We start from the raw sequence: 144,179 nt of genomic DNA, 5'->3' as shown, positions 1-144,179 counted from the left end.
GGAGGATTGGTTTGTCACCATAGACCTCAAAGATGCGTATTTTCATGTCTCCATCCTTCCACATCACAGGAGGTTCCTGAGGTTTGCCTTCGGGGGAGAGGCATACCAATATCGTGTACTTCCCTTCGGTCTAGCACTGTCACCCCGCACGTTCACCAAGTGTGTGGATGCAGCTCTGGCGCCGCTGCGTCTACAGGGCATCCGCATACTGAACTATATCGACGACTGGCTGATTCTAGCGAATACAGAGCAGATGGCGGTTCAGCATCGAGATGCTGTTCTCGCCCATATGTCGAAGCTGGGGTTGAGGCTGAACGCCAAGAAGAGTGTGCTTTCTCCGGCTCAGAGAACCACTTTTCTAGGTGTGAACTGGGACTCGGTAATTATGCGGGCGCAATTATCGCCAACACGCATAGCATCGATCCTGGCAGCCGCCAAAGAACAGAAGCTAGGCCGAGCCGTCACTGTGAAACAGTTCCAGAAACTGTTAGGTCTCATGGCAGCAGCGTCCAACGTGATACCTTTTGGCCTACTGTACATGAGGCCACTGCAGTGGTGGCTCAAAACAAAAGGGTTCTCCCCGAGGGGAAATCCGCTCCGCACGATCAAAGTCACGCGGCGATGCCTACGTGCTCTGGTCATGTGGAAAAACCCGGGGTTTTTATCTCAGGGTCCCGTGTTGGGGGCTCATGTTCGTCGCGTAACGCTAACGACAGATGCCTCTCTCACGGGCTGGGGGGCGACCATGAGTGGTCGCTCGTCCCAGGGTCTATGGCAGGAACATCAGCGGCACTGGCACATAAATCGGCTAGAGATGCTCGCAGTGTTTCTTGCATTGAAACAGTTCCTGCCCGACCTCAGGGGCCACCACGTACTAGTCAGGACAGACAACACGTCCGTGGTGGCCTATATAAATCACCAGGGGGGTCTGAGGTCTCGTCCGTTGGACAAATTGGCACATCGGATCCTCCTGTGGGCCCAAGGGAAATTGCTGTCAATCAGGGCAGTATATATCCCGGGGGCCCTGAATCAGGAAGCAGACAGCCTGTCGAGACAGGGGCCGAGGCCCGGGGAATGGAGACTCCACCCAGAGGTGGTGGAGCTCCTTTGGAAGGTTTATGGGAAAGCAGAGATAGACCTGTTCGCTTCGGCGGAGAATTCTCACTGCCCGCAGTGGTTTTCTCTGACCCATCCGGCCCCGCTGGGGCTGGATGCCATGGTACAGGAGTGGCCGAGGCTGCCTCTGTACGCCTTCCCCCCGATTGTCTTGCTTCCAGGAGTTCTGGAGAGGGTACGCCGGGACGGGGCCCAGGTACTTCTAGTGGCTCCGAACTGGCCGACCCGAGTATGGTTTTCGGACCTGATATCTCTCCTGGAAGGCTCTCCGATGGAGATTCCGACCAGGAGGGATCTACTCTCTCAGGCGGGCGGGAGATTCCTGCACCCACGCCCGGAGATGTGGAAACTGTGGGCCTGGCCTCTGAGGGGGCTAGGCTCATAGAGGAAGGTCTCTCGGCCGAGGTCGTAGAGACCATCCTACACTCCAGAGCTCCGTCCACAAGGAAGCTGTACGCTTTGAAATGGAGACTTTTCTCAGCATGGTGCAGAGAACGCCAGTGGGACCCAGTTAACTGCCCGGTTGGTACAGTGCTGGAGTTCCTGCAGGCAAGATTCTCGGCAGGGTTGACCCCCTCCACACTTAAGGTGTACGTGGCGGCCTTGGGTGCCTTCCACGTCCCTTGCAATGGAGTGTCTTTGGGAAGACACCCTCTAATTACACGCTTCCTTCGTGGCACTTTAAGGTTGAGGCCAGTTATGCACTCGAGGGTCCCAGCATGGGACTTGGCCATTGTTTTGAGGGGCTTGTCCGGACCTCCGTTCGAACCTCTGGAGGAGGTTTCGGATAAGTTCCTCACCTTAAAAACCATCTTCCTTTTGGCCATTTCATCTCTTAAAAGGATAGGAGATATTCAGTCCCTGTCAGTAGGGCCCTCATGTTTAGAGTTTGCGCCGGGGATGGTGAAAGCATTTCTGCATCCCAGGCCGGGTTATGTCCCCAAGGTTCCTACGAGCCCAAGGGGCCCCATCACTCTACAAGCCTTCTGTCCTCCTCCGTTTATGACGTCAGACCAGGAAAGGTTAAATCTGCGGTGTCCTGTGAGGGCACTGGATACTTATGTCCACAGAGCTGCCCTGTGGAGGAAATCTGAACAATTGTTTGTTTGCTTTGGACCCCCTAAGAAGGGGGCCCCAGTATCCAAGCAGAGGATGAGCAAGTGGGTGGCCGAGGCCATCTCACTTGCTTATGAAGCTACCGGGCAGCCATCTCCACTGGCTGTCCGGGCGCACTCAACCAGGGGTATGGCTGCTTCTAAAGCACTTTTGTCGGGGGCTTCCCTCCACGATATCTGCAACGCGGCCGGTTGGTCGTCTCCTTCTACCTTCGTCAGGTTCTACGAACTAGACCTGGCATCTACAGTAGGGGCACAGGTACTCTCGTAACCGTGTGCGCTTCGGCTTCACACATACGAGACACTTGGTCCTATGGCGATGTGGGTATAAGCGTTCTCACAGCGTTTCGACGCAGCTCGAGTTCCCCGAAAGGGAACGTCTCAGGTTACGTATGTAACCCTAGTTCCCTGAGGGAACGAGACGCTGCGTCGCTCTGCCATACTCCCGGCGTGTCCGTGATCACTTACTTCAGGCTTTATCAGAAGTTAGTTCCTGTTTGTTTTCACGGACGTTTTATAGCTTCCGGTCGATGACGTCATCACGCCGACGATCGATCTTTTTTCCGATGGAATGGTTCTACAGGCGCTTCATGACGCATTAACGCAGAGGCGTTCTCACAGCGTTTCGACGCAGCGTCTCGTTCCCTCAGGGAACTAGGGTAACATACGTAACCTGAGACGTTTTCTCACCCCATTGGCAGATAATTTTGCCTGTTTTAAGTAAAATCTCGCATCATTTTAATATTTTTCCACAGAAAACAAGAAAAATATATTAGGTCATTTTACTTATCTAGTAAATGCATCTTGATTTAAAAATATTTCGATATTTCGACTGGAAACAGGAAAAAAATAGTAAATAAGAGCATGTTTTTAGTGTATTTAAAGGCCGCATGAACACTTGCTCTAACACAATGCCTTCTGAACTGAGGGAAAGCTGCAGAGCAGCTTGCAAGACAACAAAAAAAAAGAAAAAAAGAGAGAAAGAGAGCGAGAAAGCGGGAGAGAGCATGAGATGTGCTGTTAACACTCCTGCAGTTCAAGAAAGCAGTCGATCATATAAACAGATAGCTCTGCGTCAGTGAGAATTCATCTTCATGCATACCTTTCTCTGAGATAACACAGAAAAACACAAGACAAGTCCTGTCTGTTAAGTATGATTTGTATAGAGAAATACATGTAATATGCTCTTACTGAGGTTATTCATATTTAAGACCCAAACAATCCTCGTATTCTCCTGCAAAGAGCATTCAGCTCGGTTCATTATCAACCACCATGATTTACACTGCAAATGAAAGCTTGTGTCTGCACTTAATTTTTGTTTTACAGTCAGGGTCCTTAATTCAGAAAAGTTGATCCATGTTTGAAAGATACAAAGCAGCTCCAGTTCACAAAACGCCGACTATCTGATTAGACACATGTTGAAGTCATTGCTGTTGACTTCCACTCCATCCAAGAGTTGCATCAAAGAGACGCTGACAGTCCTCATATAACATAATCCTTGGCAGGTGGAAATAAAACGACAGATCTGGCTCAACTGCATGGGTCCTATGTGGTGAAAAAGAAAGAAAGAGAGAGAGAGAGAGAGAGAGAGAAAGAGAGAGAGAAAGAGAGAGAGAGAGAGAGAGAGAGAGAGAGAGAGAGAGAGAGAGAGAGAGAGAGAGAGAGAGAGAGAGAGAGAGAGAGAGAGAGAGAGAGAGAGTGTGTGTGTGCTGGTGGGCAGAGATTTTTTTCGTTTAAATGGAGGTGTTTATACATACTGAAAGTAAAGAATTTCATAAAATTATATATATATATATATATATATATATATATATATATATATATATATATATATATATATATATATATATATATATATATATATATATATATATATATTTTTTTTTTTTTTTTCAACTTTAGTTTCCTAAGAGAATATCAAATAAACGACCAAGATGAAATGTTTAACTCGCCACTGCTGGATAATCAAGTGACATTACTTTGAGACATACTTTGATCACATTCGTCCACAACCGTGACATCATAAACGAATGAAATGCAGTCACAACTTTGCGAGACGCTCTTGTTTGTCAGTCAGATGATGAAGAAGTAGGAAAACTAATCATGACCAAAGGAGTGAAAGGTTATGCTGAAGCAATTAGACCTTGGTGGTGGTCCATGAGTCGGCCCATAAAACAAAAGATCTAAACCAGACACAGAAAACAGGCAGTGTGTTACAAAAGGAGGAGAGATGAGTCAAATCATTTGTCACTGTTAAAAAGCATTGAGCTGAGGAGGTCTAAATCCATTTTCACAGCCTCCAAACAAGAGCCGCACTTTATAGCTATTATATATAAACATTGCTAATCCTATTTGAGGAATCCTGGCATGCTCCTTACTTATATTTTATTAGCCACAATGATAAAACAGAATGTTATTGGCCTAAAACATGTCATGAGCACATGTGTAAGGTGCTGTTAGGGTTACAGTCTCTATGTTATCGCCAGTTAGCTTGTAATTGGAAAACCATGTTTCTGAAAGAAGTTAATGATATCAAAGCAAACTGAACAAAACGACAAAATCAAGAGCAAAATTACATCATGGCGCAGGCCTTATAAAATGTCGCCACTTGGCAATAGCAAAAATGTTTTATGACAAAATGGTATACAGTGCTTTAACAGGGTCGAAGAGCCATAAAAGGTTGAAATCATTCATGTGTTCTTTCTTCATTTCTCACAGACTTGATTTTTTTTATTTTCCCAGCAAAACTGTGCTCTCAGATGTACAGAATGACATTTATCAGTAGCCAGTAATATAACTGATTTTCTATATAAATCTAAAACAACAACAACAACAACAAAACCCAAAGAAAATAAAACTGATTGGCACTGCAAACATACTTTTATTCAGCAAGGATGTATTAAATTGATCAAAATTAATGACAAATTATGTCAGGAGATTTCTATTTTCAACTTAAAGCTATATTTTTAAAACTTTCTATTCAACAAAGAATGCTAAAAAATATACACCATGCATGGTTTCCACAAACATATTAAGAAGCACTTTTTACAACACTGATAATCTAATGTTTCTTAAGCAGCAAATAAGCATATTAGAATGATTTCTGAAGGATCATGAGACTGAAGACTGGAGTAATGATGCTGAAAATTCAGCTCAAAGAATAAAATATTATTAACATATTTTTGATCAAATAAATTCACCCTTGGTGAACATAAACTTCTTTCAAAAACTTTTGAATGCTGTATATAAAATGAAAGAATAGTTTCACGTTTTATTTTCAAAAAATGTGAATCGGCAGTTTTCACACAGTCCCTTTCAGTTTTAAGGAACACAGTGACAGAAACAAATGCTAAGACTCGGATGTAGAAGGTCAGTGACATGATCTCAAGGGGAAACATTCCCCACCTCGGTCCATTATAAGCTTAATTTGGGTGTAAAACTGACAAAGGCACTTTGGAGATTTATGTGCTTCTTTGTACTGTCGACTCCCATGTGTGCAGCCTGTTAAGATAGTCACTGGACAGGCTAGCTAAGACTTTTTAACACAGTCCACAGACACTTTTAATCTGCCTCACACTCGCTTGTTTAGATTAGATCTGGCCTCCACACATGGAGAAAGCATAGAGGGCAATTAAAAACACACCTTATCCCTGCCGGTGGCCTTTTGCACTGGCAATGGCTTCCACACTTTTGAGCAGGGCGCGTCTGCTAAACAGATAAAGCGTCGTTTAGCTTCTGTTACACTTTGCCCGCCATCAAGCAGAAGTTACACATCCGTCCGCTTGAAGCCGCCCTCTGTTTATTTGCTTATACAGCTTGGTAGGAGGCCGTACGTTTGGTCGTTAAGACTTTGATTGCCACCTGCACCTGTCTCGGACAACGCTGTTTGTTACAAAGTCTGCTACTTCATTCGGAGCTGCAGGGGAACATCTGATGGGCGGGGAAGAGATGACTCTCTCTTACCGGTCTGTTTGAATCAGCCTTTGTACAAAAGATGGAGTGAGTGTCCGTAGGGTAATTCTATACCGCATTTACCTCCAAATGAAGCAGCAGGATGAAGTGAGTCATTTGGTTCAGATAAACAAATTTGTGCAAACCTCAGCCCTGCACGGCTCTGGCCTCAAACGTGTCTCACAAGTGCTTCAACATGAGATGGCCGATAGTAAACTACTGCTAGATAATACTGAGAGAGATTTACACAGTGAAAGCCATTTAATCCATTTTTTGTGTGTGTGTAGTCCTATTGACATTACCTCATAACCAATAAATATTAAAAAGATCTGGTCTCAAAATGCATGGCACCTATAAATGATTTCCCCCTTTTTTTTACATGCCGCCTTCTACAGGTCCTTCTCAAAAAATTAGCATATTGTGATAAAGTTCATTATTTTCCATAATGTAATAATAAAAATTAAACTTTCATATATTTTAGATTCATTGCACACCAACTAAAATATTTCAGGTCTTTTATTGTTTTAATACTGATGATTTTGGCATACAGCTCATGAAAACCCAAAATTCCTCAAAAAATGTGAATATCATGAAAAGGTTCTCTAAACGAGCTATTAACCTAATCATCTGAATCAACTAATTAACTCTAAACACAATCATGGGTAAGACTGCCGACCTGACTGCTGTCCAGCAGGCCATCATTGACACCCTATAGTGAGAGGGTAAGACACAGAAAGAAATTTCTGAACGAATAGGCTGTTCCCAGAGTCAAGGCACCTCAGTGAGAAGTCTGTGGGAAGGAAAAAGTGTGGCAAAAAATGCTGCACAACGAGAAGAGGTGACCGGACCCTGAGGAAGATTGTGGAGAAGGACCGTTTCCAGACCTTTGGGGGACCTGCAGAAGCAGTGGACTGAGTTTGGAGTAGAAACATCCAGAGCCACCGTCCACAGGCGTGTGCAGGAAATGGGCTACAGGTGCCGCATTCCCCAGGCCAAGCCACTTTTGGGCTACAGAGAAGTGGCACTATACTGTTGCTCAGTGGTCCAAAGTACTTTTTTCGAATGATTTTCGAATGAAAAATGCAAATTTTGCATGTCATTAGGAAATCAAGGTGCCAGAGTCAGGAGGAAGACTGGGGAGAAGGAAATGCCAAAATGCCTGAAGTCCAGTGTCAAGTACCCACAGTCAGTGATGGTCTGGGGTGCCATGTCAGCTGCTGGTGTTGGTCCACTGCGTTTTATCAAGAGCAGGGTCAATGCAGCTAGCTATCAGGAGATTTTGGAGCACTTCATGCTTCCATCTGCTGAAAAGCTTTATGGAGATGAAGATTTGGTTTTTCAGCATGACCTGGCACCTGCTCAAAGTGCCAAAACCACTGGTAAATGGTTTACTGACTATGGTATTACTGTGCTCAATTGGCCTGCCAACTCTCCTGACCTGAAACCCATAGAGAATCTGTGGGATATTGTGAAGAGAAAGTTGAGAGACGCAAGACCCAACACTCTGGATGAGCTTAAGGCCGCTATCAAGGCATCCTGGGCCTCCATAACACCTCAGCAGTGCCACAGGCTGATCGCCTCCATGCCACGCCGCATTGAAGCAGTCATTTCTGCAAAAGGATTCCCGACCAAGTATTGAGTGCATAACTGAACATAATTATTTATAAATAAAGTTTATTTTTTATCATTACATTATGGAAAATAATGAACTTTAGCACAATATGCTAGTTTTTTGAGAAGGACCTGTACATCACTTCATATGTCTGTATGGAAACCAATTTCTGCCTCAGAGTAAAAGGTAATACACTTTGCAATGTTATATCCTGTTACTTCATATCTCACAAGGTTGACTATATTTCTTGAAATTGCAACTTCATATCTAACCATGTAACTTTCATTACTCAATTACTTTTATTTTTTACTCCGAACTAAATGGGCTTCCAACTGCCTGACAGAGCGGCATTTTGTATAAAAAAAATAATATTTATTGCTGCCGCAAAAAGTGGATATTTTTCTGGCAACATATTGTGATGTGTAAGTGGAACGCAAGTAAGAACAGGTCTGTTTTGTTTCTTTCATGGTAAGCCACGCCATGCTATGCCTGAGTGCACAAATCATTCTAGTCTTCCATGAGAGCACAGCTATCTAGTGTAGGAAGATGCCGTAATGACATCTAAATCAGTGATTCTCAATGACTGCTGTTGTTTTAGCATTTGACTTGCTTCTGTTTTACTGCCAGACCGCTTTTGGCTCCGGATTTTCCTCTTCAGAGGCCAACAACATGCACCAAATGTTTCACATTATCGGTGTGAAAATCCCCCAATTCTTTCGCTTTTTTTCCTTACAAGTCCATACATCCGTGGAAACTTGATATTTCATATTTCATTCTGGTTTGTGGATGTCATCACGAGAGATGCTGGTTCACATGCAACCGGCCGCCCGAGTCCTTTGATCAGCCTGACCACGACTAATTACGAATGGAGAACAACTGAAAGAAATATCGAGAGATTTCATGGGAATTGGCGCAATGGCCGAGCTTCCTAATTCCAAACGGTCACTGGATGTTCATTGAAGAGTGTGTCTTTTCAAACAATGTTATGGTGTCAAATATAAAAGAAACAACAACTCAGATGAACTGAATTGAAGTACTGCATTTGTCAATGCCAAATAACATGACAGTGATTAGATTCTGTTCTAAAAAAATCCAAATTGAAAGTGATCGTACTACAAAGGTGATCTGTCGAATGTGACTCTTTGAGTTTTTAACTAAAACCATGTCGAAACTTTGACCGGGAAAGGTGAACATATGTGATTCAGAGCATTCGAAATAAAAACCTGCAGCTCTGGAAAACAATATCCCTGAGCTGAGATATCAAGGGAAAGATGTAAAAGGAAATTTAAAGCAGCATAAATGTTCAGAGTGTTTAAGAGTGGTGCAAAGGTCCCAGGGGTCTCATCTGGCAAAGGCCTTTGTTCACAGGGCAGGATGTATCCAGCGAGATAGTTTCCTTTCCATAACATTCCTCGTCTCAGATGTGCTCCATTGTATGCTTGAGTTCCTTATCAATTTACTAAAATACTACAGTCTTTATCTTGACTTTAACAAAATCGGGATGCCAAGATTCCTTAGAACGTACAAAAAACGAAACTGGAAAGGCTAAACACGAGCAGCTGAAATGGCATGTTCGTCCACATAGTTTCTGTGAGGCATTTCTAAAAGGCTACAGATTTTTTTCCAGAAGAGATGCCAGGTCAAGCCTGGTCACAGCAGCAGGTGACTCAAGTGAGGTCATTACGTGGTCGTTAGGGTGATTTGAAACCAGCAAGCAACTGCTGGGTTCGGAGGTGAGAGCTGTCACACATCCCACAGGAGTGTTTTTGTTTTCATTCCGCCTTCTTTTTTTCTTCCAGGGATGCTGTCTCACACCAGGTTTTTACTTTCTCCTAACAAGCGCGACATGCACGTTATCTTCAAAAAGAAAGAAATTAGCAAAACCAGGCGCTTTCGACATGCGTTCGGCCCCTTATTGAAAACAGTGATTCATGCCGTTTCAAAAATCCCAAGTTTGGAAGAAGGATTTTTCATAGACGTCTTAATCCACACAGCTACACTGCTGGTTTTGTCATCAGCGTTTCCATAATAAATCATGAAATTACAAATGCGTGTCGTACTTTTGTTTCAATTGTTCACACGGACAAATTCAAAGCTTTTATGGATCCGTGAAACCCATTCTCCCGTTTTTTGGCTGACTTTCCCAGGACATACTGTGATCAGCCTGGATTCGTCTTACAACTCTTTCTCCTCTCTGTTTGCAACAGGTTCACTGCCATAGAAAGGGAACTGTTCCACATTAAATCCTCCCAACTACCTGTCTGATAGCATGCCAGCTGTATCCCTCAAAGTCAGCCAGGTCTTCCCTGCAGTGCTGAAGAGCATAGAGAACCTTGGCCTTCATTCAGTTTAATAATGACTCTGGAATAAATTGCGGGGGTGTATTTAGAAAGTTGTTTTAGAAAATATGAGAGTAAGAACAGGACAGGTTTATATTTTATATAAAAGTCATTATTATTTCTTATTATTATAATTTCCATGCACAAATGTTCATAACTGTTAAAGGGATAGTTCTCAAAAAAAAAAAACAATCCATCATCCTCAATCATTCAATCACTCATCCTCAATCATCTTCATTCAGTCATTTACTCATCCTCATGCTGCTTTAAAATCACATGACATCCTTCTTTCTGTAGATCACAAAAGAAGAAATTTAAAGAATGTTTTAGTTGTTGTTTGTTTGTTTTTCTTCTGAAGTATGGTTACTTTTCATTATGGACTGACTGAATTTAAGGGACTACTGACAAATTATTGATCAACTCATGAAAAGTACTGTTCAAAGCTTTGGGATTGTCTGCGGAAGTCTTTTATGTTCACCAAACCTGCTAGCCTGGTTAAAATCAAACCATTCTCAGTAGTAACTAAGTTATGGTCTGGAAAAGCTTCATAGACAAATCATTTCCAAAGAGGCATCCCCAACGGACGTCTCTCAAATGCCTCTAGGCACAACTGGATAGACCTAAAACCAATCAGAGCAATGAAGGAGATGACGATTGCACAGCGACGGAGAAACATCTGAGACTTTAACAGCAGTTCTCTGTTTGTGATTTCGAGGAAGATTTTGCAATGGCTTCTGACGACTTTTGCCGTTGTTGTAAAAGAAATATGATAATAGCTGGTGTCCACCACCACTCCATCAACATTTTTGCAAAATTTGGAAAACCTAATAGCATCTCAGACCGAATGAAACATCTCGGATTGATGGTCGAACAGAAAACATCAAGCTCTGATCACATTTGCCCCCGTTGTGAGGCACTTGCATTGCACTTAGAATGCGATTTGCAATATTTTGAAAATAAAATAATATTGTTGAGTCTTTGGAAAAATCTGCCTCACAAATTTTATTCAAATTCAGTCATTTCAGATGTGTTAGAACAGTTTCAGACTTGAACATAGTTATGCTAGTTTTTTATTTACAATTATTTACAATTTTTTTCAGATCTATAAGGAAATAAGCACATAAAGGCCAGATCCAGAGCTGCTGTGCGTGTTAGCACACGATCACACTCCCCATCCTCCTCATCAAAGTAGCCGATGTAATCCACATCTGGTAGCCGAGGGTTGTTTTTTGCACGGGTTTTAACGAAAAGGAAAAGTTTAAAAGCGCTTAAAACAGATGTGATGCTTCACTGTCGCTGCGCTGTCATCATAGTGTAAAGCACCCCCCAATGTTTCTGATTGGTGCTGCGATTTTGACAGATTAGAAATGGGCTTGAATGGGCTCTTTGCCAGACTACTTGCAGAGCAAATCTAAATTTGCAAGAAGTTCTCTGGGTTTTCCCAGGCTAAAAGGCTGCATTTACTGAATAAAAATACAGTGAAGAGAAGACTATAGATATATAGATATACAGTCCCTGACAAAAGTCTTGTCGCTTGTGTACAAATTGACCTAAAGTGCCGCTGAAATATATTTCTAATCAAGATTTTTTTACAAGAAATGGCTCATTTTAATCCCACCAGCTTTTGTGATAATGTTTCAGTGAAAAACTAAACTTTCAAAAAGTATTCTAATATTCACAGCTTGGTAAAGCCCATTGAGTCAATTTTTGCAAAGACATAAGTGTTGTCACCTTGTCATATGAGCTTCACCATTGACTAATAATGGATCAATTAGGTCTCAAGTGTGTATGAAAAGAACCCCAGTACGCTAGACCTTCACATCAACTGCAACTAGACCTCTGCAAACATGCCTAAGATTCACCCTGAGACTAAAGTTTTGATTATCAAGAGGCTGAAGACCAGATCCACTGCTGATGTTGCAGACACCTTAAATGTGTCTCAGCGTCAAGTACAGAGGATAAAAAAAGATTTGAAGAGACTGGAGATGTTTTTGACAAGCCCAGGTCAGGTAGACCCCGCAAGACAACTGCTCGAGAGGACCGTTTGCTCGAAAATCCAAGGCCAGCCCATTTTCCACTGCAGCAGAGCTCCACGAGACCTGGTCACCTGAAGTCCCTGTGTCAACCAGAACAGTTTGTCGGATTCTGTCTCGAAATGGCCTCCATGGTCGAATCAGTGCCCAGAAGCCAGCACAAAACAAATGACAATTAAAAAACCGTGTGGCATTTGCCAAGGCCCACAGCCTGCTAAAAGGATGGACGCAGGAAAAGTGATTAAATGATAAATATTTTTTCTATGAAAATTATTTATTTCAGTGCATTAAACATCATTTGGGAGGGTTTTAGCTTTTCATATGAGCTATTTCTAACACCAATTAATTAATTAAAAGTCAGGTTAATATCAGGTATTTCTAGAAAATAGATAAGCGACAAGACTTTTGTCAGGGACTGTAGATATATAGAAATATTATTACAATTCAGCAGCCATTGCTCCAGTATTCAGTGTCACATAATCTTTCAGAAAATCATCAATTCAAACACGCTGTTATCATATTTGCTGTTGCTTAATATTTTGAAAACCGTGATATTGGGCTTCTTTGATGAAGATAAAGATCAAAAGAACTGCATTTTTTTCAAATAAAAATCTTTTGCAACATTAAATTATAGTCATACTTTTGTGGCAATCCGTCAATAACATCAAACTTTATTGGTGCTCTTGTTATGATGTCATGAAGTCATGTGACACAAGAACCGCTGAGGTTTGATGTTATTGAAATATTATATTTTCTTTCATACACAGTTAGGATAAATATGTGAAATCGTAAGTTGCAATGCTTTATCAAATTAATGGATTTTTTTTTTCCATTTAGATTAAAGCTCATTATAACTATCACAGATAATAATAAGAAATAAACTACTTACATGCCTAAACTTTCAGAGGGTCATTATTGCTTTTGACATGTGCTTCTCAATAACATCACATGTGGGCTGTTTTCTAAATATATGGTTATTAATACAAAAATGAGGCACTTTTTGCTGGATTACAGGCATCACGCCATACATTTTAACGCATCTACAATCAGGGACAATACAACAAAAGAGATACTGTATTTTTTTATTTAAAAAGTGTAAAATTAAGTGTAACCTTTCTGGTTGTCAAATGTTAGTGGACCACATTCATAGTTAATATGATGATGAACTACACATGTGTTTACTCTGTTTGCATATGTGTAAACTTGAAACTGACTTCATTTATCCACTAAAAATAGCCTTGACACAACTGGTTAAAAATAACTATAAAAAAAATATGAGAAAAGCTCTACACTGTAAAAAAAAATGCTCCAATTGTCCATTTTCTAGTGATTGATCACATCAAATTATAATAAATTCTGTGAATTGATGCAATTTAATTCACAGAAATTCAATTCGGCCAACTGAAAAATGTTGATGTGATCAGTGACTTGAAAATGTTCAATAGGAGACCTGATTTTTTTTTTTTTTTTTTACAGTGTAGCATAATTTGCATGCAAAACTACTTCTCTGCTGGTATTTCACAGTACAAACAATCATCTTGTTTCAGGCATGACTTGTATGTACATCTTTCATCATTTTATTTCCTAAGCATCAGCTACAGCTTCTTCTGTTTCCTAGACTTTTGAGAAAGCCTTTTCAACAAGTGCAGCCATCACATGTCACACAAGTATCTAACTACTGTAACCAAGTCAGAACACATGGGCCGATGAGAGCACACTGGATCTGACAGTTGCAGAGTTATGAAGTTTGTCATGCTGGAAGATTATCAGTTGGGGAGCGAAAACACATGTGCTCTATAATAGCAAAGAAGAAACAGAAATGTTGATCGATTTATAACACTGCATGTGATTTTTTTAAAGGTAAATAACCTGCAATGCCAAAACAATCTCTTTATATATCAATTCATACACCCCTTAAGCACCCCTTTAAAAAAAAGTTGTTGGGATAGAACCTGCTATAATGAGCAGAAAACAAACCAAGTTCTTTAGACAGACACGTGAAAAATGTGTATCTGTTGACAGTTCGGATTTAAAGTAGCTATGGTTTGAGGTAAGTAATGACCTGTGTTCAAATAACCTCAAGCATTCCAATCCAAAGTCATGTAAACCGATTTGGTTCTACACAGTGTGGCCATATAATGGTGAGCCACCTGGTCTTGGCACTTTTAATGTGGGAAATTTCAAACAAATTCTACTTCACGTCAGCTGGGGTTCCCAAGACAATGCACCTGATACTAAAAAAAAAAAAACACTCACAGGATTCTACGAAAAGACAGATCGCTCCCGTGAGGATGAACCTCACTCTCCATCTCCAATCCAAGTAGGTTTACACTCACAAATTTTAGTCAATCAGAATGAAACCAACCCAATTTCAGATTCTGATGTGTATATGAACCCTAAACGTTGCAACTTGAAATCAGATTTAGCACCCATGGTAAATATGATAAAAAATGGCTGTAAAAATAAACATGCATTGTTTATACTTTTGATCTTTCATTCAAAAAATTCTCAAAAATGTAAACTTTCATTAAAGCAAAATAATTGAAAGTGGGGGGGAAATTACATTGTTAAAAGGTCCGGTGGTTCTTCACGTGTTTTCGAAGCTTTGATTATGTTTACAGTGTGCAATTTAACATGAGTTCATGTTTCGCGTGTAAAAAAACACAGTATATTACTTATCTGTACGCCGCTGTTTTCTCTGTCCTAAAAACGTCGTGATGATTTCTTTGTTCTATGAAGTCCCTCCTTCAGAAATACATAACGAGTTCTGATTGGGCCAGCGCTTCCCGTGTTGTGATTGGACAGCAGCTTAGCGCACTTTGCCTGGAAAGGTCCCGCCTTTATCTTACCATAACGGGGAGATGCAAGCGCTGAATGCGCGCTCTTCTCCATGTGGGAGAGCAAAAAGACCACGCCCCCTTTTTTGTGTGTACTGTTGGGTGGAGGGTTAGTCAACAAACGGTTCTAGTGACGTCATTCCTTAAGGAAGTGCAGGGGTGTAGTCCAAACCGGCCGTTCGCTGTAGGCTTTGAAAGGGAACTTCTGTTAAATAAAATATCTCGCTTGGCATTGAACTTTGAGCTTTATCATTTTACAGGTATTATTTATGCTCTAACAGCAACATTACACACTAACTAAAGTTTGAAAGATGGAATCGCAAAGAACGGGACCTTTAAATGTTGTCCTTCAAAACACATTGGCAACATCTATTGGCACCCCTATAATTTTTATCTCTAAAGTATATTCCCATTAATAGTAAAACATTAAAATAAATAGCACACCAGGGTGACTAGAAACATGAAATTGTCTAGCTAGGACTGCCTGTTTCACAGGAGTATAACTATGAGGAAAGTGTGCAGTAAAAAAATTGTTGACCTTCAGAAAATAGAAAGTGGCTGTAAGAAAGTAGCTAAAGCATTGAAAATCCCCCTTTCCACCATCATGGCAATATTTAAGAAGTTCCAGTGAACTAAAGATGTTACAAATCTGCCTGGAATAAGGAATGGTTCTATATCATCCTAATGCATGGTGAGGAGGAGAGTTTGAGGGGCCAGAGACTCTCCAAGGACCACATGAGATGGAGAATTGCAGAGATTAGTTGAATCATGGGGTCAGAAAGCCTAAAAAAGCCGCTAGAACTCTTATTATGGACCATGGTTGTATCTTCCATCAGGACAATGATCCAAAACAAACATCAAAATCAACACAAAAATCACAGAAAACAAAATGAGGCTTCTGTCATGATTATCCCAGTTCACTGACCTGAACACTGTAGAAAATGAGTGGGGTGAACTAAAGAGAAGGATCTGGGAATCTAAAGGTTTTGGAGAAATTCAGTATGGAGGAATGGACTCTGATCTCTTGTCAGGTGATCTCCAAACTCATCAGGCATTATAGAAGAAGACTCAGGGCTGTTATCTTGGCAAAAGAAGGTTGAAAAATGTATGTAATAAAACAATTATTATGGCCAACATTTTGGAGAAACGCATAATGTGATTTACTGCCACTTTCAATACTTACTTCAATTAAAAAACGTTTTTAATGAAAGAGCAAAAGGATGAACAATGCAGATTTATTTTTACAGCCATCTTTGATCATATTTACCAGGGATGCCAATAATTCTCACCACAAATGTATTATTGTATTTGATCGGAATTAAAAGTGATTACACACTGTAAAGACAGTAACGATGATGTCGATTTGACACCAATCCCAGCGTGAGTATGATGAAAAAATGAAGATACATAGAAGAACTAGTTATTCAACCTGAACCTTGAGCAGGACATTTCTCAGTGATGGTACTCAGTTTGAGGTACATTTTATATTTCAACTGTAATTCCTCACCATCAGCATTAACAAGTGTGCGTCCATCAACAAAGCCGTGTGTGCATTTCAAATTTATTGAGGTACATATGCATTTAAGTAAGATAGTAATAATGTGAGTTTGCCAGATACCTACACAATATGAAACAATATGCTAATGTTTCGTCTTGATGTCACAATGAAATGGCTTGAAATTCGTTTAAAACCATTTGTTTAAATGACTCAGACAGAGTCGACTCTTACTTTAGAGCAGGGGTGGAGAACGTCAGGCACGTTTAATCCGGCCCACAAGTCAAAAAACAACGACTCAGAATTACAAAAACAACAAACAACCAAAAAAATCTGTACAAAAACGTAAATGGCGTTACTGTCAATATAATTGTTAATTTATATTATTATATATTATAATAGATAATAAATATATAAAAATATAATACTATATGTCCAGGTCACAGTCAGGGTGAACACAACAGGCATGCAGTGCTTGTAATTGCTGATATGCATAATGGCGACAGTCAAGAGAAGAAAAGTAGATCGCACTTTTCAAGAAAAACAGACAAACTTTTTTTTGTCAAAGTAATAATTAGTTACATTTATATTGCGCTTTTCTGGGTACTCAAAGCCCTTTACATTTAGTAGGGATGAGTCACGATTTTCAAATATTCGATTTGTTGATTTAATTGTAGAATATTGAATATTCTAATATTCTCCTTTTTATATTTTAGACATTAATTAATTAAAAGTGTGAGAAGTGGTGGAAGCAACACGAGTTCACGCGACTGTCGAGCCGGGCTCGCGCTGTGCAGAGTCTGTGCCAGCAGCAACAGCGCGCGTTCCTTCAGTGCAGCCATTTGGCCTTTTTACACCTGCTCACTTAATTCGTTTTCTCTGATCAGATATCTATCCGATTGTGAAAAGATCAGGAGTAAATGCCTTTCTTAATTCTTTCGAGACAGATTAATATCCGACCACTAATACAAATCAATTCTATTGCGATGTTTGAGCATGAGCTGATGATGAATTAAATGCAGCTGATATCTGTTGCTTTTGTTGCTTTTTTAACTCTGTTAAATGTGCATATAGCGCGGGAATTGAAGATCAGATTTATATTAATTTAAGGCAAGACATTGTAAACATAAACATTGTAATATAATTTAAGTGTTTTATATCTATTGATTTAGGCAAGACATGTCAAGTGTTGATTTGAGAGGCTGAACTGATGAAAAGTATTTAACTAGCTGTCGGCCGTGGGCTCCTTGCTCAACACTTTAAAAAACAAAAACTTTAATTTAACAAACAAAAAAATGCTCGGATTATCGGATGGGAGGATAAAAAAAAGAAAAGAAAAAAAGCGTAAATACACTGGCTCTCTCTCGGTCGTATCTAAGGTAAATCCTCAACAACACTATCATCCTAGCCTGACCTGGTCATACTCTATTCTAATCAGAATATGAGTCTGAAACTGCTCCATTGGGCTGTGATAATGGGGCGGGTTTCAACTGAACCAGGAAAGACATCAATTGGATAGAGCTACAACCAATCAGAGCAACGAAGCCACGTCAACAGAGCTCAACTGCACTGTGTTGCCAAGTCCGCGTTTTTTCCCCACGGATTGTTTTCTATGTCCGCGGGTTGAAGCGACTATTATGGGATATATAGACCCATGAGTGCGAATTTTAGCAGGCAACCTTGCCAAAATAACACACATTTTACCCCCAAAACACAATTTTTTCCCAGAGAACCCCCCGAGAAGCTACTGTTTAGGGCTATTAGTTGCCGGGTTTTGTTGTAAAAACTTGGCAACCCTGTCTTCACGCGTGCTGGAATCAGGCTGGAATATACGTTCTTTGCTGGTGGTGTAAAAAAATAAAAGAATGTAATGATACACAGAGTACTTACCCAACATGATCATCATTTCTGAGAGAAATTGTGAAGGTGAATGCATACAAACAAGCTCTCCATTTAGGATTCGAGTAAATATAATCCAAGCCCCTTTGATGACGTGCATGATTACGTTACTGTTGATCATCTGTCCATCATCGTCTAAAGCCTGGAGCAAGGCCAGACCAAACTGCCCGACCTAAAAAATGTGTGGGCGGGGCTACTTTCAGCTGGCATCCAGGCTACTATCATCCTTCCTAACATTATTGAACTAATGACATTGTGATTAGTGATCGACCGATATAGATTTTTTATTACCGATACCGATTATTTGGATGTTTATGTGCCGATAACCCGATATTTAGAACCGATATTTATTTATTGTGTTTTTTCTGTTTTTTACAATTACAGCAACAGCACTTAACTGCGCTTTTTAAACACTGTAATTTTTGCGGTTTCACTCCCTTACATACAGAACAAGTTTTTTAAATACAGTGCAGTCTTTTTAACATTAATGCTGTTTCAACTTTTTATTTATAAATGCAGCCATATTAACAACAGGCAAAATACATATATAAAGTCTAATATTTTCAAATGGAGAACATAAATGAGAGTTGAGTCTATCAAATCCCCATAACTATGAGCATAAATACAAGCATTCATTTTAAACTACAGTTTTAAAAGGTTTATGTGTTTAATAGATTAAAGATTGAATATTCTCTGGAATTCTAATAGCTATGATGTATTCATGGGTTTGTTTCTTTTTCTTATCTCATCTAGTACAGTATCAAAATTAATGTTTGTGTATGTCTATAGCCCCTTTCACACTGCACGTCGGACCCGCAATATTCCCGGAACATTGCCGGGTCGCCTTCTGTGTGAAAGCAACCACGTCCCGGGATTGATTACCGAATTGAACCCAGGTAGGGGACCTAGTAATATTGCGGGATTCGACCCGGGACGAGCACTGTGTGAACAAAAGCCGAAACTAATGCCGCAACATGTACGTAGTTATTGTGCGACTCCTACAGCATCTCACGGAGATAGGCCTAATAATACATTTTCACGGAGCTGTAATTAATTAGATATTTACTATAAAAATGTTATATAGCAGACGTTAATATAATTAGGAGTTTTAAATGAGTCGTTTACATATGGTGACTATCCTATGCTGGAGCAGCAACTCTGTGAGTGAATGCGACAGAGCATAAACAACACAGAGAGAGAAATAAGTTTAGCGCTTTCCAACATGCTCTCATTCATGGTGGCCCAATAATTCATTTTCACGAAGCTGTAATTAATAAGATGTTTATTATATAAATGTTATATAGCAGACGTTAATATAATTTAAGGAGTTTTAAACGAGTCGGTCTTGTTTAGCCTACGGTAATGTTATAGCCTACGGTAATGTTAGCATATATGCTGGAGCAACAACTCGGTGAATGAACGGCTGAATGCAACTGAGCATAAACACAAAGAAAGAAAGAAATTCTGTGCTTTTACTTCCAACATGCTCTCATTCATGGCTGTTTTGTTTCATTCATGTGAAGTTACGCCTTTATTGTGACATAACGGATTACCTGACGACTCTGTCAGTGAGTCATCTCTACAGTGCCAAGTTTAAACTATATAATATCATCTCATAACATCTTATTTGTGCATATCTCAAATGTGCATTAACGTTATGTCAAACAAAGTTTATTAATTAAGGGATGCAGGTTATTTTACCTTTAAACACCGTTGTTGACTCATCTCCCCTCAGACAGTCCGTTAATGGCACACTTGTATGCAAAAAAAACATCCACAAGATGGCACCATTTATCGGGAAATCCGACATTACAAAACCGATACCCGATTATGGGAAAATGCTTAGATATCGGGAAAAATATTGGGAATCCGATATATCGGTCGATCACTAATTGTGATCAGCTAAAACGCACGCGCTGCTACTTTTCTTCTTAAACAAGTGCACATCCGAGTGTTGCTCACTCACACACACACTGTATAGGTTGCGTGGCATACACCTGCGGTAACATGGAGCTATGTCAAATAACATCAAATAATGTTTCAGCATGTTACAATAATGATATAGCTTGAGTTAATAGCCTATTCCCTAATGAATTAAACAGTTTTTTATTATACAGAATGAGAGTGCGAATGGTCTCTCGCTCTCTCTCTGTTTGTGTCTATGCCTGCATGCGGGGGAGGAGTTGCAATTTTCAAATAATAATCGAATAATTCCCATCAATTTTTGAATATTATTTTTGCTTGAAATGCCCATCCCTAACATTTAGAAGGGGGGAATCTCCTCAACCACCACCAATGTACAGCATGCACCTGGATGATGCGACGACAGCCGTATTGGGCCAGAATGCCCACCACACACCAGCTTATGGTGGAGAGGAGACAGAGTGATAAAGCCAATCAGGAGAGAGGGATGATTAGGAGGTTGTGATGGACAGAGGCCAATGGGCAAATTTGGCCAGGATGGCGGGGTTACACCCCTACTCTTTATCCTGGGATTTTTAAAGACCAGAGACAGGACCTCGGTTTAACGTCTCATCCGAAGGACGGTGCTCTTTGTCAGTATAGAGTCCCCATCAATATACTAGGGTGTTAGGACCCACACAGACCACAAGGTGAGCACCCCCTGCTGGCCTCACTAACACCTCTCACAGCAGCTACCTAGTTTTCCAAGTTGGTCTCCCATCCAGGTACTGACCAGGCTCAGCCCTGCTTAGCTTCATTGGGAATCTTGGGCTACAGGGTGATATGGTTGCTGATTATTATATATAAAGTGAAAGGCAAGCCAGTCTGCCTAGTTTGTGGGGATGACATTTACATTTACATTTACATTTAATCATTTAGCAGACGCTTTTATCCAAAGCGACTTACAAAAAAGGGGAGAGTAATAGAAGCAACGGAACAGACAAGGCCAAAAACCTGTAAGAGCTGTAAGAAATCTCAATTAATTAGCACAATACACAACAATTTTTTTTTTTTTTTTTTTTTTTTTTAAAGACAGACATCTACAACAAAAACTCACGTCCGCAAAGTGCCGAACACTGGATTTTGATAGCTATGATAACATGACCTGGCAGTGATGAAAAAGGCCAATCTCGAGCATCATTACAGCTCGAAACATGCTAAACTGGATAAGTTGCAAGGAGTAGCTAGACCATGGTCTAGACTTAGAGTAGCAAAACCATGGTTAATTTGTGGTTGCCATGGTTTTACCATGTTATTACAACTACAATAACTATGTTTTTTTTTTTGTTGGTTTTATTAGTAGTAAAACCATGGTTCATTTTCATAAGGGAGTTTTGGTGCCCAATAAGCAGTTTTCAGAAAAACACATTCTAAAAGAGACAATGTTACGCATGCAAGTTTCGTAGTGAGCAAGCAAATAGCCAAGAAGCGAAAACTTCATTCAGAAGGACAGTTTGTGAAAGAGTGCATGGGATTTCTGCAGAATTTGATATGAGTGAGGAAATGTCTTTGCAAGCCATGCAAGGCACTACCAAAGGTGAGGATTTGTTTAGTTGTTTTGGCGATGAACCAATTTGATCTACACTCTAAAAACTCCAATTAATGAAATGTTGGAAGAGCAAAAAAATGTATATGTTGAACTAACGTTCTTACTTGTGCTTAGTTAAGAAGACATATTATATTAAGTCTGCAGACATATATTTAAAAAAACATTAAATCAATTGATATTTTCAAATCCAGTTAACATTTAGAATTGCAAATGTTGACTGGACTAAAAAACACGAATCCAATCAAAATTTTATAAAAGTAGGCTATGGCCAACACAATATTTTACACACAATATTTTACTATGGTAAATAGATTTTTGTTTGTGGTGTTGAAATGGGCTGTTAGAAACATTTGATAATAGCCTATATCAGAACAACATTTGTGAAATTAGATTTATTTTCGATGTTTTGTTTATGATGGTATCTGCATTATATTGAGAAGATGGATCCTACAACACTTACATATTACATATTTAATATGCATATATAATTCATGAACATATGTGACCAGTCACGGAAAGTAGGGACACAAGTCGGATCTGGGGCATTTTTAGTTATTCACATATTCTGAAAGTGTAGTCTCCAAGCTTTCCAACGATGTGTAACATGTAAATCTGATAATATTTGGAGAAGTTACGGCCATCTGAATTTAGGCCTTTATAAAAGTGTAAACGAGAGAAAACAGCCTCTAAAGTTTTGCAGTTCTCACCTGTTCTCACCTGCTGGGAGTGACAATAGGGCTCATTTACATCTCATTTAGATAAGCCATACCCCCTGTAAAGCTGCATGGTTGCTAGTAACGACAGACGCAACGGGAAAAATCGGAACGCATTCACAGCAGTCAATTCAAACAATTGAAGCATTATTCAAATTAATAGCAGATGTTAGCATTACCATCTAAAAGGCCATTATAGTAAAGGCGGTTTTTGGCAAGTGATACCGTGCTAACGATTATACTTAAAACTGAGCTAGCTAATAACAATAGGTAGATATGAGAAGGTCTAAACATGGACTAAACATGAGATAACGTGTAGGCTACGTGTTCTTAGAATGAAACTCACCAGATTTGAAACAGAAAAGTATTCTTGCAGATCTCGATGCCTCCAATGAAATAAGTCGCTCGCTCGGGCACACTTTCTCTTTGTCAGGGTATTCTTTTTGGATGTAACCATCTCCGAAGTTTGCGCTGTGCGTCTGTTTGCCTCTAAATGTCCAATAATTTGCATGTCCTGCCACTCTTTTTACGCAGCTAGAGAATCCAGCCGTATGTTGTACATAATGTCTGGAGAAAGCTTATGGCTAAAGGACTGTCTCCCTTGCAAAGAGTTCTCTTTTGTCCTCGTGTAGCATTTACAGTCTAGCCTAGAAATCTAGACGCAGTCTAGCGGCAGCAAATTTAATCTGCCCGCGAGTGTCGTCTAGCAACTCTCAATACCCTTCTGAGCTGTATTCCCCTAACTCTTGCAGGGCCAATCACATAGTGTATTTGATTGACACCCCCCCCCCCCCCCTTTAATGTTGGCCAAATAATGTATGCTATTTAGGGTTACGTGGTTGTGTTGAACGTGATTTTTCGTGTTCCAACTTTTGAAATTGTCCCGTAAAGTTAAGGGAACAACATAACCACGAATACTATAAAATGGTGCACATTTCATCGCCCTCACAAGTGGGACGAATTCTAAACAGCTTAAGAGAAAGAAAGCAAGCCATGTAGGCCTATGTTGCAATATAGGGTAAAAAATTATTTAGTTTGCAACTTTAGTTTAGTCACACATGCAAGTAAATTCTTAATATTGATAAAATGTATAAAGAACATAATTGGATTTTTTTTATTATTAATTTTTCTCTCTTTCTCCAACAGGGTGACCAAGATATTCATTGATGCTTTGTCGTAGTTGTAAAGTTTCTCATCCAAGCCAGTCAGTTCTTCTTAAAGGGATAGTTCACCCAAAAATGAAAATTCTGTCAACTTACCCTCATGTTGTTCCAAACCTGTATGAGTTTCTTTGTTCTGCTGAACACAAAATAAGATATTTGTAAGAATGTTTGTAACCAAGCAGATAGACCAACCATTCACTTCCATAGTAGGGGGAAAAATACTATGGTAGTAAATCTTCTTTGTTACAAACATTCTGCCAAATATCTTATTTTGTGTTCAGCAGAATAAAGAAAATTATACAGGATTTGAACAACATGAGGGTGAGTAAATGATGACAGAATTTTCATTTTTGGTGAACTATCCCTTTACCATCTGAAACACTGGCAAGTAGCAAGAATGCTCCACTGTATCTACTTTGACTGTGTGTGTATTTTAAAAACTATAGGTGCATTAAAGACATTAAAGAAAAGTGACAAGAGCTTTGGTCATTTTTTTATTATTTAAAGAAATTTGAAATGAACTCTTATGAAAATGCATTATTTGTATGACAAATGTTATAAATGCAGATGATACAGTGTGTTTTCATTTGTTTTTATCCTCGCTATAACATGTTGTAATTAGTTCCACTGCAATTTCTAGTAACATTAAAACCATTTAAAAATTAAACCCCTAATTAAAACGTTTTAGCTGAATTAATTATAAAAACAGTACAGTTTAAAGTTGAAGTCAAGTTTGAGCCAACTAAAAATTATTAATTCAATTAACTTGAAAAATAATTGAGCAAACGTACATTTTAATATTGAAGTCAAGTTTGAGCCAATTAAAAAATAATAATTCAGGTAACAATTTCTAGAATGAAATTGAGTGAACGTAAAAAAAATTGTGGAACTAGTTACTAAATAATAATTAGTTGAAAGCACTAGAAATTTTTTACAGTGTACCATTTGAAAAGTTACATGGCCTTGCTACAGATGGAGCTCCAGCCATGCTTGGCCCGCAAAAGGGATTAACTGCATTCAAACTCAAAAAAAGAAATGAGTCGTCTCGGTCTTGATCCAAATGATTTAGTTGTATGCCACTGTAACATACATCAAGAGAGTCTGTGTGCACATTCCCTGAAGCTCCCTGAAGTGTAATGACAACAGTCATTTCCACCATAAATTTCATCAAAAGCAGAGAGCTAAACAGCAGCCAGTTCAAAGAGTTACTAAGTGATTTTGAGTCTAGTACGGAGATCTGGTTTACCATTATAAGGTACGATGGCTGAGTCGTGCAGATATGCTTGCACAGTTTTATCAACTAACGGAAGAAGTTAAACAATTCATGGATATTAAGTGAAAACCTGTTGTGGAACTCAATGATGGCAAGTGGCTGTGTGATTTGGCCTTCCTGATGGACATAACCAAGTACATGTCAGAGCTGAACATCAAGCTCAAAGGTCCGAACCAGCATCTCAGCTCTATGCTTTCAAACATGTAATCATTCAAAGGGAAATGAAAGCTTTGGCAATTGCAACTGGAAAAGGGTAACACTGTGTACATTTTCCTACTCAGCAAGAACTAAAGCCTGCTATGACAACTGATTATGCTGTTAAGTGTGCAAAACTGCTTCAGGCATTTGGTGAAAGGTTTCAGGACATTAAATGTAGACAAAAGGAATTGCAGATATTTTCTACGCCGTTGAATGCCGGCCAAGCCATCTGATGTACTTGACAACCTACAACACGTAATAACTGAGCTGCAAAGCAATGATGAGCTCAAAGCTAAGTACAATAACCTCCCTCTGCTCGAGTTCTATAAACTGTATGTACGTTCTGAGGACTTTCCCATTCTGAGGAGACATGCACTGAAGTTTGCATCTCTGTTTGGGACAACCTACTGCTGTGAGCAGTTCTTTTCGAAACTGACTTTTGCAAAGACTTGATTCCGTTCAAAAGACTGACTGATCCAAACTTAGAAAACCAGCTGCAAGTAGCATCCTCACGGCCATCAGACACCTTGTCAAAGAGAAGCAGTTCCAACCATTAGAGAGGTGATATATGTTCTGTAACCCAAACCAAGCTCATTGATGGACGTGCTCTTGCTCTTTCTGTGGTTGATGTGTGCACAGGCTCATCTATGAGAAGTGTCTATACAAGGAATTCTGCCCTTTATGACATCAAACAAAGCCATACTCGGAAAAGACGTTCCAAAACTTGTTTGAATCCTGAAGGGAAATATTCTGTCATAAGTCCAACTACTTTTTTTAAATTTTGGCCATGTTTAGCATACGAATCAAACTCTTTAACAGTGTAAATACAGGTCCTTCTCAAAAAATTAGCATATTGTGATAAAGTTCATTATTTTCCATAATGTAATGATTAAAAATTAAACTTTCATATATTTTAGATTCATTGCACAGCAACTGAAATATTTCAGGTCTTTTATTGTTTTAATACTGATGATTTTGGCATACAGCTCATGAAAACCCCAAATTCCTATCTCAAAAAATTAGCATATTTCATCCGATCAATAAAAGAAACGTTTTTTTTTATACAAAAAAAGTCAACCTTCAAATAATTATGTTCAGTTATGCACTTAATACTTGGTCGGGAATCTTTTTGCAGAAATGACTGCTTCAATGCGGCGTGGCATTGAGGCAATCAGCCTGTGGCACTGCTGAGGTGTTATGGAGGCCCAGGATGCTTCGATAGCGGCCTTAAGCTCATCCCAGAGTGTTGATGCAAAATTTGAGCAACAGTCCAGTGCTGCTTCTCTGTAGCCCAGGTCAGGCGCTTCTGCCACTGTTTCTGGTTCAAAAGTGGCTTGACCTAGGGAATGCGGCACCTGTAGCCCATTTCCTGCACACGCCTGTGGACGGTGGCTCTGGATGTTTCTACTCTAGACTCAGTCCACTGCTTCCGCAGGTCCCCCAAGGTCTGGAATCGGTCCTTCTTCACAATCTTCCTCAGGGTCCGGTCACCTCTTCTCGTTGTGTAGCGTTTTTTGCCACACTTTTTCCTTCCCACAGACTTCCCACTGAGGTGCCTTGATACAGCACTCTGGGAACAGCCTATTTGTTCAGAAATTTATTTCTGTGTCTTATCCTCTCTAGCTTGAGGGTGTCAATGATGGCCTTCTGGACAGGGTCAGGTTGGCAGTCTTACCCATGATTGCGGTTTTGAGTAATGAACCAGGCTGGGAGTTTTTAAAAGCCTCAGGAATCTTTTGCAGGTGTTTAGAGTTAATTAGTTGATTCAGATGATTAGGTTAATAGCTAGTTTAGAGAACCTTTTCATGATATGAAATCATGCTTGCTTTCCCAAGAATTGACAAGCAAGAACTGACAAAAAAAATGTGAACCTTAAAAAAATGCAATGTAAGTCGCTTTGGATAAAATGTGTAAATGTAAATGTACAATGTAAACGATATGCTAATTATTTGAGACAGGAATTTTGGGTTTTCATGGGCTGTATGCCAAAATCATCAGTATTACAATAAACAATAAAAGACCTGAAATATTTCAGTTGGTGTGCAATGAATCTAAAATATATGAAAGTTTAATTTTTATCATTACATTATGGAAAATAATTAACTTTATCAGAATATGCAAATTTTTGAGAAGGACCTGTAAGTCAGAATGCATGAAATAGCACTAGACTCCTTTAAGTCCTTAATTTTTTCCTGTTTATCAGATTATTGTATTCTTTCTGATCAAGCTTATTCAGATCCAATTGAGGTGTTTACATGAAGGCTTTCAGTCTGATTAAGCCATCAATATGATTACTAACAGGGTGACTAGTTGGGTGCATGCAAATAGCTTGGTTTGTAGCTATTATCTCATCAAAGCTACAGCAGGTGAGTGTAAGTACAGATCTACTGTGTCTCCTCAGAACCTGAAGATGAGGAGGATTATAAAGTTTAGGGCTCCTATCATGATGTTTCTTATGTTCCAACACAGCACAGTTTTGAATGTGGTTAGTAATGGAGAAATGGCTGTTGTATTCCTCAGTCCATGTAACTTGAGGAGGCCGCTGTTTCTGCCTGGAGACACATTGGATTGAGGCCACAGGGTACTTGACTCTTTCAGAGTGAACCTGTAGGTTGCAGCCACCACTTGGGTCCACAAGTGCGACCTCAAATGCGAACTCCATCAACATATCAACTCTCATGTGCCGGAGACACCCTGCTCATTTCTGCAACCCTTAACACTTATGAAACCAAACAACCTGGATACCTCCAAAGGCCTTTATTACTGCTCAGTTTTACAAAGATTTGACACAAAAGAGTCATAAAGATTACAAGATCCATACACCTTTCTATAAAAAGGTGGCAACCAACTCAAAAGTCAATGCTATTATTTCAGCAGCTCTTTTTCAGTTCTGCAGTAACATAACACTCTTTTATAAACCTGGTTAGTGGAAATGCAGAGCACCTGCTCAAAAAGGGGGGAACAGTTTTCCCATTCGGGGTAAGTTCAGGGTTGTATCAAAGTACAGACATTACTTTCAGCTTAGGTTTTCTAGTCACAATTTAAGTAAGATTTCTATGAAGTAGTAGGGGCAAAAAATGCTACTGCATATCTAAATGGTTCTCTCTTGACAAAACGATTCACCCATTCTACTCCCAACACAACACGTCAGGGCTGCGTTTAACTCCACTTTCTGAGACACACTCGCAAACTTCCCTAAGCACTTACCCTCGGGGGAACTGCCACCGGCATTATGAAGTGCGTTCAACTTTGTCAAGTGGGTGATGGAAGTTTATGGACAGACTCTCGACCTCTTGATTTTGACAGAGGAAGCAAGTCTACTCTATGTACAATTCTGGCAGATATATAGACCACAATTCAACATGATTGTGATGTCTCTGCAGATCATGCTTAATTTAGCCACACCCTAAAATGACATTGGAGTTATTTTGACATTTAACCACATATTACTTGTACTTAAAGGTGCACTATGCAACTTTACGTCAGCTGGAGGGTGCCGATTCAAAACAAATGCGTAGTTTGATGACGCAAAGTTTGAGCGCAGCATCTTGGGACATGTGGTCTTCACCTCACAGCCGGTGGAAAATAGGTCACGGGCAGAAATCATGTTCATGCGTGCATGCGGTTATTAACGTTACTGTAGCGATTGTTATACAAACACACGGCTCGCGAACACCGGGACTTTTATAATGACAGGATGGGACACATTCGCCGGGCGCCTGCACTGATCCGCTCTTCCGGTTATGATTATGAGGTAATGCAGCTCTGTTTATCATATTAGATACATTTATGTGTGTTGAAAATTATGTTATGACATTACTCCGTGCGTTCACTTGTTCACACTGCTAAGAGTAAAGCGCTCCTGCCAAATAAAACCCGAAATCGATGGTACTGCAGATATGACGCAATTGACAGGCGACTTCCTCAGACGCTATGCTGAAATGTCCTGGTCCTTAGTTAAAATAGCTATTTTCTCACAATTTACAAATAGTTGGAAACATTTGGTATATTGTAGGTACTCAACTGAACAAAATGTATAACACTGGCCTGGTGGTTTTTGGTAGCCTAGAAATCTAGACGCACCCTAGCGGCAGCAAATCTAATCTGCCCGCTAGTGTCGTCTAGCAACTCTCAATACCCTTCTGAGCTGTAATCCCCTAACTCTCGCCGGGCCAATCACATCGTGTATAGAGTCAGTGGGCGGGGCCATAATGATGACGGCCGAGTTTTGTTTGCGTGCTTCTAGTAAACACAGTAACGTGCGAACGGCGGCCTTTCGATTTCAGCTTTGACCGCGACTCTGGAAGACTTAGAGTTAAGCTTTTCTCTGAGAAAAGAACAAAGAGCGGCACTGAAGTCATTCTTAAAAAGGGAAGATGTGTTCGGAGTTTTGCCGACCGGATACGGCGAACGGTGAGTTTCCAGACCAAACATCTTGATGTGAGTCTGGCTTGTCAGGCTAGGTTTTTGGATATTTTACTGCAAAAATACTACATAGTGCACCTTTAAGCTGACTGTCATAGTTTATTGTACTATTATCATTTTCTTTTGTTTCATTTTTGTTTAATATATTTTTAACAGCAAATTTATGCACGCATGCCTATAGAATGGTGTGTAAAACAAAATAATGTAAATAATAAATCAACTCCATTGCGAAATCCAAGTGAACAAAGGCTTAGGGTATTCCATTTAAATGCATTTCAAAGGTTCTGCCAGTAGTGGGCACTCTTTCAACTTAAGCAATGACATATGTTTTATTAACCAAGTTTTTGAGGAGCACATTCAGATAATTAACCTAATAAACACATTCAGTTAATTAAAACAGTTAACAAGATAAGAGGAATAAATACATCAGACAGTTCATTGACAGTTTATATCAGCATCCCTCCACCACCCCATTACCTCAGTTCTATAACTATTCCTATCACAACTGGGGGTTCGGGCCAAATTCTGAGCTCAGAGCCCTCCCCCTAGACAGCACGCCAAATATGCATAAGTTTTACTCTATATTTAAAGGGGTGATGAATTGAGAAATCAACTTTCCCTTTAGCCTTTGATGTCATGGTAATATAAGAATATCCTGTAAGTGTCAGAGCTGAAAATTTCCTTGTTAGACCAAAAAAAATTCCTCGCTGCTTGCCACACCCTTATTTGTTGGTTCATTGCAATTTGTGTTCAGACTCCCAGGGCTCGCAAAGCCTAATGTCCCAGGGGCAGGGGCTATGTGTTTTCCAGACGGGCTACCAAAAAGTAATCACGTCGGCAGGCCGGACGTTTTCAAAACAATTTCTCCCTCATGTGAACTGACAGCGGAGCTGAAGCTCAATAAATATGCAAATATTATCCAATCCTAGCCATGGGCATTTACTTCTAAGTCTCCAGTGCGGCACGCCCATCAAAACTTAGCGTTCAGAAGACAGCCACTCTTCTGTGTACAAAACAGAACACTGTGTACTCTTCTGTGACAGCCACTAACCAGTGTAGAAAATAGCCTATTACTTATTAGTTATGATGTTTTTGAATGTAAAAACCAGGCAAATGTCATAAGTTGACCTCAGGCAACAGTAAACTAATTTTAAAAAGCCATTCATGACACCTTTAAATACATGTAAGTGTGAACTTGTCAAATATCTGAGTAAACAAGATGGAGGGAAGTTAGAGAAGGGCATAAAAAAAGATTTAAAAGAAGCCCAGGATTTAATGAACATATTCAAAAATATGATTTACAGATTCGATTCCCACCATGCCACTTTAGGTTGTCTTATTATACTGAAATATTGAATGATATGCTGTATTTTGTAATTTGATTTGTGTATTCTAGTTTTATTTCCATTGTAATCTCTCCAATTAAATTGAATGCTGAAATGCATAATCCAATCAAAACCCAGTTGTTTTTGTGAAAGAAAAATATGGCTGATTAAAGTTTACAACTAATATATTAAAAATTAAATAAATGTAAAGATATTATACAATATATAGCCTATTTAAAAAATAATAATAAGCCTAATTTGAGGTAGCTATAACGAAACTGTATTCAAATAACTCTGTTTCCTTTTTTGTATACAATGGAAGTCATGCTGAGAGTGATTAAATGATGACAGATCTTTCATTTTTGGGTGAACTATCCCTTTAAATAGCATCAATGTGGTTAGCTAATTCAAAATATGAGTAGCTTGTATATAGTTTAGCAAACTACAGTGTCAAAGTAGCTTACCCAACCTTGATTTCTCAGAATTTGCTATTTGACAATATTGACAAAACTATGCATACTCATGACACATTACCGAGGAAGGGATTGAGGACCCATCAAGCCATCAATAAAATGCAGATCTTTCACATGTAGAAATACCAGACCATCCGTCACACAGCAGGCAGTCAAGACTCATGTGCGCGTCCTCCAAACCAACTCACACAACCATACGGAACATGTGTTCTCAAAATGTGTGACATCTTACCCACACTGCACCTCAAAGTGGAGGATTTCAAAGGCCCACTGCGGCATTTATTGTGTCTACCTGGACTGTATATTTTTTCGCAAAGCAGTTTCGTTTTTATCACCTTGAGGAACAGTTTAGACTGGTACCGTTCACGTCACACATAAACTCTTTGTTAAAGCAGTAAATGTGTAGGTGTATGTGTCCCGTCACGTTACATGTTCTTTTTGTGATGATGGCGTGATGATTTAAAGCAGTCAGTGTTACTGAGATAACATCTTAAGTGAGTCAGTTGCAGTTGTGTCTGTATCTTTTGGAATCACATCAACTACAGAATGTTATAAACTGCAAGATTGTTGGGAAAGATTGTGCTAAATTTCCCCTGATGACCACTACAATGCCTAAATATATGGGCATTAACCCACATTGTATAATAGTCCAGATAAGAGTTGACAATATAGCAGAGAAATGATACAGAACAGAGATAATGTAATGTTAGATGGCCACTTCCATTGATCAGATGCATCATGGGTGACTGCCATGCTAATGTTTCCACTCACACCACTAAAAATGCTCATCTAAGCAAGTTTAAGATCTAAACGCCTCCATCTTGTTAATAGAAGCGTGAATTGAATCACAGCTTCTGAAAAAGTTCCCTTATGGTCAGAATCTCAGTTTCTCAGGTAACTTCTCTGATGTGCCAAAATGCAGCAAACAACACCTGCATCCAAAGGTATTTTGCCATGCTTCATCGCTGCGATAGATACACCACCACTGAAAGAATGCAGGGACTTTCTCAAGAAAGAAATGACCAATCAGACACAAGGAAGTGCACGGAAGCCGACTCAATCTGTCAAGTCCATGGCCGAGTCATGAACCCTCCTCTTCCTCATGCTTTGAGCAGTGAATGCGAGCTCTTGTAAAGATAACTGCTGCACTGCCGCTCTGATTAATGCCTCCAGACATTTGACAGGCTTTGAAGATCTTTACACCCATGGATGCAGTGGGTCAGCGGTGGAGGCCGTGCGGTGGCGCGATGTAATTTTGTTTGTGGATGCTACAGCTGTCCTCGTGTAGTGCAATTTTGTCTACTTTCGCGATTGCCCTGATAGCTTTTCTGGTACGGGTGCAAAAATGTAATTCAGGATCAAAGCAGAAAACACAACATGGAGATAAATACAGGCAGTGTTCTGTAGTGCTCAGTCAGCTGGTAGATAAGACACATAAGAGGTTTCAAGGCAAAACACTGACGGAAAAACACATTTCACAAAACCACAATCTCAGCGCTTTGTGGCAATTTCACAAATTGACTGAACTGAATCAATAATCACTATGCAATTTTTTTTAAATAGTAATAATGACAGTGCAAATGTAAAAAATACAATGCATGATTTGTGTAGCACAACGAGAAAAGCTAGTCTTTGACTGATGGTATGAAAAATGTTAACAGAACATCAGCCATAAATGGGATACATATGCTAAAGCACTTTGGGAATGATAGAACAAACTCTCTTTCCTCAATAGGAGAGCAATCTCAGGGGAATTATTAAGACTTCCTAGAGTTCATATTTGGGCTTGAAATGGTCTATAAAAGGCCAAATGATATCAAGCTGTGTTGAGGTATATTTTGTGCCATTCGGTTGAAATATATACTATGTGAGATGGTGCAGATGTCTATTTATATTTCAATGAGACAATTTTTTCTCTCAATAAAACCACTTACAATACACACACACACACACACACACACACACACACAAATAGTTGTTTTATTGAGAAACAAAATTGTCAAAAACAAAAGTTTTTGTTTATTACATTTGTATAAAGTATATTTAAAGGGATAATGGGGCCCATCAAATGTTTAGTTATGCATATTCTTCAAAACATCATCTTTTGTGTTCAGCAGAAGAACGAAATTCACAATGATTTGGAACAACCTGAGGGTGTGTAACTGATGACATAATTTCCATTTTTGGGTGAACTATGCCTTTAAATAAATTAAATACGGCTACAAAGGTGCTATACTTTATAGTATATGGTATACTGTTTATACAAAATGATAGCATTTCACAAATGATAGCAGTGCAGCACCAGAATCATCTTTTGTGTGTTGTTTTGTCATCGGTTACAGTTTATCTTTGAAACAAGATTATATAGTTTGTCTATACAAATACAGGCAGCCCTTGTTTATGTAACAGACCATTTTAAGAGGTACATTCTCTTTATCAGAAATCAGTATTTACCAACAAACACTGTTTAGCTGTTCAGTTCATTGTTCGGCTATTGAGCTTTTTTTCATGGATGTTTAAATACAAGGTCAAGATGTCTAACACCTTCTGAGAAATATATTTTTACTCCACTGGTAGTTGCAGTTAACAAAAGAAAAATAAACAGTAAATATTTAGTATAAAAATTTACCTGCTTAACAGATATAATCCCTGACATTCTTAGAATATGATCAATTGAGCAAAAGAAAGCAGTATTTGATACCAACCACAAAATACATACCAAGTAACTAGTCTGCTTCTAAATCAAACCCATTATGTTGGGTTTTCATGTTTTATGAAGACTTTCCATTGGCATAATGATTTTAATACTGTACAAATTGTATATTCTAAACACTAACATTAAACATACTCCTAAACCTTCACTTGATTCACTTGAGAACTTTCACTTGATTTTTTTTTATAATTATAAGATGTTTTTCTCAAGGGGACCAAATTACAGATTACGGATATTGCCATCTTTGCCATCAAAGATCGGGTTAATTAACAATACTGTTAATAATGAATTAAATAATACATAAATAATGATACAATAAATATGCTACATTAAATTGGATAATTAATTGGACTTCAGTTGCTGCAAAATATGTTTTTTTGTTTTATTCTAGAGAAGCAGGCGTCAGTAATGTGAGGGTAATCAAATATTTGAATGTTGGAGGTTTTACTAAAATGTAAATGTAAAAGTTTAAAGTAGATTCAGTTCTGTGTAATGGTGATCCTGAAAACTGCAATCTTTTTGCCCTTGAGGGAAAGGCAAATCTGCCCATGCAATAAGTGTGCTTCAAGTTACTTTGGATGACCAAAACAGTACACGTCATGTCAGTTATTTTAGGAAAAATGATGGGTTTTTTTCACAGAATATAGCGTATTCAATGTTGTTGGTCTGTCGAATTTCCATAGAATTACAAACTAGCACTGTATCAGTTAAGAAACAACTATACAAATAAATAACAATAAATTGGAATCCACACGATCTGGTATTTTACCAAACTGTAAAACTGAGCTAATGTAACTGCACCTCCGTATTTTGTATGTAAGAATTGTGTGTGTGCATTGTGATTTTTCTTAAAATTCTGTTGTTTTTATTTATAATACAATTTTTTACATATTACAGTGTTAACATTTTTTTTTCCTCGAAGAATGTTGATATTGAAAGCATTTTTTTTGCCACGTTCTTTGTTCCTGTTTGCCAAATCATGCCTCAAACATTTTACTCAACATCCTCTTTAGTTATAGTTACAGTAGCCTAGCTTCAAGGACACTGGAAAAAAAAAAAATCTTTATGAATTTTCTAAAAGCAAACACATCTAGTAAACCTCAGAGTTACGTTGTATAGAACTGCTGTTGACATGACAACTTATCTCTTTGGCAATGAGCTGAAGAGGCTTGTTACATGCTTCTGTGACACTTCCAATCAGCACTAGCACTAAAGTGATAGTGAAAGACAAGGAGGCTGAGGCCCAGCCCAGTCCAGTCACTTTGCCTAGGCGCATTCATCACACAAACCGCATCATGCTTTATTCCAATAAAGCCTCGTGAAACAAGAGCTGATTTCTTGCTAAATTCCAACATTAGTCACAGGTCCATATTTCAGGATTAGCAAAGTCTACGGGGAATAATCGTTGCCCAGGAACGAATGAGGCCTGCCCGGGTTACAGAACCACTCAATTTAAAGACAGTTGTTTAGATATTGCTTTGCAAAAAAAAAAAAAAAAAAAAAAAAAAACACTGTTATGATACCAGATCAACGGCCACAAATTCCAGTCTTTGTAGCTGTCAGTGAAACCTTGTGAGTGATGCCTGAGGGGCAAAAAAAAAAAAAGTTTAGAGGAGATTTTCACTAGGTAAAGTGGTTTCAGCGTGTGTAGTTGTCTAATGGTTACCTTGCAAAGGCTAAACAGTTACCCAAGTACTTGAAATATCCGATTTCACAAGTTTATATGAAGAGGATCAAGACGGGAGACCTTTCATCAGAAAAGCACTTAAGATCCGTGCTGATATTCGATAGAACTTAATCACTGTTTAGAAAAAAATGGCGCCTGTCTAAGCACTCTTGGATTGGATTCCTTCTATTTCAGTGGATTGTGATTTCTTTGGGGACTTGCATTGACTTGTATATGATCCCCAAACATTCCAGATCACTCATTCATTCATTCGTTTTCAGCACTGTGCTAATGCTCAATGTGTCTCTTGAGACTGTCAATCTCGTAACAATTCGATATTAGCATTTTAGTCCCATCCGCGCTGACATGTTAACATTCCATACTCTATAGATTCATTCACATTCATTTTAACGATAATATTTAGTCAGCCCATCTTCTGTGGTTTAACTGAAAGTCAACCCCCATGACACCACGATTCCTAAGTTATTCCAGCGTACAGTGAACTCTGTGTGAACTGAGTATTAATGAATACAGTACTAGTACACTGCACGGATATAATGTGAATGTGACTGACTCCACTCCATGCAGTACAATTTCACAAGAAAAATAAAACATGGCCCGGTTTCACAGACAGGGCTTAGATTAACCCAGGATTAGGCTCTAGTTCAATTAAGTAGCTTTTATAAACATACTATAAAAAAACACACTATAAAAAAAAAATCCTGGTGTGCATCTTGAAACAAAACAATGGCACTGACATATTTTCATATATGCCAGTGCAAACTGCTTTCAGTTAAAACCGCTCAAACAGGCTTGTCTGAAATGGGGGAATGTCTATTTTTGTCAAATTAGCAATACTTGGTTATTTGAAAAGATCTTTAGTCAGCATAAATTATTTAATAGTAGGATATAGCATTTACATTTTTATTTGACATCGGTGGGTGTCTGGGCTAGATAATGAGCTAAACTAATCTTATAATAGCCTAACTTATATATTTTTTGTCTCAATGAGTGACAGGTTGTCCTGTCCTCATGCCAGTAAACACATCATCAGAGAAGAGAAAATATGTTGCTGCAAGTGGGAAGGGAAGCTATTTTTGTTTCATGTAGAGGAGCACATGGAGAAAAAAAAAGATGTACACAGATAAATAATTTATGATGAATACTACAAAATTTCACTTTTTTTTAAAATAATTGTCCATTTTTATTTCTTGGTGACATTCAGTTAAAAATTTGAATTAAAAAAAAAAAAAAAAACACTGGGAAACGTTATTTCACAATATCCTTGTTACACATGGCATAATTACAAGCAACTAACTAAACTAAATCGCAAACCTATTACAAGTACATAGCCAGAGGCTAAAGACTACAGTCAGTAATCTGACTCTTGCTAAATTTGTGCCGTGACTTTCATTCAGCTCACTCACACTTTATTGAACAGACACGTTCAGTTTTTGTAGTGTCTATTCTCTAACCGAACTAAATGATTATTACTATGAAAATCAAAACGATGGTGGTGGTGGTAGTGCCGAGGTGGGCAAGTGAACCAGTAGCGGTGGCTTTGGGAGAGGCCTCGTAGGGCAGCGAATCAAGTGCATTCTGGGAGTTGTTGTCGTTTATTTTCTGGCTTTTCTCAGTCTAGAAGGCACCAAATTTCTACTAAATAAATTACCCAGTTTAAATAAACATTCATCTTACCGGCGCAAGTATAAAGGGTAACACTTTAAATTAGGTGTCCTTAACTACTACAGTACATCAAAAAACAAGTACAATATACTTATTGTATTCATATTGCTTTGCAAAACATGGTAACTCTTTATTTAAATGGTCCATTTTATACATTCTACTAACTAAAGTAACTTTGCAACTACATGTCCATTATTTTGATGGTTCCCAACAGACATTTTACTGATTACACTCACCTAAAGGATTATTAGGAACATCATAATACTGTGTTCACCATCTTTCGCCTTTAGAACTGCCTTGACTCTATGTGGCATTGATTCAACAAGGTGTTGAAAGCATTCTTTAGAAATGTTGGCACATATTGATAGGATAGCATCTTGGCACTAAAGGGCCTAAAGTGTGCCAAGAAAACAATCCCCCACACCATTACACCACCACCACCACCAGCCTGCACAGTGGTAACAAGGCATGATGGATCCATGTTCTCATTCTGTTTACACCAAATTCTGACTCTACTATCCCAAAGTCTCATCAGAAATCGAGACTCATTTTTCCAGTCTTCAACTGTCCAATTTTGGTGAGCTCGTGCAAATTGTACCCTCTTTTTTCTATTTGTAGTGGAGATTAGTGGTACCCGGTGGGGTCTTCTGCTGATGTAGCCCATCCGCCTCAAGGTTGTGCGTGTTGTGGCTTCACAAATGCTTTGCTGCATACCTCGGTTCTAACAAGTGGTTATTTCAGTCAAAGTTGCTCTTCTTTGAATCAGACGGCCCATTCTTCTCTGACCTCTAGCATCAACAAGGCATTTTTGCCCACATGACTGCCGCATACTGGATGTTTTTCCTTTTCACACCATTCTTTGTAAACCATAATGGTTGTGCGTGAAAATTCCAGTAACTGAGCAGATTGTTAAATACTCAGGCTAGATTTTAGATTCTCTGCCCGAGCCCGAACCTGACCCGAAACGACCTGGGGGCCGGGTCGGGCCGAGATTTCCCGGCACTATCCTTGGGCCAGGTCGGGCCGAGATTTCCCGGCACTATCCTTGATTAAGCTAATTGGGTGGGCAGAAAGCTATGCTATAATCAGAAATTATATATATTTTTAGCAAAGTAAGAACTAATACAACTAAGATACAAATTTATAGGCTACAAAGTTGCACAAGTCAGGATTGGTGTAAAAATGTGCGTTAAACTCACAGCTCGTGCAGTGATGAAGCGCAGCATTCTAAACAGTAATGCTCTGTGTCAGGAGCTGCTCGCGTGAACACTGCACTTTGCTTAATTAAATATCTTTGAATAGTTTAGCTTAAAAGTGGACATTTCAAGCTTTCTATACGCATATTTCTCATGTCTGTGAGGCAAGTAGCCTGCTGAGTTTCGGTTTATTTATGAGACGCGCTCCAGTTCATGAGCAATGAAAGCGATCGCTCCCACGACTTCATGTCACGATTATAGTCTGCTATTTGCTTTTTATTTATTAAATCCGGGCAATTGGCCTAAGAAACCTTTTTTAAACTTAAGATACAATTTAAAGGGGTCATATAATGGTACATGCACTTTTACAAGCTGATTGTATGGAAATGTGTGTTGGCAGTGCCTGTACACAACCATCATATAATGATAAAAATCCATTAATCTCCTTATATGTTTTCCCCGGTCTCAAATCGAGCCGTTCGGCCGTGTGACGTCACACGACCCGACACCCCTCCCACGACTGTTGATTGACAAGCAGTTTCATCTCAGACCCGCCATGAGCGAGCTCTGTCACAGTCTGCCATTGTGAATAGGCTGGAGCAGAATAGTGTCTAAGCGATTGTAGTGTTCTGATCTTGGGTGTAATAATGAACACAGCAGTCATTCTCATGTTCCTAAATCCAAACCGCTCAAGACGCAGTGGCTGAGTTTTGTTTTCGTCAATGATTTTAAGTCTGCGCGAACCGTGAAGCATTTCTCACCAGTGAGTAGTTTGAAACGCGTACATGCTTCACGATGAATGCGGCTAAAGTTGGTAAGTTACATTATGGCATGCTTTCTACGTATGACGTTCTCAATATAATTCATAATCGCACGTTTATAATGACATTTACATTTAATCATTTAGCAAACGCTTTTATCCAAAGCAACTTTCAAAAAAGGGGAGAGCAATAGAAGCAACGAAACAAACAAGGCCAACAACCTGTAAGAGCTGTAAGAAGTCTCAGTTAATTAGCACAGTACACTGTTTTGTTTTTTAATGAACAACGCGTTATGGTTATTGTGTTATTTCAAACTGTGTACGCCGGTTTTAAAGTTAACGTGGACGTGGTAACTAACATAAGCTTAATTATGTAGATGGTTTATAAATTACTATAAAAAAATAAATAAATCATGTTGTAACAGTTATTACACTGCATTGATAACGTTAAGCATCACTGACAAGCCGACAATCTGTCAATGAACTCATGTAAACATCAGTAAACACATAGCATTCATCGCTAACGTTACCCTGGCTGTTCATAAAGACAGATCAGTGACATTACGTTAACCAACCATTCAGAAATGTCCTGTTTAGCCTTAATTGTCGAATTTTGCCGAAGCTGTTGTTTTGTCCCGTTGTCAGACAACGGTTCATATTGCTAAAGTTGAACAGATTTCTTCAGAGAGTCGTGTGGCCATTCTTTCGGCTCTACTGTTGTCAACGGCGACACTCCTTGTTTGTGTGTGTGTGTCAGTGTGAAACATAGACTGTAAAAAAATATGGACGACTCGACATCATCCGCTTCCGCTTGCCATATTTGAAGCTTTCAGGCGGGGGTGCACGAGTCTGCGCAGTAGAGCACAGGAAGTAGAGCAGGAAGTACAGCTGCGATATCAAAAGCCCGCCCACACTCTCGCAGATGCAGAACAATTAATTATGTTGGTGTGAAATAAACAGTTATGGAAATGTAGAAATTAAAGCTAAAGCTCCAATCTGCTCCCAAAAATTCCAAAAAAAACTCTGTTAGTGCCTCAGTGACAACTTCACTCAGAGAAGCCGTCAGTCTCAGCTGTCAATCATGACGTCACACACCCCGTTTTTATAGCGTCAGATAACTAACTAAAACTAAACTTATTTTAAAAACGAACACTTGAAATGAAATCATCGTGATGATAACTGCCTTCAATGACATAAACTAACTTTGGGGAAAAAATATTTGAAGTGTAATTTTATTTTTTATTTTTTATCGCATCCATTAGAAAACACAGAGGGGCGGCTATACTGGGACCGGTCACCGGGGGGGCGATCGAGGCGCGAAAGCTTCAGTAAATGAGAGGGAGACTGCAGGCTTGGTGTGAAAGCGCCCTGCAGAACAGAGGGGTGGGGTGAGCAAAGCTCATTAGCATTTAAAGCCGTATGCACGAGAACGGCTTGCTGAAAACAGAGCTGTTTTTGACCAGGTAAAATGAGTGTTTTCTTACAATACTAATGAGAATTTTTAATTAAAGTATATTACAATGTTTTCATTTAGACACTAAAGAATCATATTAACTTGTACAAAAATGCCATTATATGATCCCTTTAAACAAAACGAAAGAAATGCTTTCTACAAAATAAAACATAATATTAAACTAAATATAACCACCAAAATCATTTCTGACCCACTCGCATCTTTTCACTTATCATAATCAGATGAAATGTAAAAATAATATTACAACATTTAAACATAAATATGAAGGAAAAAAACACACTGTTTAATGGCTACAACAAAGTACAAAGTACAGAGTACAGACAAATGAGCAAACATCAGTTTACCGGTGAGCGGTTCATGAGCACGCGCCTGCGGATTATTGAGCGGAGTCAAGTCAACTTTATTTATATAGTGCTTTTACAATGATGATCGTTTCAAAGCAGCTTCAAAGTGGCAGCTTCAACTCATTTAAGTTTATCAATGTTAGTTTTAACATGAGTCTCACCAGTCCGCTTCGCTGCGCTTTGCTCATTACAGGCTTGTTATCGTCAGAACACCCACGTATTAAAAAATTGTTTGGGTATAAATCGGGCTCGGGCTCATAATTACAGTTAATGTGTCGGGCCGGGCCGGGCTTGGACACAACGGGCGCGTCTCGGGTAGGGTCGGGCTTGATTTTTCTAACCTCTATCTCAGACGACCCATCTGGCACAAAAAACCATGCCACACTCAAAATTGCTTAAATCACCTTTCTTTCACATTCTGGCATTCAGTTTGGAGTTCAGGAGATTGTCTTGACAGGGGCCACACCCCTCAATGCATTGAAACAACTGCCATGTGATTGGTTGATTAGATAATTGCATGAAAGAGAATTTGAACAGGTGTTCCTAACAATCCTTTAGGTGAGTGTATAAGTAACAAGCAAGCTTGAAGCACCTAACCTAACAGTCTAATAATACTCTAAATAGAGTTAGTTGAAATGTAGTTAAAAAGTTACTTAGAATGTCTAAAACACTTTTGCTGCTATTGGGGTACGGAAAGGTTAGGCACAGGTTTGGTGGTATGGGTAAGGGTGGGTAAAGGTGTGACTCAACCGAGACTCAACCGAGTAATCATAGATGTAATTAAAGCTGCAAGCAGAGATGACAGGGCCCTCGCGCCCGTGCCACCCGGTGGCTTTAGGAAAACAGAGCACAGTGGGCAATATGCATTGAAGTATATGGAATCTCACTTCCTGTTAGGTTTTCAGAATTTGACTTTTATAGGTGTTGGGCTGTTACATGTGTCTACCGAATTTCATACTTGTACGCGAAACGTAGCACGAAAAGCGATTAACTGAAATGTTGTAGGTGACATTAATAAGCCATTTTGCCACACCTAATTCTGAAATCCATATCCAATGTAAATTTTCACCACTTCTGATGCGTGTGAAAAGTTTTGTGAGTTTTCAAGAATGTTTAGGCCCTCAAAAATGTTATTCATTTTGGAAAAGAAGAATAACAGACTGAGCAATTCCAATAGGGTCCTCCCACCATCGGTGCTCAGGACCTAATTACTGAAATTAATTACAGCTGTAATTGCATGCCCATGACTTAAATTTGGTGCTTTCTATACTGAGAAAAGACAGAAAATGTATTTTTGTCTCATGGGGATGAAAGACAACAATTCCCAGAATGCTTCGCTGCCCTACGAGGCCACTCCCAAAGCCACCTCTACTGAATCACTGTGACTGGATCACTTTCCCACCACGTTCATTTTCACAAAATCAGATCAGTTAGAGAAAACACACCACAATTAAAAACTGAACGTGTTCGTTCAATCTAATGTGATTTAGCTGCTGAGGCAGTGTCACAGCACAAACACAGCAGGAGTCAGATTACATTCATCGTGATGAATGAGCTGAATAGACCCTTTTACAGCCCACGTGATCAAAGAGTTGCGCGCGCATTTTGGCAACGGAAGTGGTGTTGTTCCCTAGTGGTTCTAACGTGTGAGCAACTCCGAAAGTTTATCAAAGCGGTTTCCCAGCATCAAAATGTCTGGCTGTTGCGTTTTCGGTTGCACTAATCGCTATTCCACCAATGGGCTTAAGTTTTATAGGATTCCGACAGGATCACGGCCGTTTCAGAAGAACCAGCGGTACCTGTGGCTGCAGGCGATTAAATGCATTGATTGGAACGAGGACATAAAAATGCTGGCATAAAAAAAATTAATTTGTAAAACATTTACTGCACTTGAAACTTAATTATTTATAATAAACCTCCCAACATTGGCTGCCACTGGTGTGTAATGTACCCCCCATCCCCAGATTATCATATCAATAATCACAGTACTTATCAATTTTTAATTTTTAATGATTTTATTAATAGTTTAATTGCAAAATAACCATCTGAGAAATGTATGCAAGCAACATAGTTGCTATTAAAGTACTATAGCATTACAAAATTAAACTTTAAACAGAAGTGTGTCGACACAAATCAATAACAACATAAAATGTAAGGAAAATTATAAATGTATGTCTGTGTGAAGAATAAGAATAAATGTAGAAAATTGTATTGGACATTCTGTACATGCCCACAGACAACGTATTCATAAGCATCCAGCGATTTATATGCTTGTCTCGGGTGTACACGCTCGGTTTCTCAACTAAATACGTATATATCCGACCACGTTATATCTGGCCATCTGCTAACGTCTTCTATCCACTCCACTATAGTACACGGATCTGGTAGCCGAATACCATTTGATAAAGTCAACTTTTTAAAATAACTTTCTCGGTTTGTGTTGCTTAATCCGCTCACGTAGCTTGACATGCTGCTGATTCTCACCACAGTTTGTTGCCAAAATGCGCGCGCATACGTTGCTACGTCATCATTGTATACAAACAGTAAAAGGGTCTATAAACTCTCGTGATGAGAGCTGAGGTAAACGCAACCGCAACCGCGCCCGCGGCAGTCATTCACAGCGTGTGTTCAGTCTGGCCCATTTTCAGTTCATGCCTTTGGAAGCTTAACTTTTAATAGCAATTCATTTGAGAAGTTGTAACACTCACTTTGCTCCACCGCTTCGGAAAGCATGATCATTCGAATATACTCCAGTGTTTCTACTGATAGAAAGCCATATGCTAATTGCTGAAGTTACCCTTTAATTTAAATGTTAGTATATAGTAGTGGGACCAAATAAATTGTAAACAAACATTGTAAAGGAATTAAAGTTAGATCAGTGATTGGGAAACAAGAAGTCAGCGCAATCCTAAATTTGATGCCTGTGATAACTTGTGAGTCGGATAGGAAATAAAAGTAATGTGTGTGACGGCCGATATGATTAATGATAAACCCTTGACAGCGTAAACTTTGAATCAGACATTTGTGGAGAGCAGATCTGTTGTTATCAGACAATCAGGGGAAGTTTCTCTCTGTGTTTGTGCACACTTACCAGGTGAAGTTGAGACATGTAGAGCTCTACGGCCATTGAAAGGCAGGAGAAAAGCTCATAAGGACTGTTTGGAGTTTGGACACTTGAGATCTTGCTGTGAGGGGATGTTTCTGCTTGGTAAAAGGAGAGGAAAATATAATCAGCTTGAGAAGGATGGGGGTGCACTGTGTTCAGTTTGTGACTTCATGGATTTGACCTTGACTGGTATGTTAGGCAACCGTTTAAAAGAATCGAAGGCTTTTGTTCTTGATGTCCTCAACCAGTTTACAATTTACAACTGATCATTAAAATACTAAATACACAGGAATAAACTGATACTAAATTATATTTGATAATAATACGAAGACTGAAAACAATATTTCTGTACTGATTTAAAAAAAAAAAAAACTTGTATAACTTGAAAGGCAATCTGATTTGAACACTGTGTCTGTAGTGTAAATGTACAGTCTTTATAAATTGCTTTTTTTTTTTTTACAGAAATTAATTATTACCATGGCAGTTTAATAATTTATTGCAATTGCATGAAAACTGTATATTGAATTAATAGTTGCATGCTGATTGTTGATACCTATTTGTGGCAGTGCTAACAAGTACTCAGCCCTTGACTATAAATTATAATATTGCGACATATATGTGTTCCAAAAATTGTCAAAACATTATTCAACATCAACCTAAATTATTCAGTGATGCATTAGTCATGATCAGACGTGAAAGTACTTACCATTTACACTATTATGCAACAATGCCTTTTTCAAAACACTGTGAATAGAGTTTTTTTAAGACATTAATGTTGAATATTTTTTTCAGTGTGTTTCAAATACAAGGAAATACGTTTCAGTCAAATAGTAATGGAGGCTAAAATACTTTTCAATCTCCAAACATGCACGCACACACACACACACACACACACACACACACACACACACACACACACACACACACACACACACACACACACACACACACACACAAAAAACATTATTGTATTCCATAGGTAAGCCCCCAACCACAAAGAAACATATTTTAGATCCAGTAGATAAAACACTAATGATAAACTACACAGGTGTACCCACAGCTTGTATTTAGGTCAACACATGAAGCACAGAATGTGAACTCTATTCAAGTCTGTCAATCAGCAGAATGCGGTAGAGAAAGTATTAACTTTGCAACACCTTCCATTGAGAAACACAAATCACTCATATCAGTCATATGCCAAATTTGTTTCAAGAGGGTGTTGTTGTTTCAACAGAATGGAAACACTCTCTTGTGAAGGGCAGACAGGTTGGCACTAGCTAGCACATAATTCTCATTTTATGTTTTGTAAAAAAAAAAAAAAAAAATCACAATGAGCTGAATAGCCTACCAGCACTTAATGCTATATATAGCCTGTATAGAAACAATTTGCTGATCCAGTGCAGGTTGTTACAAATATCATGCTTGGGCCAATCCTACTTGAAAATGTGCTCAGCCGTGATGTTTAAATATGTCTACCAATGAAAACAGTTTGCATTATCTTCATTTATTGAAATAAATGTAATTGTATGTCACATATAATTATTTATTTATTTTTTACTTGCCAATGCACTGGCCTTATATTAATTTGGATCGCCAATGTCACTTGATTTCAGCAGTTCGAATCGCATGTCAAACTGCCAAACTGCTGAAATCACCTGACATTGGCGATCCGAATCATTGATCGAGTCACTGATTCATGACCGTTTGAATCTTTATTTGAGGAACACGGAAGAGAAGACAATACTGAATTAAGTCGTAGTTTTTGATATTTTTGGACCAAAAAGTATTTTCGATGCTTCAAGAGATTCTAATTAACCAACTGATGTCACATATGGACTACTTTGATGATGTTTTAATTCCCTTTCTGGACATGGACAGTATAGTGTGCATAGACTGCATATCTGGGACTAAAATATAAGATATCTAAAAAAGTGTTTTGAAGATGAACGGAGGTCTTACGGGTGTGGAATGACATTAGGGTGAGTCATTAATGACATCAATTTCATTTTTGGTTGAACAAACATTTTAAGTAAAACCAAGGCCTTTCCTAACAGAAGCCATAGTGCACCATGCCTGAACTCTGTCAGAATCTCCCATGCATTTATGACCAAGAGTATATGATTACTTTTTGCGCCAGAACGATTTTATTATTTTGCAGAAGTTGGAGAACGGACCAATTGCTTCATTGAAAACAGGTGTCACATTTTACCACAAGTTTCCATCGAGGGGCAGCTGCCCTGGAAATACAGTTAATCTTAGGGATTTAGAACATTCACAAGTTTGGTTTATCGACAAAAAAAACTTACTGACAATTAGGGCTGGAACGATCTCAATAAATTGAACATTTTATCTCGATTACGATTATTTTGCTCTCTTTTTTGCCCTCACAGTCCACTTATAAGGTTTGTACTGTAAATATGTTAAACTAGTAAAGGTGTGTGTTACAGTATTTATATATATATATATATATATATATATATATATATATATATATATGGATGTAGTGTCCGTGACGTCACACATAGGATTCTGAAGAACCTGTCATTCAAAGTGGCTATGCCCTTAATAATGCAGAATTTTAAGGCTTTATATAATGTAAACAAATGAGTTATAATGAAAATTCACCCTCCTCATAGTTGTCAATAAGGGCAAAATGAGCCATATAGAGCAAAACCACAATTTGTACCAGGCTGTAAACATGTTTTTTTCTGCTGTAAAGTTGGGAATGTTGACATGGGGCTCAATGAGATTCTGCGCCCTTCTGGAACCTGTCCCTAGTGGGCCGTCGAGGAATTGCAGTTTACATTACCTCCGTATTGGCTTCAAGAGAAATTGCGGGAGGTTGCCGCTTGGTGTTTAATAAAGATCCACTTCATACAATTGGAAATTTGAGGACATTTTTGGAAATTAAAACCGAAATAATCGACATGGGAAAATTACGTTGGTTAGAGGTTATGAAATTAGATACACTTTGATTACTTTTCGATTTGTGAACAAAAAAACAAACAAAAAAAAACTGATCTCATGGCATGAATACAACTACCAATTAGAAGAGTTTAATTAAAAAGTAACAGCACTGCTTTATGGATTTAAATGACATATAGCCCACATGCATATATATATATTCATTAGTTGAGAAAGACTGTCGCATATTTCCCAACATTAATGTTCTTAGAACTTTAGTTAAAGTTGTTGCATGGTTTTCTTAAAATTATGAACACATGTTATTCCAGTAACTTGAATAGAACCGTAAATAGTCGTTAATGTTGTCAAAGATGTTGACACAAAAATGTTATTTATACATTGTTCATGGAATGTTTTTTTAAATTATTTTTTAACTTTGTAATTAGCCTACTGTAACTGTTTAAGAATGTTCAGAGAACATGCGGATCCCCTTTCACCTAATGTCTGAAACATGATAAAACAGAACACTCCCTTAAAGGGTAAGGGTAAGGGAATTTTAACCCAAAAATGAAAATTCAGTCATTAATTACTTACCCTAATGTCATTCCACACTCGTAAGACCTCCGTTCATCTTTGAAACACAAATAAAGATATTTTTGGTTGAAATCCGATGGCTCAGACCAGCTCAGAAAAGCTATCAGTGGCCACAATGTCATTTCCTCTCTCAAGACCCATAAAAAAAGAACTCAAGACGTCATTACAAAGTCCATCTCAATACAGTGATTCTACAATAATTTTATGAAGTGACAAGAATAGTTTTTGTGAAAAAAAAAAAACTAAATCGATTTTTTTTTTTTTAACTAAACTTATATAGTGATGGGCCGACTTCAAAACAAAACAAAGTTATGATTATGAAAAACTATGAATCAGCGTATTGTTTCATGATTCGGATCGCGTGTCAAACTGCTGAAATCACATGACATTGGCGATTTGAATCACATTCGACTCAAAGAAATGACATTGTGGCCAATGAAGGCCTGGGGTGTATTCCAGAAATCAAGGTTAACTTATGCTGCCTTTCAGTGCTATCTGAAGTTTCCTACTTCCCACTTCAGAAGTCGTGATTACGAGCTTGTTGTGTTCAGGTGATTTTTTGTAGGAAAAAATGGAGGACGCCAGGTTCATACTTTTGTGCGTCTTTGGAAAATGTTATTTTAACACTATAACCATTTCAGTCCCGGTCCCAGAAATTCATAGAATCACTGGCAAAAATAGCAGCACAACACGAAAACATATTGTTTATAATCACATTCACAATAAAGGCATAATGTAGACAATAAAGGCTGCTTAAAGACTTAAATGGCAATAGTTTTTCAGCTATACATGATCCTATTGTATAGCTACTTTTACCACACTAGTATCTAGTCAGCTTGCTCAATATTCTGGAATGATGGTCAACTAGATGTGATTTTCGATGCGTTTAAAATACACAATGTGCTTCAAATGATTATTAATTTATGTAAACATGTACTACTTTAACGACAAGACAATTAAATTGTTGTGGGGAAAAAAACCCTAATAAAACACCTGCCACAACAGAAATTCGTTTCCCATCTGCCATTTTTAACGGTTATGCCACGCCCATATCGGGAACTTGGGTATAAAAATTATTTCCGAACTTCCCAGTGGTAAAAACACCATAGATATCCATAATAAATTATTGGCCTTTATTATGGATATCTATGGTAAACACGACATCAGAGGGCGTTCATGTGCAATCTTTACCTCGAATTTAACGTTACGATAATTCCGATAGCACGTGAAGGCAGCATTACCGTCACATAAGTTATACCTCGAACTCTCAGTTGATTAACCCCACCTTGCTTACTCAAGGTATGCTGGTTCCAAAAATGCGTCAGGGAAAAAGTTCAGACAACTGAGAGTATGCTCCTGGTTAACTTACAAGACATTCTCAACAAAGTGACAAATCGATGATTCACCATGGAAACAGACGATAAGAAAGAGGAAAGAGCGCGCTACATTCTACTTCCTCTTCTTCTTTTGTTTTACATAACATACTTAATAGGCCTACACATCGCCACCTATCGGGTGGTTGTGCAATCATTTTCCCCAATGTTTTCTTTGAATAAGTTATCTTTATTCACTGAGAATAAGGATTATATTGTTTGCTTGATACTAATTGTGAGATCACAAATAAAATAAATAATAAATATATTTGAATTTTTGGCAAGTTATGTTCCAGGGTTAGTTTGCTTAAGAGGTATTCAAATGTGTGTTATATAATAAATATAGTTATTGTAATATAAGCCATGGTTACTTACATACCCTGAAAGTTACCTCCGTTTTTGGAACCGAAAGTGAGGTTATCCGCTATCTTACGCTTAAACATAGCCGGGTATGTCCCATAACCTGCTTTCTGGAATACCCCCTTAATCCGAGCCGGTCTGAGCCATCAGATTTCAACAAAAATATCTTCATTTGTTTTCCGAAATAAACGGAGGTCTTACGGGTGTCAAACGATATAGGGTAAGTAATTAATGACTGAATTTAATTTTTTAGGTGAACTAACTCTTTAATGTTTTCTCTAACATTCACATAGGCCTATATTTTTTTTAAACATCTTTTGACCGTAATTCAGAAATAATATTTTTCATAACTTAATGGGAACCTTAGCAAAATGATCTCAGAACAGCATACTTTTGTTAACGGTTGACACCCATCAATGATTAAAATGGACACAAATGCACAACATGCTGTTTGTAAATCAATATAAAGTGATATAAAAAAAATCATACTGAACTTTATCCGGAATAAGTGATGTAAAAAAGCCTCTATCATATAGGAGAAGAAAAGTTTTACTTCAAAATAAAAACTAACTTTTACTCCACAAATACCACTATCTACACAAAGACTTTGACATTCAACATAATACAATATCATAGATCAGTATATTTCAGAGACAAAATTAGTTTACCACAAAACTGTTTCAGCTGACTAATTCTCACAAATGTTGATATTGACATGACACAATTAAAAATAGCATAGCCATTCATCAAAAGTTCCAAGATAAGCTTTTGCACATGGACAGGGGAAAAAATTAAGGTGGGAGTCATCTTACTCCTACTAGTTGTTGCAGGTGGATGTTTGCTAAGGCCTTATGTCAAATGCCATTCACCGGATGACTTCCCTTCTCGCAACAAGTCATCACGAGCATAAAATAAGGTGAAAAAGTTACACACACACCCGTCCTGTACAACAAAAAATCCCTCATTGTGTTTCCAATGGTGAAAAATAATAACAAAGATTTGCCTTCTGAATGCTAACGTGAGAGAGCAGGGACGTACGAGATGGTGTGTATGTACATAGGAATCAGAAATTAATTACAGATGGGCCAGCTGTCATTCTGCCACTGGCAGCTCAACAAAGCTGAGCGGAATACCTGAACCGTGAGTTTAGAGGAGTAAACACTTAACTCATTCACTGCGCCTTCATATGGCATCTGAGCTTCTGTCAGAAAAAGACAAGCACTGTTATGTCTACAGTCAATTGAGAGGCAATTACATGAGACTAATCTGTCATTACCACTAAAACGAACTAAGCCCAGAGACATTGTATCAAATCACATGCGTCTGACAAAGCATGCCTGTCAGATAAACCCATTGCATACCAATGAGCACAGCCCTTGTGGGCTTAGGCATAGCATGAAAGAGGGAAAAGGTCAGTGTTTACTGTATGTGGCATGCAAAAGGCAGACTAGCTCAAGTGGTCTGTGATACGACAGATCTGCATTCTGTCGTCTTCCTTTCAGAGAGGTTTTGGTTTACTTGTCACCAGGGCGCAATCGTTTATTAATTGTCTTTTTTTCTGGCATCCATTTGGTGCCTTGATGATTCAATAGACTCCTTTATGGCCGTTGGAGTCAGTGTTTGGCCCCTGAGAATATGAGACTGACAAATTAAGATAGAAAGTCAGGCCAAAACACTTTCTCACATACCACAAGCTTCATGTCATCCTAAAGTGTTTTGAAAACCTGAGATCTCCACTGATATGACTAGCTAATGCATGAAACTCCTCCTCTACTGCCTGTATTCATTACATGGTTCAGAACGGCCAAAGACACTGACCAGTCCTGTGCTTTCTTACTTTCTGAAAATAATATCTTAATCCAGCAGAGGGCCGGACAGGAGGTGTAAATGCTTTTGTGCATATGTGTGTGCAAAGTGTGGACGCTGCAGATGTTCATAAAGATATTACACAGATTTTTATGTTTTAATTTCTATAGCGTGTGTGCTGAGTCTGCTGACATTTTAACATTTACTGCCTCTCTCTCTCTCTCTCTCTCTCTCTCTCTCTCTCTCTCTCTCTCTCTCTCTCTCTCTCTCTCTCTCTCTCTCTCTCACACACACACATGTTGTGTTTTTGTGAATTGTGGGGACTTTCCATAGGCTTAATGGATTTTACACTGTACAAACTGTACATGCTAACCCCCTAGATGGCCCCGGCTCCTAAACCTATATCACAGGAAACATTCTGCATTTTTTACATTTTCAAAAAAAAAATATATATATACATATATATATTTTAGTATGTTTATGAATCCATTTACATTGTGGGGACCGCTAGCTGGTCTCCACAATGTAGGTGACCTCAGGTTTATATAAGCCTACATTGTGGGGACATTTAGTCCCCACAATGTAATATAAACAAGTACACACACACACACACACACACACACACACACACACACACACACACACACACACACACACACACACACACACACACACACACACACGCGCGCGCGCATACACACGCACACACACACGCGCATACACACACACACACACACAGGGTGAGGGTGCGAGAATAAAGTATCTCTAACTAATCCCAGATGCAAGCTGGTCGTTGGTGGTAGTCAGGTATTTTGCTGACATCATCCCTCAGGAGTTGAAAGTATTCAGTGTGACAAGTTAAAAACACATTGTGCACTTAAATTGCCAGGCTCATCTTGATTTGAAGCAAGACAGAGAAGCCAACACTCTTTTCAGGGCTCCAGACTAAAGACAACTACTAGTAAATGACTAATGACTACTAAAAAAGAAACATATAGGAGTCAATAGAGTTTTTTAGTAGAATCACTCAATAAAAACAGATATCGAGAAGCAATTTAGTAGTGATCCTGATATTTGTGCTATATCATTCCGTTTTGCAAGAATATGTATGCGTTTAAAAAAATATATTGTGGTTCCAAAATGTTGCCATCTTAGTTAAAGTTTTCATTACAACGATTCATTATAACAATCGAACCTCATTGTTAAACAACAACTAATTTTTGCGAAATATTTTTTGTGACCAGTCTTGAACCCTAAAGGTTTAAAGGATATTTCACCCTTGTGTCAGTCCAATGATATATGACCTTCTTTCTTCAGTGAAACACAAAAGAAGATATTTTGAAGAATGTAACCAAACAGTTTTAGTGACCATTGACTTCCATTGTTGGGAGAGAGAAAATCAATAAATAAATGACACGTTTTCGAAAAATCTTCTTTTATGTTCTACACAATAAAGAAGATAATGGCAATGTAATTTTTTTTATTAACTATCCCTTTTAAGTTTCTGCTAGTTCAAATTCATTAACTTTTGCTCTTCTGAACAAGTATTTGCAGATGTTTGACAATCAGACAATCACTTTAAACCCGAGTTTAGGCCAAACCTCTCAGATTCTCAGTCCTATTAAAAACAGACAACATGTTAAGTGTTAAGTTTTTAGTGCAGAGTCTCTATCCTAGAAGTAATGTGTCTTAGTTTAGCAGATGTCACGCAGGTAAAGATGATGAATAGACAGCAGAGGATAATAGTGAGTGGCAGAACACCTGCAACAAAGGCAACTACAAAGAGCCCTCACTGACAGCGCTTCCTTCCCCCCAGCCTCCGTCGTGACCCCTCTGGAATCTCGCACCATCTTGGAAAAAGATTTCCAGCGCTGCTCTTTATCAGATGCTGGTCCCAAGAGCCTGTTAAAAAAGCCAGAGGTTTGCAAATCGAGTACTGCTGCGCCGAAATTAAAGGGTCAAGTGATGGAAGGTGTTCCACACCTGCTGATAAATCTGGCTTAGTTCCACTTTTGAATGGGATGACAGATGAGCAAATAAACATCGGCCAGAGTGTACCGGATAAAAAGAGAAAGATGTAGCCAATTGGCCAAGAGGGATCTTTAAGAAACCGTTTATTGCCATGGATGGACAAAACGGACACTACTTAGACCGAACAAGTCAGATTTAGAGGTATTTGACAGATTTTTATTTTCACAAGAACAGACATATATAGTGTCTGTAAGATGATAAAAATAACTGCAGTTCATTAGGGCACAACTTATATACCCGGAAAACAATAGAGCCTAGAACCAGGAACATGACACGAGTGCATTCAAACCTTTAAATATCCTCCATAACTGATATTTGTTTTAGAAATACTGGGTGTTAGTGACACAAGATTCGCAAGTGTAGTGGCTCGTGACAAACCCCTGCCGCGCGGCTTCATTTAAATACGAAAGGCTTAATAAGGAAAGTTATCCACCTGGGACGAGCATAATACCAGCAGCACCACTCACAAAACAAACAAGCCCTCGCAACAGATGCCACATGTAAAACTAAATATAACGTGCCTTTGGTTGGGTCACACCTGGAAAACACAGGCAATTAGCCAAAGTAGCCTATGAAAGATCTATGATATTATATATATATAGCTGTGGCTGCTGTGCAAATACAGAGCGTGCGTGCCGATACTGCCGTGGAGACTGTAATAACCGATGTGTTTATACGACGCCCACAGGAGCTAAAATTGTCTTTCTGTGAATACGTTACATTTGTTAAAAGACTTTTGTAATGTAGCCTACATGGGATTGTTATTATAAGCCACATTTCCATAAAGCTAAAAGCCTGTATGTGTTTATATTGTTGTAGCCTACTGATTTGAACTGGTAGTTTAAAGGCATGTTTGAGATATAATCCCTTGGCATTAAGCTGCTAAGTGTCATTTAACCTATTTGACTAATTCAAATCTGAATAGTGAGAGATCACCTGACTGTACTATAGAATAAGTACAGGTTAGGCGACTGCGCACGCCACAACTGGAACAGTGGGCAAATTTCATGGTGGGCAGCCTGAGGAGGTAATGGTTTTAAGGCAAATTGATTTTGAAACCACTGTCCACTGTCATTTTCCATGTCAAATGAACGCTGGTCTGGCCTTTCCTGACCAGTGAATCCGAAGTGGTGGCACTAACCATTCAGGTTATTTGGAGGCTTTATTTGGATGAATTTACATCCAGGAACCTTGCACACATCCTTTTTTGAAAATGGCAAGAAAATAAAGGATTACTGAGGAAAGGAAGCAGAGCCAGAGCCAAAACCATATACTTTGTTTACCTGTCCAAAGGCTATTCAAATACAACCTTTAGTTAGTGCCTTGCAGTCCAACAAGATTTGATTCATTTGACTGATTCTGACTTTTGTTGATCAGAATTGAGCAAACACTATTAATGGAATAGTACTTGTATTGGGCTAAACTGCGTTGTAGAGTATCAACGTACATCAGTATTACATTTTATTTATTCTTTGTGATTGGTTATCTGTTACTTTAAAAGTTGATACCATTGCAAATACAGTTAACTGACAACCTGCATCTTCAACATGTTTTAAAACATTTGGAAAAATATAAATGAACCCTGGACCACAAAACCAGTCATAAGTCGCACAGGTATATTTGTGGCAATGGTCAACAATACATTGTATCGGTAACAACTTTTTTTATGGGTCAAACTTTATATTATTTTATGTCAAAAATCATTAAGATATTAAGTAAAGATCATGTTCCATGAAGATATATTGTACATTTTCTACTGTAAAAGTATTCACTGTAAAAAAAAAAAAACATGTTTGAGTTCATTGAAATTAAAAATTTGAGTTAATACAATGAACATTTTCGAGAATCGACAACCTTTACTTAAATATTATTAAAAGATTTTGTAAGCATATTAGGTAATTGTGCGTGTTCTATTTGTCATGACGCAGTGAAACATGCCAAAGTGTGATATTTTCATGATTTATCAAATGTTTTATGTGGTTTAGATACAATAATATTTTGAGTTTCTATATTAAAACAAATTCCTTCATTGTATCAACTCAAAATTTTAATTTCAATAAACTCAAAATTGTAAGGCAACCAGGTTACTTACTTTTTTAAGTTCAACCAACATAAGACGATCTATATATATAATCTCAATTAGGGTGAATTCAGGGTGACGGGGACACTTTTTGCCATTGAGGTCAATCTGAATTCACTGCAAAACATTTTTTTTATTTTGTGGTACACTCAAGTTATCTCAACTTGTTCATGTTAAATAGTTGAATAAACTTTAAAAGCTGAATTTGTCATACAAATCATGTTTGGATTTTTTACAGTGTGGGTCACAAATTATGTTTTTTTTAACCCTGAATCTTCTCGGTGCGAACAGTGGACATAAAATCTACACCTGTGAAGTCATTTATTTACCATGCGGTTAGTATTGACTTGATAAGAGAAACAACCACAAGAATACAATCTGTCATTCCAACACTGAGGTCACATTCAACAACATGCCTATCTCACCTGATAGCATCAGCCAGGTGTCAGAGAAAGCTGACGGGCGATAAGGTTACACTGCAACCCAAATTACGTTTTGTCAGGGCTGTTGTTACAATTTATAAATACGTGACTACTAGCCAAGACAAATGTATCATTTTAGTACATATGAGATATTTTAATTAATTGTATAATTTAATTTAATTTAATTTACTATTAATAAACTATTTTACAACTAATCTTAGATGAAATGCCTTTCCTTTCACCAAAATTATCAGGATCTTAATAGATCAGTTTAAGCTTGACTTTGTATAAATGTGAAGGATTCCAGATTACAATGTTTATTTCATCATATAATGTAAACTGAGTGTTTACGTAATCATATAACATAATCACCTTCTTGATTCATTGCAATTTACATTATACAGTAAATCAAGTTTCAAAAACAAAATCCTCCATTTAAGCTAGAAAATATTTCCATTCAGAACAATAGAATGCTAAATGATTTGCATAAGTCCCCCAGGTTCAACTGAGAGCCAAATTGGACATTTTTGTATTAACAAATTGTCTATCTTAGCTTACCTTTGTTGCTTGTTTTTTATTTTATTTTATTTTTAAATTATTTTCTTTTCTAAATCAAACATTAGATTCACTATTTTTTTTGTTTAAATGTTTATATACCCATTATAAAACAACAATAAAATAATACATTTTGCTACCATTTTCTCTCAATTGTGACACAAGTTTCCAATCAGAACACTGGGTATGAAAAATTGTATATTCAGAAAATATTTTAAACAGCCAACTAAACAGCAGCATGATAATATTGTGACAGTACTGTTGTTTTAGGGCCTTGTGGTTTAACCTTTATCTTTAAAGTACACAACACCACTTGTATCTGTACCAATGTACCAATACTGTGTTCTTCATGACATTTGAGGTGTACTCAACTCTCGTTTCTTTTACCTGCACAACCGATTAGCTTCATTTTAAGAGGCAATATAAAAACATTTGTCATGGATGTAAATGTAGATTGATATTAAGATGAAATTGTAGTTAAGATGAAGCCAACAGTTAAATATCACTGTTGCTCTATCTAATGACATTACACAGATACAGAAAATTATAATGTATTATTATAAAATAGGTAATTTCATTTTCATGTGCACTATTGCACAGTAATTATGAAGGATGTAATTTAGTAAACTGGTTAGCAAATTAGTTCACTAATGAATTAATTTTATACATGAATAACAATGTATTAATTAATTCAAGGCATGAATTACCCTCTTACCCTCTCGATGAACTGACTATTGACTGACTCATGGCTGTATTTGCATGTATTGAGCTTGAACCCCATTGAAATCTTGAGCACTGACTCCCTCGTGTGGTAACATTATAAAACTACAGCTTTATCACTCATTTTACACCAGTGAATATTTCTCTAATTGACTCTCAGAAGCCGCCCCTTACAGTACTGTTTGTCTTGTTATCTTGAACCCCCCCTTACACTTCCTCTCTCATCCATCTTCAAAATCCCGTTCTCTTCCCTTTTCTTCCTAATCTCTCGGCCTAGGCCTACTAAGATGATGCCCCCTCTCTGAGTCATATATATATATATATATATATATATATATATATATATATATATATATATATATATATATATATATATATATATACACACACATACACACTCACCTAAAGGATTATTAGGAACACTGTGTTTGACCGTCTTTTGCCTTCAGCACTGCCTCAATTCTGCGTGGCATTAATTCAACAAGGTGCTGAAAGCATTCTTAAGAAATGTTGGCCCATATTGATAGGATAGAATCTTGCAGTTGATGGAGATTTGTGGGATGCACATCCAGGACATGAAGCTCCCATTCCACCACATCCCAAAGATGCTCTATTGGGTTGAGATCTGGTGACTGTGGGGGCCATTTTAGAAGAGTGAACTCATTGTCATGTTCAAGAAAGCAATTAAAGTGTGCCAGGAAAACATCCCCCACACCATTACACCACCACCACCAGCCTGCACAGTGGTAACAAGGCATGATGGATCCATGTTCTCATTCTGTTTACGCCAAATTCTGGCTCTACCATCTGAATGTCTCAACAGAATTCGAGACTCATCAGACAGACAACATTTTTCCAGTCTTCAACTGTCCAATTTTGGTGAGCTTGTGCAAATTGTAGACTTGTTTTCCTATTTGTAGAGGAGATGAGTGGTACCCGGTGGGGTCTTCTGCTGTTGTAGCCCATCCACCTCAAGATTTTGTGTATTGTGGCTTCACAAATGCTTTGCTGCCTACCTCGGTTGTAACGAGTGGTTATTTCAGTTAAAGTTGCTCTTCTATCAGCTTGAATCAGTTGGCCCATTCTCCTCTGACCACTAGCATCAACAAGGCATTTTCGCCCACAGGACTGCTGCATCCTGGATGTTTTTCAAGAGATTGGCCCTGTCCCAAATGGCACACTTCATGTGCACTTTCAGTCTTGTGGACTTACAATGGCCATTGCGTGCGCGTGTCCGTTAAGTCCACGAGACTGTCCCATTTGTCATTTAAGCTTAAAGCCATTTGAGGCTGCTATGCACCCTCGCTGTGCAATTCATTGTTGCGAGGTACGCAGAGAACTTCTACCCGGCAGTCAAAGTGGCATTATATTGTGAAAGTGCGGACTCAGAGGAAGATCATGAGGGTTTAGGGTGCCATTTGGGACAGGGCCATTGTTTTGATCAGGACCACACCCCTAAATGCATTGAAGCAACTGCCATGTGATTGGTTGATTAGATAATTGCATTAATGAGAAATTGAACAGGTGTTCCTAATAATCCTTTAGGTGAGTGTAAATATATATATATATATATATATATGTAAATATATATATATATATATATATATATATATATATATATATATATATATATATATATATATATATATATATATATCAGGGGCGTAGCCATCTTTTCAGAAGTGAGGGGGACAGAAATGTCATAATACCATTTTTTTTATTTTTTTATTTTTTTATTTATTTATTTATTTTTGGACCAATATCATTTATCGCATCTCTTGCTTTTAATTGGGCAAGATATCAAATACAATGGTGAACAATAACCAATAATTAATATCTATAATATTATTCTCCTATTCTACTATTTTTTTGCCAATTTTATGATTGGTTTATATACTACAAACACTTCTGCATTAAGACTCCATAGATTTTATGCAATGTAAAAAAAAATATATATATATTCTGATGTAACTCATCTGTTCTCTATGTGAATATATAGTAAAATGTAATTTATTCCTGTGATCAACGCTGAATTTATCATCATTACTCCAGTCTTCAGTGATCCTTCACTAATCATTCCCATATGAGGATCTGATCATCAACACACATTTAGGATTATTATCAGTTGTGCTGCTCATGGTGATGCTTAATTTTCTAAACATTTGTGGTAAAATTAAAAAAGAGAGAAATTAATACTTTTATTGATCAGACATGCATTCAATTGATCACAAGTGATATTTTTAATATTACAAATTAGATAATTTATTTAATAAATGCAAATAAATGCTGTCCATTGAACTTTCTATTCATTAAAGAATCCTGAAAAATAACATGTAGGCTATCATGGTTTCCACAACATTTTGGGAACTGTTTTCAACACAGATAATAATCATAAATGTTTCTTGATTATGAAATCCTCATCTGAGAATGATTCGTGAAGGATCCTGTGACACTGAAGACTGGAGTAATGATGATAAATTCAGCTTTGATCACAGGAATAAATTACTATATATTCACATAGGAAAAAAAGCGGTTTTAATTTGTAATAATGTTCAAAATATTACTGTTTTAACTATTTTCGATTACATAAATGCAGCCGTGGTGAGCAGAATACTAAACATTAAAAAAGCTGCATCATTCATACTTTATTGTCAATAAATAGCCTACATTGAGATGACTTAAAAAACACACATAAAGCATATATTGTCGCAATCGTCTGATTGTCGTCGTCACGTTTCATCACTCATAACGATTGTTTTCCTTCAGCTGCAGCTCCAGCTTGACAGGGTATTACGAATCCACTTTTGGACTTTCTGTGAGAGCGCCCTCCTCATATTAAGATTCGGAAAAAATGACAGGTCATGCATAGATAATTTTTTGTCTCTGAGTTAAAATCTTGATGTATTCACATTGGTTTCTATGTAAATACACTTGCCCCTGACCTCAAGAAGTGCGCTATCAACCCGAGTTTAGAGAAGGCTGTCGTTAGCGTCCCTGTTAACTTGTCCGCCCCCGCACAGGGTAACGCCGGTTCGAAACCCGCTCGGAGCGGGTCGACTAGAATCGGTGAGACCCAGTAAAAGTGCGGGGGACGAAAATACATTTTATTAAAAGTGAGGGGGACACGTCCCCCGCGTCCCCCGCGTAATCTACGCCCATGATATATATATATATATAAAGGCATCACCAATATAATTGCACAAAAAATAAATAAGCACTATCGGATAACTGTCTTAATTAGTCTCTGAGGCCAATGTAGGACTACAGTTAGAAAGGACTACTATTAGAAAATGGAATAAAATGGAATTAAAGACTGTTTTATTTGAATTATTAATATATGTTATATATAAACTGTTGTCTTTTATCATAAAAAGCAATAAGCCATGAGAGGCTGAGCATTACAGTTTCTTGTGGCTTATTGCATCATTAAATAAGCTGAAACCTGTACGTTCTTGTACAACAGGGCTAAAGGCTTCACGGGGTAAAAGGCTCCTTTGCTTTTATTTTCCTCTAAACTATTAGATGGCACTAAAACTTGCCTCAGCACTTTCCAAAACATCCGCTTTTCAAGATGCAAGTGGAAATTTGTCGGATCTTTGAGGCGATCTCAAGCAGCCAGCAGCAAAGTTAATTCTGCGCTCATTTGAACTAATATTTGATGTTTTTGCAAATGTTGTAGATTTAAGTGGCAAATATAATATCGCTAAACTTATTAAATATATTTTGAAACAAAGGTCTTGTTAATGTTTGTCAGTTTTGTTCAAGGTAATTATAGCAACAGTTTTTTCAATAATGAAAGAATATGTAAATATGGTATTTGGGGTAAAAGGCACCTCTGCTGTTGGGGCAAAAGGCACCATATTTAACATAATAATGAACACCCGGCTGACTTTTTCATTTGTTGACATGACATGGTTAGATTTAGATAGTTTCATATATTAAGTTGGGTGTCGTGTCAACCTAGGAGATAATCACCATATTTATAATGAAACCATAATTAAAAATGTGATATTAATCATATCATATTATAAAATATGTTATTGTTACTACTGTACATTTATATTAAATTATTATGGGATCTCCTTCAATGCTTTCAGAATCTTTAATTTTTAAAATGATTTTGTTTCTATATTTTTAAGATATATTTCTATATTAACATATTTTAATAACAGCATATTTATTGATCAAACATGTATTATTTTAGTCATCAAATATAAACAGAAAATAGTTAAAACTTTGCTAAAGTGATTGTTTTGAACAATTATTAACTTAAACATTAATTTGCCCCATGCATGGTGAGACTTTTACCCCATGTGTGGGGTAAAAGTAGGCTAGGGTAAAAGGCCCCCCTAGTCACCTAATACATTTTGAAGCTATATATATATATATATATATATATATATATATATATATATATATATATATATATATATAAAAACACACACTTTTATGATTTATTTTCACACAAAATCTGTGTTATTGCACAGGAAAATGGATCTTAACAGAAGTTACTGTTAGCCTACACATTTTCACAATTAACAGCCTGGCTAAGCTTTTCAAATAATATGTAAATAGTGAAAATAAAACTGAAACTATTTAAATTTATTTTAAAAAGTAAAAATCAGGCCTAACATACACAATTATGTTATTGTCTTGGTCAACACATTGTAATAAATAAGCTGTACAAATGTAGCTATAACATAAAAAAGGAAGAAAAAAAAGGTGACAACTTTATCAGTCCCCCAGCTTGAATAATACCCTTGTCCGAGAACTTTAAAAAAAATCCCATTCTAAATAAAGAAGTAGCCTATTCTGTTTTGCCTTTGATGGTGTGTGTGGGCTTTAGAAATGTTTCGTTTATACAGAAGCAGAAAAGTTATTATCTCACAATTTTGGCCCAAAATTAGTTAATTAGTTACCAGTAATTTAAGTATGAGATACATTTTCATTTATAACACTTATTTAAAATACATTGTTCAGAAAACAACAACATGCTTATGCAACCTGCAACGTATGAACATGTTTCATCTAACAGACAGAAAAGTCCATCTTCACTCTTTCCTGAGATACGTGTGGACTACAACAGGCGAGACAGGGTGCTAATTTTGAAACGTGTCCCCAAACGCCCAGTTGGACATGCGAAAGTTCCAGTACGTTCGTTGCTGTGAAGTGAAAGTGTACTTGAAAAGCCCCGCCCCCAAAATATATATCACGAAATGACCGACGTCTTCCTCAGCCAATCACATGACAGAGACGTCTGTATTTCCTGCGCTCTGAACGAATCCGAAAAGACAAAACACTAAAAAACACGAACTTCAACTTGTCAGCAAAGAGCAAACAGAAAGGGGAGGGCACCAACATATGGCAGTCATATTTCTGAAGCTGAAATAATGTGTTAGACGTTTTATTGTGTTGTTTACCTCGCAGAAGGTAATTGGGTTTAAATACTCTTTGCTTGGACATTTATACTGATGCATATACGTCAGTGGGCAGGGTTTTTGCCATTTTTGTGCTGATAAAATGTAGCGGGCTAGCATGCTAATATAACTGTACAGTCGGTTAGCGAGCTGCTGCTCGATTATATTAGGCAGGGGGGCTTTACTGCTTGCTTGCTTTATAACTTTGACAGTATAAAAGCAGGCGAATAAACTGTTCCTCTCAGAATGCAAAGCATGTTTGTAATGCCAGGAAACTGAAAATCTGCTAACGTTATATGTGCATTGGTAAGTGCGCTGTGGTGGGAAGGTCCCAGAAAGTTTGAGATTTCAGGAAACTGCAATGGCGTGAGGGGGAGACAGTCATGACAGCAGGTCGAGGAAGCCATGATCCGTTCACAGCAACTCTCTCCAAATAACATCCCTGCACTGGTCTCTATGTGTGTTTACTGATTAATTGCTTTATTTTAAATAAGCTTTTTGCTTATAATGCGTCCGGGTGACATTGACCACTCCTAATTAATAGCTGCTTTCTTTTCGCCATTATGCTTTAGACACTAAACATAGGCCTGCATGAGCGCATGTGTGCATTCAACAACAGATTGCTTATTGCCTTGTTCTTTCGTTTGGGAAGTTTTGCGTGAATGAACTTTAATCGTACACGCGAATAACTACTGTCAGTGTGAGTGTGTAATTAAATGTCAACGTGCCTTTACATGACACAAGTGCACCATTATCTCACCCTGTGCATTCCCTTGCCCCCTTACCGTTATTATTGGCGTCTTATGTCCCATCCTGTTCATTTTCTGAAGCGCCGCGCGGGGGGCGTGTCCAACCAGCGCGGGTTGCTGTTATTAGTTTTATGCAAATGACGCTGGAAAAACTCTATATTAACCCTCTCGGTATGTTTCCTTTATGTGATTGCTATTATTATTAAAAAATAGTAACAATAATAATGATAAATCAAGATTTGAAAAACTAATGTCAGTTATTTAATAAGGTATGCAATTATAGCCTAACTTATTTAATAAATATTAATATTTATTTTAGCAGACGAGTTATAATAATAAGAAGAATAAGAATAAATCAATATTATAAAATATATATAACTGATTTAATAAAAATGTTTTGGAAATGTTCCACTAAGTACTTCTTCATATTACAAGTATAAGGGTTCATACAGTCATTAAAAACCTGTAAACTTTTTCAAAAAGTTGTTTTCGAGGCCCAGAAAAATAAGCAATAAAAGCCGTGAAAATTCATTAGGCAAAAAGTGTTGACCCTGATCATAATACTACTGCATACATTTCCTCAGTATTATGAACGTACAGGTTTCAGCTTATTTAATGATGCAATAAGCCACACGAAACTGTAATGCTCAGCCTCTCATGGCTTATTGCTTTTTATTATAAAAGACAACAGTTCATATATAACATATATTAATAATTTGAATAAAACAGTCTTTAATTCCATTTTATTCCATTTTCTTATTAAATTCATTAGACTAACTGTAGTCCTATATTGGCCTCAAAGACTTTTTTTTTTTTTTTTTTACTTATATTTGGTGCTGCCTTTGTTACATTAATTATCCTCATATGCCCACCAATGATCCTTTATACTTTACTCTATTTAAGGGTACTTATTCTCTTATATATATTCCTTTTACAGTTCTAAGTTAATCTTAAATGTACATAATTAAATATTATATACGTTCAGGAATAATACGTTCAGGTTTCAGCTTATTTAATGATGCAATAAGCCGCAAAAAAACTGTAATGCACAGCCTCTCGTGGCTTATTACATTTTTTATGATAGACAACAGTTCCATATATTAATCATTAAAATAAAATTCCATTTGAATTCCATTTTAATATTAAATTCATTAGTTTAATTGTAACGTTGAGAAACAAAGTAGCAACTTGCCACATTAAAGGTCATGAACTGCTTTATTTTATAATGTTTCTTGGTTGGGGTGCACTTATAATGTTAGTATGTTTTTTACATAAAAAATAAAAGTAATTTTCCCTACCCTGATGTTAGCCCTCTGATTTGAACTCTCCGTTTTAAGATGTGTGTCTGCTGTAAACGCCCACTTCTGCCATTGGCTAAAAGCTTTGCATATGATATAAGTATTACTAAAAAAACTTGTTACTAATTGTGAAGTGTTGATTGTAGCATTATATTTAGATCTATAGCATCATATAGATTATGCATTAAATGGTGATGAGCATTCTAGCCAATCGCAGACATGTTGAGCACATGTATTCTGTGATTTTGTCATTGCAATTCGATTTCTGCTCTCTCACGAATGCTTTCATCATCACTAATGTAAATAAGAGACTCATTGATTATAACAGGAGTTTTGGGGCTTCACGAACTCAGTCACTGATAAACTTGCGCTGTTTGATTGACAGCTTCAGCAGCTGGATTAGGTTAGATTGCGATTAGATAGGGGAGTTCTTTGAATGCTTTCCATTTATTTAACTTATGTTTAAGTAACGGATTATATAATAAGAAAACAATGTGAGGTTGACCGTTCAGTCACTGGTTTAATTTACTAACACAGAGACAAAGAAAACATGAATCATTACATATCAGAAATCACTGTGGTCACAGATCAGGTATTAGTTACTTACAAGTTGATGTTGTCGAGTCTATATCGTAAAAGTCTGTTTGCAAAGCCTGCGCCAAAATTGCTGACTGATTTACCAAAGAATCTACAGTGAAATGTACCACATACAAATAAATAATGCTCAACTGAGACATTTACATTGTTGAAAATAAATAACCACATTCCTAGCATTAGATCGTTTGGAAAGTAATGTTATTTTTAGTCTAGTGATCCTGTATCAAACTTCTCTCCTCGTCATCTCAATAAGACGTCAGTGGGCGGGGCCAACTACTGAATTAGGTGTTGATTTTCTTCTGCAGAGGCGGTCTTTTACCTATAGGCACATTCCAGAACGAATCATTTGCTGGGCTTGGTTGCAATAAAAGCTGTTTTTGGACTAACAAGGAAGTTTTCAGTTCAAAAATGTACAGTATATTCTTATAGTATGATGGCCTCTTATATGTCAAAAGCTCAATGAAAATGTGACCCCTTTAATATATATATAGTTTATTAATATTACATTTATTAGCAATTTACAATGGCTTTGAGAAAACCATCCTTTTCATAAAATCAGGGTTCGGACAAGATACTTAATGAATAAAGAATGCGATTCCTTTGTCATAGTACCCTTTCAATGGTTAAAGTTACTGCAGTCATTGCATGTGCTGCACTATTTGTTCCATTTTTTTATTAATTTATTTTTATTTATCTTTTTAGAATTTGAAAGATAATAAAGCTATTGGTTGATGAGTGAGATCTCAGATTGTAGTCATTTGAAACCAAAAAAGTAGGGCTTGAAAAGTCCTTCAAAGTCCTGGAATTTAATTTTACAGTATCTGTACAAACCCTTTTTTTCATTTTACATCTCATTTTGGTACTAATAAATGCTAAATCCTGTCATTTGGGATGTCAAACATTGTTTGGCATTTTGGACAATAGTGAGAATCTTTCATTTGCAGTAGGTTCAAGCTTTTCTCCATCCCCCCCAGATTCTCAGCTGATAGATGTCCACCCCCAATGAGCCACCAGTTGGGATGTCCCATGCTGGTCCCTCACCAGGTGCAGGCCTGTCTCCGGGGCCCATCCTAGGGCCCAGCCCTGGACCTGGCCCCTCTCCTGGCTCTGTACACAGCATGATGGGCCCCAGCCCAGGGCCCCCAAGTGTCCCGCATGCTATGCAGGGCCAAGGGGCTGGAGAGTATTCACAGGACATGCACCCAATGCATAAGGTGAAGGATCGCTTTTGACATTGATTATATAAGCATAAAGAGCATTCATTGTTTGTTAAATGCAAAACCAGAAAAATAACATAAGTACATGTAAATGTAAAAGCACTTTTTGCAGTTTTAAACTGTCTTTTTGATGTTGCCAGTATCCCAGCAGTATGTATGACTAATCTTTTGCCCTTTGTTCAGCCAATGGAGGGAATGCATGAGAAGGGGATTGGAGACGATATGCACTATGGCCAGATGAAGGGGGTGGGCATGAGATCCCTGCACAGTGGCATGGGTCCTCCACAAAGCCCTATGGATCAACACAGTCAAGGTGCAATTACATAAAAGCCACATTATAATAAAAAAGCACTTAGCTTTTATGATTTTAACCTTAATTATAGAGACTCTTATTCATCCCTAATTGAAGGATTTTAGTCTAAAATGGCCTCAGGGGTAATTAAGACAGTTATCCGATAGTCTTTAATCATTTATTTTTTGTGCACTTATCTTTGGTGCTGCCTTTATGTTACATTAATTATCCTCATATGCTCACCTATGATTTACACTTTACTCTATTTATTACCAAGGAAACTTATTTATTCTCTTATATGTACCTTTTACAGTTCTACATTAATATTTAAATGTACATAATTAAATATTCTGCAATTAAAATTCATATGATTTTTTAAATATAGATATAGTTTAAAAGTTGTTGATAGGAACCTCAAGGTGCAGTCACATTACCAAAATGTCATTAAAAAATTTTATGTGCAAAAGGTCCATTGTGAATAGTGTAGAGATGCATCTGTTGGTCAATGCAGCAAATTGTTGAAGCTTTGTTGAATCGTTTTCAGAATCTGTGGGCAACTTTTTCGCCCTCATGTAAAACTCCTACCCAGATAGCATGTAATCATTGAAACAATGTTGTGACAGTGTTGATGGGTCAACGCCAATTACACTGAATTAATTACAAAGTGATGTTGCTTTAGCATCACTCTTGGACCCTCAGATAAAGTCATCATGAAATCAAAATTGACCCTATTTACTTTGTTAGCACATTTTAAAGGTCTTAGGATGAACAATTAATCCGTGCAAGTTAATACATAGAAAAAAATAGTTTGTAGCGGTAATCTTTAATCAAATTCTAAAAAAGTTCCTTCTCAGATTACGGCAATTTGATGGCTTAGGTTTTAAAATGTTTAACCAGCAGCCATATCACCCTGTAGCCCAAGACTGGTTTCCCACTTAAGCTAAGCAGGGCTGAGCCTGGTCAGTCCTGGATGGGAGACCAACTGGGAAAACGTCTCGGGTTATGTATATAACCCTTGTTCCCTGAGAGGGAACGAGACACTTACCCCTTTTCCACCAGAATGAACCGGGTGCTAGTTCGGAGCCAGTGATAGTGTCAGTTCTAAGTTGGTTCGACTTGAGAGCCTTCTAAGAACCGTTTTCTTTTCCACATGCTAAGAGCCACAACAGAGCCAGGTCTTACGTCATACCAGAGTCCTGCACGGGTCCATCCCAGACCCGTTAATATTTGCCCGTTACCCGATCCCTGCCCGCAATAAATCACACACGCTAAAATCATTTCAATTAAAATGCTTTATTTTTTTAAATATTGCACTTCTCTCAACATCAACAGCATCATGAATGGGCTAAAGAAACAGGCTTAAGTGCCTTTATAGACTCGTTGTCAACAATTTTATATACTTCACTCCCCAACTTTACTTTTACTTCATCCATTGCTTATCCTGCAACGCTCGCTCCATCTGGGCTACGAGTGGCATCAACAAAAGTCACATTGGTGGTGACGTGATGGATCAAATGGCAAATAGTTGTTGCGTGTATGTGTAATGGTAAATTGGACATAGAAATTGTAATACAGTATGTTTGGGGGGGAAGAAGGACGACCGGATCGTTTTGATCGTTTTTCGAGAACCGGCGAACATTTAAAAGACTTAACCAAACAAAGCGAAAGTAACGCGGCCCCTCAAGGACATCTGCCACGCACACACATAATAAAACAAACACAACTCAACGTAAAATCCAGGTCTGGTGATCTCTCGTCCTTATATGCCGCCGAGCTCCCTCGTGAGAGGATTTGAGACCGGTGTGGCTCACAGGTGACACTCATTCGCCATCACGCCCCGGTCTCGCTCGCTCCTCCGCCTTGCCACAGCACAGAAAAATATTGCACATATTTTTCATCCGCGCTTCTACCCGCTCGCACGGAATTAATTATCCGCCCACACCCCGCCCGTGTATTTTATAATTTATGTCACAATCCACCTGTTTTAGCCACTTTTATGCCCGCGGGTACCCGACCCGTTGCAGGACTCTACTGCTAGCGAGGCAGCGGGAAACACACACACACACACAATTTCCAGGCGTGTTCTATCTAATGCATTGACGCTGCGCAGACCAACCCACATATGATATCCAAATACTGCGCGAGCGATTCAAAAGCATAAGGGGTCGTTGGCGCTCGCTCTACTTTGATGTCATACGCAATCAGTCTGCACAGCGCGCGCCGATGCATCTCGAACAAGCCTTCCCTCAGTGGCCCATGGCTTTATGATCCTACATCAGCATTAAAACGCCGCAAATCCAACGCATTTGTGCAGCTCTCCATGATTTGTATAGACGGAGATTACAATCCAGCAGCTGTTAGCTTGATTAGCTGCTATTGAAAAAATGGCGGTCACAGGTTTGTGTTCATCTTGTTGATCACGGTAACGCCGCCCCCAGCCGGTGACGCAAGCGGTTCTTACTTCTAGCCCAGCAATGTTTTGGTGTTACTTAAGAACCACTTTTCCTGGCTCGGAGCTGGTGCTTTGGCTGTGGAAACACAAAGAACCGATTTGAAACTAGGCCCTGGCTCCGATTTAGCACCAGCACTGCCTTGGTGGAAAAGGGGTAACTGTGTCGTCAAGTGACGACACTCTGGGGAACGCCCCCGGCGTGATGTCTCTGAAGTATGAATGAAATCTGCCACCAATCCAATTGGTCCTACGTCATGACGTAGTAGGTGACGGCATACGCGGAAGCTATAAGAAGGCGCCGTCTCATACAACAGACAGCCTTTGCGATGAAGCGAGCGCTCCACATGTGTGGCGACGAGACGCAGTGTCTTGTTCCCTCTCAGGGAACAAGGGTTATATACATAACCCGAGACGTTTCCTTTATCGAGGGAACTCGCACTGTGTCGCTGAGTGACGACACTCTGGGGAACGAATACCCACTAGGCCACACCGAAACACGCCCGTCCTGGTGTAAAGCTGATAACCCAGGCACACTCAGGACGCGAGCATCCTAGCACCCGGCGTAGCCGGGCGGTCCAGCTTATAGAACCTAATAAAGGTGTGAGGGTTAGCCCACCCCGCTGCTTCACAAATGGGGCCACCGAGGAAAGGAGGGCCACCGAGGAGGCCAAACACCTCGTAGAGTGAGCCCTCACGGCCATGGGTGAAGGCAAATTGCGCACCCGTGGCTATAGCCTGGACGATCCAGTTACTGATAGTCTGTTTCGCCGCAGACAACCCTTTCTTGGGAGGGCCAAAACACACCAAAAGCTGGTCCGACTTCCTCCAAGGAGCTGACCTCTCAAAATAAATTCTTAAAGCCCTAACAGGGCAGAGAAGGTGCAGCCTAGCTTCCTCTGCCGTCGCGTGAGGCGAAGGATGAAATGCCTGAAGAAACACTGACCTCATCCCCGTAGATGGAACCTTGGGCACGTAGCCCGTGTGTAGTAAGATAGCTTTCACCCAACCTGGGGCAAACTCCAAGCAGGTTGGTGTAACTGCCAAGGCCTGGAGGTCCCCCACTCTCCTCAGAGAAGTGATTGCGAGGAGGAAAGCTACCTTAAGGGTCAGGTTTCTCGCCTCAGCCGACTCCAGTGGCTCGAAGGGGGCCTCGACCAACCCCTCGAGAACCACTGCCAGATCCCAGGCTGGGACTCTGGGATGAGCTGCAGGCCTCAACCTCCTAGCCCCACTGAGAAACCGTACAACCAAGTGGTGTCTACCCAGTGGACCCACATCTAAAGGCGAGTGGAAAGCCCCTATGGCAGCCACATACACCTTTAGTGTGGATGGTGTCAGCCCGGCGGGAAAAACGGTCTTGGAGGAACTCCAGCACTGAAGACACAGCGCAGGTAACTGGGTCCACCCTCCGTTCTCTACATCAGCTGGAAAAGACATTCCACTTCAGGCTATACAGTTTCCCCGTAGAGGGAGCCCTAGAGCTGAGAATGGTCTCTACGACATCCTGTGGCAGGCCATCCCCTAGGTACTGTGCCCCCTCAAGGGCCAGACCCAGAGGTCCCACAGCTCGGGCCTGGGGTGGAATATCATTCCCCCTGCTTGAGACAGCAGGTCCCTCCTCGGAGGGACCTGCCATGGGAGGCCGTCTAGGAGTGTCACGATGTCGGAGAACAAAACCCGGGTCGGCCACCGGGGTGCTACTAATAGAAGGCTGATGCCCTCCCGGCGGACCCGCTCTAGAACTCCCGGGAGCAGAACAATCGGGGGAAATGCGTACAAACGCAGCCTCGGCCACGTCTGTGTCATGGCATCCAGTCCCAGAGAGGCCGGATGCCTGAGGGAAAACCACAGTGGACAGTGGATCATTTCTAGAGACGCAAACAGATCCACTTCCACCGGGTCAAACCTCTTGCACATGGCCTCCACCACCTCGGGGTGGAGTCGCCACTCCCCGGGTCTCAGCCGCTGCCTCGACAGGACGTCCGCTCCCTGGTTTTGGTCCCCTGGGACATACATCGCTCTGAGAGACGACAGTTTCCCCTGGGACCACAAGCGGATCTGATGCGCCAACCTGCATAGTGGGCGCGACCTCAGACCCCCCTGATGATTCAGATACAATAACACAGACATATTGTCGGACCGTATAAGGACATGGTGGCCGTGGAGGTCCGGGAGAAAGCTCCTCAGAGCCTTGTAAACCACCAACATTTCCAGGCAATTGAAGTGCCAGGAAGAATGCTGGGGCCCCCACAGACCTCTCATAAACTGGCCTTCCATGACTGCGCCCCAGCCCGTGAGGGAGGCGTCTGTTGAAAGGATCTTCCGGCTACATGACGCTCCTAACACTGGCCCTTGGGACAGGAACCTGGGATTTTTCGATATGACGAGGAAACGAAGTCTTTTGCGCGTTAACCTGATCATACAGAAAGGTTTTCCCCTCAAGGAGAACCCCCTGGTCCCCAGCCACCACTGGAGGGGCCTCATGTATAGCAGGCCGAACGGAACCACGTTGGATGCTGCTGCCATGAGACCCAGCAGTCCCTGGAACTGCTTCACAGTGCGGCTGCCAAAAGAAGAACCTGATACTGGTACGCTCTGCCCCCAAAAGCGAACTTCAGGAACTTCCTTTGGGCAGGGAGGATAGGGATGTGGAAATATGTGTCCTTTAGATCTATCATGACGAATCAGTCCTCAAAATGGCTCTGACTCATGATGTCTGGAATAGTGAGCATCTTGAACCTAAATCTCCTCAGAGACCGATACAAGTACCTCGGATCTATTATAGGACGCAACCTCCCCATCCTTCTTGGGAACAATGAAGCATGTTCCCTAACCTGCCTCTGGGCAGGGGGGACCACTGTCCAGACCACACCGTAGAATTTGGTGGTGGAATTCTGAACTGCAGTCTGTACCCCCTTCCCACTGTACACAGGGCCCGAGCAGAAATATCCGGGAGGCATAACCATGCACCGAGATATTCCACTAGGGGAACCAACCTCTCGGGGTTGGTCTCTGGTACCCACCGAACCCACTGATTTTCGGTGTGCGAACGCGGTCGCTGCCCTGCTGCACGTCTTTCTAGAGGCAGCTGGAGCAGCATGCGTCCGCTGGAAATCGATGTGGCCCGAGCGTCGTAGATGGCAGATCGCAGCATCGACTTCCAGAAAACTCCACAGAGGAGGCGACCTCGATCGCTCCCCGGGAGAGGGGGCTGGCCCGCAGGCCACTGGGCTGGGTACACGCCAGTCCAGACCACACCGATGACTTCGGTATTGGAACACTGAACTGCAGTCTGTACCCTTTGCCCACGGTACACAGGGCCCAAGTAGATATATTCGGGAGCATAACTATACGCCAAGATATACGACTAGGGGAACCGTCCTCTCAAGGCTGGTCTCTGGTACCCACCGAGCCTCCTGCCCGACCCCCTGAAGGGCCACCCTGCAGGGCTTAGTCGGGGAGGATTTTCGGTGCGCGAACACGATCGCTGCCCAGCTGCAGTCTTTCTAGAGGCGGCTAGAGCAGCATGCGTTCGCTGGAAGAAAATGTGGCCCGAGCGTCGTAGACGGCGGATCGCAGTATCGACTTCCAGAAAACTCCACAGGGGAGGCGACCTCGATCGCTCCCCGGGAGAGGGGCTATGAAAAAGCCCAGTGAACACAATTGGATGATAGGCTGATAATCTAACTCCTCAAAATTAGATAAATCCCATGTAATTCCTCAGAATTAAATGCCCCTAATCACCCCTCAAGTGAACATGTTCTGAATGATAGGCTGAATAAACATACCCAACTCCTCAAAGTCAGATAATGTTTAATTTTAATTCCTTAGAATTAATACAGCCCTAATCTCCAGACGATACTGTTTAAATATGTATTCGACTCGTTTACAACATATTTGGCTTTCATCCCTCGAGATGAAAGACCACAGGCACAAGGCTGAAACACTCGAAAACGCACGGCTGTACGCTGCGAGATACTCAACGAACACAGCCAGCACCCTCAGGAGCTGACTGCACTCACGCCAAACAGTATCGCATGTGCACCGATGGCGTGTGTTCACTAATATTGCAGACTGTAATCTACACGCTGCCTCGGCATCGCGCGATTAAGCCTTGCGTTATGAAGCGGCGAGCTCTCGTTTACTTCGCTACCAAGCTGCCAGTGCGCCTTTATTTTATGAATGAAGTAGCGTATTTTCCTGGCTTAACGTCAACAGCCTCAATGCTGTGCACGTCCGATTCCTCAGAATCAGACGGCTCGAGCATCGGGTTCTCCACCTCGGGGGAAGAAGCCGCAGCGCCACAAGCTGGTGTGTAGTGGGCATTCTGCCGCAATATGGCTGCCGTCGCATCATCCAGGTGGATGCTGTACATTGGTGGTGGTTGAGGAGATTCCTCCCTTCTAAATGTAAAGTGCTTTGAGGACCTAAAAAAGAGCTATATAAATGTAAAAAATTATTATTATTTTTATTATTATTATTATTATTATTAACCACTCCCCTCCAACCGTTAGTCTGCAATGAGTGCGAGATGGAGAGGAGGAGCGCTGAGGTAAAACCCTGCCCTCTATTCAATATTCCATTTCACTTGGAAATACGTCACAGCACTGAAGAAAACTCACACGACGGTTCACTGGGACTTTAATGTTGAAGCAATACTGATATTTTAACCACAAATCAATGGTAAAAATATTGATTCATCATTACAAAGCTATATTTTTTCAACATAACTTTTGCACTTTCAGTTAATATTGAAATAATGTTGAGATTTCAAACATAAATCAACGGTAATAGCATTGATTCAACATTACAAAGTGATATTTTTTAACATCACTTTTGAACCCTCATTTAATGTTGAAGCAATGTTGAGATTTCAACAAAAAAATTATTGTAATAATCATTGAATTAACATTATGAACTGATGTTAGTTCAATATCACGTTTGCACCCGCATTTAACGTTGAATCAATAGTGAAATAAAAATCAATGGGAATGCTATTGAATCAACGTTACACTATGATGAATTTCGCATCACTGATGTTGAATCAATACTGAAATTAACAAAAATAATCAATGGTAATGTTGTTGAATCAATGTTACGTTGTGATGGATCCTACATCGTTGACTGAAATTAACAAAAAGAATCTTTGGTGATATTGTTTGATGAACGTTATAATGTTGATTCTAGATCACTTTTTGTTGAAACTGAAAATACTGAAAACTAAAAAATGTAATGACAACATAAAACAATGTTCCCATCTGATGTAACAAATTAATGTTGAAACATTAATATTTCAACCACACTTCAGTGGACCCTTTTAAATTTGGAGAAAACCTTTTAAAATATAAATGACACCTTCTCAACAGTTGAGTACATTTATTTTATTGAACAGTTTACCACAATCAGTGACCAAAACACAGTAGTAGAACCTTTAAAAAGAAAAAAGAAAACTTTATAAACTTAAGGGGGGGGGGGGGGGGGGGTGAAATGCTGTTTCATGTATACTGAGCTTTTTACACTGTTAAAGACTTGGATTCCCATCCTAAACATAGACAAAGTTTCAAAAACTAATGTTGGATGTTTGATAGAGTATTTCTGTGTCAAAAATACTCCTTCCGGTTTCTCACAAGTTTCGGAGAGTTTTTTTCGAGTATGGGTCCACTTGACGTTAATAGAACGGAAGGTCCTTGTATAGGCTGTACGGGCTCTTCTCCTGGTAGGGTGCGCGCGCGCGCGTGCGCGTGACTAGAGCGGGAGAGAGGAAATGCACGCCGTAAACAGTCTCTCAGGTGCAGATCCAGTCGTCCGTGAACACTTATGTGGCGCGCCGCACTCCACTTTATTCCTATGGGTGACGTCGAGCGACTTCAACCCTTCAGCACAGCATTCCGGGAAGGCAGTGCTGCATTTGAACCGATTTGAACGCAGAAATGATGGGAAGCTTCACAACATCGTTTCAGTCGCATCTCAAAGTGGATTTACACGCCACTGCTGTCACAGGACTCTGTGACGGCACTCTCTGTAAATCATACCAAAGAAGTGTGTTTTTGACGAAGCGGTCCCAGTGATAAAGGTTCGGTCCTGCTTTGGAAGCAGCCAGTGAGTTAAACTGCTTCAAATGTCTCTGCTATTGGCTACCGTCGCATGAGTAAACATCAGTAAACGACACGATCGCGTGCTTCGTCATTCAAATGCGCTAACGGTTACTCCATTGTTGTTCTGTATAACGTTACACTAGTCTGACGTGCAAAACCGTTTTGCTTGCTACTTCTAAGGTCTAGTCGCATACAATAGTCCATAAACCGAATCATGTCCTCATACACTGCGAGTAAAGACACAGAAATGTTGAGAGTACAATTAAATACAGTACCACTGTACCACTAAATACAGTACATACCACAGAGACGGACGTCCTGATGTTGCCGTTTCTCCTGTTCAATTTATTTCAGCCTCCGGATCTGATTCTGGATCATTATCTGTATTAGCTGAGATAGCAATGGGTTTCTCCACGCTTGCGGACGTCACCGCTTTGCGCGCTTGTCATTCCTTAGCTCCGCCCACACGATACTCCTCCAGCCGCTCGTTTTTTTTCGGAAAGACTCGGTACAGCCTATATTTCTTTTATAAATATGATAAAACTAAAGACTTTTCGGAGATATGAAGGATGCAATACTACTCTATAGGGACTCAAGATTGACATGAGATTGACTGAAACTGAGTGTTTCACCCCCCCTTTAAATAAAAATTATTTTCAGGAGTCTGGTGTCTTAAAGATTATAACTACAGGTGGCATTGTACAGGTGGTTTTACATTTTTTGCATCAGACTACACTGCCTCTTTTCATTTGGGTTCTCTGAAATCTGAAAAGGAAAGCATGATATTACTTAAAGGAACATTACACTTTTTTGGAAAATAGGCTCATTTTCCAAGTCGCCTTAGAGTTAAACAGATTATTAAACGATCTCTGTATCTGGTGTTAGCACTTTAAGCATAGCTTAGCATACATCATTGAATCATATTAGACCATTAACATTGCTCTCAAATGAACCTCTCAAAAAAAATGACCAAAACTTTATTTTTTCAAAGATTTTTTTCTATTTAAAACTTGACTATTCTGTAGTTTTATCGTGTACTAAGACCAAGGGAAAATTAAAAGTTTAGATTTTTATACCAATAAAGATAGAAACTATTTTCTGATTCCTGCGTAGTAATAATGGAACTTTGAGGTCGTACCATAGGTTCAGCGGCATGATATTACGCAGCACCTGAATGTACTTCTTAGATAGATAACATCCAATGCGACCGGCACTAAGTTTGTGTCATTGCAGATAATACAGAGTTGCAGCCGGCAAATTATGTTGTGAATTTACTGTGCGATTAGCCATGGTTCTGTGTGTTGTGTTGTAAAGAGTTGTGATAGTGAGTCAAAGAATACAGACGAAAATCAAGTAACGAAAGAATCAGTGGTTGACTGCTCTGAACCATAGATATCAAAACACCGGTAGATTTAAACAAGAAACTGTGTGTTTGCTCAAAGCATTTGGGACTAGATTACTATTTAGAAAACATGGACAGTGCTACCATGGTACGGCGTCTAAAGGATATGGCCAGACAGAGGGAAATGTATAATCTCCCATGGCTGCAAGTATAACGCCGCATTCACACGGGGCGTAGGCGTTAACGCTTCCCATTTACTTTGAATGGGTGACATCATCCTTTGCCAAACTGAAATTGTGGGTTCCATCGTGCCGAACTGAAATTGTGGGTTCCACTTCACTCGCGTTGCAAGCGGCAGAAGTTGAAGATTTCTCAACTTTTCAAGCGCCAGTGCAGGCGTCATCCAATCAGATCGCCGTATGCAAATATCCTACAACAGACGCTAGCCAATTGCGTTCATTACTGCTCCGTGAACCATCCAGACGCAGCTCCCGGACCACTACGTGATATTCTCCCCGCTGTCGGCGCTTTTTCAGGATTTAATGTACTTAACAGCTTTGTGCACCTGTGCAGTGCACTGACAGCTCCACAACACTCGGTCCTGCTCTGCTTTACACCACTGTAACGTTAATAACCGCATGCATGAACGTGATTTCTGCCCGAGCCCTATTTTCCACCGGCTGTGAGGTGAAGACCACATGTCCCAAGATGCTGCGCTCAAACTTTGCGTCATCAAACTACGCATTTGTTTTGAATAGGCGCACTCCAGTGGACAGAAAGTTGCATAGTGCATCTTTAAGATTAAGTCAATTCAGTTGTCATACATATAGTCACATTCAAGAATGGTAATATACTAATCACAATTTGGTTCACTTAAAAAATCTTGCTCAACACAAAATATTTAAAAATTAATTATAGTACCATTAAGTTCTGTATATTTATTTTAGTTTTCTAAAATCTATTAATGCTTAATATCAAAAGAAAGTGTGTCTGATTTTTCCCACCGAGTTTATCACCAGCCTTAATTAAACATTAATTAAACTTAATTAAACTTAATTAATTAATTAAACTTAATTAATTAAACCTGAAGTTAATCTTTAAGGATAAAAGATTTTAGGTTTTTTCAACAAATTTTTTTTTTAAGGGATTGCTCACCCTGAAATGAAATTCTGTCATCATTTACTCACCCTCAAGTTGTTCCAAACCTGTAGGAGTGTCTTCTTCTCCTGAACACAAAATAAGATATTTTAATCAATGATATTGTAACCAGACAGTTGATGGCAGCCATTAATTTATATAGTAGGAAAAATACTATGGAGGTCAATGGCTGCCGTCAATGTATTTGAATTTAGGAAAACACATTTTTTGTTTTGTTCATTAGGATACATGTCCCCTCATCCCTCGCCAATGGGCCAGGTGCCGGAGCATGTGTCTAGCCCTATGTCAGGAGGAGGGCCGACCCCACCGCAAATGTCTCAGGGTCAGTCGCCCATGATGCCCATGGATCCGCAGGGGATGGGACAGCAGGCCAGGGGTCAGTCTGCCTTCAGCCCAGTCCAGCTACAGCAACTCAGGGCTCAGATCCTGGCTTACAAGATCTTGGGCCGTGGTCAGCCTTTGCCCGATAATCTGCAGTTAGCTGTGCAAGGCAAGAGGAGCCTCCCCACCATGCAGCAGCAGCCCGTCAACACAGGCCCCTACAACAGACCTCCAGGTGAATATTTTTTTGGCCATTTTGGTGTTAGCCAGTAGGCTTTTATGTCAGGGCTCTACACTGTCATCAAAATGGTCGCAAATGCGATAATTGTTTGATAATGTGCGATTTCAAATTTCATACAGTCACATTGGAGCAAGGCTTGTTGTGATAGTCTGTGTTGCCAGTTACTTGCCCACTTGCTTACCGTTGTGTAGATTTTTTTTAAAGTAATAAAATCATTTAGTTCATTTAGAGAACAGACACTACAATTAAAAACTGAACGTGTCTGCTCAATAAAGCATGGGCCGAGCAAGAGTCGTAGCACAGACCAGCAGCAATAGATTTCATTTGAAAGTGAGGTGATGATAAGATGATCGCGGAAGATTTGGTTTCAAAGCGAAATGTAAAAGCACCTTCTTAAGTGAGTTTGTTGTTTTTCTAATGAGAATAGGCTAATGAGCCCACCATTTAAGCAACCCGCCCCCGAACTGGTGGAAATTCTAAACCGGAAAAATCATCTCATTCATTCACGGCTGCACTAAAGGGATGGAAATTAGAACCCGCCACCAGCCAAATGCGGGTGATTTTGTGTCGTGGTGGGGAAACTTTGTTTAATGTCAAACAAAGATAAAGACATCACTTACTGCTCTTGATAAAATTACTTTTGTAAGTTTAATAAGTATTCATCTTTAATTCAAACAGTTAAATATGTAGTTATTTTACATTTGATTACTTTTTTCAAGTTCTGTACCTTTTTGCAGGCCAGTAGGCCTGCACATTATTATTTAACATGAGTGAGGTCAAGTTAAACATTTTAGTTTGAATTTTATTTTATACTGTGCATTGTTGCAATGTGCTAAATAAAGATTTGCATATTTTGTAATTGATATATTATTTTAAACTTTAATATATATATATATTTTTTGCAATTGCAATGCTTTGATTTTTAGTAAAGTTACACAGTCACAGCCATAAATGTAATTTATAATACATTTAATATGCCAACTAATAATTGGCATAATTTATGAATGCCAGAGCGGCCGTGCACATTTTACGTTCAGTTAAGAATGAGCTATTTAAAAGCCCCCACTGGTGATACCGGTATTACCGATGTTGTCATATTAAAGGATTAGTTCACCCAAAAATGAAATTGATGTCATTAATGACTCATCCTAATGTCGCTCCACACCTAAGACCTCCGTTCATCTTCGGAACACAGTTTAAGATATTTTATATTTTAGTCCGACAGCGTATCTAAGTGTATGCACACTATACTGTCCATGTCCAGAAAGGGAATAAAAACATCATCAAAGTAGTCCATATGTGACATCAGTCAGTTAATTAGAATCTCTTGAAGCATCGAAAATACATTTTGGTCCAAAAATAACAAAAACTACGACTTTAGTTTTTAGACAGAATAGTGTGCCTACACTGATACGCTGTCGGACTAAATATAAAATACCTTAAACTGTGTTCCAAAGATGAACGGAGGTCTTACGGGTGTGGAACGACATTAGGGTGAGTCATTAATGACATCAATTTCATTTTTGGGTGAACTAACCCTTTAACTGGTGGGATAATTTTCTCACTGTCACATCGCTACTACGAGTGCACAATGTTTTTGTGCTTTGGCTGGTGCAGAGCCAAAGACACATTTAAATACACATGTTTTAGCATAACAATACATTAATGGTTTGCACAATTGCACAATACACATTGATGTCTATTGAAGCCGCAATAACAATCCATAAACGTCATGTGTGATATATTTATATCAGATACACATTGTGTAAGTAATTAGTTTACTCTATTTTTTTTGCACTTTACCGGCTACTTACGTTCATGTATTTCAGGAGACATGGATGAATTGACGTTTTGTAAATCTGACAGATCTGATTCTCTGAACTGCAGCAATGACCTTCTCGCACTATAGATCAACTAACATGATCATATTATATTTTTTTTAAACAACAAAACACGTTCACTTGCACACAGGGCTTGATATTAACTTTTTTGCTCACAAACCACTGTGGCTAGTTGTTTTCCAAAGTTACTAGCTACTCAGCATTTTCACTGGCCACAATTTTGCTGTTTGGAAATTACATTGTATATGTTTAAAGTTGACTTTGGCATGCTTACATTTCTTGATTTCAGTTGGGATGTGCAGGTGGGCTAGGGGTGGGCAATATAATTGGCTAATATGAGAAATGTAATATGATAGGCTGAGATATTTTAATTAGGCTATATATATATAATTAATAATAAAAAATAAAATAAAAATTCTGATACTAATACATATTTATTTAATATGTATACATTTATTTAAAATCTGTAGTTGTTTGATTAACATTAATGACAGACAGGTATTTAATTGGGCTGCTGTAATTTTTGCCATAACCGACTGTGTTCATGCGATGGACATTTTTCCGCCACAGCTTAAATCTACCCGCATTTGGCCGGTTGACGGGTGTTAATGTCAAGCCCTGCTTACATGTGTTTTGGAATCGGAATATTAGGTAGTTCATGACACAGCCAGCTAATTTTTGTGAATATTTTTAATAAAAAAGGAAACGCGAAATAAAAGCAGATCTGCCATACTGTGCTACCCTGATAGCCAGCCGAACTTAGCCCCGCCCACATGTTTTTTAGGTCGGGCAGTTCAGTCTGGCCTTGCGCCATAGAGGAGTAATTATCCCCGAACAGAAACTGTTCGTACCAATGAAATCATCAGGGAGGGCTTTAGACGATGACAGACAGATGATCAACAGTAACGTAATCATGCATGTCATCAAAGGGGCTTGGATTATATTTTTTCGAATCCTAAACGGAGAGCTTGTTGGTATATGCTTTCACCTTCACAACTTTTCTCAGAAATGATGATCATGTTGGGTAAGTACTTTGTGTATCATTAATTTATTTTATTTTTTTACAACACCGGCAAAGATCGTGTATTCCAGCGCCCAGGCAGACAGGGTTGCCAAGTTTTTACAACAAAACCCGCCAACTACTAGCCCTAAACAATAGCTTCTCGGGGGGTTCTCCGGGGGAAAAATGGCGTTTGGGGGGTAAAATGTGTGTTATTTTGGCAAGGTTGCCTGCTAAAATTCGCACTCATGGGTCTATATATCACATAATAGTCGCTTCAACCCGCGGACATAGAAAACAACCCGTGGGGAAAAAAACGCGGACTTGGCAACAGTGCAGTTGAGCTCGTTTGACATCTGACAATGCGTCGCTTCGTTGCTCTGATTGGTTGTAGCTCTATCCAATTGATGTCTTTCCTGGTTCGGTTGAAACACACCCCATAATCACAGCCCAATGGAGCAGTTTCAGACTCATATTCTGACTAGAATTGAGTATGACCACGTCAGGCTAATACTGTGCTATTGTGGCTGAAGTATCATGTGAAGGTCATGGAAAATTACTTTAATAAAATAATAACACCCATGGCAATAAGGTCAGTATGATTAGTCTTAAAAAAGAGTGACTTGTGGGAAGAATGAGTCTAGAGGCCTGCTTTATGGGCAGTTGTGCAGTTTTCTCTTGTACATTTTATAGCGTTTTAAAGCCTGTTCTACCAACTGAGTTTGTTGCATACAAAGTTGTTTACCATATTAGATTTTTGTTGCATTATTATTCAATCTTGTGCTGTATTGCTAGGTATGTCAATGCCTCATGGAGGGCCTGCAGCTGGCCCTTGTCCCTCTCCAGCCATGCAAACTCTTACCCAAAGCTCTGGGCCAAAACCGTGGCCTGAAGGTGAGTTTTTATTTTATTTTTTATTTTATTTTATTATATAAACAAAAAATAACAGTACGGTGGAGAAAAACAAACATTGTCTGTACTTTCTTCCTTTTTACACTCTTTTCCCTACATTTAACCATTTAAATAGTCTGGCCAGGGGTTACATTTTTTACTTGTCCTGTCAAAATTTTCACTGGTCCCACCAAAAAAAAAGGGTGTTGTTTTTGTTTTCGCACAATTAACACTATATTGTTATAAATAAGTTGCCAACATGTTAGGTGCCGCTGAAATTTCAAAAATTCACACTTACATGTAATTTATAGAGAGTAAATTTAAATGTGTATTTGGCATGCTGTCCGGGGGGAGGGCTTCAAGCTCTGAATTTGGCCCGAACCCAGAGTATCCCTCATATGTAAGTGGTTCAGAACTAAAAAGAAAAAGAAAAGAGCAAAATGTGGAGAAGGGGTGGTGGAGGTAAGAAACAAAATGGAGGTAAGACGACTGCGTGTATATATACATCTCTTTTGTTGATTAGCTGAGTACTCTCCACCTGTGTCAATTATCTGATCATGCTCCTCCCGAACCTTGTTTAATAAAACATTATTTGTGTGTATTTTTCCATGCAAGTGCAAGAAGACGTGAAAGATAACTCAATTCAGTGTGCTGTTTTGTTCTCTTTCTCGTCACTTAACCTTTTGAATGGTTAAAATCACCTGAATATTTACATTACAAACTTTCATGACGATGCAGCACGGGCTATAGGGCAGTCTTTATTGTCGAGCCCTGTAAAAACCCCTAAAACAAATAAAAACAGATCTTTACACAGATCTTTGAAACTATCTTTGAAATAGTCAGTCACAGATCATGTTTTTGTTTTTTTCAAGTCCAAAAACATATTCTGGTTAAAGGGCTTCAGCGCTGGGAAGATTAATCTGTATTTAAACTCTGTCATAAATGTAGTAGTAATGTGAAATATTATTTTTTATTTGGTGTTTTCTAGACTGAGAAAAGACAGAAAATTTATTTTTGTCTCATGCGGTTGAAAGACAACTATTCCCAGAATGCTTCGCTGCCCTACGAGGCCACTCCCAAAGCCACCGCTACTGAATCACTGTGACTGGATCACTTTCACTTTCCCACGAATGCGACTGCGTTCATTCTCATAAAATCAGTTTAGTTAGAGAATAAAAGAGGCACTACAATAAAAAACAGAACGTGTCTGTTCAATATGTGATTTAGCTGCTGAGGGAGTGTCACACAGCGCAAACTGCAGGAGTCAAATGACATACATTCGTGGTGAGCTGAATGAGCTCTCATCATGAGAGCTGAGGTAAATGCGACCACAGTCGCGGGACAGATTCACAGCGCGTGTTCAGTCTGGCGCGTTTTCAGTTCATTAGGCATGTGCCGATATCAATTTTTCATGTTGCGATTAATTGATGAAGTTTTATCACGATATACGATATTATCACGATAATGAAATAAGTTGCAAAAAAAGGTGTTGCCATAGCATAACAGCTTTAAGAACTATTTTTGTAAGAACAAAAATAACTGAATGTTTAAATACAATAATGCACCAAAAATATATACAGCTCTGGATAAAAATGAAGAGACCCCTCATTGAGAAATCAATGTTAAGTGTTCTCTTGATATTTTTCAGAGCTGTAAAAGTACAATTTTCAAACAGATTAAATTGCAAAAAAATTAGGCTATAAAGAACAACAGGTAGGCTTACAAATTACAATAAGGGCTTATTATTTAATGCATTAACTAAGATTGAGCAATAGCTACATTTGGTACAGAAAATAATGTTTTTGTTAATGTTAGTTAAGAAATACTGATCATTGTTAGTTTTATCTTAGGTCCATCAAAAGTTATTTTGATTTTGATTTTAATGTTATTAAACAGTAACTAAGAAATTAACATAGAATAATTCATTCTTTATAAGTATTTTTCATATTGTCAGTTTGGTGAATAATGAATTAACATGTTAACTAATGAAGTTGTATGTCTCAAAGTTTTACTGAACAATAACAGAACGTTCTAATTATTAGGGCATGTTGTAGTCCAGATTAAAACATAAAAATGTTTAAGTTTGAAAATAAATAGCCTATTAAGTATTTGGTGATGTGATGAACAACACTGAGATTACAAAAACGAATGGATGTTTTAAAAACTACACGCGGTTTTTGTTTGTTTGCGGGGTTCCCGGGGTAACAGCCGCATTCTGCAGTTCATCAGCGCCCTCTGCTGTCACTGAGCGGCACTTCAGCAGCGCGTCTCCTTCACCGGTTCAGTCATGTGCAAACACACGTTGGGCTTGTTTATATCTGAACCAAGCCTGCAGTCTCCCTCTCATTTACTGAAGCTTTCGCGCCTCGATCGCCCCCCGGTGACCGGTCCCAGTATAGCCGCCCCTCTGTGTTTTCTAATGGACGCGAGGCAAACTAAATAATAAAATTACACTTTAAAAAATGTTCCCCAAAGTTAGTTTATGTCACTGAAGGCAGTTATCATCACGATGATTTCATTTCAGGTGTTCGTTTTAAAAATAAGTTTAGTTTGAGTTAGTTATTTGATGCTATAAAACGGGGGGTGTGACGTCATGATTGACAGCTGAGACTGACGGCTTCTCTGAGTGAAGTTGTCTCTGAGGCACTAACGGACTTTTTTCGAAATTTTTGGGAGCAGATTAGAGCTTTAGCTTTAATTTCTACATTTCCATAACTGTTTATTTCACACCAACATAATTAATTGTTCTGCATCTGCGAGAGTGTGGGCGGGCTTTTGATATCGCGACTGTACTTCCTGCTCTACTTCCTGCGCTCTACTGCGCAACTCCGGTCCCGAAATCGCTACTGCGCAGACTCGGGCCCAAGATGTCAGCGCCGTGCAAGGCTGCCTGAAAGCTTCAAATATTACAAGCGGAAACGGATGATGTCGAGTCGTCCATATTTTTTTACGGTCTATGATCTGAACGCGTGTCCCTTTGACGCAGAATACAGCGGTGTTTTGCATTTATACGGTTGATGGGCAAAGTATTCTTGAGTGCATTATAAAAAAATATAAATTGTTAATAAATTAATATTTATGATATTTTAAAGTGCCCACGATAACAATATCGTGCATATTCATTATCGTGATAGATCGCATTATCGAAAATCGGCACATGTCTACAGTTCATGCCTTTGGAAGGTTAACTTTCATAGAAAATAATTTGAGAAGTTGAAACACTCACTTTGCTCCGCCGGCTGTACTGTTTCCATGAATGCCTGAGGCTGTGAGCTGAGCTGTGAGTGTGATCTCACATTCCCGATGTGTGAGTTGAAAACATGCGGAAATGGCTCCCTCTGCTGGCTGTAGTCTTTAGCCTCTGGCCAAAAATTCCTCCCATGACGCATTTTTCCAGAAATAAAATGCATAAATCTCTTGTCTCAGGGGGATATGAGGAGGGGGAGCACAATCATTTGAATATACTCTAGGGTTTCTACTGATACAAAGCCACATGCTAATCGCTGAAGTAACCCTTTAAGCTTGAAGAAGACATTTACTTATTGAAATGTTTCTATATACATGGTAATCAGTAGCCTAGAAATCTAGACGCACCCTAGCGGCAGCAAATATAATCTCTCAATACACGTCTGAGCTGTAAAAACCAAACTCTGGTCAGGCCAATCACATCGTGTATAGAGTCGGTGGGCAGGGCTTAACATAAAGACGGCCGAGTTAGGTTTGCGTGTTACTAGAAGCTATTTATGCCCATAAAAATAGCAGACAAAGTTGAATTGTGAAAGTAAGCCAGTAACCTTTCTGAAAAAGAAAAAAAAATCTACATACTAAGGAAAGCAAGTCCCATAAATAATAGTCGTGTGTCCAGTCTATTTTCTGCTATATGCATCAGCCTAAAACTTCACAATGTTGACGTAACCTATTAAAATCATTCAGATATTGCGTGTCGCTGTGATATGCATATTGCGTTATGTACATTTGCGATATTTCAATAATTTTGATATATTGCACAGCCCTACTACATATCGATGTATGTTCATTTCTTTTAATGTTTGTATGTAATGTGATATTACATAACATCTATATGCTACAGCTCAAATATGAACAAATTCATATTTATATATAATATTCTTGTGCACATAGACATGGTCAAAATGCTCTATATGAGTAAAACTTTGAAAAGAAAATGCCAAGGGGCAACCGTACACAGGTTTAATTCCCTCGCTAATATGCTTTCAAATGACAGTGATTTAATGGATTGCTATCTTTATGGAAATGTCACTAAAGGTCACACAAATTAAAGATCATTGTTCATATTTCTTTTTCAAGTGGTGAGCTAGCCTGGTTTAATTCTAATGCGCTGCTTATTGCCTATAGTTTTGTAAGATTCAGTTGATCTCAGGTCAATCAACATTGATAATGCCCTCATAGCGCATTCACAACTGATTGATTGAGCTCACACAGAGATAAAAGTTCCAGAGACATTTTTTTCTGTTCTGAACACACTCTTGTATCATCTCTTGTGTGCATGCTCTCATTTAGGGATTTCATGGTCTTCATGGAGTTTTTTTTAAAGGCATTGAACTTGGCTTGAAACAGGTTATAAGAGTCCATGTAAAGATTTTTCATTTCAGAAGTGAATGTCTGTTCCCACTTTGCTTTGAACTGTCTTGAAACCTGTCAAAACAACTTTGATGATCTATTTGAGTATAAAAAAAGATCCTAACGAAAATGGACTATTGAAAAATGTACCATTGCTTATGCTGTTTCATTATGGCACATTATATTGATCGTACTGACAATAGGATTGTGGACCACTGGAAGCTTAATGCATTTTTGCATTCAGATGCATTTCTGATAAGCATGAATTTTTGATGAATCTCACAAGACGTTCACAAAGCACATCTCCTGTCTTTTCAGGTCAAGGTACAGAGACCCCCAGCACTCCACAGAAGCTGGCGATCCCAGCCCCCAGCGGCAGACCCTCTCCAGCTCCTCCGCTGGGCCCAACCGGCACACAACCTGTGCCCAGCACCTCTCTCACCTCCCAACCCCAACCTCAGCCACCGTCTGGACCAGGCCAGCCCTCTCATATCATCCAGCTCCAGCAGAAACAGAATCGCATCACCCCGATTCAGAAGCCTCAGGGTCTGGACCCTGTCGAACTTTTGCAAGAGAGGGAATATCGGTATGTAATGAGTAATTAATTTCAACTTAATTTACACTAAGCAATCTACACAGGCTTTAAAGCTGTTAATCAGCTAATTGCATTTTTTAATGATGTTTCGTGAGGTGCACATATAATGTTAGGACAATTTTTAAATCAAAAACTGTTCATAATTTACAAATATAAGGCAGTCTTTTTACCCTGGTTTTTCCCCTCTAATTTAAAAAACTCCATTTAAAGGGTCATGTCTCATCAGTGTAAACACCCAATGCTATGGCTGGGTAACATCTTTGCATAAATACGTCTTTAATATGTTTGGAATAAGTATTACATGTGGAACTCTTTTGGGAGTTATAAAGTACATATTGCTGCTGTCGGGTCCATATATTTCCGAAAAAGTCTGTTTGGAAAGCCTGCATCAAATTGCCACTATTTTACCAAAAAAGTCCATAGTTAAATGAACCGAAAAAACTAATAATACTCTATTTGAGACATTCACATGGTTTAAAATGAATAGCCACTTTCCTATCACTAGGCTGCTCTGCAAAGTAATGCTATTTTAGCCCGTTGATCCTTTTTTAGCATTTCAAAAAATTAGGCATGGTTCTGTGTCTGTGTAGGCAGTGCGGCGCTGATGTATTAATCTCTATTACGTCATAAGAACTAGTACAAAAGTACAAATGAGTCATTAGTTGTTTTTGGACTAATGAGGATATTTTGAGCTCTGTAACTTGCAATATGTTTTTTATAATACAGCTCTTGAATGTCAAAAGATCCGTTTTTTTTAAAGGGGTCATATAATGGTACATGCACTTTTACAAGCTGATTGTATGGAAATGTGTGTTGGCAGTGCCTGTACACAACCATCCTATAATGATAAAAATCCATCAAGAGTTTTTTTTTGTGTCTCAAATCGAGCCGTTTGGCCGTGTGACGTCACACGACCCGACACCCCTCCCACGACTGTTGATTGACAAGCAGTTTTATCTCAGACCCGCCATGAGCGAGCTCTGACACAGTCTGCCATTGTGAATAGGCTGGAGCAGAATAGTGTCTAAGCGATTGTAGTGTTCTGATCTTGGGTGTAATAATGAACACAGCAGTCATTCTGATGTTCCTAAATCCAAACCGCTCAAGACGCAGTGGCTGAGTTTTGTTTTCGTCAATGTTTTTATGTCTGCGCGAACCGTGAAGCATTTCTTACCAGTGAGTAGTTTGAAACGCGTACACGTTTCACGATGAATGCGGCTAAAGTTGGTAAGTAACATTATGGCATGCTTTCTACGTATGACGTTCTCAATATAATTCATAATCGCACGTTTATAATGAACAACGGTTGTGGTTCATTATAAACCATAAATATATATGGTTGTGTTATTACAAACTGTGTATGCCAGTTTTAAAGTTAACGTGGACGTGGTAACTAACATAAGCTTAATTATGTAGATGGTTTATAAATTACTGTCAAAAAATAAATAAATTGTGTTGTAACAGTTATTACACTGCATTGATAACGTTAAGCATCACTGACAAGCCGACATTTACAGAAAAAAAGTTTTTATTGGCATTAGCTGTAACATCAATCTGTCAATGAACTCATGTAAACATCAGTAAACACATAGCATTCATCGCTAACGTTACCCTGCCTGTTCATAAAGACAGATCAGTGACATTACGTTAACCAACCATTCAGAAATGTCCTGTTTAGCCTTAATTGTCGCATTTCGTTGAAGCTGTTGTCTTGTCCCGTTGTCAGTCAACGGTTCATATTGGTAAAGTTGCACAGATCTCCTCAGAGACTCGCGTGGCCATTCTTTCGGCTCTACTATTGTCAACGGCGACACTCTGTGTGTGTGTGTGTGTGTGTGTGTGTGTGTGTGTGTGTGTGTGTGTGTGTGTGTGTGTGTGTGAGAGTGAAAGCGCCCCACAGAACAGAGGGGTTGGGTGAGCAAAGCTCATTAGCATTTAAAGCCGTATGCACGAGAACGGCTTGCTGAAAACAGAGCTTTTTTTGTCCCGGTAAAATGAGTGTTTTCTTACAATACTAATGAGAATTTTTTTATTAATGTATATTACAAAGTTTTCCTTTATACACTAAATAATCATATTAACTTGTACAAAAAGGCCATTATATGACCCCTTTAAATGCTTAATTTATAACCTTTTTAATGTACAGTTAAAGGCAGCACAGTTTTACCACACAATGCCACAGCGAGATAATCAAATTTGCACACAGATTTAACTGTCTTCCATTGCTCACCTGTCTCTTAAATGACGTTGGAACTGTTGTTGTTGTTTAAGGGGATTTTGTGAGCTGTATTTAATATTAGACAAAGGTGAAGAACCCTCTTGAGGTTTCTGAAAGTTCCTCAAAACTTGGGTGATTACATTGGCTCGCACTGTCTGAAACAACAGAAATGTGTTGATTGTTTGATGTACCTTGGGATCATCAAGACACTTTTTTTATTACAGTCTGTACTATGTGTTTCTTTTTTACGGAGTTAAATGTTCAGATCTTGCAGGTGATTTATACTTCTGTAGGACTCTAAGGTTACTAGAAATTATTAATGTCTAGAAAATTCCACTTCAGAGACATATCTGTTCAGCAATAAGTCTTGTGATCTGTGCTTGTTTGACAGTTTTTGCTTTCATTTTTTCCATTAATGAGCACTAGAAATCTCTGTTATTCTTGAAAACAAAACACAAGATTCAGCCAGGATTCAGTGCACCTGTCTTTCTAATTTCTATTCAAAGGCTTCAGGCCAGGATTGCTCACAGAATTCAGGAGCTGGAGAATCTGCCGGGGTCGCTGCCACCTGATCTGAGGACGAAAGCAACTGTGGAACTGAAGGCCTTAAGGCTTCTCAATTTCCAGCGGCAGGTTTGTAAATGACATGGCACTCAATTCTTGTCTTATCTAATCATTTATTTATTTTTCGGGGGCATACAAGTAAAAACATTATTGTGATGCAACTGTCACGTCACAGACAAGAGAAAATGGTGCGAGGACTCAAGTGCAGGAAAAATAAAACATAAATACAAAACGAACACCCACGTGGGGGCAAAACACATAATAGAACATCAACTAAAAACATACCAAAAGAAGTCACTGGGGGAACGGGAGACGTAGAAATGAAACAAGGATCCAACAAAGACTGACAAACACAAGGAGCTTATAAAGGGAAGAAATCAAGAGGGAACAGGTGGGAGAAATCAACACTAATCAGATAACAAGCGGGAGGGATCTGACAATGACAGGAGCACATGACACATCACAAAACCCACATGTGCAAGACAGGACAGGAATGTGACATTACCCCCTCCTTAAGGAGCGGCTACCAGACGCTCCACTAGGGACGGGAGGGACAGACCAGGGGGGCACGGGAGGGACAGACCAGGGGGGCACGGGAGGGACAGACCAGGGAGGCACGGGAGGGACAGACCAGGGGGGCACCGGAGCAGGATGCCTCACCAGAGCAGGATGCCTCAACGGCGCGGGCAGAGCAGGATGCCTCAACGGCGTGGGCAGAGCAGGACGCCTCAACGGCGAGAAGGGCCAAAATATTTCGTCATACAGAATACCATTTCTATTCATTTCTTTTACAGAATTATTCGATATAAAAGAGTTGCGCAGACCTCTGTGTCTCTTCTTAATGATATGCATCTGATATCAGTCATCAGGCGTTAATTCGCCCTCTGATCTGTCAGTCTTTTGATATTGCTCAACACCGCCCTCGCATGACACGCTCCTCCTGTGTGGACATTTCCTCATTCTGGCTCTGTGAAGAATGGGCCTATTCTACATTTCTACGCGTGAACTAAGAAGCTAATAAGCACACGATAACTATGGAATAAGATTTTTGTGTGATTGTTCATGTGATTTCGGCTATTTTATATCAATAATGGATGTTTACATTATGACTGCTAACAGGTGTAGCGATTAGCTCCATATAAAATGATGAATATAACATATTTTAACACCAGGAGTTTGTGAGATATTGCAGATGCTATGAGTCAAATCATCGCATCAAATCAGCTGGTACACGGCACGACTCTTTGCACCGCGAGCCGGCCGCGATCACACGCTTTTGTGTTAAACACAGACACCGGAGCTTTCAATGTTGCTGCTATAGCTTCAGATACAAAAAATAAAGAAAAAATGTGTGCAAATGATTTGTTGAAAAGCAGAGAACAGGTAAATAGTTAGATAACAGGGAAATAGACCATCTACGATAGCCCAACATATTGTAATTCAAACAGCAACAGTCACTAAAATAACTACTCAATGGTAGGCTGGGGCTCATTTAAAAATGATGGTAGTAGACTAGCGCTACATCTACTAGACCAAGGTTAGGCATTTCATGTATTGCTATCTCCTGAATTAATTAATCAGTCCCTCAATAATCATGTTAACTATGTCTGAATCCCAAGCAATTTACTAACGTTGCCATAGGAACGCTTCGGCTTTTGCCACCCGGAAGAACGTTTATTACTGTTGTGACGTCATGGTGAATTGTCCTATAAAGGGAAGAAATCAAGAGGGAACAGGTGGGAGAAATCATCACTGATCAGATATCAAGGGGGAGGGATCTGACAATGACAGGAGCACATGACACATCACAAAACCCACATGTGCAAGACAGGACAGGCATGTGACAGCAACTCTCTGATATAAAAATGAATAAAACAAAAACTAAAATAGTTTAGCATAATCTTTAAACTTTTCATGTGGTGCAGCTCTTAAAGAAATTTTAAATAATATGTCACATATCACTGACCCAGGAATAAATGCCAATAATAATAATAATAATGAAAATAATAGGTGCTCTAATAATTCTTTCACCGGTGCATAAAATGTATTGCCTTACAAGCCAGACTCACATCAATATGTTTGGTCTGGAAACTCACCATAGACAGGGCTCAATCCGAGGGGCGGGATAAACGGTTGTCTTTCAAACTCTCTCTGCACGCGATAGGATAGCACTACAACCAACCAGAGCAACGAAGGTGAAACAGAGCTCGCTGACAGATTAAACTTTTTACCGTATCCAGTCGGCAAAACTTTGAACACTATTTCCCTTCTTAAGATTAAGAATGACTTCAGTGCCGTTATTTGTTCTTTTCTCAGAGAAAAGCTTTACTCCAAGTCTTCCAAAGTCTCGGTCAAAGCTGATTCGAAAGACCGCAGTTCATCAGCTTCTGTGTTTACTAGGGTTTACGACTCTATACATGATGTGATTGGCCTGACCAGAGTTTGTTTTTTACAGCTTAGAAGTGTATTGAGAGTTGCCAGACTCTGATACTCACGGCAGATTAGATTTGCTGTGTCTAGTTTTCTAGGCTATAAAATTTATCTTAAAGCAAATTTAGCTAAAAGCATATATTTTCAGTAATTTATTACACATTAATTGTGAAACCCTTCTAAAGAAAATCTCTCAGGTTTGCCTTTAATGAAGTAATGAAATCATTTTCAATAAGCCGTGTGAACATTGCTAACGCATATTTTTTAGATTTGCAGGTTCCATTTGTTCTATTCACATTGCCAGGATGATGATAGTGTCCAAAGTTGTGCTATGAATGTTTACAATTTTTTTTAATGCTGTGCAGTGAAACACACCGTTAGAGGGCGCCCTTGTATTCTTAGCACACAGTCTCCTCACAATTCACAGCCTTGTTCTGCCTTGTTCTGCTATAATTAACGATTAAGAACAAAATGTGTGTGAAATGCATCAGAATATGATTATCATTTGATGAAGCTCATTAGCTTAATGCACTTTGCCACAGATGACTATGATTGTTTTTTTTTTTCCCCTCTCAGCTGAGGCTCGATGTTGTAGCCTGTATGCGCCGAGACACAACTCTGGAGACGGCCCTGAACTCCAAGGCCTACAAGCGCAGCAAGAGACAGACACTGAGAGAAGCTCGAATGACAGAGAAACTAGAGAAGCAGCAGAAAATCGAGCAGGAAAGGAAGCGCCGACAAAAACACCAGGTGATCAATGAATGGTCATTGTACCAAGAATGATCAAATAAATGGGTAGAGACTGCACAGATTGATAAAACAGGCTGGAGCTGCCATTTCGGTTACATATGAGAAACATCAAATGGTAATTTGAAATGAAAAGTGAAATGAAACTACCACTGAGTAGCGCTGCGAGGACCGTTTATCAGCTTGGGGGAATATCAGACAGCGCAGTATGAGCTCAGAATAGGTTTACTCGCGGGCGATCTTGATTACTCGACACTGTTACACAGTGCTGGGAGATTCATTGATAATGCGTTTGAATTCGCTGCAGTATTAATAACATGGTAGAATGATCTAGTGGGAAGCATTTAAATTTGGCATAGTGTTATCTGTTATATATCACACATCCAGTGGCGGATCTAGAAAATTTTACATGGGGGGGCAAAGGGGTGGAAAGAGGTCTTGGCAGGGTGGCAGGTGTAGACGGTACATGGAAATCCCTATATGTGAATTGCTTTAACAAAACAAACACAAAACCACTTTTAAACTACAGTACTTATTGTTTAATCATGCCCTAACACACTACAAAGGTTTTTAATTCACAACAGTAATAAGCCCAGCGTTCGAACAAAGCAAAACAGCATAAAAAGCAAAATTAAAATATAAAAAAGTACAAGAATTGTGGGAATTGAAGGTCTACTCTCTTCCTCTCTGTCATCTTCCTCCTCCTGATCCCTCTATCTGAATCTGGAGCCTCCTCTTCATCTCTCACTGATTCTTCTTTTTCCTCGTCTCCTTCACTTATTTCCTTGTCTCCTTCACTATTTCCTCTTCTCTGACTCACTTATTTCCTTGTATCCTTCTGTCTTCTCCTGCTCTGACCCTCCTGATCCCTCCAGTATACTGCCTTTTTTTTTTTTTTTAGCAAAAAAGCTAGTAATATTCTTACTTTTAGCCTTCCTTTTCATGGTAAGGCTCCAGCTACTTTCTTCAACTACTCTTGCCTGCAAAAATCAATATGTGATAACCTCTGATTATCCTTGTATTACATTAAACTGGTGGGCCATGTAGCTAATAAGTAGTCTATATAACAAATATAAAAACAGAAAGATTTATCACATGCACACACCAGTTATGTTTAGACAACTTAATCCTATTGTATTTATTTCCCCAGTTCTAAACTGGTTTCATTGCTGTGATATCTGAGAGGAATTGGATTTAATAGGACTGCTTAGCTAAATCAAATGTAAAAAATAAAATAATAATTGCATCAAAATACATGTATTGTGATTGTCACTAACATTTTAGTAACAACTGAATTTTATTAGGTTTAGTGACAACATGTTACAGTGTTTACATGGTACAATTTCTGGTAAGCTACGCTTTGTTATTTCAATTCAATTATATTATTGTGATTTTATTTAATATTGACTCATTTGGATAAATATTAGGCACACAAGATGTACCTAGTCTCAAGAAAAAACAACTCACCTAATGCTGTAAACATACAGAGAGCCTTATCAGCTAGCAGTGTTATTTAAGGTAAAAAAATAACTCAAATTAAAAAAAAGTTTTATTATAATAACAACTTTATTTAATGATATAAATACAAATATAATAAATATGTAATATGGTACACTACACATATTTAGCCAAATACTCGCTAACTCTAGCTATTATGATCATTTAATGGCTTTCCTGAGGTAAATGTTAAGTGACAATTGTTCTCCAGTTGTTTTATTATTAAATATCAAAACTCAAAAGTAAGATAACCTGCTGTCTAGTCTGTCGGTCTCCGGCGCTAATTTTGTCTAACGTAGACTCGCTGTTTTTGCTGATGCTGAATCGTCTTTAGCACACAATACATTCATTACAAATTTAATTTTAAGTTAAACGTGTGTTTAAACTACACCTGGGGAAACTTCCTTCACCTTCAGGGGCTCTGGGACAGCTCAGTCTCTCCAGTGGGTTTGTTGGGCTTTGCACCGCTGCAGACTCGCTGTGTGTGTGTGTGTGTGTGTGTGAGCCAGAGCGAACGAACGCCGCTCTGCACGTTTGAATCAGGGACGTATTTGAGGGGCGGGGCCGCGGAGGAGGGGTATTTTATGTATTTTAATGTTAATACATTTAAAATTTAAAATTAAATGGTTTACTTTTGGTAAATGCATTGGACATACTGGCAGTTCGGGTTGTTTTTACAAGTAGGACTACAGTTTTTGGAACATCAAAGTTAGGGGGGCAAGGCTCTGGAATGGGGGGGGGGGGGCAACCTGCCCCCCCTTGCCCCCCTGTAGATCTGCTCCTGCACACATCATACCCAACAACCCAACATTCACCTTAGATTTAATGTATTAGCGCTAACTGTATTTACAGTATTGTGGCAGAAATAGTCACTTTTTTGTTGTTGACATTATTCTTCTCAGGGTCTGTGCAACCTTTTTCCAAGCACTTTTTAAGGGCTTTTAATTGCTTCGCACTTTTTCAGCACTTTAAACCTCTAAATATTATCCAATTTTAATGTGATTTAAGTTTTTTATGTGATTATTTGGAAAACTAACACTTTTTGGCAAACAAGCCCTTTTATATAAAAAAAGACATTACCAAACAAGAAATTATCACTATAAACAATAGATAAAAGCAGAGGAGCACTTATTGGCTTGTTAGATAGCCATTTCCACTCCTTAATCAGTAATCAGTAGAAGTAAAACGTCACAAAGGCTGCGTCCAAAACCTGGAAAATGCTGCCTTCGGAGGACACATTTCAAGGCAGGAAGGCATCAAGCCACGTCCAGATCTAATGTTTGCTTCACTTTCTGTCTCCTGAGATATCTTCATCTGATCGATTTGAAGGCAGTATACATGTATCCTTCACTGCCTTTTATATCCCACAATCCTTTGCTTTCCATTCAGAAAAAGATGGTGTGCGAAAGTTGCGTTTTCTGTGTTTTTTGTGTGTAAATAGGTTTTTTACCAAGATTTTCCACTTCTGATGTCATTTCTAGCGAGAAATTACTAATGTAGTAATTAAATATTTGTTGGTAACACTTTATTGTAAGGGTCCAGAATAATGCATTAGTTAAGAATTAATTAAGGATTAACTTTTTTCTATTAGGCATTAGTTAAACACGAACACACTAGTAATTAATGATTAACTTTAAATTTTAAGGGTCCAGAATCACGCATATGTTAAACTAGTTATTAATGATTTGCTTGTTCACAATTATGCATTAGTTAAGCCTGGACACAATGAGCAGTGCGGCGAAAATAGACTGCGCCAAAATAATCGTACCATTGGCGCTTCTGTTCTGCTCCTGCACATGAATGTTCTCATTGGTGTGATTGTTCTCATCTGTTAACATGGGCGCTGAAAAAAAATATTCACTGCTTACGCTCTGGTAACGCTCGCAGTGTGAAACCGGCGTAATGAAAAACAATTTTTTTCTTCATATTGTAACTGAATTACACAGAAAGCAAGTGAAGAGCACTCCTTTTATAACATCTTAAGCTGGCTGTCGGTTCAATATATTACTATAAAAGAACAGTGCTTCACTGTTAAATATTCAATACACAAACATTATTAATATTATTAGTTACTGCACTTAATAATGCAAAACAACTGTAATTTTATGATTAAATTAACTTGATGATAGATTTTCCATCAGCACTATGAAATCAGGTGCTGGTGACACCATCTTTAGAACTTAGTGGAACCGGTGCTACTGCTGTCAAATGTTAGTTTGGAGCCCTGACGGTTCTTTTAAGAGGGGTCATATCATGAAGAATCAAGTTTCCTTGGTCTGCCCAGTCAACATACACTATATTACTGGTTTTCTGTGTTTTTTTCCCTTTAAAAACATTTGGGGAAATAAATAAAAATCTTTAGGAAGAAAATGTATACAACAAAAAGCATTATATGACCCATTTAAAACCCATAAAAAATAGAATTTTTTAAAGTGACTGATTCATGCCTTCATGCTGTGTCATTCTTTTCTTCTTGTAGGAATATCTGAACAGCATTCTGCAGCATGCAAAAGATTTCAAGGAATATCACAGGTCCATCTCTGGAAAAATCCAAAAGCTGACCAAGGCCATTGCTACCTGGCACACCAACACAGAGAGAGAGCAGAAGAAGGAGACTGAAAGAATCGAGAAAGAGAGGATGAGGAGACTGATGGTGATGCATCATTTCGAGCATCATTATAAAACTTCATCTTTTATTGTCTTTGCTGACTACACATAAAACAGGGCATAGACCCCAACATACTGTCCAGTTCTTGGATTCTTGTTTAGCTGGTGCTTTTTCTTCTATTGATCATTAATTAATTATTTTTAATAAATTATTAATTTTGGTGAGTCATGCGACTGAATCATAGACTGAACTCACTACTACACTGAATTGACTCTGTCGAATTTATCTCGGAACTGATAACCAGTACTGTGTTTTAAAATGTTTTTAAAAAGTAAATGTTCTCATAGACTCTCTGTTTGTTTTCCTAGGCTGAGGATGAAGAAGGTTACAGGAAGCTTATTGACCAGAAGAAGGATAAGCGTCTGGCTTATCTTCTTCAACAGACAGATGAATATGTGGCCAACCTAACTGAGCTTGTATATGAGCACAAAGCCGCTCAGGCTGCCAAGGAGAAGAAGAGGAAGAAAAAGAAAAAAAAGGTATAGAAAATAGGCTATAGAAAAGGATCCATAAAATCACTTATGCTCAAGTTTGATTAGGTTCAATTCCGTTTATCCCACTGTGTTTTTTCAACTCCTTCAGTGAGTTAAGGAAATGTATACGACCATCAAACACTCAAAGCTTGTTTATTTCTGTCACGTTTAACCTTCAGAAGGAAGCTGGTGATGCTGAAGGAATGGGAGCCATTGGGCCTGATGGAGAGGTAAGTAAATTGCAATGAAAAAGAAAGGAGACTATATGTGAATGACTGATGTTTGATCCTTCTGGTAATCTCGCTCTGTCAAACCTAATCTTGCAAAGCCTGTCACAGAAAACCTGCTTTTATGTTTACTTATTCGTGCAGCCCATAGATGAGAACAGCCAGATGAGTGAGCTGCCAGTCAAAGTCATTCAGACAGAGACGGGGAAAGTGCTGCAGGGGACAGATGCCCCCAAGTCCAGTCAGTTAGAGGCTTGGCTTGAGATGAACCCTGGGTAAGCTGTCCTCACATTGTATCCTCTGTGTGTCTAGTAATTGAAAACATTTCCACAAAAGTATGACCAGTCACTTGGATTGAGCTGTGAAGCTGCAGTGAGTTATGTGTTTACAGAAGTGAGCGGGGAAGGAAATGATGAAAGGGATGCACTGACATTTTAGTCACTGTAGAAAAAGGAACAATATGCTACTTGGCTATTCAGTAACGACTCATCAAGTCTAAAGTCTTTTATTTTCTTTTTCAACAAACTGTTACACTCAGATGTGCATCACAATAACAGAGAGACAGGGAATACAATTTAGTTGTTAACTGATTAACATTTAATGTATGTTCAGTCATTTTGGATAACAAATAAGCTCTATCCATCTGTAGCTTTGTGCAAACCTCCTTTGTAGAACATTTTAGCTTTTGGGGGGAAAGCTTTGATAACAAGCACATTTTTAAGCGTGTGTTGTCAATAAACCCTTTTAAGGTTTAAAGTGTTTACTAGTGCATTATGCCCTTTTAAACAGCTATGAAGTTGCTCCACGGTCAGACAGTGAAGAGAGTGGCTCGGAATTTGAAGAGGAGGTGAGTGTCCTCTTATTTCTGCTCATTAAGCATTGTCAGATCCTTGGTGTGGAGTGAGTCATACATAAGTACTCAAACTCGCACACATTATTATCCTTTTCTCTGCTTTCAAAAAGCATCTCACACAACCCTTTTCACTATCCGCCTTTGAAGCCACTATCTTTTCTGAATATGGCACTATATATTGTGTAACTCAAGCAATCACATTGCATTAAATCAGCATAATCCACTAATACTCCTTTTTAGGATGATGAAGAGGTGATCTCCAGAGCTGAATCCGAAGAAAAGAAAGTCATTGATCCCAACTGTGACGAAGTATCTGAAACAGCAGCCAAGCACATCATTGAGTATGTTGCCTATTCTCACTTCAAAGCAAAACATGCCTTGCTAAACTGGAGTGCAGGAAAAATAGGACCGCAAGATTCGGGTGTTGATAGCTGTGTTCTTTAGCTGGTATTTTATTTACAGTGTTTTTAAAGTTTCTATTTTGCAGTTGTCTGATTTTATACCCTTTTTTTTCATTGCAAATTCTATGATCAGTTTAACAATTTAAGCGAAAAGTGGAATTTAAATGGACAACTTACCCAAAAATGAAAATTCTGTTCTCAAGTTGAGGGTGTTGAACACAAAAGAAGATATTTTGAAGAAGAGTCACATGTTCAATGTCTAAAATATAGTCATTCGATTAGTTACAAAAACAACAGTGCAGAATTGTAGATATATTGTCTTGGGAACTGCTGATCTCCTGGGATTTTCACACACAACAATAGCCCCTTTTACAGCGGGTAGTTTTAGGAACTAGGCATCAGGGTGGTTCCCCGTCCCGAGAACTGAATGCTCCACTAGGGCCATATTCCTGGCTGCATTTGCACTGCCAGTAGGAACTCTGAAGTGACTCTATTAGCATTTGTTTGTAGAGTTAGTTTATGGAGTAAATACATAGCATTTAATCTGTGTACACTGCATTTTTAAAAATGGCGGGTGCTGGTGTTTCGCATGCGTTTGGCCAATCACACTTACACCACTTGTAAATACTACTGTGCTGGGTTAGTTCTCACTCTGAAGTAGGGGTTGCACAGACTAGTTGACTTTAATGCCCTGCCATAGCTTTTTAAGCTTGACGTCGACTAGTCGCTAATCATGGCCTGCTAGAGACAGCATAACAGAATCAAATTTAAATAATTTTGCACATTTTATCGCAGCTTATTTTATACGTAACTTAATCGCCCTTCTGAAACATTCAGAAATACAGAAATGTTTTTTTAATTTATCAATGAATAAGAAACTGAAAAGTTGTAACATATATTTCTTAGTAACTAAAACCCACAGCTTCACTATTAGTGGAGATTAATGCACACAAAATCGCTCTCTCACTAATGCATTCATATCTTTACTGTGCTACTTTAGCTGTATCGGATTTAGAACTAGTAGAAATGTGTGAGAAATATAACAGCCCAAAGTCCTTTGTGGGCAGTGCTGTGTCTTATGCCATAGCTGGCAAGGCAACCCGTGTGTCGATTCTCATCTTGAGTTTCAAGCTTATTTGTTCATTAATGATGTCATCAACAACTAATTGACATTGACTCGAATTTCATTACATAAATGTTGACTTTAATAAATCTCAAGTCGTCCCTACTCTGAAGTGTGAGCTAATTTAATTTCCCCAAAAGGTAGAGAACTTAAATTGTTCCTAGGTATTGCTGTGCGGTCACGTCAAAATGTGGGTACTTATGCCATTAGTTCTAGAAACTATGAAAAGGTGTGAAAATCCCCTAATTCCTAGAATTTCCAGAGAGTACTATGAAATCTAAAAAGCACCCATTGAGCAGAGTTTCTGTGGGTGAAAAGAGAGAGTCCTTGTCAATGAGAGAGTTCGGAGGAGAATGAGCAAACTGGTTTAAACTGACAGGAAGACGAATTAACTGAAAAAACTGAAAAAAACACTTTAGAACAGTGCTGTGCAAGAGAGATCATCTGAATGCACAACACGTTTAACCTTGAACTGGATGGGCTAAAGCAACAAAAGAGCACGAGTTTCAAAATATAAATCCATAGAAGCATTTTGCCTTGCGTTTGTGGATCATGCTGATGGTGTTAGGAAATATAAAGCATTGTATGAATGACACAGTCTTCTTGCATATTGTTAGTAGTCAGCAGAGCGTCTAAAGCATTTTCTGCTATAATGTATTTCTTTAGTGTTTCCTGTAGAGCTATTTGTGAAGACGCAAGGCATGTGTCATTTCAAGCTGGTTAAATGTAGATGTCTGCCAGTTTTCAACATTAGCCCCTTTTGTGGAGGTGCAGATCATGCCAACAAGAACCAGAATCTATATAGATTGTTTCCAGCACCTTGTTCCATCCATTTATATTCATGGATTTGGCAGACGCTGAATATTCATATGATTCTATATGTTTTATCATAACACGTGTCCTCTGTGAATTGAACCCATGACCTTTGCGCTGATAGGAGCATGCTGACCAGTGGGTAATTAAAGTTGCTTAAAGGTATTAAGATTTTGCAGGAAAATAAGGATGAGTAAAATGATAAATAACATTTTTTATTTTTGGGTGAACTATCCTTTTAATGTTGGATCTTGTGTTACAGGTCGGCTAAGCAGGATGTGGACGACGAGTACAGTGTTCAGGCGGGAGAGACCAGCTCCCAGTCTTACTATGGAGTGGCCCATGCGGTCATAGAGAGGGTGGACAAACAGTCCACCCTTTTGATCAACGGGACCCTCAAACATTACCAGGTAAAGCAACAAATAATCCAAGAATTAAATAGACGCCTCCATAGATGCATTGTTCCCGGGATCCATCTTCTCTGAAGAGAGCTGTGTATGTTTACATTATATTTCAAGGGATTAAACTCTAGAAATGGAAGAGGCTGCAGGAAGAAATCACACAGTATCAAAGTATCAAAAATTGTGTATCTTCTATTGAATTTGTTATTCCTTTTGTGCTGTAATAGTTTTCAAAAGGAGAAAGCAGACATCATATCTCCTGTTTGTCCTGTGAAAGAACTATGTGCACACTAGGATTCATGCCTTGATGCCGCATGGCAGCTGTGAACATCTATTGTGCCATGTTCTGGTATTTGTGTGTCATGTGTCCGCTCGGTTGTCTGTTTGTGAAACTTTTCAGATATTACAGCAAAATAATACAAATCTTTTTGTTCAGATCCAGGGTCTGGAATGGATGGTGTCTCTGTACAACAACAATCTTAATGGTATTCTGGCTGATGAGATGGGTCTGGGGAAGACCATTCAAACTATCGCACTTATCACCTATCTGATGGAAAATAAGAGGCTCAACGGACCGTACCTCATCATCGTACCGCTCTCGTAAGTCCACCGAGCAAGTTGTAAGAGGTGTAATGAGGTGAGCTGTCTAAGAGGATTTGAGGTGTAATGGCTTCATTAAGTATCTAAACACTGGCACAAACAGTTCGGTTGACCTCTAATGACTGAAACCTGTGATAGCAATTTGTGATGTTGCATTTTTGACATATGGCAGTGCTAAAGATCACTGAACATATCGATCATGCACGGTCAGCTGGAGATCGAATTAAATGGATTCTCTGATGGTACAACATCTTGTTACATTGTTTGTGCAGTTTGTCTTATTGTCTCGATAACATCCATTTTGGCTTCTTTATATCCTTACCCCACTGATGTCACAGAGACTTCTTGTCTGCAAAAGCAAATAGGATATGGTGAAAATGACCTTCTCTGCACCATTTTATAGCTTAAGCTATTTTGATTGATTTGTACAATGTTCAGAAATATCCTCAAACAGCTTTACCTCACACCCATCATTAACTCTGCTCCACGATCACACCACATATTGTTTAGAGAAATGAATTAATTTAGAGGTAAAGTGTTTATTCATTGATTCCCATCTAGTATAAAAAATGACTATTGATTTTTATTCATTCATAGGACTTTGTCCAACTGGGTTTATGAACTGGACAAGTGGGCACCAAGTATTGTGAAAATTGCCTACAAGGTAGTTATTGATTTTTATTATCAGTATGTGTAACTGTGGACAATTACATTTTATGGTGTAATATAGCATAAAAATAATACAATCAGGTAATTATGATTTCTGTTTTAATTTATCAAAGGGCACACCATCAATGCGGAGGTCTTTTGTGCCACAGCTCCGCAGTGGGAAGTTTAATGTCCTTATAACCACCTACGAGTACATCATTAAAGACAAGCACATTCTCGCCAAGGTAAAGGCCATGCATTTACATTTATGCATTCGCAGACACTTTCATCTAAAGTGAACTCTAAATATAAGTTTCCATTCAAAAGTTTGATGTCAGTATTACAATTTATTAGCCTGACAAGCCAGACCCACATCAAGATGTTTGGTCTGGAAACTCACCATAGACAGGGCTCAATCTGAGGGGCGGGATAAACGGTTGTCTTTCAAACTCCCTCTGCACGCGATAAGATGCGCTAAAACCAACCAGAGCAATGAAGGTGAAACAGAGCTTGTTGATAGATTAAACATTCGCCGTATCCGGTCGGGAAAACTCTGAACACATCTTCCCTTTTTAAGAATGACTTCAGTGCCGTTCTTTGTTCTTTTCTCAGAGAAAAGCTCAACTCCAAGTCTTCCAGAGTCGCGGTCAAAGCTGATTCAAAAGACCGCCGTTCGCCAGTTTCTGTGTTTACTAGAAGCACGCAAACGCAACTCGGCCGTCGTCATTATGGTCCCGCCCACCGCCTCTATACACGATGTGATTGGCCCGGCAAGAGTTAGGCGAATACAGCTCAGAAGGGTATTGAGAGTTGCTAGACGACACTCGCGGGCAGATCAGATTTGCTGCCGCTAGGGTGCGTCTAGATTTCTATGCTAACAATTTATAACAGTACAGTACAAACATTAATTTGAATATATTTTAAAATGTTATTTATTCCTGTGGTGGCAAAGCTGACTCATCAGCAGCTTTCAGAAATCATTATTTATATGATGATTAGCTGTTTTTTTGTCTGAATTCTTTAAAAAGAAATTTCAAAACAGCTTTTGTTTAAAATAGAACAGTACAAAAGTATTCCCTGTCCCTTTTGATCAATTTAATGCATCCATGTTTAAAAAGCTTTTTTTTTGCTTTTTTAAACCTTACTGACCCCAAACTTTTGAATGGTAGTGTACTTTTAATCAGTTCCTACATTCCCTTAGACTGGGTGGGTGAACCCAGCCTGATCTGCCTGCGATTTGATTTTGCCCTGCAACTCACTCAGGAAACCTGTACATTAATTTCTACTGCTTCTGTTAGGGTGTGTTCACACTTGTCATGTTTGGTTCGATTAAAACGAACCCTGGTGCGATTGCTCGGTTAGTCCGGTTCATTTGAACATATGTGAATGCCATCCGAACCCTGGTGCACCCCAAACAAGTGGACAGAGACCGCTAAAAAGGTGGGTCTCGGTCCGCTTCCAAACGAACTCTGGTGCAGTACGATTGATATACGAATGCAACATGGACCAAAGACATGTAAACAAACCAAAGACAGGACGTAATGTCACAAGATGTGACGCTACAAGTCAGCTGATTTGACGAAGCAGAAAGATCGATATCCAAACTGAGTAACGTTAACGTTAGAGGGTAAACGTGGACTAACGAGGAGGTAAGTGCCTCATCAATATTTAGTCCGAGCATGTCTCGAAAATGCTAGAAAAAACGCACAAAAAGCATACCTGGTTCTTCTCATCAATGGACCTGTGTTGCCCATTATTAGCCAGTACAGATGACGTAACTGCCGTTTCTTTTCCAGCAGATCTTCGTTTCTGCATACAATGGAGGAAATCCTGGTGCTGTTTTGAATGTTTTGAACATTTCATGAGCACTTCGTGAGTTCTCAGCTGGTAAAAATAATACCATATGTGCACGCATAAAATGATCGCATTTAACCCAGCACACAGCATTGTTTTGAATGTTCAGTAAGCAGCTTCTACGTCATATAAACCGACCAATCAGGTTGTGACCATCTCCCCATGCCTTTGGTATGCCAGTGTGAATGCTAAGCGGACCAGGACTATATGTTTTGTTTTTGTTTTTTGGTCTGGACCAAACGAACCAAACTACAAGTGTGAATGCACCCTTAAACTTTTGTAGGAACCAATCACAGACTGGCTGATTCCCCTGGTGCGCTATTGGCGGGTTTAACATTATTATGAAAAGAGAAGAGATGGATTGTTGAACATTGATCACGCCTCTTGGACTATCCAGTTGCATACGGAGTCATTTAGGTTATGCTTGTTTATCACGCTTCTTGAGGTCTTATTGGTTGAAGGACTATCCAATTGCATATAGAGTCATATAAATTATGCTTGTTTATCACGCCTCTTGTAGTCTGATTGGTTATAGAACTATCCAATTGCATACAGAGTCATTTAAATTATGCTAGTCGATCAAGCCTCTTGTGCAGTGGAAAATACAGAGCAGACTCCACAGACCAATGTTTAATATTAAATTAAACTTGATCTAGTGATGGCCAGACAAACACTCCCTGGGATTTGAAGAGATAAGGACACATCATCTTAGAGTTACACATGATATATAAAAATCAGAGCCTTAATGCACTAATTGTCGATTCCTGGCCATCCCCCAGATTCGCTGGAAGTATATGATTGTAGACGAGGGCCACCGCATGAAGAACCATCACTGCAAGCTCACACAGGTGTTGAACACCCACTACGTTGCTCCCAGAAGGCTGTTGCTCACTGGAACCCCTCTGCAGAACAAATTACCTGAGCTCTGGGCCCTGCTCAACTTCCTGTTGCCCACCATCTTCAAAAGCTGCAGCACCTTTGAGCAGTGGTTCAATGCCCCATTTGCAATGACAGGAGAGAGGGTAGACTGTTTTATTTCACTCTTATAGATTTACCTTCCAGTTGTACACATTATACTGTAGACTGTACACTGTACATTAATGAGGTTTCTCTCTGTTGTGGATTGCACTGATTTAGGTGGATCTAAATGAAGAGGAGACCATCCTCATCATTCGCCGTTTGCACAAAGTATTACGTCCCTTCCTTCTGCGCAGACTGAAGAAAGAAGTGGAGTCTCAGTTACCTGAGAAGGTAAGGTATAAAAACAGTTTCTAATGACTGAAAAATGAGATAAGCATTGCCTAAAGGAGATACCAAGCAAAAGCGTAGTGTTAAAGGGATATGCAGTTTTAGGTTTTATACTTTAGTAGCCTGGATGCCAGCCGAACTTAGCCCAGCCCACAAAAGTTTTAGGTCGGGCAGTTCGGTCTGGCCTTGGTCCATAGAGGAGTAATTATCCCCGAACAGAAACTGTTCGGACCAATTAAATCATCAGGGAGGGCTTTAGACGATGATGGACAGATGATCAACAGTAACGTAATCATGCGGGCTAATCAAGTAATTAAGGGGCTTGGATTATATTTTTTCGAATCCTAAATGGAGAGCGTGTTTCTATATGCATTCACCTTCACAATTTCTCTCAGAAATGATGATCATGTTGGGTAAGGTAAGTGATGTGTATCATTAAGTTATTTTTTACTATTTTTTTTTACAACACCGGCAAAGATCGTATATTCCAGCCTGATACCAGTGCGCGTGCAGACAGGCTGCCAAGTTTTTACAACAAAACCCACCAACTACTAGCCCTAAACAATAGCTTCTCGGGGGGTTCTCTGGGGGAAAAATGGCGTTTGGGGGGTAAAATGTGTGTTATTTTGGCAAGGTTGCCGGCTAAAATTCCCACTCATGGGTCAATATATTACATAATAGTCACTTCAACCCGCGGATATAGAAAACAACCCGCAGGAAGAAAAACGCAGACTTGGCAACACCATGGGCAACACAGTGCAGTTAAGCTCTGTTGACATTTGACAATCCGTCGCTTCGTTGCTCTGATTGGTTGTAGGTCTATCCAATTGATGTCTTTCCTGGTTCGGTTGAAACACGCCCCATAATCACAGCCCAATGGAGCAGTTTCAGACTCATATTCTGACTAGAATAGAGTATGACCACGTCGGGCTAAGACTTTAGTTCTTCAAAAATGAAATGCTGCTAAAGAGCATTAAGCATGGCAACACATAGTTGCTGTGCTTTGTCAAATCAGCCAGAAATGGTTTGATATATGAACTGAAGACACTACCACTCACAATTCAGTTTGTATCAAAGGTTACATTTTTCATGTAACCTTTGATACAAACATTTTTTTAAGGGAAGGGTCAACAGTGTAATTATAATTGTATAATTGTAATTATAATAAAATGACATGCATATGTCATGCTGATGCATTGGGTTGTAATTTATCAAAGGTGGAGTATGTCATCAAATGTGACATGTCGGCCATCCAGAAGGTTCTGTACAGGCACATGCAGGGCAAAGGTATCCTGCTCACCGACGGCTCAGAGAAAGACAAGAAGGTAAAGAGAGATGCTCTATGGTAATCTACTGTTACACTGGCATGTGGATTATGTTCATGTTATAACTTGATGTCTTTCATCCACAGGGTAAAGGAGGAGCCAAGACTTTAATGAACACCATCATGCAGCTCAAGAAGATCTGTAACCATCCCTACATGTTTCAGCACATTGAGGTATCGCCATATGTCTCAGTCATGGTTATCAGTGTTAACTTAAACATATTCAAAACATTTCTGTTAATTTAAATAAAGCTGAAATAAAGTATGAATATTAGTTGAACAACTAAATCAAAATAAGAAATGTTGCTTTGGCAATAAACTGAAATAAGTATATTTAAGCTCTAAAATTATTAAACTGGAAATAAATAAAAACTAACTTAAACTAAAACTGAAATAAATGAAACTTTAAACAGCAATATAAAAATAGTAAAAAAAACCAAAAAAAACACAACTGAATAACTTAAAATGTAATTAAAATATAAAAATTTAAAAAATGTATAAAACTATAATAAATCTAAAACAAAAAACTAAAATGGTACTGGTCTCAGTTCACTGAAGTGTCAAGACAGGACTTAATTTCCAGTGCAAGAGTTAAAGGGTCATGAAACACCCTTGTTTTATCACTGGTCGTTCACACCTCAGATTTGAAAATACTAATGAAATGGGTGTGTAAAGCAGTGGAAAAATTAGGGTCTAGAGGATGGGAAGAGGGGAGACAACAACCAAAAAAAAACACAGATGTACAACACACTCATTACACAGACAAATTAATATAAATAAAACAAACGACAGGGTTGGGGACATATTAATGCATCTTAATAATATAACCCTATAGCCCTATTCAGACGGTAATTGTTTCTCATGCGGGGACGTCGGTAAAAATAAATTTGCATGCCACCTCAGTAATGCATTCGGATGGGCATTTATTCCCGGTGGAGGAGTGAGTTTTGTGATCCTGTGCACCTGGGAACACTGCGCATGTGGTCAGTCAAATGATTGTCTGCTGGATAATAAATGCTTGGAATAATAGGAATAAAATAATATTTAATTTAATAATAGGAAATTATAAATTATTTAAATCTCCTGTTTAAAAATAGGAAGTCATTTTTAAAAAGTAGAAATGAGCAGAAATAAGTTAATACAATGCTGCAAATTTAACCCAAAAAATGTTAATTACTGCCATAATAACGGCTCCTTTCAAATGTTTAAGTGCTTTTCTTCTCTTTTGAGCGGTGATGAAAGATTATTCTTGCAAATACTTTCCAACATTTCAGTAATACAAGTGTAGGCTATAGATTTCTAAAATGCATCAAAATTACAGTGAAGTGCTACGATACGGTGCTCTGCAGGATACAAAAAGATATAAACAGATAATTTTAAAGCGATCTCGATCTCTTAGAGATGTGGATTTGGACAGCAATTCAATTACCACATGACCTTGCTGTTTGTCAAAAAACAGTAGGTAATTCAGCCAGGGATTTTTATGTGGGTGGTGGGAGAAAAACACTGACATTCTGGACCAGACTAGCCCCTGTAAATAATGAAAATATCTTACGACCCCATGAGAAACAATTACCGTCCGAATAGGGCTTATGACAACAAACTCACAATAATGCTATCTTTAGAGACTACTAACAACTATCATGAACAAATCAGAAATGTTTTGATAAATCAGTATTATATCTTTCCAGAGCTATTGTTCTGAAAAAGGAAGAAAGAATATTTTAATGTCTAATTTATTGTATTTACGAGCACTACAATCTGTGCACATGACAGTCAGTTTTACACAGAAAAAGTAATTTTTTTTGTCCATTCTTTGACTTTTTGGTCTACGTCTTTGTCTTCTGTGTATCAGAATAATCCATTGTGTCATTGCATTCATCATTAGACATACCACTGTATCAGTGTCCTGTTTTTGTCTTTGTACATATATATTTAATTTGAAGAAGACACGATGGAATATGTGCACATAACTGGTGCCAGTTCAAGTTATGGAGCACTAAGAGTATATGAAATATGTCCATACACGCTTGCTCTGGTCTGGATATGAACTGTGATCTGCGACTCATATTAAGTTCCATGCAGAAACCACTCTCATGGGTGTTATTGCATATTAATGTTGCATATTTCCCATGTGTTGGTAATCAAACTCCAGTTCAGACCACATCATGGGGAAAATGGTTTTGAGGAAACTTACAAACACATGTGTCTGAAGGACAGCACCACAAAGCAGAACAGGCAGAGGTGAAATGACTGCTGAAATGGTCTTTCCTGACATTTGACTTCTCTCTAATGTGATCTCATGCATAATACACTTTCTAGTGATTGGATTAAAAGAGAAAAGCTCAGAAACTGATAACGTAGATGCATACTCTCCAGGTACTACAGCTGTTTTTATCTCCTGGCATGAAAGTCAATTGGGTCTTAAAAAACATTGGACCGATATTGACTCTTAATTTATGGATGGATAAAGTATCTTCTAGAACTGAAACTTCCTTATACCTATGGAATTTGACCTTAAATCTTCTGTCAACAATCAAAAGGAAGCATTCTACAGTGCCATCGTATTTTTTTTCTATTTCTATGGCATCAGCTGTAATGAAAGTGTCTATTTTGTACTTTAGGAATCCTTTGCTGAACATTTGGGATATCCAAATGGTATCATCAACGGGTGAGTACGGATCAAATCGACCGTTACCATGAATTGTTCATTCATCAAATATGGATCACTAAACCCATCGCAGAGCCCCTGGAGTACATGACATTTTAGACATGCTATTTTGTTGTCCTAGCCCTGACCTGTACCGTGCCTCTGGCAAGTTTGAGTTACTGGACCGCATCCTGCCCAAGCTGAAGGCCACCAATCACAGAGTGCTTCTGTTCTGTCAGATGACCTCCCTCATGACCATCATGGAGGATTATTTTGCATACCGTAACTTCCTCTATTTGCGCCTGGATGGTCAGTAATGGTGCAATTATTAATGTTTTCCTGTCCCTTAGGATCTCAATTCTGGGGATTTCCAATTTGCTGGTCCACCACTTTTTTAATGAGTGTGATCACACAAATATACTGCCCTTTCTATTTCATATTTGTTTCTGGTTCTGTCGTCCAGGAACTACAAAGTCTGAGGACCGAGCAACCCTTTTAAAGAAATTCAACGAGGAAGGCTCCCAGTATTTTATCTTCCTGCTGAGCACCAGGGCCGGTGGTTTGGGCCTCAACTTGCAAGCTGCAGACACCGTTGTGATCTTTGACAGTGACTGGAACCCCCACCAGGTCTGTGTGATTTACTGCTGTGTTTAGAGAAGAACTAGACAGTGGCATCTCTAGTTTTTCAGCTCAGCAGTCATCTGTCATCTCTAAATCCAGCTTGAAAAACATCTCATAGTATGCATGATTCACCTTAGTTCAGGTAGTTGTGGAATCCAGAAAAGGTTTTTTCTGTGTATAAATGGAATTGCCTTTATTTTTCACAATTGCCAACCTTTTTTAACTATTTTTGTAATTATGATTGTATATCTCACAGTGTGATTTTCTTTTTTCTTTTTTTCATCAATATAGCCCAGTTTTCATTTTTAGGGGCCGTTTATACAACACTGTTTTCAACTATTTTGGCCATTCTTTTACACCAGCATTTCGGGGGCCTGAAAACAGTCGTTGGCTCAGATCCATGTGAATTTTGACAATGTTGCCATCTGTAAAAAGAAAAAACTATTTTAGTACATTGTTTTTAGTACATTGTTGTCATGTATCCTTACTCTGAAGTAGAAACAGGCTTTAATGGTAGTTGAAATGTAACACGTCTATTTTGATTAAGTAACCTTAGGATTTTAGGTTAAAAATTACAGGAATGTATAAGGTAAAAAAGTAAACTTTGGTTTGAGTACCATATATCTGCAGATATTTAGGAAGCATGCCAAGTTCAATCCTCGTTTCTCTGAAAAACAATGCTACAACCAGTTATTTTACTTTGAAATGTGCGTTCCGTGTCTGATTTTGTGTTTTGGTCTGTGCAATACCGCACATTGCCAGTTAGTATTTCGACACCACAGGTTGCCAGTTGGCGGAAAACACTCTGTATTGTTGCCATGGAAGCTAGCAAACAAACTGGGTCAGAGATAGCAGAAGACTTGGCATCCATCTAAAAATAAAAAAGCACAATAAAACACAGATCATTCAACTAACTTACAGTGTAAGTCTCCTTGCACTCCATTGTCAATTGCGCTTGTTCCTGTTGCCTGTCCTCAAACTGGCAACCCGCGTGAGTCTGAGGAGGAGCGGGCGGGGCAAACAATAATTTGAAATTGGACTGTAGTACCAGTTTCAACCACTAGCTGTATGTATTCTTACATACAGCACCTTTAACATAATGTGAATATTTCATTATAATATGCAAATATATGTGCAGTTTCTACTAAACATTTGCAGAGTCCTGTGGAAATATTTTTAATAATGATTTATAGGTATTCTATAACTGTTTCGGACTCAGACTCAGACATGCAGTGCGGCAGATAATAACATGCGTCTTGACATGGCTACGGCTATAACGCAAAATTATCCCTCTGGAATAAAAAAAAGTGCCAAGAATGAAAAAAGTATGTATTTTTGTAACATTTAATTTCTTATTTAGTCTTTACAAAGAAATAAATTCATAAGCAAGTCGTAAACCAATAACTTCAGTCCAGGTCTCCATCGTGTTTCGTTAGAAATGCCCCATGATGAAATGCAACTTTTCATTTGTGTGGGTACACATCAATAATCAAAAAGTTCTTATGCCTGGTTTAATGTATATAAGAAATAAACATTCCTGTTCAGTATTACCAGCTGCCCTGTTACTCAGGTACTTTAAAAATATTGTCTATTTATGTGTTTTCATAAGTTAAAAAAATGCTGGGTTGTTTCAACTCAGATTTGGGTCGAAATGGACAAGCCCAACCGTTTGGTTAAAAAATTATAAATTATTAGATTATAATTATAATCTAAGAGTTGGGTTTGTCCATATTTGACCCATATTTGGGTTTAAAAAAACATGCCTTTTTAATTTTTTGTAGTAAATTACGCATTTAGAAAGCCAATTTAGCTGTGCATTATAGTTTTTCTGACAGCTAGATGGTGCCAGAGCATTACTATTAACATTTTGGGGTTTTAAGAATGCACTGACAGAGGCCCCTTCGCAAAGAAGTGTAGGTTCGACAGCGACACTGATCAAAAGTGACAGTAAAGACATTTTTATATTTCAAATAAATGCTATTTTATATTTTATATTTCTATTTTATATCTCAAATAGAAAACAAAAACTTTAAATTGCACTAATATTTCACAATATTATTGTCTTTACTGCATTTTTTGGTCAAATAAAATGGTCCTGTACAAATATTCCAAATAGGGATCAACGATATGAAAAGTTTGGCCGATACTGATAATTCTTTGTATGTGAAAGTTGGTATATTGGCCGATAAATCTAAATACAGTTGTTAATATAATTTTTGAGAGCCTGATTACAAAAACAAAAGTCTCACAATTGGCCATGTTCTAATCACTCAATTCTAATGTTCTTATTGTAATCTTATGTAGCCTATATGACAGACTTGCGCTGCACATGTTACACTTAAGTTTATTTTCCTTTTCTGAAGTGATTCCAATCATATTTGAAGTAATTTAAAATCAAGGTGAACCATGTATTTTCTCATTTAATATCAGGCCATGAAAGCTGTATGTATTACGATTAGCAAAATGATAATTATTTTAATTAGTTTAGCACTTTTTTATTGCCAACTTACCACAGACAAGTATAGATTTTGAGTAAATATTTATTCATTTATCTTATTAATTTATTATTTCCATTCATATTTTGGTTTTGTTGGTTGGATGATTAGTTTTTTTATGCAGCAGCATGAAGTTTGTGCCTTTTCCCCCCACACATTTTCAGCTCAAGATGCTAAAATTACCCCTCATCCACCTCCACATACAGCAAAACACTAGCAATAGCAATCTTCAGCCAATTTGCAAATCCAATTTGTTTATTTTTCTTTCTCTAAAGATCAAACCAGAAAGATTGCACCATGCCTCTTACTATATATATCACTCTCACCCTCGGATTATAACTTTGTTAATCACACTTGACTGTGGTTTCAATCACCAGGACTTGCAGGCACAGGACCGGGCCCACCGCATCGGCCAGCAGAACGAAGTACGTGTACTGCGTCTGTGCACCGTTAACAGTGTGGAGGAGAAGATTCTAGCAGCGGCGAAATATAAACTGAATGTCGATCAGAAGGTCATTCAGGCAGGCATGTTTGATCAGAAGTCCTCTAGCCATGAACGCAGAGCCTTCCTGCAGGCTATTCTGGAGCATGAAGAACAGAACGAGGTTAGTCAATTCAACAGGCACAAATGGAAGTTAAAGTAACTGATAAACTGGCTGATTGTGTCTAATGATACACTGAGGTAAAAAATGATTGGAATAAAGACGAGATTCTTCTTTATTTATTAGCAAGTATGAACGCATACATTATGCGATCGGATTGCTATCAAATGGGCTATGCGCATTCAAATTACACTTTGCCACATGAATTTGTCTTCACAAAATGGATATAAATCCAATCTACTATTCCCACACAAATATATAAATATGCAAATACTGTATAACAGATGATGCCATTACCAGGCAGTAAAATTTTCTGTTGAATAGCAATTAGTGTTAGAGTTTTATGGTTCCTCCATCCATGTTTCATATCCATGATTGATGGCTCGTGTCTATTATGGAGCTCTTAAACTTCTACACCCTGATACCTGTTTGGACGGGAGTATATGTGTTCCTGTATACTGGCTAGACCAATCAGATGCATTTAAACTTTTAGTGATCAGATTGCTATTAGCATAATTGAGAGCATTTACACTAGAGCCCCTTTCACACTGCGATTCCGGCAAATACACGGATAATGCAACCCGGCATTTGTTCCCGGGTGGCTAGATTTGGTCCATTCACACTGCCAGCGAAATACCGTAATATGTGCGCTTTCACACACAACCCGTAACGGTCCCGGGTCGAGTTGACACATGACATCCTGATGTGACGTATAATGGCAAGCGGAATCAGCTTCAGCGCGGATAGTAAGGAGCTCCGTGGTCTCGACTTGTGTCCAGTTTGCGCACATTTCTGCTTGTTTAATTTTAGTTTTCTTTTGTATACGAACACTCTCTGCGTTTAAAACACCGACTAGCTCTTCTGGCACTGCAGGGTTGTATTATTGAAAAAACAAGCTCTAGGAGTCGCACGATAACTATGTACACGTTGCGGCATTAGTTTCGGCTTTTGTTCACACAGCGCTCGTCCCGGGTCGAATCCCGCAATATTACTAGGTCCAGAAACCTGTCAGGTTTAATCAAAAATATCTTAATTTGTGTTCTGAAGATTAACTATTTTAAGGGTTTGGAATGACATGAGGGTGAGTAATTAATCACAGAACATTTTTTATTTTGGGGTGAACTAACCCTTTAAAGGGATAACTAGCCTTCAACATAAAAATTCTGTCATTTACTCAGCCTGATGTATTTCCAAACCTGTAAGATATGTCTCATGTTCCATCGAAGAAAGAAAATCATAAAGGTTTGGAAGGACATTAGAGTGAGTAAAATTAGTGAGTAAAAACTTTAACTTAAAAAACATATTTTACCCCATAAATTGGGAATGGTAAATAATTCTGTCTATTTCCACTTGATGGTTTTTCACACAAATACAAATTTACTCACTACAACTTGGAAATGATTCAACATTTGTATGGAAGCATTAAGTATTGTTACATAATAACAAGTAATACAATTGTAATTTGAAGAATAATTGATTTTCTTTCCCTGACTTGACACAACCTTCATCGAAGGTCTTATTACAATGTCAGTGCGTTTTGTTCAACAAATTACAGTTTATTATTGTGAAGCATGAATTGCTTTGGACACACAAGAGAATGCAATTCAGCTGCGAGTCGTTTTTTTCTATTGATTTTGAATGTGACAAAAGCTAAGGCATGCAATTTTGGGAGACTAACTGGAGTGCAGTTCAGCTGAGCTGAATTAATTACAGAACCAGTCGAAATCACTTCTGTCTGCTGGGTAGTGTCTATTTCGGTACTATTACGATTTGAAAAAGGTAAATTGTTTAAGGCACCCATGAGGGAGGCTAATTTAAAAACCCACTTTAAAATATTTTTCACTCACAAAATGTATCCTAATTGTGTTTTCTGGCATATGTGTGTGTTATACCAGGAGGAAGATGAAGTTCCAGATGATGAAACTCTCAATCAAATGATTGCTCGTAATGAGGATGAATTTGAGCTTTTTATGGTAAATTGCACAAAATGTGTTGCTTGCACAGACAGTTCCTTGCATGCTGATTCACAATAATTGTTGTCTCTCTGAAAAGTAGGCCATGTGTTTTTGCAAATGTTGAATCCCTTTAATACTAGGACAGGAAACTTACCAATTACTTTCAAACTTGATGTAATCCATTAATGGCACTTTTAGCGCATGGATCTGGACCGCCGTCGAGAGGATGCGCGCAACCCCAAGCGGAAACCTCGGCTAATGGAAGAGGATGAGCTGCCATCATGGATCCTGAAGGATGATGCAGAGGTGGAGCGGCTGACCTGTGAGGAGGAGGAGGAAAAGATTTTCGGCCGGGGATCTCGTCACCGCAGAGATGTTGACTACAGCGACGCATTGACGGAAAAGCAGTGGCTGAGGGTATGCTGCTTGCATTATTTTCAGTTCATTATTTCATTCTTACCCATGACAACCATTTAAAATGACACATGGCATAGACATAATCCCATTCACATGTTGAGAACTCTTGTTACCATAGCAACAGGTCGTCTTACACTTTTTTTCTCAAGGTCTCTATTTATCCTAATTGAATTAGTTGGACAGAGATAAATCCTCAAAACCCGGAAACAATTTAGCATTTTAGCACGGTTCAAATTTTTTTCCATTCCGCTTTTGTTTAAAGGGGTCCTGAATTGAGAAATCATCTTTCCCTTGAGCCTTTGATATATAAAAGGTCATGGTAATACAAGAATATGCTGTTCGAGCTCTCAACAGTTTCAGAGCTAAAAACTTCCTTGTTATGGGTCCTGCACACTGTGCGATTTTTTCAAAATCCTTTGCGAATGTCTCTTGTCAGACTGTACGAACATGATCGCCATGTCACACTGTAAGATCTCAGTTGACATTAATGTCAGACTGCACGATAGTTAAGGCGCGCTAAAAACGGACGTGCGCAAGAAAACTCACCCGGAGTTTTATATCATCAATGAATGACGCGTTCAGTGACAGTGAGCTGCATTACACACGGGACTGAAATGCTGGCTACAAAGAAATCTCTAGTACTCGTTTTGGTCATAGTTTGTCTTGAAAAACATATTTAAGATATTTGACTGTCGTCGTAGGAGAAGTCACACTGCAGGATTCTGTGCCAAATCTTCTGACACTGCCAGAATTTCGTCTGAGGTAAAATTTGATCGCAGCGCTCATTAATCGGCTGCCGGTGAACATGTCAAACTAACGACCAAAGACGTCAGATTTTAGCCTAGGATCAGAGGAATCTTTTAGGATTTGCTAAATTTGTCTCAGACGGCCAAATCGTGGCCAAAATCGCACAGTGTGCACCCGGCTTTAGACAAAGTAAAGCTGTTATTGACACAAGTTTGATATTATATCCACCGATCGGGCAGGCCAAGTAATAAAAAAGTAACATTCCAGTCAATCACGGGTGGATGAGAGATAAATCATTGTGTTTGTTTGTTTGTTTGTTTATAAATATATTTTGCAAACTATGTGGGATGAATAGTTCCGGTCCCTACAAGCTTTCAAAACAATCCCTCAGGCGTGGACTGACAGTGGAGCTGAAGCTCATTAAATATGCAAATCTTATCCAATCCTATCCATGGGCTTTTTACTTCCAAGTCTTTAGTACAGCAAAAAAAACTGAGGGTTCTAAGAGAGAGCCTCAGTGTAGAAAATAGCCTATTACTTATTCATTATGATGTTTTTGAATGTAAAAAGAACACTATATTTATATTATATATATATATATATATATATATATATATATATATATATATATATATATACAATTTAATATATATATATTAGTTAACTTTCACAGGCTTGTTGTGTTTATATGCAAACTATTATAAACTTAAATGTTTTAAATAAAGGCTGTAAGAGTTATCAAAAGCTTAGTGGTGGTGACATTGACACATGCATATTACTAATATATAACGGCTGTTTATTAGTATTTTTAAAGCGCATATTAATCCCTTATTCTACATGACCATATTCTACATCCCGTAATCCTACCCAATACCTAAATTTAACTACTACCATACCAACTATTAATAAGCAGTAATTAGAAGTTCATTAAGGCAAAAACTGTAGTTCATAGTTAGTTAACAGTGACAATTGTACCCTAAACTAAAGTGTGACCAGTTAACAATAACAACACTGGTAATGACAGAACTTTAAGGACATTAAGGATTAAAGTACTAACTTGACCCTAAAAAACTGATATGAAGCATTATTCATGAAAAAAAAAAATACAATTGTACAGATAGGGGTATCTAATTAAAGTGAGTTTAAAAACAGGTCTCTGAAATATTTACACTGGCATTCTTAAAATATATAGAAAACTCAGCAGATTTCCACAGAATTGGAACACCGATCATTTATACAATTTAAATATTCTACAATATAAAATTCCCCTGTTTTCATTCATTGAATATTTTGGATAATTTGATAACACTGTCTACTACCAACAAGAGTGTAGTAATCTTCTGCTGGACCTAGATATAAGCCAGTATATGCTGACTGAGTTTAAAGGGATAGTTCACCCAAAGATTTAAATTTGATGTTTATTTGGTTACATCCAGGGCATCCAAGATGTAGGTGTGATTGTTTCTTCAGTAGAACACAAATGAAGATTTTTAACTACAACCGTTTCTGTATAATGCATGTCAAAGGGGTGTTTTCCTATGAGAGTAAAAAACACACAGACATACAAATCCATATTAAACACAGCAGCCTGTGGCGACACATTGATGTGTTAAGACACGAAATGATCGGTTTCTGCGAGAACAGAATTCCCAATAAATTCCCATTGGGAATACTAAATGAGATTCCTCTGATATAAGGTAAAAACTATACCACAAATACTGATCAGTTTCTTGCAGAAACCGATCGTTTTGTATCTTTAAGACATCCATGTGTCGCCACAAGCCGCAGGGTTTAATATGGATTAGTATGTCTGTGTGTTTTACTCCCTAGTGACCATCATAGAAAACAACCCATTGACATGCATTATGCGAGCAACAGTTGGAGTTAAAAATCTTCATTTGTGTTCTACTGAAGAACAAACTAACCTAACATCTTGGATGCCCTGGGGGTAAGCAGATAAACATCACTTTTTATTTTTTTGGATGAACTATCCCTTTAATGAGTCAGTAAACAGGTTTGACCAAAAATTTGAAAACGAAAACCATGAAAAATTCACTTGAATTATTGTTTTGAGGAAAACGACCTAGTACAAAAGATAAGAAAAGAAACATCTCACTATTTCTAACGATTGCACATCATATAACAGCATTACAATGGTTTCCTCTGATCTTATTTTTAATGATCTGCAGTGCTGTCTGTTTAGGTTCTGTAAATAAAATATTAAGTGGGTTGGAAAACACTTAACTAACAGAGCCTATTACTTTCCTGGTCTGCTCGTCTTTCTTCCACAATATATCTCAAAAACAATATGACAACACAACAGCCAAGACAAATACAGCTCTCATTTCTGTGTAACAGTTCAGCTCGATCAATGAACCCAATTGCATTACACTGAATCTTCCAAACCCAAATAGCTTATTTTCTTATTCTCCATCCAGGCACAAATTGGCTGTCCTTCTCTCTAACAAGCTTTTTCCATTTCCTCTGTCACATCTTTTACACAAACCTGGCTCCGTACAGTCCTCCTAAACTATTTCAAAGAAATCCAGTGGATTGTGCCGGTCGATAATGAGTGCCGAAACTGTTTCCATAGGGCATTAGGTTGTTCTTTGGTGAGAGGTCGTCTGCTGCAGGGTTTGGCTAGAAGGTAACAAGAGTAAAACTGTTTTTGAGCACAGAGGCTGAAGGTGTAAAGCAGCAAGGGAGGTAATTATATGTGAAACCGGTTCCTGATAAACAGAGAGCCACTGAGGAGTAAAAGTATACTGAAAAAGGAAGTAAGTTTGACACACAGCAATCGGATCTTTCAGAGAAACAGCATGGGGTCTGTGAGTTTTTATGAGCTGGAAAAAGAGCACTTTGATTTAAGCTATCTGAACCACCTTACTTTTATTGTGGATTGATGGACAATTTTAAAGTAATCGTATTTAGCGCCCCACTGTTTTTCACCTTTTTTAGCGTTTTACTAAAATACACCATGCAGTGTGTGAGGAAATGTTTACCCTGTGATAGTCTCCACACACAAAAAAGGATTCCTTTGTTACTTGTGCTTGAAGTCATTCTCAAAGATTACTTTTACACAGGACGTTATGACAGAGCATCTCCCCTATCGACACAGCTCAGTGGCTCAACAAATTGATTTTGATGCTTGACTGCACAGAGTTTAGCAAACAGTCAACTGTGTTTGGGAAATGAAGTCTGTTGCTGAGTGTGAGAAAGTACGTGTCAGGCTTGGGGACATAAATACTCTGGTCATCTGCCTCCAACTTAAAATCTGTTCTTGCATTTTGCAATACCATTTTTAAATGGGGTGTTTGCATTTACACTGTGTGTGGTGGGATGTCAAGAGAGAGGTCATTCACCCATGGTGCTGCTTCTGCTGCTGAAGAGGAGTCATTCACACTGACAGTCAAGTCATTAGTTTTCACTGTGAATTGGCCACTTGAGGTGGCATTAAGATGTGGACGTCTCCAGTGAATCGACAGAGTTAAGAAAAGATACCTTTATTTCAATAAGCACTGTGAAAACTACACATGGGAATAAATAAATTGAAGCTCATGTAAGCTGTCTCCTGTGAAACACTGTAGTCAAGTGTGGGCAAGTCGAAGGAGAAGTGCATGAACGACTTCTGTTTTGTTTTTGCCCACATACAGAGATATAAATAATAGTGATGCAAACACAACATACAAAAGCTATTTTGTATGATGCAATATGTACTACATAACTTTATATACAGTATAAAAAGTTTCCTATTCAAAGGGTTTATTTTAAGCAGCAAGAACTGTATTTGCACTGACATTGGTAACCTAGGTAAAAGTGGCAATGAAAAGTGAAATAGATAAAATAAAATAGATAAGATAAAGATTAACATGTTTCCAAATCAGCAACAATCGATTGAATAAAAAAGGATGTGTAAACACCACAAGGCCTGGTAGACGGAAGCACTGCACAGTCACACCTTATTTATCAGTCACAAGTGAAAAACATTGTATGACTCCACCTGAAAATCAGTGTCTGTCCTCAACCCCCCTATGATTGATCTACCATCATCAAGTTTCAAAACGCTACCGTTCAAAAGTATGGGGTCAGTAAGGTTTGTTTGTTTGTCTGTCTGTTTGTTTTATTCAGCAATGCATTAAAGGTGCACTGTGTAAATTTTAGCTGCATCTAGTGGTGAGGTTGTGAATTGCAGCCACCCACTGCTCACCCCTCCCTTTTGAAGTGCATGAAGTGTAGAAGCTATGGGGGCCGAGCAAGCGGCAACCTCCCCTAGTTTCTGTTGAATTCAATATGAAAGTAACTTAAACTGTAATACCTAGACAGGCTCCAGAAGGGAGCAGAATTTCATTGAGCCCCGTGTTAAAATGCCCAACTTTACAGCAGAAAAAAAACATATTTATAGCCTGGTACAAATTGTGGTTTTGGTCTATACGGATAATTTTGCTCTTCATGACAATTGTGAGGGGGGTGAATTTTTTTATAACTCATTTTTTTTACATTATATAAAGCCTTAAAGTTCTGCATAATTAAGGTCTTGGTTACTTTGAGTGACATAAGTAAGGTGGATAGCTATTTATCCGCTGTCCGTTAGTCATTGCGTCACCTAAGCCCCACCTTCATCCCGCCTCTTTGCATATTTTCTGTTATCCGGGCGTGACACGTGATGACACGCTGCCAAGATGGCAATGGCCAGCTCGTCTCTACTTTACGCTTCAGAACGGCTCATTGGAATTCTATGGGTGACGACACGGACACTTCGTCCATATTTTTTTACGGTCTATGGGGCTGACACAGGACAAAGATGTCGCTGTCTAAGATAGCAGAGAGTGACTAGCGCTCTGTAGAGCAGTTTGTCTGTTTAGGGCTACTGTAGAAGCATGATGGTGTAAAATGCCAATTTCACTGTAAGGGGACCTGGGGTGTATGGAGATAGAAATGGCTCATTCTAATGTAATACAAACATAATCATTATGTAAGGTCTTTATACATCACTGAAAACATAGTTATATATATTATATTGCATTTCTGTCAATAGATCCTCATAAATACTACACTACACCTTTAAAGGGTTAGTGTCACCATGAAATGAAGCCTACATCTGTAAATATTTACTTTTTAATATTATAACATCACCATGTCAAACAAAGTTGTTGACTAAAAAAAAAGGAAAAGGACATTGGTATATCAGACACATTTTAATATTGCATTTAAAAATAAAGTAAAATACAGTGTAGCCTAGTCACTTTGGAATATAGGCCAAAACACCTTTCACGTGGGGAAAAAAACACCGTAAAATATGGTTTGTTATTTTACGTCCATAAAATAAGAATGTAAAATACGGTTTAGTAAATGAATTCTTAGACCCCCTGTCTATTGGTCGAGGACCTCAACATATTATCAACATTAAAAACAAGAACTCACACAGGGTATGTTTGAGTTTTAAATCTGTCTCTGTGCACAGTCTATGTGCATATGTCTATTTGTTTGTCATGCTAGTAAGTGCTGGAGGTACATTGTTGAGTGGCAAGAATGTAGCACGATTTGCTAAGGCAGCATACTCTGCATAATGCTTGCGTGGATGCAGTCAGTTTTGAATGCAAAAAAATAGGTAATTTGATTGGATGTCATGTAAATATGTACTGTGCTAATTAATTGAGATTTCTTACAGCTCTTACAGGTTTTTGGCCTTGTTTGTTTCGTTGCTTCTATTGCTCTCCCCTTTTTTGTAAGTCGCTTTGGATAAAAGAGTCTGCTAAATGATTAAATGTAAATGTAAATGTAATTGACCTTTTACAGCACTACCATTGTTTTTACATTAGTGGCATTTTGTCTGTTAAACATGCATGCTCAGTTTTAACGTTATTTTAAGGTGGAGCAGAATTAAATGAATGGCAAAACTCAGCATTTCACATGAGTACTCCTTCTATCATCTCACGTACCCCCAGGGGTAAACATACCCCATTTTGGGAACCACTGTCATAGATCATACTCACACAGTCCATGACACTGTATACTGATCCCAGTATCACGTGATGTACGCTTCCTTTCACAGGCGCTGCTGCGCTCTTTCCCTTCAGATTAGTTCAGTACCCACAGGTGTGACCTCACTATGACAACGGTGGAGGTGATGGAGGAGAGGTTACCCATTATTGGCTCAGCATTACTAAAACACAGCCAGAGGTGTCCCAGTAGACGGCCATTATTTGAAAGTAGGATCTCAGCCATGGAATGCACCATTTGAGTGCTCTGGACACATCATTTAAAAAGATGATGTGTCGTCGTCCCCCCCTGCTCTGACCTGATGCATAATGCACAGAATGGATGTGGTGCTGAAAAGCATGCATATTTTTTATGTTTTTTGAAAGGCTGAATTTATTTAACAGTACATGCACTTTCAGTATACTTACAATGTACTTACCCATGAAAGCACTGAGTAATGTAAGGTAGTTGTCTTAAAGGGATCCCCTGGTGTTGAGACTTGTATGGCTTAATATAACATAAATGATGTCTCTTACTGAAATATGTAGTAGAAAACCCATGAAAGATCTGTTGTTTAAAAAAATCGATTTTATATTTGGACCATGGGCGGCGCCATTTTGTTTGCGTTCTAGGTTGATGACGTAGAATGGTTGCACTCCTCAATCAGCTGGATTTTACCCGTAGCTATTTTTACCACAACACAACTCGAAAATTGTTTCATTGTTTTGACTGGGAGAAGGTGTGGTCTAATCTAATCTTAACTTCTAAAAATTTGGCTCACCGTCTTATTCATTTTAAAGTCATTCATAGAGCATACATAACCCCTTACAAAAGGTTGAAAATGAAAATGCAATCAACCTATAACTGCCATATCTGTAACACTGTAGCATCAGGTACTTTTCTTCACATGTTTTGGGAGTGTCCAATTGTTGCCAATCTATGGACTCAAGTAAATTTAGTTTTGTCCTCTTTGCTACAAATTGATTACAGATCTAATCCAGGTCTATGTCTTTTCAATGATGATTCTGACTCCTGTTTAACTCTATTACAAAAGAGATTGTTGTTTGCTGGGTTTACAGCAGCAAAGAAGACAATAATACAGAACTGGTTTACCCCGAACATGTGCGTAAAAACTTACTGGATACATAGCCTTCTTATAATTGTGACTTGTGAATGTACAACAGCACGAATTAACAAGGCTAAACCCAGGACCATTGATGCATGGCAATGTTTTTCCTCTAGCATGTTGGAAAATGTAAAGGAACAATCATGTAAAGTAGCTCTATTTTTTGTGTGTGTGTGTGTGTATTTTTTTTGTTTGTTTTTTTGTTGTTGTATTTTTTTTAATTTTTTTTATTATTATGATTTTTATTATTGATTTTTTAAATATATTTATATATATATTATATATATATTATTTATATTTATTTATTTTTCTATTTTCTATTATTATTATTATTATTATTATTATTATTATTATTATTATTATTATTATTATTATTATAGATTAATTCATTGAGGACTCATCTGTTGCTTCCCCTTCCCTGTTGGTTTGTTTGATTGGATTTAATTTTGTTATATGTGAAACAATAAAAAGTTGATCACAAAAGAAAATACGAAAACAGCCTCTATAAAAGTGATTTATATTCTGCAATATTAATTTAAGTAATATAGCAACATTTTTAATAAATGTTTCTTCCAAAACACCATATTTCTTCGCTGTTAGCTGCAATGTAAAATGTGGTTCTGCTAAAGTGAAACGTTTGTGTGTATTGCCGTTTTCCACTCGTCAAAATGCCGTTCATAGAGCAGCATTTAAACGCAGTGTACGTTCTTTAGCGGCTGTGCTATGCGGATATTTACCTTTGCAGTTCCATGCGCTCAAATAGGCTCAAATATAATAAATAAATAAATAAATAGAAAAAAGCGCCTAATATGGAGGAGCGGTCTCTCTCGCGGCGGCTTGTCAATTCAGAAGACAAACCAATGGGCCGCTGTCGGTGCATGTTGTCAGTGGTACAAAAAAATATATATTTTTTTTTTTAAAAACACTACCGGCCCCAAAGTGCGTCGGCCCACCGGGCATGCCCGGTATGCCAGATTACCAGTCCAGCCCTGTCACAGTCTAGCTCCTCCCTATCTTACTGATCTTCTTCATATTTACACTCCTTCACGCACTTTACGATACTCACTCACACCCTCTCTTGTCTTACCACGTATACGCTTAAAGACCATGGGAGCTAGAACTTTTTGCCATGCGGCCCCTCGCTTGTGGAACTCTCTCCCTCTCGATATCCGTAATATTGACAGTCTACATACTTTTAAATCTTGTCTTAAGACCTACCTTTTTACACCGGCTTTTTTATGATTTACTACTTATTTTTCTTTCTCTATGATGCATGTGTGTTTTAAGTGTGTTGATTTATGTATTTACATTGTTGTTGCTGTATTGTAAAGTGACCTTGGGTGTTTTGAAAGGTGCTGTTAAATAAAATGCATTATTATTATTATTATTATTATTTAATACATGTAATATATTTATTAATTGAATGGCAAAGCTAAAGACTAAATAAATGACTGCTAAGAAAGTAAAATCAAAATTCAAAAAAATCATTCTAGTATGCTGATTTGGTGAAACCTAAAATAGTTTTCTTATCAATGCTGAAAACAGTTGCACTGCTTGATATTTTTGTGGAAAGTGATATTTTTTAATTGAATAGAAATTAAATTGAATTTAACATTTTTTTCATTCTATTCTTTCATGAACAGAACGTTCAAAAAATATTTGTAACGTTTTAGATATCTTTACTGTCACTTTTGATTAGTTTAATGCATCCTTGCTGAATTAATCTAAAACCAGCTTTGTTATGTAGATATAGGCCTGGATCCTCTTTCATAACATCTTGGTTGAGACTCAAAATCATAACTGCACCATTGAAAGTCTCACATTAGTTTGTTTTCATATGCAAGTTTTGGTTTCAAAAGCGGCTGCTCTTTTAGGTCTGTTTGTTTGCTCATTGTTCACTTCTAGCTCTTTGCATTTGCAGTATTCTCAAATGAGGGCTCTGCCTCAGCTGCATAAACAGGTGTGTTGAATTACTTTACGCTGAGGATCAAGCCTTCCGTATTACGATAACTGACCTGTGAGTTTTACAGCAAATGCTCCTGAAGAGCAAAAAAGATATGTTTCTTACTATTCAAAGACAATGGATTTGTCTCTTGAAGTTGTTGGATTTACTGTGGATTTCCCTGCTTCGTCAAGGTCAGTGGAATTTGACAGGTATTTGGTGGTGGAAATAGAAATGTTTTTGGGCATATTTGGGGATTTGAAGAGCTTCTGTGCAGACCTAAACAAGCAGCATAACTTGTATAGGGCAGGCACTGGTCCAAATGAGACTGCACGAAATATAGTAGACCATACACTACAGCAGGGGTTTTCAAACTGGGGTCCTCCAGAAGGTCCTAAAGGGTCCCCAGAAATATTCAGAGAATAAAAAGACAAAGCAAACATGAATAAAGTCAACTGAATATTCTGTTTAATTTCTAAATGTATCTTTTCTTTCTTGCTGTATATATATATATATATATATATATATATATATATATATATATATATATATATATATAATGTGTGTGTGTGTGTGTGTGTGTATGTGTGTTTGCTTTGTATCTTTCTAGTGAGTCCCCTTCATTTTGCTCACTGGGGTTGTAAGGCAGTATTCTCAACGCCACACATAATGCTTACATACGTTTATTGTGAAAAATGCTTATACAAATAAGTTTTATTTGCTGTATGTAAAAACGTGAATAAGAACATGTTTTATTAAAGGGGGGGGGTGAAACACTCAGTTTCAGTCAATCTCGTGTCAATCTTGTGTACCTATAGAGTAGTATTGCATCCTTCATATCTCCGAAAAGTCTTTAGTTTTATTATATTTGTAAAAGAAATTTGGGCTATACCGAGTCTTTCCCGAAAAAAACGAGCGGCTGGAGGCGTATCGTGTGGGCGAAGCTAAAGAATCAAGCGTGGAGAAACCCATGGCTATCCAGCTCAGCTAATAGATATGATCCAGAATCTAATTTGGAGGCTGAAATAGAAACAGCAACAGCAGGACGTCCGTCTCTGTGGTATGTACTGTATTTACTCTCCGTTTATGAGGACATGATTCGGTTTATGGACTATTGTATGCGACCAAACCTTAGTAGCAAGCAGAACGGTTTTGCACGTCAGACTAGTGTAACGTTATAACTTACATAGAACAGCAATGAAGTCCGATAGCGCATTTGAATGACGAAGCACGCGATCGTGTCGTTTACTGATGTTTACATACGCGACGATAAGCAACAGCACAGACATTTGAAGCAGGTTTACTTACCGGCTGCTTCCAAAGCAGGACCGAACCTTTATCGCCTGGACGGCTCCGTCAAAGACACACTTCTTGGAGTGTGGAGATCCACTTTGCGATGCGACTGAAGCATTTCTGCGTTCAAATCGGTTCAAATGCAGCGCTGCCTTCCCGGAATGCTGTGCTGAAGCGTTGAAGTCGCTTAATGTCAAAGTGCAGGAATGAAGTGGAGAGCGGCGCGGACTATAACCGACATTAGTGTTCACGGACGACTGGATCTGCAGCTGAGAGAGTATTTACGGCCGTGCATTTCCTCTCTCGCGCTAGTCACGCGCGCACGCACCCTACCGGGAGAAGAGCCCGTACGGCCCATACAAGGACCTTCCGTTCTATTAACGTCAAGTCGACCCATACTCGAAAAAAACTCTCCGAAACTTGTGAGAAACCGGAAGGAGTATTTTTGACACAGAAATACTCCATCAAACGTCCAACATTAGTTTTTGAAACTTTGTCTATGTTTAGGATGGGAATCCAAGTCTTTAAAGGTATAAAAAGCTCAGTATGCATGAAACAGCATTTCACCCCTCCTTTAAGTCTAGCCAATTTATTAGATTTAGAAAATGTTTCCTTTTTATAACGTTTATAACGTCACACAATTTATCTAAAAGTTTAATAATTTCTTCATAAAAATAGATGGAATTTAGGATGGGGTTCCTTAATAAAAGATTCATTGTATTTGGGAGTCCCTGGCATCATAAAGTTTGAAAACCCCTGCACTACAGTATGTTCACTGAAGGCAAATGACTCTTTCTCTGTAAATATTCTTGCCAAATGTGTGTTCCGAGGAGACTGAAAGATGAGTGAATCCCTCTATATCATCTGTGTAACAAAAGGAAGGGAAGGATGAGAGAAGATGCCAGACAGATGGATTTAATAAAGAGCAGCTCTCCACAAATGCTGAGCTCATTCATGTCAGCTTGTGAGAGTGATGAATGTCCAAGAGGCTCTATAATCAGAAACCATAGTTAAGTTCTGTGTAGTCAGCTGTTTCGTACGTCTACATTCGTCTAGATGTAGTGAACATGAATTTCATGGCTACTTATGTGGGAGTTGGGAAGAAGTCCTCAAATCAAATATTCACTGTAATGCAAAATAGCCTAATCAGTGAAATTTGCATTGGCATAATCACACTGGTGCCATTTTTCTGTTTGGCTTGTATATGATTCATCATGTGATTTTAAAAGATTTAGATGAAAGGCTTCAGTCTCGAATGCTTTACCTACCTAGCCTAATTTTCTTTGGCACAACAATATCGACGAATATAATGATGAAAGTCACATGTATGTCGAGTGCAAATAAAGAGTTAATATAATCTAGCAATCAACAATTGCATCTTGTTTGCTTTTCATATCACAATTTCCCACCTCATTAACTACTCAATGTGATCTTAACTGTTGAACTTTGCCAGGCTATAGAGGATGGCAACCTGGAGGAAATCGAGGAGGAAATACGGCTGAAGAGGCGCAAGCGTAGGAGACATGTGGACAAAGACATGAGGCGTGAGGATGGAGACAAGGCAAAGAAAAGGAGAGGACGCCCTCCAGCAGAGAAACTATCCCCAAACCCACCCAAACTCACAAAACAGATGAACGCTATTGTCGATACGGTCATCAATTACAGAGATGCGTAAGTGCTGTTGAACTTCCATGAATGGCTCATTGTGCCGGCCCATTCCTCACCTCACTTTATTGTTGCAGGTGACTTTTCGAATTGGCTCTCCTTAATCGCAGTTTGATTGTCGGTGCATTTGTAGCAAAGGTGACCTGGGACTAAATGGAATGCCAATTTATTTAACGTTGAACTCTTAGTGGTTTTGTACTGAACATGCTGTCCTCAATATTTCAGCTTTTACAGGAATTTGCAGCGCAGATATAGATAAATAGTGTCCTGACAGGCATTGTTACTGCATCAAAACTATGTTGAATGACTCCTGGTTGAGGTTACAAGCCGAAGTAATTTAAGTTTAAGTACTGTTAATTCCATCATTGACGGAATATAGGCTTGTAAAAAAACGAATAACAGCAGGCAAAAAAAATACTGTATGGTGTCCTTTATTTATTGAACATATTGTTCAATTAATTATTGAAAATTAAGGTGTTACAATTTTCAAGAATGTCAATAACGATAGTCATTTCAAATTAACGGTTAAATAATTGTTGATTAATTGTTGACGTTTAAGGGGTGATGAGTTGAGAAATCAACATTCCCTTGAGCTTTTGATATATAAAAGGTCATGGTAATAAAAGATCCCATAAGTTTCAGAGCTGAAAACGTTCCTTTGTAGTCAAAGAAAAGCTTTTATTGACACCAGACCCAGAAAAACAATCGTGTGCTTTACTCTTACGTCATTGCGCTACGAAACACACCCCTACAGAATGTTTTAATTCAGTAGCCCCGCCCACTCAAGGAGCTGTTTAGATCACAAGCCAGCAGCAATAAACGTGTGGAAGAAGATAGCAGTATATTGTGGAAGAACACAGTCGCTGCATAAGCTTCCTTCGGATCATAATATTAGGAATGTGTGATACTTCACACATATACTTATTTTTAATCAAGTTCCAGCTCACATAGGAACGACCGTATACGTGTGTTCGCTTCATTTCACTGCGGAATCGGTTGTAAACAAGTCTCAAGTGCTGGATTTGCAGACACAATGCTGTGCCTTCTTTATTGGATCCGACAGGAATGGTGCAACAAACTTATTTGAGTAATTTTTATATGTAATAGTAGTCCCAGGGCTGTACCAGACCAAAACGTACGCCCATCGGCAGAAATTCTTTCTTGATCTGTGCGCGCACGTGTCCGGTTCGCACTTAGGTTGGGGACACACTGCAAGCATGCCGTGAGCGTCTTGGCTGCATGGTGTCAATTTTTTTTTGCAAAACTGCAATGTTTTTCCGCATTTACAGGTCACCTGGCGTATGTATAAGCTGATAATTCTTTACAGATGGCCGTATGTTTGGACAGAAGACAAGACATAGTTCTTTATTAAACTCATAAAAGACAAAACAATGACAGGAATACTGGATTCTAAACAACAAAGAAATGCCCCAAATGATCAAGACCTTTAAGCAGATATGAGGAAGAAACACCCACAAACACCCCATATCTGGCTGCTCCCAAAAGAGCTTTCCTTGCCAGTATTGCTAGGATAACACGCCTACGTCTACTTCCATTAATAAATAATAACAGCCAGTGCGGTGGCTGGGATATGCATAAACCCAACATACGTGGCATAATTTCGAGCATAATACTCGAGCAGCCAAGTATGTAGCCATTTTCCAAAAACATCTAAAGACACATCACTTCCAGCAGCACCTGATCAATTAAGGCTAGCACTTAACTATTCTATCTGTTCTTCTGTTTGTCTATTAACTCTTCCCCCACCAAACACAGAACTTTCCGTTATTTGTTAGAAAACGCTTCTCGGACAAAAAATTAATTTTTTTTGGGTGTCCGTGTTTTGACTGTCAGACGCTAGGGGGCACTATTATGTGTCTTCTGAATGAGTACTGAATCTCCTGATCAAAATACGAGGAAGATGTAGCAAAACAAGTGAACATATGTAAGCAGGTGCATAGGCATAATAACGTTATCATCATTAAACATCATATAAATCAAAACTATCAAATGTTAGTGAATGAAATGTGGACCCAGGACGAGCTACAGGACTGTGCAAGCATTAGGGGTGTCGATGGACTCAATCTACTCCATCTGTGGTTGATCATGGCTCTGAATCTGGATACAGTCTTTCACAAAAACATGATTTTCTTAGAATTTTGTTCAAAATGTTGTTGTTTTTAAAGCTACACTTTTTAAAGCGACACTACAGTTTATTCTTAGCTAAATACACTTATTTCTTTCAAAAATATGTGCTCATTAATGTATAATTACTTATTTTAAGTAATAAAGTATTTTTGTAAGTTTATAATATGCCATTAAAAATACATACGGGTGAGGGGTTCGCATGCTGGTCACCATGTTGCTCCTCCATCTTGAAAGTACATTAGCCAAAGAGGGACATACCAGTAAATTCAACCTTCGCCTTTCGCGTTTTAACACTCGATGGCACAGTGTCGAATGTGAAGAGGGGGATTGCCATGTTAATCTTGGACTAAATCAGCCACCGTAGGAGTTAAAACGAACTCTTGCCCCTTGTTTGTCTGATTGCTTCTATTGCTCTCCTCATTTATAAGTCGCTTTGGATAAAAGCCAAGTTATTAAATGCAAATTCTTTTTGAAATTACTTATAGCAAGAGGGAAAAAAAAGGTTTTAGTCGTGTAACATTGGTTAATGAAAACGCTGTCATTTTGCAATCGTGACATTCAGAAAATATCGCAAATGATATTCCAGGATTTTGAAAAACATAAAATTCGAAAGAACAGCATTTATTTGAAATAGTAATGTTTTGTAATATTATAAATATATTTGCTGTCACTTTTGACACATTTAATGGGCCCTCGCTGAATAAAAGTAATATCTTTAAAAATAAAATTATGCCCAAACTTTTGAACAGTATGTCAGTGAATTAGTGTGTAAAAGCAGTATAGTTTTAGAACATATGATATGGTCTAATTCTCACTATTCACTAGTTGCTTATTAACGTGCATATTACTAGGGCATTGGCGGTTTATTACTAATAAAGCACATATTAATGCCTTGTTCTACATGACCATATTCTACATCCCTTAATCCTACTCAATACCTAAACTTAGCAAAAACCTTATCAACTATTAATAAGCAGTAATCAGTTCATTGAGGCAAAAGTTGTAGCTAATTGTTAGTTAATAACAATGGTAACACTTTACTATAATGTTGTATTACTTAACATTATTTAACATGAACTAACCATGAACAACACCTCTGTTCAGCATTAGTTAATCTTTGTTAACATTAGTTAATAAAAATCCAGCTGTTCAGGATTTGTTCATGTTAGTTCATGGTGCATTAAAGAAGTCATGAACTGGATTTTTTTTCTTTTTTTATAGTGTTATCTGAGGTCAACTAATGACGTTTGTGTGGTTTTTAGATTCAAAAACATCATAACTAATAAGTAAAAGGCTATTTTCTACACTGGTTTTGAGGCTCTCTTCTGAACGCTGGGTTTTGATGGGCGTGCCGCACTGAAGACTTACACGTTCTGTAGGGGTGTGTTTCATAGCGTGATGACGTAAGAATGAAGCACACGATTGTTTTCTGGGCCTAATGTCTATAAAAGCTTTTCTTTGACTAAAAAGGAAGTTTTCAGCTCTGAAATGTACAGGATAATCTTATATTACCATGACCTTTTATGTATCAAGAGCTCAAGGGAAAGTTGATTTCTCAATTCATCCCCCCTTTAACTAATGTTAACAAGATTGTGATAATGCCTTTAACATTAACAAAACATTTACAAAGATAAATTGTTTTTATGGGTGCAGTTCATTATTAGTTCATGTTAACTAATGTAGTTAACTAATAAACCTTATTGTAAAGTAAAGTGTTAAAGTGTTGCACCATTACTCTGGTTATGATTATATGTCAGGTTCTCCCAGTTAGCAAAAGAGTCATGCATTAGACTCTGTCAGCGTGACTGAAGAATTGCCAATGTTCTTGCTGTCATGTTGTACTTTAACACACTGTCACAGTGTTTCCAGTAACTGTACACATTGTTTACAGTGAAATGCTCCCACGCTTGAATATGTCAAGTCCACATCATTTTTACAAGCCACGGGTGTATGCATCATTTCTGGCATGCATTGGTGCTCGCCTGTGTCAGGGATGTGACATGATTTGCAGCTCTAGCTAATTCTCCCTCTCTGCTCAGATGATTAGCTGAACACATTTGTAATGAAAGTGATTAATAAGCTTAATTTGATTAAACTATTTTGTTCTGGTAAATAATGTAGTCTGAATGTCACACTCATACTGTAGTGGATGTTGTTTAATGGTACATTGACTATGAGAATTTCAAACAGCCTTAGAGTGCAATTGATTTCAGTTGAGAGGACATGGGCTTGGTGTGTCACCCAATTAAGCTGCAATAGATTGAAGGGTAGCAATGATCATATGCTAGGTTTCACTCTTGGTGGTTCCCATGACAACCTTCTAGTTAACAGCGCATATCAGATGTGGAATAATAATTTTGCTGTCTGGACATGGCAGTAATTTTACATGATAGACAAACCGCTCTAATCTAGCCCATATTTGTACCAAGACATCTAGAAATGTCACTTTAGTAGCACTTAAGCATCTTAGAAAAAGACGTCCTTGGCAATTATTTAAAATATATGACTCTGTGGAACTCATTCTTAGACGACAAAAACCCCAGTCTCAGTGCCACACTTTCATGACTACTCTCAAACAACAGGCCATAACATGCTTTCAGCTGAGATTTTGAAATTGAAAAGTCGTGAAAATTGTCACAATATTTCCTGAATAGAAGATTTTGGCCATTGGTTGACCAGAAAAAAAAAAACATAAGCCATTAGTTGAGCACAGAGCCAGTACGTTTTTGGCTTTTCTATCTATCTGTGTAGATTTTGTATATTTAATTGTGTATGATAATTTCCTCTATTTTACTTTTAGATTACCCTGCTGTCATCTAATGTCTACTTAAATTAATATTTTAAAACACTAATAATTTAAAGGGTTAGTTCACCCAAAAATGAAATTGATCTCATTAATGACTCACCCTAATGTCGTTCCACACCCGTAAGACCTTTGTTCATCATCGGAACACAGTTTAAGATATTTTATATTTTAGTCTCAGAGCATAATGCAGTCAAATGCCAGAAAAGCTAATAAAAACATCATTAAAGTAGTCCATATGCGACACCAGTTGGTTGATTAGAGTCTCTTGAAGCATCAAAAATACATTTTGGTCCAAAAATATCAAAAACTATGATTTTATTCAGCATTGTCTTCTCCATGTGCCTCCAAAAAGAGTCAAACGGTCAATGAATCAGTGAATCGATCAAAGGGGGTCGCCAATGTCAATGATTTCAGCAGTTTGGCGCTTCAGAACTGCTGAAATCACGTGACATTGGCGACCCAAATCATTGATCGATTCACTGATTCATTAACCATTTGATTGGTGTGACTGATGTCACATATGGACTACTTTGATGATGTTTTTATTCCCTTTCTGGACATGGACAGTGAAGTGGGCATTGACTGCATTATGCTCTGGGACTAAAATATAAAATATCTTAAACTGTGTTCTGATGATGAACGAAGGTCTTACGGGTGTGGAATGACATTAGGGTGAGTCATTAATGAGATCAATTTCATATTTGGATGAACTAACCCTTTAATAACCCTGTCGAAAGTACTGTTTAGGAGATCTCACAACTTCAGACTGTACATTATTATAATGTTATGATGCCTAAATTTTCTTGTAGCTTTTAAAACTTTTTGTTTTAAAAGCTACAAGATTAATTGTATACATTTTAATAATGGATAACAAAATAAACAAAATACATCACTTTTATTATCGGTATCAGATTTTAATATTGGTACATCCCACCCAGATCACTTGCAAGTAGTTTTCTTTGCATATTAAGCCAGGATAGGATCAAATGTTTTAATAATAAAATAAATTGCACACCTTAATATTTTAACTAGTCCTATAATCACATTTTGTAGAATTTTTCAAAATATTTTTTCTACCCGATGCATGTCATTCATAATAATGGCATATCTTGCATTTTAAGCCTTTTGAAATTGTTGCTATATTGAGCAGTCAATTTAGAAATGCTAAACTCAGCTAAATGCTGAGTTCGTAATGAGCAGAATTCATCCTTGAGCTTCGTTGAACGCTGTTTGGTGCTGTGCTGCAGTCCGAGCCCCGAGACTAACACTAAACGTGCATCTGCAGCAAAAACTGTAAATTGAGGTCTTTATGAAGGTCAACACACTATAATTGCACCAATTTTAGCTCTGATTTAATCACTGAATGTGTAATGAATCATCTGCGCTGTGTCATAAATATTTAGAGCAACTGTAACAGGCAGATATGAGCTGAAGTCTGTATAAAAAAACCTTCTTGTTGCCAGTATTTCTCAAGAAAATATTACTCCTGGAGACCTTTATACCATTTCCTGTTGTCCTGGATTTAGACTCCTGTTGGCCTCGGGTGGATTTGACGGATAATAGTCAGTGAACCACCAATATGGTGATAATGAAAACCAGTTGGACATTATTTCACCAAGTTGGAAATCTGCCCAGGCTGATTGCCTAGTTTATACCTCACGTGCAGTTCGAGGAAGTCAGGATAACCCTCAGTGTCTGTTTCTGATCACAGATCAAGCCGACAGCTCAGCGAGGTCTTTGTGCAGTTGCCCTCCAGGAAAGAGCTCCCTGAATACTATGAACTGATAAGGAAACCAGTGGACTTCAAGAAGATCAAGGTACGTGGGTTACAGTACGTCTTTTATTTCAGTGTGGCCCTAAAGTCTCAAACATCTCAACATCACACATATTGTCTGCTGTGACGTGTTATGCAATCAGGAGTGGCACACTCATTACTCCAGCTGGATGATGACAGCTGTTTCCGTGCTTATAATGCATGTTTTTCGTAATGTTCTTATTTCTGTTGCAACTCTAAATGGCAATTTAGGTAAAGATTGTTTTGGTGTTAGAAGTGCTATTTTTTTTTTATTTTTTTTTTGCAGGAGCGTGTGCGCAGCCACAAGTACAGGAGTGTGAGCGATCTGGAGAAAGACGTCATGCTGCTTTGTCACAATGCTCAGACTTACAATCTAGAGGGTTCACAGGTGAGTGAATAAATGGATTGAACACCCTCCGTGACTTAATATGTATGAATTGACTAGTAGAACCCCACAATCATTTTGCAGTGATTTATATAAAGCGCTATATAAATGTAACTAATTATTATTATTATATGTTGAATGAATTCTATGAAGTGTTTGTCATACATGCAAATATTAAACAAGCATGTCATAGCCAATGGCTATTGTGTGCTATAAAATTGGGATTTGGGGTTTATCTTAGGTTTATTATTACCAATTCCCTGATGTATTGATTTTATTCATCTAAAGGTTTAGTCGTACGGGCATATTTGTAGCCAACAATACATTGTATGCGTCAAAAGCTTATGTATTCAGATGATGTATAAAATCTCAACTTCAAAAAATGTACCCATGTGACTTGTTTTGTTGTCCAGGGTCATATTTCAGATCAGTTATATATATTTATAAAGATCTCTCACAGTGTATTATGGTAGATTGTGTATTGTGATTACTTGATCAAAAATCAATATTTAATGTCTTCTGAGCACAATCTGGAGATGGAGTGTAGACGTCTACAAAAATATAATCATATTTTCTTCTTGTCTTCTCAAATTACCATCCTTTTTATTTTTAAAGGAGTGTGTCAGTTTATGCTTTTATTATTTTTTTACCTTAACTGCTTTGTTTTGTTCGGGTTGCAGATGATACAAATAATCCCAGCATTCCCAAATTCCATGCGAATGCTTCTAGGAGATGATTTAAGGCTTTAGTCATCATAGCATGAAAATGATTTCTTCTTGCTAATCAATTGTATTGACAATGCTCAGTCGAGCGCTGCTTTGTCAAATATCTATCTACTAAAAGGGAATTTTATTTATCAAGTACTCTGACATATTGATTATCTCAAAAGGAGTCAGTTTATGCTTTTATTATTTTTACCTCACCTGCTTTGTTTGCTCAGGGTTGCAGATGATAATCCCAGCAAGGGGTGTTTGTTTTAAATAACAGCTTGTATTTTACCCTTTGTTGTTTGTAGATCTATGAGGACTCCATTGTTCTCCAGTCAGTATTCAAGAGTGCCAGACAAAAGATTGCTAGGGAGGAGAGTGACGATGACAGCAATGATGATGACGATGATGAGGAAGAATCAGAGGAAGAATGTAAGATGTTTCAATAACAAAGGAAAGGACCGATTTACTGATACTTAGGGATGCTCATTTTTACCGTTTAACCATTAGTCCAGTGTTTTACATTGGCCTACATTTTTGCAGCCATTAAAATAGTTCAGTCTTGTTTTTAATGCCAAAGTAGTTATATTTAGTTTTGTTTCTTTGTTAAGTTATTTTAGAAAAATGTTTAGAGACATTTTATGTTTGTTAAATTAAAGTAAAAAAAAATGTAAGTGACGACCAAGCGACCAGCGGCTGATAGTGAGTTAACCACAAGTTTAATTTAGCCTCTCAAATCAACTCTTGACGTTTCTGGCCTATAATAAAATCCATAGATATAACACTTCAAGCATCACACATTGTCTTTTAGCTACCTTACACCTCCGCAAAATGAATAGCCTATAAATCAGATCTTCAATTCCCGCGGTATAGCCTATATTTAACGGAGTTCACAGCAATGAAAGCAAAATATTCAAGATGCATTTTATTCAGCAGCTCATTTCAAATTCAAAGACCGCAATATGAGAAAGGGTGACCTAAGCACTGGTAAGATCATTCATTCATTTGTATTGATGATTATTGTGTTTTTGAGCATCTAAGACTTTTTTTAAGTGTTTACGGCCATTTGCGTCGGCTTGCTTTACTCATTTGCGGCGATGCGTGTTACAGCACCATCATATCTATATTTTTTTAACCATTTGCCAGGAGTAAAATTAACACATGTGGTTTAAACAACCAGATACATTTACTCTTGTCCGGTTTTGTCTAAAATGCTTTCAGACCATCTTCTGAATTGGTTTGTTTGGGTAATCGGAAATAAATATAGCCTACATCTCGAAAGAATCTCAGAAGGCATTTAGGCCTACTCCTGGTCATTTCGCAATCAGATAGATACCTGTCAGAGAAAACGAATGAAGGAACCAGTTGTAAAAAGGCCATAACTCTAGCAGCTGCACTGAAGAAGAAATGGACTATAATAGAGGTCTTCACGGGTCAAAAAATTCGTACCCAAACCCAAAGAGACCCGCAATGTTCCACACAGAACCGACCCAGACCCGTCTACTATTTTAAAAGCTGGGCCCGGACCTGTGCAGATCCAAGAAATGCAAAAATATATAGTACCCGGAACCGACATGAACCCGTCTATTATTTAATAGCTGGAACCGAACCCGGGGGGAAGACGCAGACCCGACTGGACCAGCCTACCTAACGTTATAGCCGTCGTCTCCCTCCTTGTACCTGATTGTGATGTATTACAATATTCCTCTCTTGTTGTTCCAAGCATGCTTGATTCCCTCATCATTTCAGCTGTAAAAGTCCTCTATGTCACGGTGACAGATTTACAGCAGGGCATTTCGACTCAAGTTAACCCGCATATGATAACTTAGACTGTTTGCCCTTTTGAAATAATAACGATTGCTCATTCAGTGCCATGGCCGCTGACGTTAGCATTATTTATTTGCCATAATCTGCCATAATTTTCTGACTACCAAAACTTTAAAGTATCGGCTGACTCTCAAACAAGACTGTTCATTCACATTATTTTACAGTCACAGTGGAAGCTCGGGTTGCTATAGCAACATGACGCGCTTGAGAATGCACTGAAATATGAGCTTTTTTATGCAATTTGAGCATTACAGAAAACATTTATGTGACAGTTCACCTGAGCTCTTGTTGCTGATTTGAAATATATTGTTGAGTACATTTACTGTGCGCATGCATTAAATCAGCCCACTTTCTAAACAGCTGAGAGAGCGCGAGCGAAAGAGAGAGTGTGTTTTTTTTTATATTTCTAAACCTTATTTCCCGGCTTAACTTTTCTCATCCTAATTTAGCAAGTTATATAAAACACACAAGTGGTGCTGACTATCACGGCCAGGTGTTCTCAGAGTCCTATCAACGTATTACATAGGCTACAATGTTAAACAGACCCGAGACCCGAAGTAATAGATTGGGACCCGACCCGGACCCGGCTGACAATTTAAAGGTCCTGTTCTTCACGTGTTTTCGAAGCTTTGATTATGTTTACAGTGTGCAATATAACATGATTTCATATTCCCGCGTGTAAAAAAACACAGTATTTTACTTATCTGTACGCCGCTGTTTTCTCTGTCCTAAAAACGTCCTGATGATTTCCTTGTTCTAACACGTAACAAGTTCTAATTGGACCAGCACTTCCCGTGTTGTGATTGGACACCAGCTTAGCGCACTTTGCCCGGAAAGGTCCCGCCTCTTACCATAACGGGGAGATGCAAGCGCTGAATGCACGCTCTTCTCCACGTGGGAGAGCAACAAGACCACGCCCCCTATTTTGCGTGTACTTTTGGGGCGGAGGGTTAGTCAACAAACAGTTCTAGTGACGTCATTCCTGAAGGAAGTGCAGGGGTGTAGTCCAAACCGGCCGTTCGCTGTAGGCTTTGAAAGGGAACTTCTGTTAAATAAAATATCTCGCTTGGCATTGAACTTTGAGCTTTATAATTTTTTCAATTTTTTCAGGTATTATTTATGCTCTAACAGCAACATTTCAACGAACTAAAGTTTGAAAGATGGAATCACGAAGACCTTTAAAATATAGACCTGAACCCGTACGTGTCCCGGGTCGGATCCCGGGTCCACGGGTCTCAGGTGCCTCGTAAAGACCTCTACTTTATAACTCTGTGCCGAGCCATGTCTTGACAGTCACGTAAGCTATTATGGTCTCATGTTGTTCTTTCCACCATGCAGCGCAGCACATCGCATTGTGAATCTATCTGTTGTTGAGCTTTTCTGTGTGTTCTGCTGTTTTCACAATAAAATAAACATGTAAAATAATTTTTTTACGGGTCACAGACACTCGTCAATTGTATTTTTATCTAATGTCAATTCATCTTATCAGCTAACGGTTAATAATCGATTAATGAACATCAGTTGTCAGTCAGGAAAATTAACCGAATTAAGCATCCCTAATTGATACTAACGAAGCTAAAGCTCTACTAATCCTTGTACTTGCTTGAGAAGGGCAGTTTTCTTTCCTTTGTTAAAACAGGATGTTTGGACGGCACATTTTAAAGACCTAAACCCCTTTTTCTAAATAGCCATAAAGCCGCCTTTTAAACATCTCAAAAGTCATGTATTTCCAGTGGAGAATAGCACGGGAGCTTTGTGTGTGCATCATATGCATATGCATAATTTTTGGATCCAATTTTAGCTTTGTGTTAGCTACAGTTTTTTATTTCAACGGATGCTACTTTTAGGCATTTTGGCGTTTATTTGTTTCTTTGGTGTTTATTTTTATGTTTAATATTCATTAATTTTGAATGCCTCTAGGGGATGAAATGCAGAACATCATTTTTGAAAATAGTGAAAAGGTTACTTAAGGCTTTAGTCACATCATAGTATGAAGATGATTTGTACTTGCGTTGACATGCTCAATCGAGTGCATCTGATTGGACAACAATTTGTACAATACAGGATGAGTAATTTGCCTTTTTGAGAGAAGACTACGTTTCTTTGCCAAATGTCTATCTACTAAAAGTGAATTTTGGCATTTTTATTATCGAGTACTCTTACATATTGATTACCTCAAAAGCCACAAACTAAGGTTTTCATGAGGTTTTCATTTCTTAATGTTTATTTAATAATTATTCAACCAAACATGTTAACTACAAAGTACTGATTTAGAAAGATGTGAGTGGCATTTGAGAGTGTATTGAAATGGTCTTTTATTACTATTAAAACTTTTTTTTTTATTATTCAAGCAAAGTCAGTGAAGGTGAAAATTAAGCTGAGTAAACGGGATGAGAGATGTCAGGACAAAGGCAAGAAGAGGCCGAGTCGTGGAAAGGCCAAGCCCGTGGTCAGTGACGATGACAGCGAAGAAGAACAAGAGGAGAACGTAGGTCCATCATTCTTCTCATCAATTAGGCCTGTCATTGCTACAGTCTGTTTAGCTAGTTGACATTTAGCTTAATTAGATGTCATGTAATCAAAAATCTCAGGTGCATACATTGACATTTTGATTGAATAGGCTTGAGGATATTATCTCAACAACAAAAAAACAGGCTTGATTTGGGCACGTATGGGACAGCTAACCACAAAGAGCTGCTGCCGCTCGAAATGTAGCGCACAGACAGCCTGTACAAACTGGACAAAGAGATTTATGCTTAGCCACATGTCCTTATCTTTCAACATCTAAGAGGTATTTGAGGTGCTATGCAGTTCTCTGGGAGAATCGTTTATGAGAAAAAGGATATATTGTGCCCTTAAACCTGGCTTTCATTCCTCTCTCTCTATCCCATCTGCTGCAGTTCAAGAGGAAAATGTAAGTCTGTCTGTTTTTCTCACTTTTAAAACCTCCCTTCACATGCGCTTTTTTCCATTAGTGTGATCGCTTCATGTCTGAACATCATACGCATAGTCTCCTCATATCAAGTCAGTGTGAACATGTAAGATCTGTGTGACCCAGGCCCATGAATCAGTGTGAGATCTTCTCATTATCCAGAAGTAGGGGAGCACATTCAGTAACCAGTAATGAGCCTCTGCAGACCAGCGATCAGTCAGGTGTGGCGTGTGGTTGGACTCGGGTCACCAGATTTCTAGTGTGTGGCGATCTGTGTCGGCACGTGTGTGTAATGTCATTGTGTGTTTGTTTTCAGGAGCAGTCAGAAGGGAGCCAAAGCGACGATGAGTGAGGAGGAGATGAGCTGATCATCAGCATTCCTTTCACACGTTTACTCGCTTCTTTTATTGTCTTTCCTCACCCAGCTGAATTGCTCTGTGCTTCACCTGAGGCTTCCAATAAGATTTATTTTTTCTAATCTCTCTTTTTTGTTTTATTTTATGTTTACTTGCGCTATTGTCCCACACTTTTTGGCTGTTTTTTGCACCTTCAATAGCTTACAGTTATTTTCCTACATGCAGTGAGGTATTTTAGAGATCATTTCTGTATGCTTGTACATAATTTACATTTATGCAATGTTAAAAAGAAAAGTTTGATAAAAAAAATAATAATAATAATCTGAATTTCATCAAAGAACGTCATTATAAGCTATTCAAAAAATGTTTGTTTTTTAAACCTTACCCTTGGTTAAACCAGTTGTTTCAAATTCATGAAGCATATAAAAAAGTATTACTTAAAGTGAAGTCCTCATAGTATTTTGTATCATTTAGATTAGATCCTATAATATAGTGACTTCTATATTGTATTGCATGCAGCACAAAAGCCAGCAGAGATTACAAATGTGTTTGAAATGGGAGCATTAATCAGCCCTGTACCGTTTCAGTGGTATGTGATATATATGAATTTGACCAGCTTTGTATCATATACATAGATGTGACGATTTTTGTTTCTTTTCATAGTCAGTGTTATTCATTCATTGGTGTAATACAGTCTCATTTTCCTTTGTTTTCATTTACAGGGGATAAGAGTCCCACAATATTTCAAAGATCATGTAGATAAGACAATCAGTATTTTAAAGCATATTGTATAAATATAAACCAGGTAAAATTGGCTACATTTCATTAAAAAAGGTGTTTTTAAGGAATAGGGTGTTTTTTTTTTTTAATGATGAATTGCTCTTATACCGTACTGGTTGAAATATGCATTTCATTTCATTTTTTAATGCTTCAAAATGTACTCATTAAGGCACTTGCATTATTGTCAATGAGAACTGTTTTTGATCTTTTCTCCTGTGTGCCATTGGTCATTTTATGACATCTCTTTTGTATGTGCTTCTCTAAAGTGTCATAATATTTGCTCTCCTTGCACACTGTCTTTGTGGTTGTAGCTCATAGCCCAAAGTAAACATCACCAATGATAACCCTTCTCTCGTCGGTCTCTGGTGTAATGCCATGCTGGATTGTCTGTAAATGTGACTTGATATATTTACATGTTTGCAATGCTCCTCTTCTAATCCTTGTGTATTGCAACCAGTCATGATGCACTAGGAACATTAGCAATATCCCAAAATTTAAGTTTTAGATGTATATGGCATCATCTGCTTTATTAAAATGGAAGCTTAATTAACCTTAATAGTCATTTGAGATAATTACTTGTCACTTTGCAGTTGTTTACCTAAAGCCACAAAGCTACAGTAATTGCAGGGCCAGTCCCCAAGCAACACTGAGATTATGTGCCTTGCTAAGGGTTGAAATAATAATGAGACAGGATTCTTTAATTACCCCCACATGCAAGAAAACCTGTAACATCTAGGTCAGACGTGTTCAAACTGGGGTCAGGGGGTGCTGGGAGGGTCTGCAAAAATATGGGACATAAATATTTCTTTTTTTTTTTTTTTTTTTGCGTTCTTGCAAAAGTTAAGTTCCCCCAAGAAATTTTGCATTCACTCCCAAAACCATTTGAGGTCTTTGCAAGCGAACACAACATTTCTCAGGGGAACTGTAAAACTTGTGCGAAAGAACACCAAAGCATTGCATTATTCAGGAATCAGCAATAAACTACAATTTTAAAATACTATATATATATATATATATATATATATATATATATATATATATATATATATATATATATATATATATATATATATATATATATATATTAACAAATCTTATACTTTTTATGTTAGCTGCCTTTTATAAGGCGTCCCAAAGGGATCATAATTTTCCACGTCCTTGACATCTAAAAGTTTTATGAGATATTTGGATACTGCCACTCCTATAGCTCAGCACATTTAAATGTGTGGTATGATATTGCACCGACTTCTGGCCAATTGAACATCCTTCTATTTAGCAAGCAAAAATGACGCTCCGCCTTTTAAAGTTAACTTCAATCAAGTGTCCTACCTCATATGAGCACTGAGGGGCAGTGCAGTGGTCCCTCGTAGGTTTACCATGGTTCTTTTTTTCCTCTTGAGATCAAAAACAGCTTTTCTTTCAGAGCTCCAGCCATTTAAATGGAGTTCTAAGCTGATTCAGTCCAAGAGTACAGTCCATTTCTGCCCTG

At 38.5% G+C, this 144,179-nt stretch overlaps 1 protein-coding gene and 1 long non-coding RNA gene across 5 annotated transcripts; one reads left to right on the top strand and one right to left on the bottom strand.

The window, feature by feature from the left end:
• Nucleotides 1-2,920: 2,920 nt before the first annotated feature.
• LOC137070818 (uncharacterized) lies at nt 2,921-49,368 on the bottom strand. 2 transcript variants are annotated; one of them, XR_010904349.1, is made up of 4 exons: nt 49,180-49,368; nt 47,922-47,958; nt 44,409-44,518; nt 2,921-3,776 (listed from the first exon to the last, which is right to left on the bottom strand). It is a non-coding gene; the product is annotated as an uncharacterized lncRNA (long non-coding RNA). The 2 variants fall into 2 exon arrangements; XR_010904350.1 differs by having other exon boundaries at nt 49,207-49,368.
• Nucleotides 49,369-62,571: 13,203 nt separating this feature from the next.
• On the top strand, nt 62,572-143,036 carry smarca2 (SWI/SNF related, matrix associated, actin dependent regulator of chromatin, subfamily a, member 2). Of its 3 annotated transcripts, none has more exons than XM_067438272.1 (35): nt 62,572-62,698; nt 66,304-66,543; nt 66,730-66,859; nt 78,109-78,441; nt 82,084-82,182; nt 87,097-87,364; nt 90,098-90,224; nt 93,162-93,335; nt 97,309-97,482; nt 97,806-97,976; nt 98,150-98,200; nt 98,342-98,472; nt 98,987-99,044; nt 99,291-99,391; nt 101,650-101,797; nt 102,225-102,388; nt 102,986-103,052; nt 103,171-103,281; nt 105,670-105,912; nt 106,028-106,141; nt 107,356-107,463; nt 107,550-107,636; nt 110,087-110,133; nt 110,255-110,421; nt 110,576-110,739; nt 113,606-113,833; nt 115,726-115,803; nt 115,984-116,202; nt 128,743-128,960; nt 135,620-135,725; nt 135,990-136,091; nt 137,104-137,227; nt 140,974-141,110; nt 141,523-141,536; nt 141,871-143,036. In XM_067438272.1, exons 2-35 carry the CDS (start codon nt 66,319-66,321, stop codon nt 141,920-141,922), a joined length of 4,740 nt encoding a protein of 1,579 aa, XP_067294373.1. In that variant the 5' UTR covers nt 62,572-62,698; nt 66,304-66,318; the 3' UTR covers nt 141,923-143,036. The 3 variants fall into 3 exon arrangements, with proteins under 3 accessions (XP_067294373.1, XP_067294375.1, XP_067294374.1); XM_067438273.1 differs by lacking the exon at nt 62,572-62,698 and adding an exon at nt 63,124-63,143; XM_067438274.1 differs by lacking the exon at nt 141,523-141,536.
• Nucleotides 143,037-144,179: the final 1,143 nt, after the last annotated feature.

This window comes from Pseudorasbora parva, chromosome 3, assembly GCF_024679245.1.
Source record: "Pseudorasbora parva isolate DD20220531a chromosome 3, ASM2467924v1, whole genome shotgun sequence".
Classification (NCBI taxonomy): Eukaryota; Metazoa; Chordata; class Actinopteri; order Cypriniformes; family Gobionidae; genus Pseudorasbora; species Pseudorasbora parva.
The sequence above is the reverse complement of the archived record's forward strand: the minus strand, read 5'-3'. Positions and strand labels throughout refer to the sequence as shown.

Coding starts and splice junctions, on each gene's coding strand:
- smarca2 (XM_067438272.1), top strand. CDS start 66,319: ATGTCCACCCCCAATGAGCCACCAGTTGGGATGTCCCATGCTGGTCCC. Junction 103,282..105,669: donor ACAAGCACATTCTCGCCAAG/GTAAAGGCCATG, acceptor GCCATCCCCCAG/ATTCGCTGGAAGTATATGAT. Junction 107,637..110,086: donor ACATGTTTCAGCACATTGAG/GTATCGCCATAT, acceptor TTTGTACTTTAG/GAATCCTTTGCTGAACATTT.